General features: G+C 43.8%; 2 protein-coding genes across 2 annotated transcripts; both read left to right on the top strand.

Moving 5' to 3' along the window:
- The first annotated feature begins 3,658 nt into the window (after positions 1-3,658).
- Positions 3,659-68,761, top strand: SLC13A5 (solute carrier family 13 member 5). The gene is made up of 12 exons (XM_066599612.1): positions 3,659-4,167; positions 28,958-29,086; positions 29,666-29,802; positions 32,091-32,302; positions 49,249-49,423; positions 53,106-53,228; positions 54,328-54,543; positions 57,141-57,262; positions 59,751-59,866; positions 63,040-63,201; positions 65,975-66,112; positions 67,911-68,761. Exons 1-12 carry the CDS (start codon positions 4,066-4,068, stop codon positions 68,037-68,039), a joined length of 1,761 nt encoding a protein of 586 aa, XP_066455709.1. The 5' UTR covers positions 3,659-4,065; the 3' UTR covers positions 68,040-68,761.
- A 44,685-nt stretch (positions 68,762-113,446) lies between these two features.
- Positions 113,447-122,575, top strand: MED31 (mediator complex subunit 31). Its single transcript, XM_066599613.1, has 4 exons — positions 113,447-113,561; positions 117,936-118,010; positions 119,486-119,582; positions 121,944-122,575. Exons 1-4 carry the CDS (start codon positions 113,537-113,539, stop codon positions 122,134-122,136), a joined length of 390 nt encoding a protein of 129 aa, XP_066455710.1. The 5' UTR covers positions 113,447-113,536; the 3' UTR covers positions 122,137-122,575.
- The last annotated feature ends 4,840 nt before the right edge of the window (positions 122,576-127,415 follow it).

The raw sequence follows: 127,415 nt of genomic DNA on the forward strand, positions 1-127,415 counted from the left end.
AAATGCTCGAAAGAGGCACAAACCTTTTAAGAAGTTTGGGGCAATTCATTACAGCAAACATTTTAGCCGTATGACATATGAAACGCTAGTCTTAATAAATGTGGGCCAGTGAATGATTGTGGTTATATAAGACATGATAGAATTTCACCTCTGTTCTTTAGAGCCACAAAGCAATAAGTGTTTGGCTTAGGAAGTAATCTACCACTTATTCTAATGACGTATATGGTGTGTCAGCTATCAAGCAGCAACTGAATGTCGAAATCAGTATTTTCTTAGGAAAAGCAAATTACTGCATCGTGCCTATTTACAAGTATTATTTCCTACTATCCCTATTGGTGAGAGCTGAGGTTTTGGGTGGTGTTAGCCGTGAAACACATATTTGTGGACAAGCAGTGCTTTGTTCTTACGGGTGGTTAGATCCTTGCATTTTATTCCATTGCTGACCTGATATAACCCTATCACTTTGACCCTAAACTTTTGTTTTTGGTTTGGCATTCCCTGCTGACCTTGGCAGACCTGGGGCAGGGTCCCACTTGTTTAAATTCATATCTCGAAGAATGTAAGTTCTTCTTAGACCATCAAACCTACCCCTATCAGATAGAGGAAACTGAATAGTAGCTGACTGTGCAGTAAGCCTGGGTTAATGTGACCATATGTGAGTTGTGCCAAGAAATTCGGTTGCCACTTGAATCGGGCAACACACAGACAGCTATCCATGTGCAGTCCAACCTCCGCGGACCATGCACAATGAAAACAAGAGTAGGACATGTAGTGATTTTTTCACACGCACCATTGGTTGATGCAAAGATTGTGAATAGCCTCATAAGCTATAATAAGATCATATGCTGTCCATGGAATAAAAAATGGCCATACTCATACGCCTTTAGTAGTGTAAGTTCTGGAAACATGATAGGTGTGATTCACATGGTCTGATATAAAGGAGGTTTTAGCAACCACTCCTTCAGATTAGTTATTCCATTGTAGATTTAATATTGGGAGATGGATGTTTTTAAAGCTGGCAGCTATAGCTGAAGAACAAGTTCAGCTTTTACTTCCCGCTTATGACTAAATCCTTTGTATCATCAATATCCAAGAGTGTTTTTGTGTACTTTGTATTACACATTATTTACATTACTTAGTGCAGTGCTTTATATACAGTGTAATTAAGCATAAATAAGCACACAATCCCCATAGTAGGAGATGGTTATTGTCATACTATGTCAATGCAAGCTTATATAAATCCTACAATGTATCTATGCCAAGTATGTTTCTAGAGTAGGGGTGCACAACTTGCAGCTTGGGGGACAAGTATGGCTCTTGACTCTGTGCAACTCCCCGACATCTGGTTGCAGTCATGCTTGTCTGTTGGCTTCTCACATTTACTTCTATGTCAGGGAAGTCTGGCATTTAGGAACATGTATGTACTAATGGTGCACTGTATGGCCATATGTGAGATCCCCATATGTCAGCAGAATGGGGGTCTCCTGATTCTAGCAAGTAGTTACGTTGAGGGGGTTGCCAGACATGCATTGGTTATCTTCATTTATGGAGGTGGTGAAACTCACATAAACTACAATGGAGAGAGCATACATGTATGTCTCTTCTTCCTTATGAGGAAGAAGTTGGGGACATCTAATGTCCAAATAGGTGGGAGTCCTGGAAGTGGAACCATAACTTATCAGACATTTATAGCTTATACTAATTGTCTGAGATGGTAATACCCATTTAAGTTGTATTGTTTGTGACCCCTCAGAATTTGTTCTCCTAACTTCAAACTGCACATAAATATAATTGGTATTGCCGTGTCCATAAAAGTCTAAACTATTAAAATAGTGCGATACTTATCCCATATGAATACCGTAAAAATATACACGTTGTCCGACTTGGAAAAAACAAATTCTCAAAGAAAAAAGAATGAATTGAAGAAAGGTATAAAAAGTACGGTAATTAAATGCATCGTGTGTCCCAAAATGGTACAAATATAAACTAGAGCTTGTCCTGCAAAAAGCAAGCCTTTGCGCCAATTCAAGTAAAAGACAATATGGATCTGAGAATGGGAAAAAAAAACTATTTTTTAAAGGTTTTCTTATAATAAAAAAGTGATGAAATGCAGAGATGAAAAAAACTGTACCGTCAGCTCCAAAACTAGTGCTAACGGGTTAAAGATACATTATAATCACTCTTAAACTAATCACAGACATGAATGGTATCCTGACAGTCTTTCCAACAATAAGGTTATGCGTCACAGTCAGATTCTCACATTCAATCCATGGAAATGAGGAGACAATAGACTCTGTTGACACTTAGATTGATACAATCAGACAAGATTAAATCCTTTACTACTAGAGATGAGTTTATAATTCCAGTAAATGCGCATTAGATACAAATCTAGTTTATCAAATGAACTTACCTGGTTCAAAGTTCATTTATTTTTTAGGAGAGTGAGGGTACTTTTAGGCCTCATGCCCATGGCCGGGTCGAAGTCTCGCAGCGGAATCAGACCCGGCGGCCCCCAGAGACCCTATACTCACCTGTCCAGATCCACTGCGAGTGTCTCATCCGGCGAGCTGGCGCGCACGTGCAGTGCAGCGCATGACGCACCGGCGTTGGGCTGTGATGCAGATTCCCGTGATACTTCCGCAGTGCTCATACTGTGTAAGTATAGCGGGACGGACAGCTTCCATTGACTGCAATGGAAGCTGTCCGTGTGATTTTCCGCTCAGAATACATGCTGTGACTTTCCCCCGCGAGCGGAAAATCGCAGTTCATTTCCGCTTGTGGTCAGGGGAGAATCGTTTTACACAGCATGTCTACGGATGGACATTGCTGCGGAACTCGTGGCGGGTGTCTGACCACGAATTCCGCAATGATATTGCATCCATGTGCATTCAGCCTTACGTGGGCCGTTGGTCCCCCGAATAAGGGCGACTGTCAGCCCATGTAAAGATGGCACCTTACTGGGTACTGAGTCGCTGGTTGTTCCATTTCAGCTGACTGAAATGGAATGACTAGTCAGTGACTTCTCGCTTAGTGTTTATAGGCAGTTGTTCATCTATGAACGACCGCCTGTTTGCAGTAAATGGAGGCGATCTCCAACAACTCTATCTCCATTCGCTGAATGATTATGTGTGCAAGCATGGAAGCAATAGTCATTGGGACGACTTTCAGGTGCTTAAGCACCCAGCAGTCATCTCATCTAAAACCACCCTAAGGATACTTCTACACGTCTCGACCATTGCTCTTGTGCTTTCACGCAGGAGCGATACTTCAGTGAACGTAGGTGAAGCGCGCCAGAGAAGCATGCAGAAATTTAAGCAGATGTTGCAGAAGCAGCAACATGAAGATATAAGGCATGGATTTTCAGTTAGAGAGAGGCAACCATTCGTTAAAAGTAGTACAGGGAGACAAGCAGGTCTATAAAATATTACCAAATATTATTATATATTATTATATAATATCACAAAACTAGCAGATTTGTCTACTTCGCCCTCCTTTATCACCCTTGTTCAGTTTCAATATTGTCCAACAGATGGTGACAGAGTCCAGAGCCCATCGCTGCACTGATGCAATGATGTACTTGGAGAGCTCCCAGCATAACTTCCACCCGGAGTGAAACTTTAAAGCCACATCATTATGCAAATATTATCCGTGCGGGCTCAGGAATGTCCCAATAGTTGTCTTATGCCATTGGGCAGCATGCTGATGCAAGCACTGGGCATAGGTTCATACTTTATGCGTATCCAGCCAATGACACTCGTGAGACCTAACCATCTCATTTATCTATTGCAGTTGATACAGGCTGTTTGACAGGAAGACTTTCTCCACCCAATCGTTTTGTATAGTGAGGTTGGACTGTGACCTTGCCTTGGAAATGCAGTTTGACAGAAGATCTTTCGAAACAAACCTTGATTACCTCCCACTATCTACCTCCGCACTATATCAATGTGAGGATTCCTAGGGTGGTCACATCTTCAGAGCACTTCAAGGACACGACACCTCTGCGGAAATCCGAGAAAGTACTTGGATTCATACCTACTTTATCCGTTATATCTGCCTCTCCGTAGGATGGCACCATGTGTGAAGCATCTTCTGAGCTGCAAGCGGTTCTTTATTCTGTTTGCGACGCCTCTGTTGTTGCTACCATTACCACTTGTTATCCGTACAAAGGTGAGTAATCATTAATATGGAAAAATACCTTTATTATGCACTTATGCGTCACTGCTTCACTGCCTATGTATGACTGTATTCGTATATAAATGGAGTTTAACACAATAGGATGTTTTTGGAATGAGAAGAAACTTTTATTCTTGACCTGACAAACATTTTGATATATCGTTATGATCTAAACTCTACTTATACAACAAGTTGCTTATTCTCATGAATGCAGAATATGTACTATTGCTTGCATCAGTGGTTAAGGCTATTACTTCGGGTCCTAGACTCGAATATGACCAAGGACAACATCTGCATGGTGTTTGTATGTTCTCCCTGTATTTGTGGGTTTCCTCCAGGTACTCTGGTTTCTTCCCACACTCCAAAAATATAGGTGAATTAAAAAATTGTGAAGCCCAATGGGAACAGACCCCAAAATCACGTGATGTAAAGTGCTGTGTAATATGTATGTGCTATATGAAGAAGTGATTATTTATAAAACAAATTAGTAATGGATTAATGTTAGATTCTACATGTATAGTGATAACGGCAGGAATAATTTTAAATGTATGTCATTATTTTAATCATCACGAGTTTATTATTGTTCCAACATATTTTTTGAGATTTTATATATGCACTATATATACTCAGTATTAGTGATGAGTGAACTTTTGAAAAGTTCGTTTGGTTTGCCAAACTTTTCCAAAAAGTTTTGGTTGGTCTTGATTAGTTCGGACTGAACCAAAAGTTCACCCAAACCCCTGAAACTGGTGTATAACAGTGTCTGAGAGCCATAAAAGCAATAAATAATATCACTCTAAGAATGTTGTACAGGGTTTTAATGGCTCTTAGACAGTGTTACACACCAGTTTGCAAGACTAGTGTCCAAGGAACAAAATGAGTAGAACTGTTTTTCAGGTAGAACATTGCTAAAAGCTTAGTTTAGGTTTGAGGCAAACCAAATTCTAGCAAAGTTTGACCCGGGTTCTAGTTCGATTCACTCTGCACTACTCACTATATCACACGTTTCCATATGCAGAAAGGGAGGGGAGACTTTCTCTATGCTGTCATACCAGTTTCTAATTATCTCTACTACCCAGCACCTCTATGCATGTGTCCCTTCACAGGATATGGCTTTGAAATGCTGTTACTAATGTCCCTAATCATGGCATTACATCCCTATTAGTAAGTAATAACGTGCTGCAAGCTCAAACCCAGAGCCTGAGAGGTTTAACGGATATATGAGAAAATAAGTAATGGCTTACGTCAGAAAAACGCCTCGCATCAGCTTGAAGACGCACGCTGGCGAGCCTGATATCGCGCTCGACAGTGTGTAGGTAGCCTTAGGCTTTTCACCTGAGATTTTGTTGTGGGTCCAAATGCTAAGTTATTCCCTCCTACAAGCATCCATTGCTTCCAGAAGGAATATCTCTGACATACGGTGTCACCATAAGGTGGCATATCAATAAGAACATTGTACAGAGCTGCAGGAGATCTATCATTTGCATGAACTTTTAGCAGAAGTGAAGTCAATTAAGGATAGCTAAAACCATCATAACATCAGTAATGCAACATACTGCGTTGGGATGAAGCCAAACAGCCCGTTCCATCATTTTCAGTCCATGCCCATCCGCCACCCTCCATTACAATAATATATTCTGGGTTACTCCCTGGTAATTACAACCCTTTTTAAAATATGCACTGAATGTAGTAGATAGTAAAAGATAAGCATGCTTGTGTAATCTTTGTAGAGGAAGCCCATCAGGAAAGGGGCTTAAATATTTGCAAAGGGTATAAAAGGGTTATTCTATCCATTAACATTTATCACCTATGCACAGAATGGGTGATAAATGTTAGATCAGGGGGGATCCAACTATTTAGATCTCCACTGAACGCTAGTATATACGAATGGTGGAGAGGATGTACTGTATATGGAGCTGCAGTGGAGCATGGGTGTTCCCACAGAATACAAGTCTATGGGGCCTTTCACATGGGTGGAATGATTCCGCCAGGACGCACCGCAAGATGTGGAGCTCAGGAATTCCACACCAAAATCTACAGGTCTAACTGTAGAATTTGATGTGAAATTGCAGGCAGATTTAAAGGAACCTGTCAGCTTGATTACACTGTCTAAACTGTAGCCATCATGTAATAGAGGAGGAGGAGCTGAGCAGATTGATATATAGTTTAAAGTGGAAAGATAGAGTTTCATTGAAGGCAATGGGAGAACAGCGCGATCCTCTGCCACAGCTGTTAAAGCTGTGGCAGGGGATTCTTTACTCCCGACGGGGAGTGCTATTATCACTGAACACTCTGACAGTGCTGTCACAGTGTTCCGTGATGAGCAGATTTCCTGCTGGAGAATATTGATGTGCAGCACGAACCTATGGTGCATGTCCTATGTTTTGCAGGTACATGTGTTTGCATGCCTGTAAAACACGGACATGTGAACACACCATAGGGAACCAATGGGTTTAATAGACACATGGTTATGTGCATACGTATGTTCGTACATAAATGCGCTCGCCTGAATGAGCCCCTAGTGCCGTGATGGCGAACCTATGACACGCGTGTCAGCACTGACACGCGTAGCCATAGTCGCTGACACGCGGCCGCTCACCCCGTTAGTGAATACTGGCAGGGTCCGTGGCTCCCCTACCGGTATTCACTAACCAGCGCTACTAGATGTGATGTCAGTGTGCAGCCGGGATCCTACTCCCCCCCGTCCTCCGACGTCTCCTACCTGTTGGTTCCGCGAGAGCGTCCAGGGAAGGAGCGTCCTGCAGCACACTGATGTCACAGTATGCGCCGGAGATCATCTATGCTAGCGGCGCGCAGGGCACAGGAGGAGCGGAGCTTCCAGGAGATAAGTACGTGGGTCTCGGGGGGCACTGTCACTGCTGTGGGGCCGCTGTGGGGGTCAGTCACTGCTGGGGGCCGCTATGGGGGTCAGTCACTGCTGAGGACCTGCTGTGGTGGTGAGTCACTGCTGGGGGGGCCGCTGTGGGGGGCAGTTAATGCTGGGGGCCTCTGTGGGGGGCAGATACTGCTGGGGGGGCGCTGTGGGGGGCACTGTCGCTGCTGGGGGGCAGCTGTGGGGGGCGCTGTCGCTGCTAGGGGGCTGCTGTCGCTGCTGGGGGGAGCTGTGGGGGGGCTGTCACTGCTGGGGGGCCACTGTGGGGGTGCTGTTGCTGCTGGGGGGCCGCTGTGGGTGGTGCTGTCGCTGCAGGGGGCCGCTGTCAGGGGCAGTAAATGCTGGGGGCTGCTGTGGGGGGCAGTTACTGCTGGGAGGATGTTGTGAGGGGCGCTGTCGCTGCTGTGGGCCGCTGTGGGTGGTGTCGTCGCTGCTGGGGGCCGCTGTGGGGGGCAGTTACTACTGGGGGGCCATTGTGGGGGGGCGCTGCCGCTGCTGGGGGGCCGCTGTGGGGGGCGCTGTCGCTGCTGGGGGCCGCTGTGGGGGCACTGTCACCCCTGGGGGCTCATCATTACTGAGATAAGTGAGGGGGAGACAGCGAGATACGAGGTCCTGTGCTCTGGGTGTTTTGGATTTTTTAAATACAGTTATACATTACAATTATACATTTTTGTTATTTAAACTATAAATATCGCGAATTTATGTTTTTTTTCTTGAAGTGACACACCACCCGAGTTATGTTCGTTTTTTTGGCGAATTTTAACACACCGAGCTCAAAAGGTTGCCCATCACTGCCCCAGTGTGTAGTGGTCACACATATTTCCTCTGCCCATGTGTATAACTTTACATTTATCAGTGTTAAATCTCATTTGCTTTTTTTCTATCCAAGCCACCAACATATCCAAATCCATTTGCAATCTCTTTTTGACCTCTTTTGTGTTAATTACTTTACATAGTTTTGTATCACCTGAAAATATCGATAGTTTACTGCACAATTCTTCTACCAGGTCATTAATAAACATATTAAAAAGAATAGGGCCCAATAAGGCCTCCTGTGGTACCCCACTAGTAACGGTGACTCCCAGGACTGCGTTCTGTGGTACCCCACTAGTAACGGTGCCTCCCAGGACTGCGTTCTGTGGTACCCCACTAGTAACGGTGACTCCCAGGACTGCGTTCTGTGGTACCCCACTAGTGATGATGATCAGAGTATGTACCATATAACCACCCTCTGCTTTTTATCACTGATTCAGTTACTTACCCACTTACATGCATTCTCCTTTTATATACCAACCTTTTATGCGGCACAGTATAAAACACTTTGGAAAGGTCCAGATACACAAGATCCAATGACTCTCCATGGTCTAGTCTAGAATTTACCTCCTCTTGAAGCTGATCAGGTTGGTTTGACAGGAGTGATCTCTCATAAACCCATTCTAGTATGGAGTTATACAGCTATTTTCCTTCAGGAACTCCAGGATAGCATCTCTTAGAAACCTTTCAAATATTTTACCCAGAATGGGAGTAAGACTTACCAGCCTGTAGTTTCCGGGTTAACTTTGTGAGTCCTTTTTAAATATCACCACCACTTTGCTATGGAGGGACCTAAAGAAAAATCCGCACAGCGCTTACCTGAATCCCCGCGCTCCGGTGACTTCTTACTTACCGGCTGAAGATGGCCGCCGGGATCTTCTCCCTCGGTGGACCGCAGGGCTTCTGTGCGGTCCATTGCCGATTCCAGCCTCCTGATTGGCTGGAATCGGCACGTGACGGGGCGGAGCTACACGGAGCCGGCATCCTGCACGAGCGGCCCCATTGAGAAAAGAAGAAGACCCGGACTGCGCAAGCGCGGCTAATTTGACCATTAGACGCCGAAAATTAGGCGGGCTCCATGGAAACGAGGACGCTAGCAACGGAACAGGTAAGTGAATAACTTCTTATAACTTCTGTATGGTTCATAATTAATGCACAATGTACATTACAAAGTGCATTAATATGGCCATACAGAAGTGTATAGACCCACTTGCTGCCGCGGGACAACCCCTTTAAATATAAGGAACAAAGGTCTGTGTACTTAATTCCCTTAGATCCCAGGGGTGTATGCCATCGGGACCCGGTGATTTGTCTATGAATCTATTTAAGACTGCTCTGCACTTCTCCTGGGTTAGACTGGTGACATCTAATGCAGAGTTTACTTTATATAGTTTTACTATATTCCATTTTCTCCATAAAACTAGAATCTGCTCAGCTCCTCCTGTTCTATAACATGAGGCCTGCAGTTTGGACAGCATGTTTGACCCCACAAACTCCCTTTAAACCATTTTCAATTCCTCATCAAAATTCGCAGGTAGCCTGTGGATTTTGGTGCAGAATTTACTGTAGCTTGTTTTGCACTCTGTGAAAACAGCTGATTAAGGCTCCCTGCACACAGGCGGAAATTTTGCGGCGGGATTTCCCGCAGAATTTCCGCCCATGGAAGCTGCCATAGGATTGCATTAGAAAACGCAATCCTATGCAGACTCCAGCGATTTGTCCGCCGAAATTTCACGCAGAAAACAAAACATGGCATGCAGAGCCCCGCACAGAAATGTCACTCCCCGGCTGCTGGCTCCGCTCTGCGCACGCGCCGTCTTGTCGGCAGCCGGCACATCACAGAGATGGAGTCGCGGGAGCAGGTGAGTGCCACGCTGGTCCCTGCATGGCCTCGGGTCGGGTCCCGCTGCGAGAATTCTCACAGCGGGATCCAACCCGGCCGTCTGCAGGCGGCCTAAGAGTCATTGCCTGGGTCCCAGTGGTTGAACCTACACTAATCTGACATTTATCATTCATAGATGATAAATGGAAGAAATGTAAATGGATGAAAAAGTCCTTTTAACAGTATAAAATGGGTTGTCCCACCAAATGAAGTTATCTCCTATCTACCAGATAGGGGATAGCTTACTGATCATTGGGCATCTGACCTCTGGAACCACTACAGATCCTGAGAATGCAGGAATCAATGTAGCAGTTGTCCATTTTTAACACTACTATCCAATTTATTTCAATGGGACTGCCGGAGGTAGCCAAGTACGTGAACTGGGCTTTCTGCCTCAGTCCCATTGAAATGAACGATGAGGCAGTGCACATGCTCAACCTTTGCTCCATGTATTCAGGACCTCCATTGCCAGAATTGGTGGTCGGATCCTCGCCGATTAAATAGTTATCCCCTATCTTGTAGATAAAGGATAACTTCACTTGGTGGGACAACAACTTTAATTATAATTTATACATAAAAATGTACTTCTTTACCCAGAATCCCTTATATTTTACCATGCTGTTCACTAATAAGCCAGCATTGTTGACCTGACCTGTCACTTTAAAGGAATTGCTCAACTTTTTAAAGGAAGAACAAAATAAAAAAAGTTAGAAATTCCTTTTTCATTGTCACACAAAGATATGGATTCTTTCCTTTTAACCTTCCTAGTGCTATTCATCCCAGTTGAACTACATTGTAGAATGGCAGCTGAGTGGTTGCTTTGGGTTACACGCCATTAACTGCCCGTGATTCATTGCTAACAAGCAAGCAAACGCCATGTTGTGCAGGAATTGAAAAGTGAATGTTATGTTCTGTTCATTACTGAATAAACAGTCAGGTTTCCTTTGGCAGCTCCAGCTTACTGTGTACATAATACGGGAATAGGCTTCTCTTCAGCAAGCCTTTCAGTGAAGACGGTAGGTCATAAATTTCTTGGAAGCCATAGTTGTACAATCTTTGGCTGGGGACCGGGTATGAAGGGGGTTTTGTGGGTTTTTTTAAGCTGGAAGGCGAGAAAAAATAACGCAATCAAATAAGCAGCTGAAAAATAAGCACAAACGTATGCTACATATCAACAAATGTAACCAGGAACTAAAATTCAGTCTAAGGTCAGATTCACACAACCGTATTTACGCACGTATTTGTGCACGCAATACACAGTGAATACAACCTATTGATTGCAATGGGTTCATTCGCAAGAGCAGATTTTGCGCGCGCAATTCCGACAAGCAAAACAATATGCAGCACGTTCTATTTTTCTGCGCAGTTTTGCAGGGAAATAGAACATACAAAACTTAATAGGCTAATTAGCCACTTCAAGGTACAAAGCATAGCTGCATGTTCTTTTGTGTGAGCAAATGTGCGCAATTTGTGCACACAAAAAGTACAGTAAATCCGGCTTTACATGAGCGTATGCATATTGGTGTGAACATGAGCGCCACGTATTTACGTAACGAATAGAGATGAGCGAACGTGCTCGGCCACGCCCCTTTTTCGCCCGAATACCGCGATTTCCGAGTACTTCCGTACTCGGGCGAAAAAATTCGGGGGGCGCCGTGGCGGCACGGGGGGTAGCAGTGGGGAGTGGGGGGGAGAGGGAGAGAGAGAGGGCTCCCCCCTGTTCCCCGCTGCTACCCCCCGCACCGCCACGCCTCTCCCCGCCCCCCGGCGCCCCCCGAATCTTTTCACCCGAGTACTGAAGTACTCGAAAATGGCGGTACTCGGGTGCGTAAGTACTCGAAACGAGTACGTTCGCTCATCTCTAGTAACGAACATTGATTTTTTTTTCGTGCACATTGGTGTATATTTTGCTGTTTTTTTGCATGCACAATAAAATACGCAGCGATGTGCCAGCCATTGTGATGACTAATTAGTCTAATGAGTTCACGATGTGTTCTTTTCTTGTGCAATTATGCAGAGCATCACGCATCTCCTAACATATTTTGCACGCATTTGCACTTCCCCATTAACCTCTATGGGGACTTTTGGTGCGCACATGTGCAGGAAAATACAGCGTGTGAACAAAGCTATTGAAATCAATGGGTTCTATTCACAGCATATGGCGCACACAAATGCATATCCTTGTGTGAATCCAGCCTAAGACTAATTGCATACAGAGGCAAATACTAATCAAATTAAGATGAAATACTGATGTGTAAGGAACTGTGCGGCTATAAAGAGGGCCCTGTGTGGCCAGCAATGTTCTGGAGGCCACTGTGTGGCTGGCACTGTTATGGGGACCAATGATTGTCTGGCACTGTTATGGGGACCAATGATTGTCTGGCACTGTTATGGGGACCAATGATTGTCTGGCACTAATAGATAAGGGCACTGTGTGCTTGGATTTATTCTGATGGCACTATGTTGGTGGCACCATTGGGGTCACTGTGTAACGGACATTAATACAGACTCTGTTATGGAGGGAATTATGTGTCCAGTGTTGTTATAGAAGGGACTGCATGGCTTGCCCTATGTGGGGCATTGTCATTTGAGGCACTAAAAGGGGGAGCTGTCTGGCTGCACTGTTATGGAGGCATTGTTTAGCTGGCACTATTGTGGAAGGCACTTTGTCACTCGCACTATTTGGGGCCCTGTGTGGCTGGCACTGAGAGCTATGTGAAGAATTACAGGGAGTACTGTGTCGTTGGCATTATTATAGGGCACTGAATAGCTAGCACTAATGGGGGTGCACTGTGAGGCTGACACTGTTATGGAGGATCACTGTGTGGTTAGCACTGTTATAAAGAGTTATTCTATATCAAGTGGTCTAATGCTCCCCACCTTCATATCTCAGATTTTGTTCAAATTTTGTGTATTACACACCTGGTATTATTGTACCACTTCTGGACCGGGGCCGGCATCTGCTCCTGCAGTGTGTGGCCGGCGGCTCACAGAGTCTCTCTCGCCGAGCCTGTGGGCTCCCTGCATCGGGCTGAAAGTCACATCGCCTAGAAGACAGCGAGGGGGGCTCTTGTGGGGCAGCCGCGGCGGGGCAGGAGAAGGCGCTTCATACTCAGGGGGGCCTGCTCTATGCGCTTTTCAGCTACTTTTAGTGGCCTTCCAGGACCCCCTGTCCCCTGTCAATCTTGGCTCCTCCAGGACTTCCTGGTGGCATCAAGATACAATAATACCCACACACTCATGGTATCAAAAGAAATTTCCCAAAGTTTTCTAAAACCACTTGACATGGAATGACACAAAAGGCACTCTTGGGCCCTACATTTCATTTCATTGAATAGGACTGAGCTGAATGAACATGACATCACTGGCCTGAAAAGGCTTTTTCAAATATCTAGTCGACGGTAGTACCAGGTGGTGGACTCCAACGATCGCACATTGATAACCCCATTAAAGGGGTTTTCTGGGATTTTATTTGATAGGCCTGTTGATAGGCCATCAATATTAAATTAATGGGGTCTTGTCAATCAACTGTTTAAAAATGGCCATATACTCGGACAATTGCTGCAGCCTATTCATAGTTGACATTGCTCCGTATATCTGCATTCTGCATATTAGTAAAAGCTATGCTGGCTTTGAGGCATCACGTAGGATGACCCCGAATGCAGAGCATATGTTGAGAATCTTGGAGGGTAAGGTAGACGCTTGTTATGGCGGTACTTACCAGGCTCCCTCCCAGAGGGACACACATAGCCTCGGCCAGGGCAGTGCTGGGCCTCTACCGGACACCCCTAGGGGAGGGATGGCCAATAAACATGCAAACGGGCATTGAAGTTGTCACGCTGACGCCACTGTTCCATTACCCAGCAGAATGTCCCTTGGCGGTAAATAAATGAGCCAGAGACTTATGTAACATACTGTACCTCAGGTCCCTGGGAACGGTCAGGGCCTGGCAAAACTTTACTTGATATCAACTACAAGGCACAATTATACAAGATGGCCGTGCAGGCAAAACAGTAGACTTAATGTCCGGAAGGAAAACACAGGATGACATGGGTCCTACAGGCCAAATTATCTGACAGGCACTGCTTCTGGCCGAGAAAAATCTCCAGAGGAGGATAAGGGTAGGGACACTCCACAGACACTCTTGATTATAGTACCTCTGCACGGTGATCTCAACCATGTTTCTCTGCTCTCACGCTAACGCTCTCTCCTCCGCAGTTACTGGCATATGGATCCTCCTCTTCCATTCTTCACCACATGAGGGTTGATGGTACCCACATGTGGCTGGCACTCTTACTCAGGAACCCCAAAAAATCTCGAACTAACTGCCTACCACACCCAAAATACTCATATTTATAAGCTCACTCATATCATATGACAAGACAGAAATTGATACATGTGCAAGCATCTCCCAGTCTCATGCAAACATTTAACTCTTTATTTCCTGCAGCTGTGCAATATACATAACAAAATGACTAGACAACTTTGCATAGCCATCTATAGAAGACATGACATGTATGACATTTATGGAGGGGCCAGCAACATAGACTTCTAGCCACTACAGCTTTCTTTTTTACTGGCACGTACTTGTAATCAGGATTGCCGGGGTCCTCCACAATTACAACCAAATTGTATTAGAAGATGTCCGGACAGTAAAACCTACAAACACATTTGGCAGTCCTACGCTGCTAGTTTGGTTCCAACTTATGTTAGGTGTGACATGTCACAATATGGTCCCATTATGCTAAATAATTCAGCAAAACAGGTAGCTGTCAGTAAAGATTAGGAGTAGTAATAAAATGGTAAATGAAAGCGCTTCTAATTTAGGATTTATCTACCTGCTGACTAATATACAAGGTAGAAAATCACTCAACTGATGAAGTTACAAGAACTTTACACTAATTACATGAATGAAAAGAAATGAGTCAGATAGGAGTTCATGCACGAAGGGTTCATCTAGTTAATGGATTTAGCTTAAAGTTGCCTAGGCCATGAAATACGTGTGGCATTCCTATACTCAACATAAACCCCACCTGATCCAGTAAACTTGTTAAGGTTTACAATTAGAGATGAGCGAGTGCACTTGTCAAGGCAAACTACTCGAGCGAGTAGTGCCCTATGCGAGTATCTACCCGCTCGTCTCAAAAGATTCGGGTGCCGGCGGGGGAGAGCAGTGAGTTGCGGGAGTGAGCAGGGGGGAGCGGGGGGAGAGAGTGAGAGAGAGATCTCCCCCCCCCCCCGTTCCTCCCCGCTCTCCCCCGCCGCTCCCCGCCCCCCGCCGGCACCCGAATATTTGAGACGAGCAGGCAGGTACTAGCATAAGGCACTACTCGAGTAGTTTGCCTTAGCGAGTACGCTCGCTCATCTCTATTTACAATGCTTTTAAATATGCAACAGAAAGCATATACCTCATGCTATACTTTTGTTCTGTTATTATGGGAGTTATAAGGATTGTCTGGAACTACCGTAGAAAAAAAGTTTTTTTTCATTTAAAGAGGTTTTCCCATCATTTTTTATTGAGCCATTGTATTACAAATGTGTTACAATATGCTCATCTGAAAGTGGCCTAAGGCTGGAACCTGGATGGCACCATAAGAGTGAATATGTGAGACGGAGACCTCTTTGTTTGGCTTTGGCAAGTATTTCTATCTAATGTAACAGGATGATGGGGCCAGAAAATATGAAATGGAGACTAAACAGGTCTCTGTTTCACATATTCACCCCTACCGTGCTATCTAGGTTGCTCCCTGGCTGCCATCCACATGGAGTTTGCTACATAGAAGATGGGAACCATGACACAACCGGTGTTGGATTCACATAAACGTAATCTGAAAACTTGCCTACCATTGTTATTGTTTCTCTTAATCCTCTTTCATCTTTTTGGGATGTAGCATCTGAACGTGCCTAACAAGATGCATCAAATGTTTTCTTTGTGCCTTTTGGATATTGTTTCAAAAATGGTGCCAGAATTTGGTCCTACATCAACATCTTATACAATCTCGGAACGCGTATAGGCAAAAGAAATATTATTTGACAGATACAAATCCAGTCTGTCTGGTCATTGGTTCTCCTAATAGGAGATGTCAGGAGGCTGCCTGCCAAGCCCCATAGATATTATAGATACAAAATTAGCAGGCTGTCCCAACAATAAGCAGAAATACAGAAATCCTAATGTCATTGTGTGAAGTTGGCAGTTTTAGAATCAAGAAAATTACCAGCTAATTATATACTAAATTGTCAGGATTTTACATTTGTCATTTAATGTAATGTCATGCTTGGAGTTCGCAGAGTAAAAGTTGTGTACCCACCTGATTCTTATTGTGATTCTTGTCATCTAGAATCCTACAGTAAGAGAACCAGGCTATGTAGAATGTCCTTTCATAGTTTTTGGAAATGTTTCAAAACCCTAATAAATACGCTTTATGTATCTGCCCCATGAAAGCCCTAGAATAACCTATGCGGTTTGGGACAGAAGTACACACAGGTCTCAGTTACTTTTCTCTCAGTATGATAGGTTACGCACTGAATCGTGAAGCACCTCAGATGCACTTTTCACTTGAAGGGATCACACATGCTTTCATTTCTAGTCTTAGCGACAGTTATGTTCTGCATTGGCCAAAGAGAACATTTTTAGGCACAGTTAATCCATTTGAGCAGAGTTGTATTCCCTCATGGAGTATATGGATAAAGAAGGACTGTTCTTTCTCTATTCTACAAATAGTGTTACCTTTATTAGCCTGTCTTACTTAGAATTATTTAAATAGGTGTATATATCTATGTATATAGTACAATATCCCTTAGGGCCCTTTTTACACAAGCGTATCTTGGCCCACCGTTTTTACGGTCGTCCGATATACGCTTTGATCTGATGCATTGGATTCCAATGCATCAGATCACATGGCCGTATTCCCGCAACATAAAAGTGTCTGGCCGGGCCAATATAGTGCCAGGCGCGTTTACATCGGGCTCACAAGATAGTCCTGATACTATCTTTTGGGCTAGGATACGTCGGCCGCTGCATGGGCTTCTATGGGAGCCAATGACAGCGGCCAGAGAAGGGAGGTGGGAGGGAGTTTAGCAGTATGACTGCTAAGCTCCCTTTTTCTTCTCTCCTCCTCTCCAGGTGATTGCAATGGGAGGGGGCGGGATGGGGGCAGAGCTAAGCGCCGCCTTGTCCTGCCTCCTCCTATTGCTGGCTGCTGACAAGGGGTGGGGAGGAGGCGTGAGCTTAGCTCCACCATGCCCCACCCATTGCAAATAGCCAGAGAGGAGGTCAGCGGCGAGGGGGAGGGAATGGGGAACGGCAAGGTGGCCTTGATGTATATGCACCGAGGCCCATGCCGTCTGAATCGGCATACAAACGTTAGATTTGTGTGCCCATTCACAAGTTTTTATGTTTCAAATGGTAGCATATATCAGCCAGCCGTGAAATCGGCGGCCGATATACGTTCGTGTGAAAGAGCCCATAAGCATGTTTTGCATTGTTTTAAAAAAGCAACTCAATTTTTGTAAAGTTTCACAAGTTTTTATTTTAAATGACTAACTTTTTACTGGGCAACGAGACTCTATATAAAGCTCTGCTGCTAAGCCACTATGCAACCAAACCTCTCATATGAAAAGAAAAATGTAAGACATTAAGAAATACTGCCACAGGGCATTGACAGGGTGGAGTTCCGATTAGATAAAAACTACCCCCCTCTCTGTTGCTGGTGTCACGCAAGAGCTAGTTGGAAAAAAAAAAGACAATTTGATAATACAGAATATAATAGATTATGGATTACATTCCAAAATGTTGCACAAAAAGGATACATGTTGAATCTACATAGATAGTGCATAGAAGTGCACTGGCAGCTGTAAGTCTTGGTGTAAGTAGATAACCTACTTTAAACTGCCCCTACTGTATTAAGAGAAAATTAAAATACTGGAGAGGGACCAACAATTCATGTGTGCTGCCAGCAGGGCACTAGATTAATAGCTGGCAGAGAGAGCCTACCTTCTCTGTTCAAAGAGATGTTAAGTCACAAGGTCTTAGTACACACCACAATGGGTTCGAAGCCAGAAACTAATTCTACCGCAATCATAAAAATGTAATGCTAGAGTAAATATGATCTTAAAGCAAAATCCTTAAAGTGAATTCATAATTTTTAAAAAATGACATTATTTAAATAATGTTTTATTAAAAACATTTTTTTTTTATTTTGTAACAAACCTTACTGGCTGCTAACACAATACATTGACATTTCGTGTAGATCAGCTTTCAGCTTTTCTGTATAGACTGGGAGAAAACAAGCAGAGTCATTTTATTATCATTAGAAAGTAGAGGATCTACATACAGTTTTGTTGTACAGTTGAAGTCCTAGAAAAGGCAAGATGTCCACATGCTACATTATAAGCACAGATAAGACTCTGTATGCATATCTCCTGCCACTCCATGGGAAGGGGTTGTACTTAATCACTTAAATGAGTTGTCCAGGTAGTTTATGAAATGTCAAGTTTTTACCGATCCACTAGATGGGTGAAAACTGATAGATCAGTTGGGAATAGGCCTCTGGTCCTAGTAGCTCCATTTATCTCAATGGTGCAGACAGACATGTTGTGGCATACCAGTCACTAGAGACAAAGTCTTCAGGAAGATCAGGTTTATTCACAGCTGACTGGGAGCAATAACACCTCTAGCACAAATCAAGATAATGCTCCCAGAATGGGAGGCCACTCTGTTTATACATATACAGTCTTCATTATACCTCAACTCCTCATCCCAATTGGATGATTAACATTTGTTGATTAATGCTATTGGATACATTCATACATGCAGACGTGGTCTTTTACTTTTGACCTTTACACCATCAGCAACTGACATTCAGGATAAAACAAGTCTTGTATGGTCAGAGTTCATTTATGGCCCCTCAGTAACTGTGTGACTACCCCCCACCCTGGGAATGTGGCCGCCATGGGATGTATAAACTGAGAATGTATTAATATAGCAAAACAGGGGGCCTTTAATTATCATTTGTCTCCTTTAGATAACTGAGCATTATGCTTGGCTATTTTAGTCTGCCCCATTGAAATGAATGGAGCGGCAGGGCGCATGCATGGCAGTAGCTCCATTCAGTTCAATGGAGCAGAGAGAGATAGTTGAGGATACGACTCAGCTACTTCCTTCAGTCCTACTGAAATGAGTGGAGTGAAATCGCTCCATTTAGTTCAATGGGGCTGACGAAAATAGGAGTAAATAGCTCTTGTCTATCTGTGTGCGCTACTGAGATAAATAGAGCTGTTGCAATGCATGTGTGACCAGCGTGCCATTCGCAACTACATTAAAGAAATGGGAGAAGGCATTCTGAACTATGAAATAGGGGGGACATGCGTAACCCATTCTCGGGTTCAGTGGGGATCCCAGCAGTTGGACCCCCATGAATCGACCAGTTTTCACCCATCTAGTGGATGGGTAAAAAACCTAAAATTGAATATACTAACTGGACAGCCCCCTTTAATGGAGTGCTATTTCTCTGTCAGTTGACTCCCATTCATTTTAGTATTGAGTGTTTATAATTACAAAATTGGAAATAGCCAGTATCATAAAATAAAAAAAATTTGAATACAGGAGCTTTACAATTTTTTTTCTAATTAAGATAGATAGACAAACAGACAGAAAGACATATAACCACAGCATAATAGCGTTATGTATATTTTAAGAATCCAACTGCCAACATTTATCACTCATCAACCCACTCTACTGTTTCTACCCTTCCATAGAGTTATATGAAGAAGCAGTGCTCATACCACCACTGCATACAACTCCTAACTACCACAGCTGTCTTGGTTAAAGCAATGGTTAATTGGGGTCCACTGCACTAATCAGTTGAAATCCCAACACTCCGACCCTCCCTTAGTCTAATATTTATTACCCATGGATGATGATAAATGTGAATGGCTAACATACACCCAAAGTTTTCCTTAAGGGGGTTGTACCAAAAACGACTTTTATCACCTATCCACAGGCTAGGTGATAAAAGTTTGAGCAGTGGGCTTCTCACTGCTGATACCCTCACTGATTCCGAGAATGGGGGTCTCTTGTCCCCTTTCTACACCAGCCGCAATGAGGAGATTGAATAAAGTGGTGGTCACGCATGTGTAGTCCTGCTCCGTTCATTTTCAATGGGATCACCCCTCCATTCAATCTGTCATTACTACAGGTATAACGATCAGATGCAGGTTCAGAGCCTCTTATTGTGACCAGTGCTGGCCGGTAGCATGGTCAGGGGAAGCCAGAGGTCGGTATACAGGTAGTATCGGTTGCGGGAAAAGGAGTAGGCAGGTAGCGGAATCGGGGGAAGCCAGAGGTCAGTGCAAAGATAGTAGCAATTGTACAAGGAGAAGCAGGTAGGTAGAGAAGCTTGACTCCGGGATAGGAGCACAATAATCATGCAAGGAGGAAGGGCCAGGTTTTTATAGGAAGTCCAATTAAGGAACAGGGTGGAGCCAGTCGGGAAACAGGAGCAGAAGCAAGGGACAAGAACAAGGTTATGCAGAGAACTGTATAGCTCAACATACAGGGCCACCACCTGTAGCACAGGAGCTTCTGGGTTCAAGTCCCAACAACAGGTGAGTGCTGCAATCCTGCAATGATGAGAAGAGGGAGATTTAGAACCCCAATTCTTGGGATTGGTGGGAGTGTCAGTAGTGAGACTTCCACCAATCAAACCTTTATTACCTATCCTGTGGTTTGAAGATAAAAGTTCATAAAAGTAATCTTTGTTGCAACCCCTTAAAACCTGTTAATGGAATACATTGTTCTGCCATGCCTACTTGAGAGATTAGCTCTGATGTCCTCACCTGTGGTGATATTTGTTCAGTCAACTGATGACACAACCTCTTTCATCAGAATTATTACATTTCATTGGACTTATTTACTTAATAGATACATAAGACTATAGCAAAATATTTGCTTTAAGTTTAATCTGACTGTACCTAGCACATCTAGAGTAGAAAGATGAATGCTATGTGTTTAACACTTCATAAGCTGGTGAACATAATCAAGTATGCAGTTTCATGTTAAGGCCAAATACTGTATATTAAGGCACATCTGTAGAGTCTTCGATGATCCCCTAACTGAAGGCGAGGCTGGGGAGACTGTAAAGGGATATATAATTTGAAATTATATATGATTTTATTTACTATTTTTATGCTTTCTCACACCTAAGTGCCACTAAAAACAGTACACATGGATGTTGTCTATCCTAAGCCCTCTCAAAAAGGAGAAGGACCTTCAAAAACGTATTCTTCGATCCTCTGCAACAATAGGTCAGAGTTCAATAGCCTCCCTTCACTTAGACTTGCTCGCCTGCCTATCGCAGTATAAACCTGCCTGTATGAGGCATCCTCCCCTTGAGGAGGATGCCTGAGTATTTTGGTCTATTTGATCTGCTTAAGGTGCGCTTTCACATTTGTCCTGATTCTCCAAATTTTGACATTTGGCTTATCCTGACTCCTGTCTCCACACGTGACCTTGGTTTGTGATACTAAACACGCTTCTGTCCATTGCCTGCCCTGACCTTTTTTGCTAAACCTGTTCTCTGTGACCTACCCTCTGGCTTGTTCCTTGTACTGAAGTTTTCTGCCTGCCATAACCTGGACTGTCTGACTATGGTCCTGTTCATACCCTCAGGTACCATGCCTAAGTCTATAATAGCAACAACTGCCACAAAACTGGGACCACTTCTTGTGTATTGACCTGGGGACCCACAGTGAACCACATCCTGATGGGTGGGGTTAAAGGGTGAAGAACGAGGTTCCTCAGCTGTTGCCTCAGGATTTGTCTCAAAGCCAAAACAGTCTATCGTTCGGTGGATTCACATCCACTGTGTTTGACAAATATGTTGTCATACAGGTGACCTGAGATGTACTATAGCTCCATCAAAAACGTAGAAGTCACAGAGGCAGTGGAATACCGAGAAAGACTTTTTTGGAAATATTCACTGAATGTATTCCTGGATGGTAGACTGGAGGTGCTGCTGCTTAGCTCTCTTGCTCCTACTTTATCTTTCTTTACTGGGGATTTTGCCCTATTAGCAACAATATTGAATCTGGTTACTTTAGAATAGGCTGGTTATAAGTATCTACTTTTCGGCTTTATTGAAGGCTTGTTGGTTAACCACTATCTTTGGGTGACCGTCTGTCTGCACAGACTGTGCTTTTAGACGACTGGTCTGGGTGATATTTGTCCACCCTCCAGGAATATTAGAGAGGGGTGCACGGTCCAAGAGCCCATACAGCATTACCTTCGGGCCTCGTGGTATCGTTCCATCCGTGTTACGCCAAGTGACGGCAGCCTTGCTCTTTTACATTAGCTAGGGTTATTGCACCCATTAGTACTACTCTTCCACAACAATAGGTTCCTGATGAAGTCAGTTCTCTGACGGAAACGCGTTGAACCAAGAACCAAATACGAATTAAATCACATTCGTGAACCAAGAACTAAATGCGCACTAAATTACATTTCGTGGAACAACTTATTCAGTTCTGGCATTCATCCAGGATTCCCCTCTGAGGAAAAATTTTTCATATCTATGAGTTGCTTTACCGCGGTTCCGGTTAAACCAAGAACCAAATACGAATTAAATTATATTCGTGAAACAACTCATACACCTCTGGCATTTGTCGAGGGTTCTCTTCTGAGAGATTTGTTATACATTTATGAGTTGCTCCACTACGGTTTCGGTCATTAACCCTGTACTACTGTTGGTTGGCACCAACGTATACCAATTTCGTATATAGGTGCCTTCCTTTTGTTACATGAGCTATCCACTCATATGGGGCTTTTTTCCTAGCATCTTTTTTTACTAGCTCAATATAGAGATGCCCTTGTATGTGTATGTTTGTCTATGTTATGTCGTGTCTTTAAGGCACGCTGAGGTTTTAAAATACTATTTAATAAAAGTTACGTTTTAGGAATACATTCAGTGAATAGTACTATAGCTCCATCCTAACATACAAATGGTATATGTAAATGTTATAGCCATCGGTCCTTCTCTCACTTCCCTCAGTTGCCAATCCTTGTCATAGGCATTACTGTTCCACATCTTCTTTGCAGCAGATGCCACACCTTTTCCCTAGCTGCTGCATCTGCTTTTTTGAGGCCCAGTGCACACAACCACCTTTCAGTCTATTTCTTATCCTGGCTCTTTCCAGGAAGTTTAAGGCACCCTCATCCAATGGGAAGTGCCAGAGGAATCGGTTCCTAGCGGTTCTGTGAAGGTATATCTGTATTCTGGTTGATTCTTGGTTTTGAAACTCTACCTGATGGTTCAATTTTCTAAATCCTTCCTGTCCTGACCTCAACCTGTAATACGGACTACTTTGCCTGAATGCTGCCTGTTCTGACCTTCTTCCTGTTAATCATGTTGATTGAACTCTGCCTGTTCTGACACGTACCAAAGGCCACATCCCTCACAAGGACCCCTTAAATCAGCCATCAAGGGTAGCCCAAAGCCAAAACAGTCAGTGACACAATGAGTCCACACCCACTGCATTACAGTAAACAATGGAGCTTCTAAATGGAAAAAGACTTTGGATGTTACAGGTTGTGTTCCTTCGGCAACAGCAGCGTAAATACAAAGTGGTTTATAGTACAACCTGCTTCTACAATAACAAGTTAACTTGTTCCATTTACTTCAGGGTCAGTTTATGTGGATGACATGTGTATCATTTTTGACTTCTTTAACTGTTTCAGGACCAGCTAATTGATGTGTATATTTTGAACTTTGAACTAGATTTTATTAATTTATTTTTGAATGTTTTTTTTCTTATAAATGGCCTTTCTAGATCTTTTGGCATGACATCTCATAGATTTCCTTCAGACTTCCTTTGGCTGATAGTTCTACACAAGTTTACCTTTAAATGGCTTGATATCAATTTGATGTCACTAGGTCAGAGGTTGATGTGTATAGGACACATGGAACAAGATAAAAGAGGCAGACATTACCCACTTGGCAGTAGAGGTGTATGATGTCAATTTCACTGAATTGTGTACTTTCCTTTGATATGGTGAAATTGACAGACAGGAACCACAGTGTAACTTAGTGGTCAGAACATTACCTGCTTAGCAGAAGAGGTCTACAACGTTGATTTTGCTAAATAATTTACTTTCTTTGATATGGTGAAATGGACAGCAAGAATCGCACTATGTCATTATGTCAAAAATTTTACTTGTACATTTATTAGTCTGTTTTGGCACAATGAGAGCATATGCCTCACTTGGTAGACAAGGGAGACAGGGGACCCCCATTGTATTGACAAATGTGAGTCCTAGAAGTAGCACCCTCAAGTACTAGACATTTATGTTATACTCTTTAAGATAGGGGACAAGAGGATAAGGGAGTAATAATACCTGCCATTCTTCCTTTGCCAATGTCCCCTGGATCTGCTAGTTCACATAGCCCCTCTTGATGGCCCTGCTCCTGTTACTACCTGGTGCACACTAAACATCAGTAGTCTCAAGCACTTCACACTGCTCTTATTGGCTAGCTCTGCTCATGCAAGCAGCACGTAGTGTGAAGTGACTAGACTACTAATGCACCACCAGTGCTAAGTGTGCACTGGGTAGTCTAAAAAGTATGGAGGCCATCTTGGAAGAACAAACAGGGGCCATGAGAATCTGTGGATTCAGGAAAGAATGGCACAAAAAAGAGTGACAGGTAATATTACTCCCCCCTCCTGGTCCTGGACAAATTTTGTCCCTTGAACAGAGGGTCACTTTAAATTGCCACCTTAATGATGAAAAAAAAAAAGGGACTAAGAACAGAGACGATTATCCAAGTGTCTCCAGCCTGTAATATACTTTACGGTTCTGTTTCTTTGAATATTGGAGAACAAGAAGCCAGCATTGATGGAATGTTTAGACAGGGCAATATTCGGGAATGGGCGACGGAATTCCCTTCCCCATCACTGTCCAGTGTAATAGGGCTTTTATAGCAGAATAGTCAGTTAATTATGTTCTGTAGGTTTGAGTTCGGTCACTAGCCTGCTACTTGTACTACATATAGACCAGTTATACGGTCTCCTGAATAAATAGATGGTTCTCAGTTGAGCAGGAAGCACACTATTGAAAAGAATGGATTCCATTGATTAATGTATCTTATCTGATTTACAGTATGTATCTTGGCTACAGCGATTTCATGATCATTTATTTGCATTTTAGCTGGGATACTTGCCACCTTCAGTATATAAACATTATATGAGCCAAGATATTCCACTCATACATTCGACTATGATTTAAAGCACACAACCTTATATTAAGTTGATGTATCTGGTCTTTATTATGTTTAATGCTAAACTAATTCACAAGTCCAATGTAGGCACCATGGTTGGTCAGGAAGAAGTGCCCTACAGGAAATAACAACAGAAATGGCAAAAAGCCAGCACAGCATTCTTTACATGTCACAGATTTTCAGTAAATTATTGCCTATAGCCGTAAATTAGTTAATGATACTTTTTATGTAGTGGCAATGTATTCTGCAGCACTTTACAAATCAGATGGTTAATGTACAGACAAAATCAGAGATTGCATATAGTATTAAACTACTGGAAAAAAGAATTTAAACAATAGGAGCGAGAACCCTGCTTCCAAGAGTTTACAATCTATGAGGAAATAGGGCTGACACAAGAGATAAAAGGTGCTTGTTCTCTACAATAGTCCAGCTATGCTTTAAATAAATAGTGTAGTTCACATAAAGCTGCAAGAGCTGGTCACAAGCCAATATCTATAAATACGCAAGTAAGAAATGCATTACAGTGTAGGGGTGAGGGGATCAGGTTTGGATGGAGTGTGAAGAAACGGGCAAATAGGGACGAGTGAGACTAGGAGATATGATATATATATATCTATTAAGGATGAGCGAGTATACTCGCTAAGGCACTACTCGTTCGAGTAATGTACCTTAGACGAGTATCTCCCTGCTCGTCCTTAAAGATTCGGGGGCCGCCGCGGGGCGGGGAGCTGCGGGGGAGAGCGGGGAAGAACGGAGGGGAGATCTCTCTCTCCCGCTCGCTCTCGCCTGCTCCCTGCCGCAACTCATCTGTCAGCCGCGGCGGTCCCCGAATCTTTATGGACGAGCAGGGAGATACTCGTCTAAGGTACATTACTCGAACGAGTAGTGCCTTAGCGAGTATACTCGCTCATCCTTAATATCTATAGAGATGTGTTTTTACGGCACATTTAAAACTGTTGGTATTGGGGAGCAACTTGATTCTCTGGGGTAGCACATTCCAGACAACTGAAACAGCTTGGGAAAAGTCTTGGGGATGGAAGTGGGACGTTCAAATTATGGTGACACATAGTCTAAGGTCATTAGGAGGATAGAGAGTATGGGTAGGATAGAAGACAGAGATGAGGGAGGAGATATAGGGCGGTGCAGCACTGTGGGGAGCTTTATGGTTGAGAGTGATGAGTTTAAATTGTATTTTATAGTAGAATGGCAACTGTTAGAGTGAATGGCATAGGCTGGATGAGCCTCGCTGTTGCATTCAAGATAGATTAGAGAGAAAGACAGATCAGTAGTGAGTTACTGAGAATGGATTAGGCCAACAATACATTTTTGCTATATTTACAGTAAGAAAAGAATGGATTTTCGGAATGTTTTTGAGGTGACATGAGTTAGCAAGTAATTGAATATAGGGAGTGAAGGAATGATCAGAGTCAAATATGACCCCAAAACAGTGGGTGTGCTGCTTGGGGGTTATGGTAGTATCATACACTGAGATGGAAATATCAAGTTTAGGTTGGTTAGCAGATGGAGGAAACATAAGAAGTTCAGTTCAGTTTTTGAAAGATTCAGTTTCAGATAGAGAAAGAGCATAATAAAAGGCACAGCGGACAGAAAATCACTGGTGGTTTGCAGTTGTGACGTGTGATGTCTCAGGAAGAGGTGTGTAATTAGGTGTCATTGGCATAGAGATGTTACTGAAAGCCAAATAATGGATGGAAAAGAAAGTTGGAAAATAATAGAGGACTTAGGACTGAACCCTGAGGAACTCCAACAAGCAATGGGAAGAGGAGAAGTAGAGTCGGCAAATGATACACTGAATATGTGGTCAGGAGAGGTAGGGGGAAAATCCAGAGAGCAATGTCCTTAAGGCTTATAGAGTGGAGCATCCTGAGAAGCAGTTGATCTACAGTGTCAAATGTTGCAGAATGTGATTGTTCTCAGCAAGAGAAACGACGTAATAAATGTTGCAGAGAGATGCAGAAGAAGCAGTAGAGAGTAATTGGCGTTAGATTTTGTCATCAGGAGATCATTTGACACTTGTATAGGTGGCTTCTGTAGAATGTAGAGTACAAAAAGACCAATATCCTGTATTTGGCTTCTGAACTTTTACGAGATGCTCTCGGTGAGCTCTTATTTTTATTTCTTTACTAAAAAACACGGAGCTATAGGGCAATAGGAAGAAACAGTATTGATATTATAAAATTAAAAGGGTATTCCTATATCAGCCAAACATGACTGAGATGTGAATACCATACTAGCCTGTAAACTCTGGCCACTGTTGGCCAGAATTATGGAAACAAAGAAGAAGATACGGTAGGAGTTAAAGGGGTTGTCTCGAGGAAGCAGTGAATTATTTTTTTTGCCCAGTCCCCCTTATTAAGCATACATTACTAATCACCCATGTAAATGACTTTTATAGCCGGTTTCTACTTACAGTTCCAGCAACTTATAAAAAGTTTCCCCAAGATGGCCGCCGGCTCTTTTCCCATCGCTTGCTGTAGCCCGACATGCGCGCTCCCGAGACGCTACCAGCTGTGTCTCCCTGACAACCAGACGCCCCGCAGCCGCCGACCGGACCCACCGCGGCCGCCGACCACGGCACACGCTCTTGGGCCACAGTCACCCACCGCCAGGCAGCAGGTAACCGGCACTAGGCCCCGGCTCCCCCGCGCTAGGCCCCGGCTCCCCCGTGTTAGGCCCCGGCTCCCCCGCGCTAGGCCCCGGCTCCCCAGCGCTAGGTCCCGGGGCCCAGCGCTAGGCTCCGGGGCCCAGCGGTAGGCTCCGGGGCCACAGCGGTAGGCCCCGGGGCCCAGCGGTAGGCTCCGGGGCCACAGCGGCAGTCCGTCACTCGTCACCCCCGTCAGTCCGTCACCCATCACTTACCTGGGCGGCTGGGCGGCACGGCTGGGCTGGGCTGGGCGGCTCTGCTGGGCGGCTGGGTGGCACGGCTGGGCGGCTGAAGTTTCTGCACCTTCCTCTAAGAGAGGATGGTAGCAGAATGGCCGCTCCAGCGCGCTCCCGAGAAGCTACAGCTCGTCTGCGCATGCGCAGAAGAGCTGTAGCGGGGAGCACACTGAAGCAGCTCGTGCTCAGAGCAGAAGACCGGACTGCGCAAGCGCGTCTAAAAAAGCAAGCCGCCAGCGAAATTAGACGGAACCATGGAGACGAGCACACTAGCAACGGAGCAGGTAAGTGAATAACTTCTGTATGGCTCATAATTAATGCACAATGTACATTACAAAGTGCATTAATATGGCCATACGGAAGTGTATAACCCCACTTGATTTCGCGAGACAACCCCTTTAAGGTAACAGTGGAGCACAGTATGTAAAATTGTTTCTATAGCTTCTGAGATACAGAAACAACACAGCTGGCTATACAATGTTGTTTCCTCAACTCTCATGCACTTGTAGAAGCATTAAGGATAGAGCATAGGGCAGCCAGTTCATTTCTTTCCACAATCCACTGGTGACTGCATGACAACTTAACCAGGGCTGTACAGTCACTCCATATGGGTGAAATTTGAAGGTATGATCAACAGCATCAGCTGGAAATATTACAACATGGGTTATATTAGTAAGTTAATTGAACTATAGTAACGATAAATAACGGAAACTTTGTAACAACTGATCAGTCCCTATAATGACTGGATTCTCTTTTCATATACCTGTATTGGTTGGATTCCACAATTTCAAAAGACCATTACTGTTTCATCTTCCATGCTATAGTCCAACTATTCAAATACTTAACTTACTACCAGATATATGAGTATAAAATGGCCTTTCATATATATATGGATTTTGGTGCAGATTTTTCTGCATGGTGGATTATTCTGCTTTTTGTAGTAGAATATTCCAGTTTGTGTGACAGCATCCTCAGATTTACAGTATTTAGATGTTTCTTTAAGAGCACATATTCATTCTCTTCCAGGAAGCCAGTTGTGCCTACTCAATAATCCTCATGGCTGTATACTGGTGTACGGAGGTCATACCCCTTGCAGTCACTGCTCTGCTGCCAGTCCTCTTGTTCCCGATGTTTGGTATTCTGGAATCGAAGCAGGTAAACAGTTTACCGCCTTTCATGTCTCAAAGTAAACTTTTCCATTCCATTTGTATTGAGGTGATTCTATGAAATGTCGTCATCCTTTTGTTTTTACTAATTTCATTGTAATTTAAGCAATTGATAAAACATAAACAGAATAGTTGGCAGCCATTTTTGACGACAAATAATTTACACCAGGATCACAAATTATCTGCTATCCGGGGAATAATCTACACCGCTGAGATGCCCACAAATCCCGAGAAATGGAGTCCTGTGTCCCCCATCCTCCTCAATGCAGGATAACCGCCCTCCCCACAGTGAGGAAAAGACTGAATGGAGCACTGATGCTTCACTTACTTTCAATGAGACTGCGGGTATAGCGGAAGGGCAAGTGCTTGGGTAGTTCCGTCAGCCCCACTGAAATTCATGGAGCGCCAGCAGTGCATGATTGGCCAGCGTTTCACTCATTCTGACATCACTGTGGGGGAAAAAATGATCTCACAATTACAGGCAGAGAGGGACACAAGACCACTGTGCTCAAGATTGGGGAGTGGGGTCCATAATTTGAAGTGACAGTAACCAGTGTGATTTTCCTAGGTTTGTATGCAGTACCTGAAGGACACGAACATGTTGTTTGTTGGAGGATTAATAGTAGCAGTAGCTGTGGAGCACTGGAACCTACATAAGAGAATTGCACTGAAGGTTCTCCTCATCGTTGGCGTTAGACCTCCCTTGTAAGAGCCGTCCTTTGTTCTTTTTCTTGGAGGTCATTAATCTGTTTATGTAAAAAACAAATGGTTATTTTCATACCAGTTACATGTACTCATTTGTACTTTCTTTGTCTTGCTGTAGAAGTTCTATTCCATTCTCAAGGTCATCAGAGAGGGCAATTATTTTAAATACGTTTCACTTATAGAATTAAGTCCATATTTTGATGCTCCAGAGCGATTCATGGCTAATAAAGATGAGCGAACACCAAAATGTTCAGGTTCGCGTTATTCGAAACGAACTTCCCGCGATGTTTGGGTGTTCGTTTCGAATAACGAACCCCATTGAAGTCAATGGGCGACCGGAACATTTTTGTATTTCACCGATGCTCGCTAAGGTTTTCATGTGTGAAAATCTTGGCAATTCAAGAAAATGATGGGAACGACACAGCAAGTTCTCCTCTGCCACAGCTGTAACAGCTGTGGCAGAGAAGAACGATGTTAGCCCATTGAATTCAATGGAGCCGTCAATACAGCCGACTCCACTGAATGCAATGGGCTGCCGGCGATCGCGGGATGAATTGTCGGAAAGGGGTTCATGAATTCATGAATGGGTGTGAGTGAGGGCTGGCCTCTGATTGGTCAGGCTGTGACCATTCAGAGGCATCTTATTCAGCAGGCGGGGATTTTAAATCCCCGGCTGCTGAATACTACTCACAGCTGTTCAGAGCAGTTCAGGAGAACTGCAGCCTGCCGCGCTGAACTCTGTCTGCCGGCACCAGGTGAGTATATATATATTTTTTATTTTTACACATTTCTGGATGAATTGCAGGAAAGGGCTTATATATTTAACCCCTTTCCGACAATTCATCCCGCGATCGCCGGCAGCCCATTGCATTCAGTGGAGTCGGCTGTATTGCCGGTTCCATTGAATTCAATGGGCAAACATCGTTCTTCTCTGTCACAGCTGTTACAGCTGTGGCAGAGAAGAAGGATTTGTCTTCTATATGTTCTCAATGGGGTTGGCGCTGCTGCCGCCGGCCCCATTGAGCGCATATAGAAAAGATTTCTCAGGGAAGAAAGTTAAAGTAACCCGAACATCCGAACATCATGTGGTGTTCGTTACGAATAACGAACATCCCGAACACCCTAATATTCGCCCGAGCATCAAGCTCGGACGAGTACGTTCGCTCATCTCTAATGGCTAACATAAAATATATATCAAGTTTAAAGACTTTTGTTAACCAAGTGAATTGGACTGAACTGCAATACCAGACACAGTCATTTCGAAATGCATGGCGCTGTGCATGATAAACAATGAAGGGACATGGAGCTCGCTGGATCACTGCTGCCCTTTTAGTCAGATAATCAGCAAGTATGACAGGAGTTAGACCTTCACCAGATGGTTATTGATGACCTATCCTAAAGATAGGCCATCGATATAGGGTCATTCAAAAAGAATGCTGAAATAGTAAAGCTGATTTCTACATACAGTATATGCCTTGACATACAACAGCCAAAATAACACATGTTCGATGTGAGCGCTGTTGGTGAGGCTAGATGACCTAAAACAACACATCTCTGCTAAAGTGACAGCGGATATGTTGGGACATCTCTGGGCAGAAATGAATTACCAACTTGACATCTGCTGTGTCAGCAACAATGCCCACATCGAACATCTGTAAGGTGCAATAAAAACTTGAAGAGTTCTTCTATCTTTTCAGATTATTCTGCCTGTTGTATGTCAATTCATGCATGAGTAAATCAACTTGACTTTTGCACTATTCTTCTTGAATCACCCTGTATTAGAGTCGAAGAAAAGCCAATTAAGATGGAGAGATCTTAAGATACAAACAGGAAATCCTGATGAGGAACTCAGAAATGGGGCTGCATGTCCAAGACAAGGGTCACGCATGCGTTCTTTTGCACCAGTGCAAATGATTCTGAGCTGATTGCATTCATTTGCACCAGCTTTTTAATTCATTACCCACTGACCACAAATCAATAAATTTGATTATGACGTACCTGATAAACATTTTAGTATTAGTTTGAGCCCCATAACATTGAAATCTTTTGGCATATTTGTTATGGATTTTGAGAATGTCAACAGAATCCTGAATACAGCTTTGGATGTAACTCAGCATTACCGCATTATAACTAAAGTAATGTCAATGTTACCCAATCTTACATATAGAGTACAGTCGGATAAACTGTAAATTCATGTACTTACACCATAATTCATTTGCTCAATTAGAGCAGGCCAGTCGGAGGAGTGTTTTTCTTACTGACATTTATTTCCTCTGAATTACTCACAGATTAATGTTGGGGTTCATGGGAGTCACCGCCTTCCTGTCTATGTGGATTAGTAATACAGCAACCACAGCCATGATGGTCCCTATTGTTAAAGCGGTCTTAAGTCAGCTCAGTAGCACAAAGCAGGATACTACCATTTTGGATTCAGAAGGACAGACAAATCCAGGAATGCAACTGTATGAAAAGAATGCCATTGCCATGACTGATGTGCAAGGTGAGAACAGCAATTAGACTGCCATTTACTGCAAGAAATTAACTTAGTTGTCTAACAAGGTAATACAAGTATAATCTCCTAGCATGGCTTCTGCAGCTAATGCGCACTTTCAATACATAGATTTTAGCCTTTCTCATCCTTAACATAATCAAGTAATAATTCAATTATTAATGTGGTGATTAGTAACGAGTCATCACATTTATTCAGAGTTGTCATAAATGTTCATTGCTTTATATAGTCTCCAGCCTCTATCACAGCTCGGGAAGTGTCAGGAACAACTACACACAATGAACTGTTTTGTGATGACAGATTTCCGGTAAATTTTGTAATAAAATACTTATAAATCAACATTTAACCCTTTCAACTTCAATGACTGACCTGTTCCGACATCATGAAATTCCTCTATAGCTCCGATGTCGGAACAGGCCCGCCACTGCAGTGCAGGAGTGCATCTGCACCCGCTCGTCAGGCACATCAAGTGCAGATGCACTCCTGCACTGGTCCTCATCGAGGACCCCCAAGGAGAAGAAAGAAAGGGTTTCTAAACCTTTCTGCCTTCTCTTTTACACATTACATAGTGTTCAATTAGCGCTATGTAATGCAGAGAGAATGCGGAAGTAACACTTCCGCATTCCGCCCAGCAATCATGTGACCGCCGGGAGCCTCTTGATCTCAGCTGTCACTCACAGCCTAGGTCGGGAGTATGAAAAGAGAATGAGGAAGTGTTACTTCCACATTCTGCCCGGCGGTCATGTGACCGCCGGCACCCTCCTGATCTCGGCTATCGGTCACAGCCAAAATCAGGAGGGTGAAGAGAGAGTGCACTGCATTCCCCCGGCGATCATGCGATCATCTTTTGGAGATCAGGAGGGTGAAGGGACAATGTCATTCTCCCCAGCTCCAAATAAATTGGAGCTGGGGAGAATGGAGGAAAAAAATTGGATTGGAAAGGGTTAAGCCATAACAAATCAGATGTTTCCAACTCACAGAGCAGAAAAAAGACAGTAATAATGATATTTTACATGACATTTGGACAGGAATCACAAATGCAGTTTATGGTGAAGTTTTTAAAATAAGATGGATTCAACGTGAAGTAAATGCTTTAGTTTTTCTTATACTTTTCCTTCCTTTGGATTCACTGTTGGCTCCAGCTCCCCCAACTGCTTTTAAAACTGCATATGTGATTGCAGCCTTAGGCCTCTTTCATACAAGCATTGCGATTTTCGGTAGCTAAAGTCGCGGCTAAATCTCACATTTTTTTGCTTATTCACACTGCCGGGTGCAGCGTATATTTGTCACAGCTTGGAACTCCTTTGGCCGGCAGAAGTTCTTCAACTGGCTCAATAGAGCCAGCTAACATAGCTTAGCAGTGCTAGCTGCTGCTAAACTCCCTCCCCCTCCCTTTTCCGGCAGGTCCCATATGCTTCTATGGGAGCTGCCGGCTGATCGCGGCCAAAAGATAGGGCAAACATCGGCCAGCGTATTTGGCCACGATATCCTATCTTTGCCGGCCGCAATGTTTAGACGAAGCTGAAAATTGGACATCTGAGCGAATACATAAGGATCCAATAGTTCAGATGGTCACGATTTTCACCCGATATGTTATTGCAGCAAAATAGCCACGATAAAACGCTTGTGTGAATAAGGCTTTAGGTCTGTGAAACACACGCGTATTTGAGGAGCATTTTACACGCGCAATACACAGTAAATAGAACCCATTGATTTAAATGGGTACAATCACATAAGGGTATTTTGCGCTCACATTTCATTTGCACAAGAAATAAACAGCATGGTTTAATTTCCTGCGCATTTGCGCACAAAAATTGCAAATAATGAACTAATCGACTTAATTGCCCTTTGCAATCAATAGGAGAAAGCTTGCATGTTTTTTGGCATGCGCAAATGCACACGACTTGCACGTGTAAAAAATAAAGTAGTGCCCCCTATTGGAAGGCAGCATTCCTTCGAGCCAAAGTTAGACTCTTTATACAAGCCTTGTAACAATGACTGGAAATTAACCTTTTCCAATCCACTGTCTGACGTCTTCCAACATTCTGATTGAAGCCTGTGCAGCTCTAATGTCTGAAGACGTCCGGCAAGGTATTCTTTCTGTATATTGCCGGCCGCTCTGTTGTCGGGGGCCTTTCCGGCATGTCACATACTGCAGTACTGGCTCTAGCCAGCAGATTGTGCCATTGTAAAATGGCAGAAAGGGAAATCCCCCTAGGAAACCCTGAATCCAAAATTGGATTGCAAAGGGTTAAAAGCAAATTCAAACTCCATGCACAGACAGCTGTTTCGGGGCCGTTTGCTCTTCATCAGAGTAGCGTAGGAGTCTGGCTTTGCTAGTGAGAGGCCTGTGACAGGGGTCAAAAACGCTATATTTTCTCCTTATGGAGAGCACCTAGACGGTGAGTGAGGAGACTCAAAAGGTGGCACTCTGAAGGTATTATTCCATCTCCCTTATTTGCATATTACACAGAGGAGCATGAATGGCCTTTTGAGTCTCCACACTCACCGTATAGGTGCTCTCCATAAAAAGAAAAGGTAGCGTTTCTGACCCCCATCACAGGCCTCTCACCAGGAAGCCAGACTCCTACTGCACACTGTATTTGACCAATAGTTATCCGTGTAAAGCTACCCTTACATATAGTGATGTAAAACACTGACCATAATACAGTCGTGGGAATGGGGACTAATTCTCAATAAAATACTGTAAAAAGTCACCAATTAACTAGAACTAGAACATCTGCTGAGTGTGGAAACAAACAATATTCTATTTCCCTTACATGCAAAATACAGATATTCCCAGAATTTATAATGTTAAGAACGTGGAAATATTTTCTTTGGTTATCTATTGTTATTTTTAAGAGTTTATATTGACTTAAGAAATAAGACATTTGTATTTCAGTCATTTCTGGTATACTTAGTGTAAATTTACTTATTTAACTTCACCAATTAAACATTGACATTAAGACTCTCCTAAAAGGTAATCTGAGAGTCTTCTCACTTCTGGACTTTTGAACTTTTGAACCACTGCCGAATGCTGATTTACATGAATGATGCTCATGTGTATGGGCTGCATTTCAGAAACCAATGACTATACAAATAATGGTGCAAATGTATCAATGTTCAAAACAGGGCTGGATCAGACTATACAATTTCTTTTTTTTTTTACCCCATTATCATGATGTAGAGGTACCAAATATAGATGAGCGAGTATATTCGCTAAAGGCAATTGCTCGAGCGAGCATTGCCTTTAGCGAGTATCTCCCCCGCTCGAGACAGAAGGTTCGGGCGCCGGCAGTGGGCACGGAACTGCGGGGGAGAGCGGGGCGGAACGGAGGGGAGATCTTTCTGTCCCTCTCTCCCCCTTGCTCCCTTCTGCTGACAGCTGCTACTCACCGCTCCCCCACACCGGCACCCGAACCTTCTATCTCGAGCGGGGGAGATACTCGCTAAAGGCAAAGCTCGCTTGAGCAATTGCCTTTAGCGAGTATATTCGCTCATCTCTAGTACCAAACTATTTTTGCTCTACATATTTTTAAATTGTAATGTAGGGGTGGATCTTAAATGGGTTTTCCAGAAACAACTATTGACAACCTATCCTCAGAATAGGTTAGCAATGGTTAATCAACGGGTACCTCCTGCTTGGGATTCTCGGCAATTAGCTGATCTTTCGGCCCACTTTATGCCAGTGCAATGAGAGTGGACCCCATCATCGAAGAAGGTAGTAGAAGTGCCATAGCCAACTCTACTCCTATTAAAATCAATGGAAATTGAAGCCTCCTATTACATTCCGTATCCAACCCTAGTGTCAGAGGCAGAAGTGTAATAAGTAGAGATGAGCGAACGTACTCGGACGAAAAGATTCGGGGGGCGCCGGGGGTGAGCGGGGGGGTTGCAGAGGGGAGTGTGGGGGCGGGAGAGATAGAGAGAGCTCCCCCCTGTTCCCCACTGCTACCCCCCGCTCCACCACGCCGCCCCCTGGCGCCCCCCGAATCTTATTGTCCGAGTAGTCAGTTACTTGGAAAAAGCGGTGCTTGAGTGTAAAAACACCCGAACCGAGTACGTTCGTTCATCTCTAGTAATAACCATTGCAGCTTCCGTTGATTTCAAGAGCAATTTTTTAACTTATAGTGCTCACTAGAGATGAGCGAACACCAAAATGTTCGGGTGTTCGTTATTCGTAACGAACTTCCCGTGATGCTCGAGGGTTCGTTTCGAACAACGAACCCCATTGAAGTCAATGGGCGACCGGAACATTTTTGTATTTCGCCGATGCTCGCTAAGGTTTTCATGTGTGAAAATCTGGGCAATTCAGGAAAGTGATGGGAATGACACAGTGACGGATAGGGCAGGCGAGGGGCTACATGGTGGGCTGCATCTCAAGTTCACAGGTCCCACTATTAAGCCACAATAGCGGCAAGAGTGCCCCCCCCCCCCCCCACTGTCAGCATAAAGATCGTCCTCCTCTGGCACAGCTGTAACAGCTGTAGCAGAGAAGAACGATGTTTGCCCATTGAATTCAATGGAACCGGCAATACAGCCGACTCCACTGAATGCAATGGGCTGCCGGCGATCGCAGGATGAATGGTCGGAAAGGGGTTAAATATATAACCCCTTTCCTGCAATTCATCCAGAAATGTGTTACACTAAAAATATATACCGGCGTATAAGGCGACGGGGCGTATAAGACGACCCCCCAACTGTCACCTTATACGCCGGTAATACAGTGGAGCAAAGAATAAAAAGCATTACTTACGTTTTTAGATGATCTGCGGCGCTCCTGCAGGCTGTCACTCCCTCCTGGTCCACGGCAGACAAGCTTTCTCCACGAAAGACTTTAAATCCCTGCCTCCAGAAGCACATGTGCCTTCAGCCAATCACAGCCAATGACAATGATGTCATTGAATGGCTGTGATTGGCTGTGTTTCTGGAGGCGGGGATTTCAAGCCTTGAAATCCCCGCCTCCAGAAACACAGCCAATCACAGCCATTCAATGACATCATTGTCATTGGCTGTGATTGGCTGAAGGCACATGTGCTTCTGGAGGCAGGGATTTAAAGTCTTTCGTGGAGAAAGCTTGTCTGCCGTGGACCAGGAGGGAGTGACAGCCTGCAGGAGCGCCGCAGATCATCTAAAAACGTAAGTAATGCTTTTTATTCTTTGCTCCACTGTATTACCGGCGTATAAGGTGACAGTTGGGGGGTCGTCTTATACGCCCCGTCGCCTTATACGCCGGTATATATTTTTAGTGTAACACATTTCTGGATGAATTGCAGGAAAGGGGTTATATATTTAACCCCTTTCCGACCATTCATCCTGCGATCGCCGGCAGCCCATTGCATTCAGTGGAGTCGGCTGTATTGCCGGTTCCATTGAATTCAATGGGCAAACATCGTTCTTCTCTGCTACAGCTGTTACAGCTGTGCCAGAGAAGAAGGATTTGTCTTCTATATGTTCTCAATGGGGTCAGCGCTGCTGCCGCTGGCCCCATTGAGCGCATATAGAATGCATCCATAGCGAGCAGCGGGAGGGGCAGATTTCAATACTCGGGTGACACCTTATCTCCCCAGCCACTCACAGCAGGGGGGTGGTATAGGGCTTAAACGTTGCAGGGGGAAGTTGTAATGCCTTCCCTGTCTTTATATTGGCCAAAAAAAAGCGCTAACGTCTCAGGGAAGAAAGTTTAATTTACCAGAACACCGCATGGTGTTCGTTACGAATAACGAACATCCCGAACACCCTAATATTCGCACGAATAGCAAGCTCGGACGAACGCGTTCGCTCATCTCTAGTGCTCACCACTAAGGGCGAATTGAGGAGGGTTGAGCATAGAGAAGCACTGCACCACCATAGATAGGCTACAGTGAGCTACCAAAAAGGATCTGAGCCTGTAGGAGAGTTTGGGATGCTTTAGTGCCCTAAAGAGTGGTCCTGGAAATTGCCACTCTTAGGTATTTAAGCTATGCATAAAAAGCACCAAATAGTCAACAAATGGAGTTAATCTCATCCAATATGAAAATTCACAACCACAACAATATATTGTCAAAATGTATATGTCAGTAATTTAGAACATAACTTTTAATAAAGCCACACAAAAAAACATGGCTATATGTAAGATGTGAAGACTGGATTAGGCACATCAAGAAAAATATATGTACACGAAAATCAGAACAATCTCACCATTCCAGAAGACCAGCACATAATGTCCTCAAAATATGGCAGGCTCTGATTATTATTATTATTTATTATGATAACTATCATAGGTCTCACAAAGTTCATCCATGCAGGCATAAAAGGTCTCTTCACTGTCACTATTGCACCCTACTACAACATCTGTTAAAGCCCTAATAGCCTAAGGCCTCCTTCCCACGAACGGATTTATGCCGCGTAAATTCGCGGCAAAAATCCGCTGTGTTGCCCCCTGCTATTAGGTTCTATTGAACCTAATAGCACAATGCTCACGATGCGTAATTCCACCGCGGAATTACGCACCGTGAAATCTCCCGTCCTCACCCGCGGCATGCTCTATTTGCCGTGGGTGTACGCGCTGACGGCTTCCATTGCAGTCAATGGAAGCCGTCCGTTCACGCTATCTCTCGCTGTAACACAGCGGAAGATAGCGTGAAAAAACGCTTCCCCGCCTACCGCCGCGCGTCATATGACGCGGCCGGCGCGTCACGTGACACGGCCGGCCGCGTCATGTGACGCGGTGGGCGTGTCACATGACGCGACGGCGGTGGGCGGGGAAGCGTCTTCACGCTATCTTCCGCTGGTAAGTATGGGGTCTCTGGGGGGCGCCGTGACGGGCTTCACTGCGGAATATTCCGCAGCGGAGCCCGTCACGCTCGTGTGAAGCCGGCCTAATACAGGAACCCCACCCTGACAAGGACAACCCCCTCAAAGTAGAATGCCCTAGTAATACCCTACTATGTCCCAACACGTTTTATTCCTATCATAAGGGTCTCATCAGGGGATAGTATACAAGGAATGTAGTAGTAATAGAGAACTGTCAAGTATATACTTTACATGATTACAGCACTCATATATCCAAACAGCTATATACCCAAAGTTTCAGGTGGAGCACATTATACACATGTGCCCCGCAGTGTCGGGCATCTGTCACACATGCTAATGGCATGTGTCTTGTTGCACTCCACTGATTACAAAATATTTTATTCTGCATTAGCAGGAGTTGTTACTGTTCTGGTTGAAACTTCAACTAGGATAAATAACAATTCACTTTAGACAGGACAGTTCGCCAGCAATTTTACTAACACTTGTGGGAATATTCCATTTTAAACTATGTTACTAAAAGTTATATTTTAGTGATGGCGGAGATTAGTAATAGGACTTTCTTCTTTTGCCAAGAGCAATTTGTTAACTTATAACACTTTCCACTTAGCGCTCCAATTGGGGAGGGTTGAGCACAGAGAAGCGCTGTGTCACCGTAGATAGGCTACAGTAAGCTCCCAAAAGATCTCTGAGTCTGTAGAAGAGTTCTGCATGTTCTACTGCCTTAAAATTAATAAACTCTTTATTAATATAATTATTACAAACTCTGGGCCGTGGACTAACAAGACAAACAAACAGACCAAAAATCACAGTAATGTATCCAGGTGTGTTACACTTTGGGTTTAAGAATAGCCCTTTACAAAAACACTGAGTTTTAAGTGCTAGACTTGTGGATACTTAGACAATATGACAGTCACAGCGCTTAGAGACAACCAGGATAACTCTGGTAATCTCTACAAGGTATCCACTCATAGTTCTCCTCATCTAAATTGACCCTATAATATGGAGCGGAGTTCTCCCACCCAATTCTATACTAACTGCAGGTGGACCCTTGATTAGTGCCTGTCAGGGTTTTGCCCGCTTGATATTCTGGACCTATCTGAGTTGACCTACGTATTTCAGTTGGACCTTCAACTCATCAGAAACCAGGTGGTCATGGGAATCTAGGGGGAGCGTAATGTAGCTCTCATCCAAGCTTAATGAAACCCCAGACCTATCAGACCGTTCATGGAATGCTATCAAGTTAGTGATAGCTATCAGGATAGTAATGCTCACATCAGGAAAATGGTGCTCAAATTTTGAAAAAAATGAGTAACAACTTAGATACCCAAATGTACCAATGTATCTGATATCCAGGATCCTAATTCCTAAACCAACCAGATCTCACTGGATGCCAATTTAAAATTATAGTGAAATTGCATAGTTGTCTATAAAAATCCTAGAAACTATATTTGCAGCAATATTAAAAAAATAGATGCTATTGATCTCAGCAGTGCCACCGGGTGCCAATCTTTTGCTGCACTCTGGCTGGATGTGACTGCCATTGCTGTAGGACTCCTATTTCCTGCAATATCTAAGGCTGCTATTATGAATCTGCATTCATCCTAGATCTCTAGCTGTCCAAACCCTAGATCCAAATAATCTAAAAGAAAGACCTAAGACTGCCTATATATCAGGATAAACATCAGCGAGTATAGGGAGCGATTCCCCACTAGGCTAACTAATAGAGAGGATAGCTAAAGAAAATAGCATGGGCGCCAGCTCTGATGGTAGAGTGGCGGGCGTATGGCTTCAATCAATCCAGTCTTAATATGCCAAGTCCGGGCCCGGGGTGTGTATTCTCCACTTTGTGGTGAGGACTAATAACAGGCCCTATCATCCCTGTCCGTTCATCCCAGTTATAGTACCTATCATATCATAGTCTTTCACCACTCTATCAAAATACTGACTGTATTATATGTGTTTTACTAAATAAAACACTGTAACATAATGCATTGCCATCTCTTGATATAATTACTGGAGGAACCTGTTACAGTAATGTGATCATAGATTAACCACTAGTAAATTAATGGGTTAGGAGGGAGCACCAATTAATTAGATCTTAATTCTCCATTAGTCTGTTTATATTTGACAAAACAGGTGTAGATTTTGTAGGGACTAATATGGATGCCAAATGTAAAGGATCATAAATCCAAGCCTGGCTCTAAGAGGTAAACACTGCTTCATAAATGAGGATGAAGTGGCCAGCATGTCACATAAATGCACTGGGAAAGCCAGATAAAGGTGTACGGAACCTTCATATCCTACAGGCAGGACTAACAATCCAACCAAACACCTAAGGTTAGAAAAGACATAGGTTCCTGATCCTGGAATCAGGAATTCTATCCTTAACAAAGAGAGCATAAATCGCACTCCTATCTTGGATGAGAGGAATTGGGTGGAATAATAAGAAATAGAAGGTGGAATGATAAGTATAAATAGTTGGAGATTTAGAGTCATGTAAGGTATTAGAGGCAGAAGAATGGATGGTAGGAGTATCCAGGCTCATACAAGTATAGAAAGCGGAAAGGTAAAGTGGTAATCCAGTCCTTGATGTCCTTGTCATCCTTAAGGATGCCCGAGTATCTTTGAAGGACTTCCCTAACTCTTGTGGCATCCGTGTCATATGTGCCTATTACCCGGATAATTTCAGTTGCATCTTTTTTCTGTGGGACTAACAGCTCTGCCCTCTCTTGTTTGTCTGCGTGAAGGAAAGCCTCCTCCACAATCTCCTTGGGTAATGTCTCTGAATGAACCTATTACTCAATTCACCACCCTCCTTGATGAAATCATTTTCCATCAAACAGTTCCTCTTAATTCTGAGAAACTGTCCCCTAGGACAGTAATGACCGATCGGTTGGCCTAAAAAACCTCTATCAGGGGACCTCCTAGCTCTACCCCTGTGACGCTGTCTTCCCTGCCCTCTTCTCGTGTTAGGGACAAACCTGTCCCTCCTAATGTGTTTGGTTTCTACTTGTTCACAAGCAGATGAACTGATCTCCATGTCCAATTTATATTTTTCCTTATATGCCTTACCCTCTCTGAAATCACGGGGATCCCTGGCAAATTGGAAATGCTTCCTTTCTTTGATATAGGTCGTATAACTCTCTATATTTTGTTGGAGAGCTTTTTCCCTTTGTTGATAATCTGGATCAGTGAAGAAGGTCTTGAGGCTGAGGGCCTTAGATCTTCGGGCAAAGGACCCTTTACTGATCTGAGGCCCAGGAATATCTCCGACCCCCCCTCCTATATACTCTCTACTCATTGATGTTTTTGAAAAATTGGTCCTTGCAGAATTGGAACGAGATCCTCCACCCTCCTGTCTCCCCCAGAATTTAAGGCTTTACGTTCTCTTGAAATTGATTCCGATATTGTTATAAAGCCTTCTGATAAAGGGGGTAATATCATGATTATGAGTTACGCTGATTATGTCAAACCTTGTAAAGATCTGCTTGGAGATAAAACCACATATACCATACTGGGGTCCAATCCCATCTTGACATATCAAGGATCCTTGAAAAAGATCTTGAATGAAGGCCTCGAATTGGGAGTTATAAATAACAGTGAGTTTCACTATATGTTACCTCAGCACCCCCGGATCACCACGTTTTACGCATTGCCTAAGATCCACAAAGGCACTAATCCTCGGAAGGGCCACCCCATAGTATCGTACCTCAGAACGCTAGTGTATACCTGGAAAGAGTTTTGCACTCATTTTTGACATCCTTGCCGTTGTACGTGAGAGACACTATGGATGTCCTTAGACATCTGGAGGGCATCCAAGTGTACCCTCACATCCACCTAGCTAGCCTGGATGTAGAGACTTTATATAGCTCGATCCCACATACTGGACGCATCAGTGTTGTTCAATTCTATTTCGAACAATGGGGTGTCCAATTTGATAAACATAACAGTTTTGTGGTGAATCTGTTGAGGTTCATTCTGATATATAACTACTTCTTGTCCACTGGCCAATTCATTCCAGCTCAGGGGTACAGCAATGGGGAGCCCTTGTGCCCCCACTTATGCCAAACTTATCTGGGCTGGTGGGAGGAAAAATTGGTATTTTCGAATGCAAATATTCAGTGGACAGAGAAGGTATTGCTGTGGCTGAGATCCATCGACAATATTCTCATTCTTTTGGGCAGGGGACGACACCTCCTTTCATGAGTTTGTCAACTCCCTTTATGTTAATAATCTTGGACTAAAAGTGACATCTGAAATACAAAATGATAAAATATATATATATATATATATCAAGAAACCCCAAGATGGGACCTTGACTACTTTTCTGCATCGAAAAGAGACAACAACTAACAGCTTGCTGTCATGGGAGAGTGTCCATCCAGCACCCCTGAGACGGGGGATACCTAGGGGACAGTTCCTCAGAATTAAGAGGAACTGTTCAATGGAAAATGATTTCATCAAAGAGCGCGATGAATTGAGTAATAGGTTCATTCAGAGACATTACCCAAGGAAGATTGTGGAGGAGGCTTTCATTCACGCAGACAAACAAGAGAGGGCAAAGCTGTTAGTCCCACAGAAAAAAGATGCAGCTGAAATTATCCGGGTAATAGGCACATATGAGACGGGTGCCACAAGAGTTAGGGAAGTCCTACAAAGATTACGAGGACATCAAGGACTCAATTCCCACCACTCTATCCATTACGTTTCACCGAGGGAGGAACGTTACGGATAGTTTGGTGAAAAGTCACCTTTCCCCCCGACACTTGGATCAAATGTGGTTGGGTAGAAGCACAATTAAATGTACTTTCCCTTTTTCAGACTGCTCAGTTTGCAAATTTGTTCTAAAAAGTTTGTCCTTCAAAAGTGCAGTCACTAAGACTGTTTTTTATAACAGAGTTCATAAATTGCAAAACAGACAACGTTATTTATATGACCACATGTATCTGCCCCACGAATTATGTGGGGAAGACCGTACAGCAGATGAGGAGGTGCATACAGGCACATCTTCGGAATCTAAGAAGAATAGACTATACCCCACTGTCTAACCACATGTGGCAGGTACATGGTGGCAATTTGAAAGAACTCAAGTTTCAAGGACTCGAGCTGATTGGGACGTATGGTGGACTAGGCGACACGGACAAAAGGCTCCTACAAAAAGAATCTGAATGGATCTCTAGATTGAAGTCAATGCATCTTAAGGACCTAAACGAGATCTTATCCTTTAATAGTTTCATTGGTTAAGGTTGTAGCCTAGGTATCCTTGCTACTCATACTTACCTTTCTGCCTTCTATACTTGTATGAGCCTGGATACTCCTACCATCCATACTTACCCTTCTGCCTCTCCAACTATTTATACCTATCGTTCCGCCTTCTATTTCTTGTTATTCAACCCAATTCCTCTCATCCAAGATAGCAGTGCGATTTATGCTCTCTTTGTTAAAGAAAGAATTCCTGATTCCTGGATTCAGGAAATGATGTCTTTTCTGACCTTAACTGTTTGGTCGGATTGTTAGTTCTGCCTGTAGGATATGAAGGTTCTGTACACGTTATCTGGCTTTGCCAGTGCATTGATGTGACATGCTGGGCACCTTATGCTTTGTCTTGGTATCTATATATATATAGTCATGTTGCCTAAGGGAGTAAAGATTTTTATCCAACACTTTCTCTCCTTAATTTTCTATCCTCATTCATGAACCGGTGTTTACCTCTTAGAGCCAGGCTTGGATTTATGATCCTTTACATTTGGCATCCATATTAGTCCCTAATATAAACTAACTAATAGAGAATTGATATCTAATTAATTGGTGCTTGCTCCTAACCCATAATTTAATAGTGGTCAATCTATGATCACATTACTGTAACCAGTTCCTCCAGTAATTATATCAAGAGATGGCAATGCATTATGTTATGGTGTTTTATTTAATAAAACACATATAATACAGTCAGTATTTTAATAGAATGGTGAAAGACTATGATATGATAGGTTCTATAACTGGGATCAATGCACAGGTAGGGCCCGTTAATTGTCCTCACCACAAACAGATAGCTGTGGGTATTTACCTGAGTAATATTATGTGCATCACACATCCCGGCTCTCCAGCACCACAGAGATACAGTGGGCGTTCCGAGATCTAATGACATCAAAGAGGAGGAGCCCAAGGGAACTGTGCTCTTTGTGACATGAACATCCAGGTGCACATCCATGGGGGCGGTACCCATGCTGTAGGAGCGGCGCCCAGGAGATACTGGCATGGCATTAGTATCTATATCGCGTGGTATTAGAGTTAGAGGCTTCCAGTGAACAGTAATACTATCAGGTTAATGAGATGGGCTTGGTCTATGCAGGCCGGCATTCTGTGGAGATCATTAGTTAGGGGGCATGGGGTGTTTTACCCGGTACCGCCCCTATCACCAATTAGAGATGCCTATTGATGTAGAGGGGTGGACCTCTTGTGGGAGTAGGCTGTACCGATATTGACATGGCCAATCAATGTATGGCATACTCTGCTGTTGTCATGGTGGTTAGCTTCTCAGTCACCATGGTGACGGGTCCTGATTGACTGGTTCACCTACGGAGGGATAGCTTTACTGAAATGGAGAGTACACACCCCGAGGCTGGACTTGGCATAAGCCAGGCTATTTAAGACTGGATTGACTGAAGCCTAGTCATACAGCCACCACTCCACCATCAGGGCTGGCAGCCATGCTATTTTCTTTAGCTATCCTCTCTATTAGTTAGCCTGGTGGGGGATCGCTCCCTATACTAGCTGATGTTTAGGCAGATTTAGGCAGTCTTAGGTTTCTCTTTTAGATTATACAAATCTAGGGTTTGGACAGCTAGAGATCTAGGATGAATGCAGATTCATAACAGCAGTCTTAGATATTGCAGGAAATAGGAGTCCCAGGGCAATGGCAGTCACATCCAGCAGGAGTGCAGCAAAAGATTGGCACCCGAAGGCACTGCTGAGATAGAAAGCCTAGGATTTTGCAATAGCATCTATTTTTTTTAATATTGCTGCAAATACAGTTCCTAGGGTTTTTGTAGCCAACTATGCAATTTAACTATAATTTTAAATTGGCATCCAGTGAGATCTGGTTGGTTTAGGATCCTGGATATAGCAATATCAGATACATTGGTACATTTGGGCATGTAAGTTGCTTCGCATTTTTCTCAAAATTTGAGCACCATTGTCCTGATGTGAGCATTACTATCCTGATAGCTATCACTAACTTGATAGCATTCCCTGGACAGTCTAATAGGTCTGGCATTTCATTAAACTGGGGTAAGAGCTACATTACACTCCCCCTAGATTCACATAACCACCTGGTTCCTGATGAGTTGAAGGTCCAACTGAAATGCATTGAACCAAACCACCGTATACCTCTTTATTGAATCTGGTGGGTTACCTCTGTTGGTAGGGGAGTCCTGAAACCTCTATGTTTGTCTATCAGGCTATTATTTTTGCTCTAATGTCATCTCAAATTAGACATACGTAGGCCAACTCAGATAGGTCCAACCCATCAAGTGGGTAAAAGCCTGACAGGCACTATTCAAGGGTCCACCTGCAGTTAGTATAGAACTGGGTGGGAGAACTCTGCTCTATAGATACATTATTGTGATTTTTTTTGTCTGTTTGTTTGTCTTGTTAGTCCACTGCCCAGAGATTGTAATAATTATTTCAATAAAGAGTTTATTATTTTAGGGTACTTCTTCTGGGCTATAGATTTATTTAAGACCCCTCTGCCTCAGTGAATTCATTGTACTGCCCTAAAGAGCAGTCCTGGAAATTGCTACTCTTGAGTCTTTGAAAAAGAAATTGAGGAGATGAGTCTTGCTCAGAAGGGATCCAGTAACCACAGAGCCCTTTGGTGGTCAACAGAATACAGTCTCTAATATCTGAGCTGTGCTGACGAGCCAGTTCAAATGCTCGATTACACCTGTGGGGATGAAATGCATGGAACTAGCGTGTCTATTGCGAGTACTGAAGCTTGCTGGTGTGCACTTGGCTGCACTGAAAAGCAGAGGCAAATATGAGTCCTGATAAGTCAAGAGTCCTCAGACATTCCTTTGATAGTGAGATAAACTATGCACACAGGTAAGAGCAGGGACCTGTCTAGTAGAGACTTATTGCTATTGCTACCAGTCGCAGCAGCCGAAGGGAGTTGACTGTTAGAGACTGTGTTGCTATAAATCTCCATGTAGTGTGCCTCTGTAAGTACATGTAATCACCAAGCCATTTGCCTCTGTAAAGAATTGTAACCACCAAGCTATCTGCCTCTGTGAAGACTTGAAACCACTAAGCCTGTTGCCCTCATTGAGATACCATAACCACTAAGTTTGTTGCTTCATAGTCAGTAAACACCCATTGCGATTGGCCCCCTTTTATGCACACTAATAGGAATGTGCATAGTATGGAAATAATACATTAGAAAGACAAGTTGACTGATTTGATATCCACTGATGCAATTGACTTTCCTGCAACAGTAGAAAGGCACAGCAGGGTGTGTGACAGGGACAGGTTCCTGTAAGGAGCCGCCCTTAACAGGGCGATGACTCTGTATTCATCTGAGGTGTGAGAGAAGGGTAATTCATGATCAGATTCTATTGACTTGTAGGTGTTTTTAGGACACCCTTTTTTGAGTTATGCTCTTAATGTCGGTGAGTAATAATATTAGAGGTCTAGATATACATGAAAAAAACAACTTGGTTTTAGTATGTGGGAATATTTTAATTCTGAACTTTTAGAGAATTTGTATAATAAATGTTACATTTTAAGCATTTTCCTTTCCATTCTGGTTAACTCTGCTGTGTCCATGACATTGTCTGCGCCATCCTTGTGTGGCATCTGGGTCAGACACTCTTTTTTTAACTATGTTTTTATTGGAAATTAAATTTTACAAATAGTACAAAAAAGTAACAAAAGAATAAAACATAAGATAGTTTTACATTCAATCAATAAACGCCATATAGCATTACTATATCATAGGCACAAAAAATCAATCAAAGACTTCAAGGGATGTAAGGACAAGACGCAACAAAAAAAAGGGTAAAGTTAGTTTGCATTTATAGTTGACAAATCATTCAAAAGGTGTTCCATGGATCCCATACTCCAATAAATTGATTCACTGTGATTAAATTACTCAAGAGAACCAAATAGTAAAACATAGCTTTTAATAGTACCACTAAAATATCAAGTTGGGGAGTCCACTACCCAAACACAGACAAACAAAAATTGATCCAATACAGCTATAGAGGTACCAAAATAGGCCAATAAGTAAAGTCTAGATTAGAGATAAGCGAGCACGCTCATTTAAGGCTAATGCTCGAGCAAGAATCGGTCTTTTCGAGTGACTGATTACTCGTCTGAGCACCATGCGGGGGGGCGGCGGGGAGAGTGAGAAAGTTCTGGTAGTGATACTATTAAAAGCTATGCTTTAATATTTGGTTCTCTTGAGTTATTTAGTCTTGTTTTTTGGAGAACCAATCTGTCTCTGTGATTCAATGATTTACTTTAATTAGACCTAAGCGCAGTGTGATGCTCTAAGTTTCTAACATCCTTAAAGGGAACCTGTCATCACTTTTTACTGAGCCGCACACAACGATAGAATAGTGACATTCATCTGTTTAATAAACTGTTTGCTAATGCTTCTTATTAAAGCATACCTGAGAAGGCCGTATTTATACATTTCTTGTGTTGCATGTAAATGTTGGGGACTGGTCTAGTGGATGAGAAGGAGCATCTCCACTGGATGTAGCATTTCCCATAAACCCGCTGTGATGTGCACAGCCTACTAGATCTTATCCATGGAGCGATGCAAATCTTGTGAGTTTGTGGGGTGGCGCATGTGCAGACGGGTGTGCCGAATCTGTCAGACAGATGATCTGCGCATGCGTTGGTTCGTGAACTCATGGCGCATGTCTGAGATTTCCATCTCTCTGTAGATGTCGTCAAGTACGTCATCCACATCACAGCAGCATAGAGGGGTGGGTTAATGGGAAACGTTACCGCAGAGACAGTCCCATGGACTCAACTGGGTACTACTAGGAACTAGCAGAAAAGGACTAAAAGGGTCCTGAGCACTAATGTGGGCAATGTTATAGATTAGATTAATTCAGCTATGTGCCTTTTTTTTGCAGTTGTGGCCAATGGACATATGCAAGAAGATATTTCCGCGGAGGTTAAAGAAAAAAAGGAAATGAAGAAAATTAATAAAGGCATGATGTTGTGTGTATGCTACGCAGCCAGCATTGGCGGGACAGCAACATTAACAGGAACTGGGCCAAACCTTGTGCTCAAAGGACAGTTTAGTTCGTAAGTATTTTACGCATTAGTAAGAAAGGAAAATGAGAATTTTGAAAGAATAGTAAATCGGATACAAATATCAGGCTTTGCGAGTTAAAGGGGCTGCCCAGTTGTAAACTATTGGTGGCCTATCTGCTGAATAGGCTATCAATAGTAGATCAGCAGGAGTCCAGTGTCCAGGATCGCTGCTGGTCAGCTCTTTTCTGAGCCTAGGCACTTAAGCACCATGCTGATTTCTGCAGGATGCAGACAGCTCTGTTGCAATTGCAGTGGGCAGACTTGGTATTACAGACCATTCACTTCAATGGGAATTTTGCCTATAATACCAAGCCTGGCCACTGTATTGTGAATGGAGCTGTCCACTTCCTGCAGAAATCAGACTGGTGTACAAACATCCTGGTCTGACAAAAAACTGTCCGGCAGGGCTCTAGGCAGTGGACCATCACTCATCTTCTATTAGTAGTCTATCCTAAGGATAATCCATTATTAGTTTACAAATGGACAGCCACTTTAACCCACTTAACTTCAGTGGAGCTGAGCCGCCATTACAGATGCACCACATTTACACCAAAGGGTATATCATTTGAACGAACGAATGACGTCAGAGTTCACTCAGCCAGCCTGTTTATGCAGGCAGATACATCGTTGGCACATTAAAACAAGAAATTGTTTATTCATTCACATTCATTGTATAAGCGAATGAGAACAACTGAACAATTAGTATTTAAGCCGAACGATTAGTGAACGAGCCAATGATGATCTTTATGCCTGCATAACATGAGCGATGAACAGAAAGCGAACAATTTATCATTTGTCGGTCGCTGCGTTTACATTGGACAATTGTCATTCATTTTCGCTAGTTTGAACGATTTTTAGAAGGGCTTTAGGCTAAAAGCTGCACAAAACAATATGGGAACCACTGATTTATCATGTCCTATGCAAATGATTTCGGGACTTTTGACATTGAAATAGTTATGACTTCATATTATTGGATGAACTGTACTTCCTAAAATTGCACCTCACATCCACAAATGCTCCATCTGTAATGATTTAGAGTACACATGGCCTCTAGACAGGGCTTCTCCTATAATTGCTCAGGAACAACAGGGCAACTTTGCAATTGATCCCTATATTTATGTGAGTTCCTCTATGCTCTGCAGTAAAGCCTAAAGGAAAAGAGAGCACAAGAATGACTAAAAATGGTGACTCTTATTAAAGACACAGCTCAGATATGCTCAACAATAGAGGCTATTTACAGCAGTCGTACAGGTGTTCACTGGAAATGAGCTATTTGGTGTGACCACTAGAGATGAGCGAGTATACTCGCTAAAGGCAATTTCTCAAGCGAGCATTGCCTTTAGCGAGTATCTACCCGCTCGAGACAGAAGGTTCGGGTGCCGGCAGCGGGCAGGGAGCTGCGGGGGAGAGCGGGGCGGAACGGAGGGGAGATCTCTCTCTCCCCCCAGCTCCCTCCTGCTGACTGCCGCTGCTCACCGCTCCCCCGCGCCGGCACCCGAACCTTCCGTCTCGAGCGGGGAGATACCCGCTAAAGGCAATGCTCGCTTGAGCAATTGCCTTTACCGAGTATACTCGCTGATCTCTAGTGACCACCCTTTGCCTTCAAAACAGCATCAATTCTTCTGGGCACATTTGCACACAGTTTTTGAAGTAACTCGACAGGCAGCTTGTCTAAACATCTTGGAGAACTAATCACAGATCTTCTGTGCATATTGGCTTGCTCAAATACCTCTATCTCTTCATGTAATTCCAGACAGTCTGGCTCTGTGGGGCCAAATCATCACTTCCAGGACTCCTTGTTCCTCTTTACGCTGAAGATAGTTGTTAATGACATTAGCTGCATGTTTGAAGTCGTTGTCATGCTGCTGAATAAATTTGAATTCAAACACTAATTATTTTTTTTTAATTCTGACTTTGCAGCATATTTTCCACACTTGCCTAAAACTTTTGCAAAGTACAGGACAGTTAAATCATATAGTGCCATTTTTCCTAATAGGGTTCCCTCTGCAGTTGAAGGACTTAGTTGCTGTTCGTATACGGGGATCACAGGTTTACACATTCATCTAACTGAATTTGGGGAGTGCTGATATGGTATATATATTAAACAGCAGAAATCACTGCTTATCTTTCGTCTGTTGGAGAGCTCCTGGCGTCTCTATATCTATTTTCTGAAGGTATCTTCCAGTTTTCCAAGGAAAATGATCTCCGTGTAATTGTACTACAAGAATGTTTATTTAAACCTCGGCTGCACTTGAGTAAGCAGAAGAGATGGGGAGAGTTCTATTGTATTATCCAAAGCAAGAGAAGACTTCGCATTAGTTACTGGGAACGCTTTCTGCTAAGAAAATGTCCTGCCATTCTCATGTGAAGTTACCCCCCACCCCCATTACCCTTGACTCGTTAATATGTATTTATTGTGCATTTTTATGAACAATATTAACCCTTTCCAATCTAATTTTGGATTCAGGGTTTCCTAAAAGACTTTCCCTATTTGCTGTTATACCGCGGTGCCATCTGCTGGCTAAAGCCAGTGTGTGCGCTAGAGAGGCTCCGACAGTAGAGTGGCTGGCAATAGACAGTAAAAATACCCTGTCGGATGTCTTCTGACATTAGAGTTGTACAAGCCTCAATAAGAATGTAGGAAGACGGCAGACAGTGGATTGGAAAGGGTTAAAAGGGCATGAAAATGCAGCAAGGTTTCAAGATTGGATGAAGGATAGATACACATAATGGATTTCCACTTGGCTGCTCTAATCTTTCTTGTGTTGTAACTGGAATGACGAAAAACAATTGTAAAAATATTGTTCTCAAAGACTAGAAGATTGGGGTCGGCCCATCAGCATACCAGAGGATCCTAAAATAATGACCCCAACAGAAGACAACCCAGAGACTTCCACTGCTTCCACTCCGAGTTCTGTGCATTTGTGGCACTGACAACCTGCACCCGCTCAGCTGATCGGTCAGAGTCCCGAGCGATGGACACCAGCTGATCAACTATTGATGACTGTCCTCAATAGTATTTTTCACGAAAAACCACTTTAATATGCATTTCTGTGCAAAACTTTTAGGCAGGTGTAGAAAAAAATGCTGCAAAAAGAATGCTTTCAAAAATAGCTTATTTTTGTCATTTAACAAAATGCAAAGTGAATGAACAAAAGAGAAATCTAAATCAAATCAGAATTTGGTGTGACCACCCTTTGCCTTAAAAACAGCATCAATTCTTCTAGGTACACTTGCACACAGTTTTTGAGGGAACCTGGCAAGGAGTTTTTTTCTTGGGGAACTGTGGATACAGACTTGCTCAGATCCTTCTGTCTCTTCCCAGACTCAATGATGTTAAGATCAGGGCTCTGTGGGGCCATATCATCACTTCCAGGACTCCTTGTTCTTCTTTACTCTACTTTAATATAGTTATTAATGACATTGGCTGTATGTTTGGAGTTGTTGTTCTGCTGCAGGAAAAAATTGGAGTCAATCAGACACATGATTTTTGAAGAAAAAAAATCTTAATTTGCAGCATTTTTCCACGCCTGCTTAAAACTTTTGCACTGTACTGTATTCTTTGAATTTTGCAACACCACAGTTTAGAATGATGACACAATGGGGTCAGGTAGGACAGGCTTTGTGTCCATGACAGTTTTTCTCTAATTTTCTAAAATATTTTAATTTACAGGATTTTTCCAAACAACGGAGATATTGTGAACTTCGCTTCTTGGTTTGGTTTTGCCTTTCCCAACATGATCGTTATGCTGTGTATGGCTTGGCTCTGGCTCCAGTTCTCATTTATGGGATTGAAGTATGTCATATATGTTATAGTTACTGCATTCATATTCAGGGTGTGGAGATATTAAATATTGATTCACATGAGAGGGAAAGCAAAAAGATTCAAAAACTTGAAGGTTAAATTCTTACATACCCATAGTATTTGCTTAATTGCTAATCCTTAAATCCTACAAGTAATTTGTTTCCCCCAAACCATGGCATACATCAGGCCATCGCTCAGCCTCTTCCATCCTGGGGACTCCTTGTAGGACATGGCACAGTTTTTCCCACTCAACTCCCACAACTCTAAGTTAGACGGACTCTCCTTCAGAAGACTAGCTGACTAACTCGCAGGCTTGCATAGACTACTCGCTAACTCTGCAACTTACACGCACATATATCAAACATGATCACATGACATACAACAAGATACATTTTTCCGACATAACCCAGACGTTAACCCGTTCAGTGCTGCAGAGATGCAATACACATCAAATTCATGCACATAGAAGACACTGACAATACATAGGCACAAGACAAACACATTCATACTTATGGAGGGGCCCCGTTAACTCTGGGCCACTACACAATCATAAAATCATATATATATGTTTTTGTAAGAGTATAATTTCTATTAACTGAAGTCATATAATTCATAAATGCAAGTGTTATTTATATAACTAGACAGTCAAGTCTAGATAAACAGATATAGAGTATATGAATGTATAGACAATGTTGGATATTAACAAAAAATTTTTTATTTTTTTAAAATCCCTATATATTTTTTTAAATAAAAGTAATATTTCTAAGCCTAATTGGTTTTCTCCTACTATGATTGGTAGGACCATTAGCGATCACCTTGACTAGTCAGGTTGGAGTCTGTCTGATCTTTTACTGTGTCTTTAATATTCTTTTCTTCTTATTCTATTATGACAATTGCTGTCTACTGCTTCATTAACTACTCTCCTTTCTATTATTCAGTTTCCTTTTCTCTATCTTCTCTTTCTCTAGGGAAATATCCTGGACTAATCATAGGCCTGTGAAACTAGGAGGAGGGAGATATAGTGATCTTCCTGAAACAACTTTTATCTCTTCACTTAAGAGTAATCACCATACCTTTTCCTCATATTAAGCTTTAAGAAGACTTGGGGCTGTGGCACTGCGACTTCAGAGAAGGAACGGGCAGCTTATAACGTGATCCGGGAAGAATACCGAAAGCTGGGTCATATTTCCTTTGCAGAGTCTAATGTGCTTCTACTCTTTACTCTCCTCGTCATTCTTTGGTTCACGAGAGACCCTGGCTTTGTGAAAGGTTGGGCTACTGTGCTGTTCAATAAAGACAACATTGAGTAAGGAATTTTGGATTTCCTATAAAAAAAAATATTTTATTGTATACCTTGCTTCTACAAAATGTTTTCTTTGTCATTTATAACCTTTATGTCACCCAAGCTCATTACTTTGCGAAATCGGGAAAAATCTGGCGACAGGCACAGTTCTCCAGAAAGAAGTAGCAATAAGAGTGCCATGACATTCTTTATTATATGAACTTTAAAAACCAGCAGTACAAAGCGCGTTTCGAGGCTCGGACTCTTCTTCAGCTAAGTTGGGACACAACCAGCTATTGAGTAGATGCTTGCTTGTGTCTATTTAGCCGACTTGGTAGAACACCGCCAGAGAGAAGGAAAAAGGGCCCTGAAGTGCGGGATGTTTTTTCCTGCTCTTTTTCAAGCATTCACATTTTTAACCCTTTCCAATCCAATTTGTATTCTGGTTTTCCTAGGGGGTCTACTCTTTTTCTGCTGTTATACAACAGTGCTATATGCTGGCTAAAGCCAGTACTGCATGAGATGACACGTTGGATAGGCTCCGACAGCAGAGAGGCTGGCAATATACAGTAAGAGAACCCCGATGGACGTCTTCCAACATCGAAGCTGTACAGCCTTAAATCATAATGTCTTAAGATGTCAGACAGTGGATTGGAGAGGGTTAAAGTTCATTTCTTTGGCAGTCAATGTCTAACAGACATGAAAGAACAGTGACACGTATCATTAGTTCTTTATCCTGTAGTTAACGCCATAGCTCTATGAGATACAGAGGTAGCAGTCACACCAAGGCCTTGGAGCAAAAGGGATTTCAAGGCTGCTCTGCCATTAAGGAGACATCAGTAATATAAATGGCACATAGCAGTCATTGTGTTACAACTAGCCAATAGCCTAAAGAAGTAATATTGCAAGAGAATCCTTACCTTACAATTTGTTTCCAGTCTTTTCTCTGTCACCGGAAAAGACCACACTAAAGAGATGTGCAGCGTTGGGTTCAAATCTGACCAAGCGCATCATAGAGTTTGTATGTTCTCTCTGTGTTTCTGTGGGTTCCTCTTTGTACTCCAGCTTTCGCCCACACTCCAAAGACATACTATTAGCTTACTTTGTAATTTACTTTGTAACAGGGACTATTGTGATGGATATCAAATAAATAAATATGAGATAGATTGAGGACACATACGTGACCGCCCTTGTTTTGGCCCCAAACCAAGGAGAAATAGAAACCTGGTGTGGCAATTGGCCACAGAAGCTCAGAGAGCTAGGTTTTATTTTCATTTAAGCAATGTATATAGCATTTTTCTTACATAGCTATGTGTCTAAAAAAAATACAGATGAAACTCATATCCATCACTGCAGTTCAGCTTAGCCCAGCGCCTCATTCAGCTGCTTGATTACTATGTGAGGTGGGAATCCATATCTCCGACTCGCTGAGCTACTAAAATTGTAGACACTTGGCTACTGTCATTTGTCCATAATAAGAACTTATTGGAGACCTGGGTCAGTATAAGCTGACTATGTATGGAGTGCTGGCATCCTGCTTGGTCCGCAACTGACTGTAGAGTTTTCACCAATGGGCCTGACTAATTATATCCACCCTTGTACTTTATAGGGAGGGCGGTTTTGACTCCTTATACCTGTCCCTATTGATCTGTGGACACATGCAGGCAAATGTTTGTCGCACCCCGTCCAAGTAACATTTTGAGGTCCCACTTTAGGGTTTATTGCCTCTGGCATATGGTATACTACTTGTTAAAGTTTAACCCAAGTGGGTCTTCAGCCCACTATTTTTGAGTTGTAATCATTAGACAGACTTCTTCCACTTATGTTATGCTTTCTGTTAAAACTATCCCAAAGTGGAATTCATTATACTCAGTGCTCAGAAAACTTAAGCTGGCCATACAATGTAGATAGCTATCGGGTAAATGCTTGTTTGGCCAACATCTATTCCTCCACCCCCCCCCCCCCTATACACTTATACATTCAGCTCTGCTGAGATTACATGTGTTTAAAACAGGAGGATAAGTTGCTGCCAGACATCTCTGGCATCGGCTTCTCTCCCTTGAAAAAAAAAAAATGATTTGGTATGTTGAAATCTATCAGCCCGATCTTTTTTTCTGACATCAGGGAAAAGTCCGTACAGCTCTATATACCTGGTCATACACATTCAAATCAGCTGGTTTGTCCGAGACATTAACCAAATGTGTATGAGCAGTTTTACAGACAGCACCATCAGGCAACTTTGTGCACTGTAAATAAAATGAGATTACAAGAATGATAGCAATAGCGACATGTACCAAGGCTGATGTCTCATTACTGAATATGTAAATCTGATGTATCATTACTGAATAATTATTATAATTAAGTGTAGAACAACATTTCAATTTGTTACATATCCTTAGTTTGCAGAATTACTATGAAGTAAACAACCTTCCAGGGTGGAAGCAGAAATTGGAGCGTGTATAGACAAATGACGGGTATCATAATGGTTATTTTTGCTATGGTTGTTCTATGAGTAGTGTTTGTCTCTTGGTGGGGGAATTACTGTGTGCCCAGTCAGGCATTTATCATTATTAAAGAAAACAGTCTATAAATGTTAATTTATCTTCTCTTCTTAATTGCAGGTATGTAACAGATGCCACGGTTGCCATATTTGTAGCCGTCCTTCTTTTTATTCTACCAGCAAAAGTGCCTAGATTTTCATGTCGCAGACAAAACAGCTTTGATCTTGAAAATTCTGAAGAAGGTAAATTGCTTTTTACATACTTAGGCTTATATTTGCGATTTATAAAGTATTGTGGTACTTTACATTTTCTGAACCCTTCCGAATTTTCCATATTTCTAATTATATTTGACGTAAAACTACATCAGATTTTCACACAAGTCTTAACCCTTTGCAATCCAATTTTGGATTCAGGGTTTCCTACGGGGCTCTCTCTTTCTGCCATTTAACAATGGCGCCATCTGCTGGCTAGAGACAGTACTACAGTATGGGACATGCTGGAGAGCCACCCCCCCCCCCCCCAACAACAGAGAGGTCAGTAATAAGAATACCCTGCCGGACGTCTTCCGAGATCGGAGGTGTACAGCATTCAGTCATCAGACAGTGGATTGGAAAGGGTTAAAAGTCGATAAAGAGAACCAAATCAAACAAAGGAGTCAAAAAGATTAGACTTGGTCAGTTATTTATTGAGCAAAAGGATCCAAGATCACATGCCTGTGAGTGGAAAAGTATGTGAACCTTCAGGATTAGTAGATCATTTGAAAGTGAAATTAGAGTCAGGTGTTTCCAATCAATGGGATGACAATCAGGTGTGAGAGGGTGACTTGTATTATTTAAAGAACAGGGATCTATCAAAGTCTGATCAATCACAACACTTGTGGAAGTGTTTCATGGCATGAACAAGGGAGATTTATGGGGACCTCGGAAGAAGAGTTGTTGATACTCATCAGGATGGAAAACGTTATAAAATTATCTCTAAAGAGTTTGGACTCCAAGAATTCACAGTCAGATTGTGTACGAATGTAGGAAATTCTAGACCATTATTACCTTCCCCAGGAGTGGTCGACCAACAAAGATCACAACAAGAGCAAGGGGTATAATAGTTTACAAGATCACAAATGAACCCAAGGTAACCTCTAAGCAAGTAAAGGCCCATTTACATGCAACGATTATTGCCCAAAATTCGTTCAGACGACCACAAATATGCAATATTTGTTACATGTAAACGCTGCCATTGTGCACTTTTCGACTGAATGATGATTTTAAAGTGAACTTAAAATCCATTGTTCAGCCTCAGAGAGATAAAGTGTCGCTCAACAGACCGCATGCTGTATTCTCCACGGGAGCTGGAGATTACATTGTATTCTGCAGGCAGCCCCAAAGAGAACAATGCAGCTGTGTGCAGAGCCCAGCATGTGTTTAATCACACACTGGGCTCTGCAAACAGCTCCCGGATGCCCTTTTACATGCAAATGAAGATGATAAAGTGTTAATGGACATTAGTGTCCATTAACACTTTATGCAAAAAGATTGCTAAAACTTTCAATCTTTCAATTGTTTAATGGATTATTTTTGCATGTCAATGGACCATAAGGGCCTTTCTCACATTAGCTAATATTAAAGGAGTTTTCCAGGACATAAAAAAATTTAAAAGTGCTTAAAATGAAGAAAAATTGAATACTCACCTATCCCGACCACCTGCCACTTATTCCGTAAAAGTCTAAACTATTATACTATTGCATTAATTAATCAATATGGTGAATGCATAATATGACATGCTAAATGGAATAAAAAATACAGCTTGTCCTGAAAACAAGTCCTCACATGGCACAGTCAATGGAAAAATAAAAAAGTTATAGCTCTTGGAATGCAGGGACGGAAAAACGACACAGAAAAAAAAAAAAAGTGATCAGTCTTTAAAGGGTTAAAGGGCTTGTCTCATCATGGACATCTGTTTCCCAATAGGACATTGGTGCCAGCTGCTTCTTTACCCTACAAAATGTAGTATTCTATTGTATGTGCTCATTTAGATATTTACTTATACTCATATTTATACCCTGGATCTTATAGGGGGTCCTGAGTGGGAATCCCTATCTATGACATCCCTATGCCCCAATAGGGCATATAGACAGGGGTTGGAAAACAACTCCTAACATCATCTTATAGTTACAATTTGGTTTTGAACAACCGTGGCACTGGATTTTTCAAATGACAGGATGAATAGGATACAACATTAGGGTGCGTTCACACGAGCGTAGGCGTATTTACGTTCGCACGTGCGCAGCGTATAATCGCCGGAAAGAACGTTTTTCGGCGATCATGACCAGAGCTAGAAAGCGTATTATCGTTTGTTCCTACTTTGCAAACTATCTTTTCGGCCATCGAATATGCGTTGGCGCGTATTTTGGTCGCGTATGTTCCGTTTTTTTTCGGGTCGCCGTTTTTACGCGCCGTAAAATCGCCCGTGCGAACGAATACATTCAAAACCAACGCCTCAGATGGTCACGTATATACGATTGGGTGCAAAAACGCGCCGTTTATGCGCTCGTGTGAACGCACCCTAAGGCAATAGGAATTGCAATACATTTTTCAAAGGGAGGAGCCTGGAAGTGATGATTCCCATGTCCCACTTTGCAGAGATGGGCACACTCTATGGGAGATACAGAACTGCCAATATTGATATGCCTTAAATCTTTGTGGTGGTTAGAAATGGTATTCTTATTTTTCATAGCACATGACGAATTTATGTCTGCACCATTACTGACATGGAAAGTGGTACAAAAGAAGATGCCCTGGAGTATTGTACTTCTTCTAGGTGGGGGCTTTGCCTTAGCCAAAGGGAGTGATGTAAGTACCAATGTGCTTTTATAGTGCAACCCCTTTAACAACTCTTTCCATATACCCCAACTGAATGGAAGTGATAGCTAGAGCAGTGTACTAGCACTAGCAGCAAAGAATGATTTATAGAATGACAGGTATAATGTACCACCTCACATAAAACACAAAGGACCCTTTAAGCCTTAGTCAGACGGGCGTTTTTAGCCGCGATTTGCGCATGCGTCCGGCGATTTTTTAAAACCATTGCTTTGCAATGGTATCGGACACATGAGCGCTTTTTATGCGCTCGTCCAATAAATTATAGAACAAAAAATCGCAGATCGCACCTATCTGCAATCTGCGATTCCTGTTCTCTTCTGTATATGCGCTCAATGGGGCCGGAGGCAGCAGCGCCGACCCCATTGAGAACATATAGAAGACAAATCATTCTTCTCTGCCACAGCTGTAACAGCTGTGGCAGAGAAGAACGATGTTTTCCCATTGAATTCAATGGAGCGGCAATACAGCCGCTCCATTGAAAGCAATGGGCTGCCGGCGTGCGCAGGGTGAGTTGTCGGGAAGGGGTTAAATATATAAGCCCTTCCCTGCAATTCATCTTAAAATGTGTTAAAATAAAAAAAATTGTATACTCACCTTTCTGCTGCAGCCAGAGTCCAGCCGCGGCCGCTGTCAGTTCTCCTGAACTGCTTCTTGGCACTATTCAGCCGGCGGGGCTTTAAAATCCCCGCCTGCTGAATGATCTGCCTCTGATTGGTCACAGCCCTGACCAATCAGAGGCTGAAAACACTCACACACCCATTCATGAATTCATGAATGGGTGAGTGACTGCTGCCTCTCAGCGCTGAGCCAATCAGGGGCAGGTCTGACTCACATCCATTCATGAATTCATGAATGGGTGTGAGTGAGGCATGCCTCTAATTGGCTCAGCGCTGAGCCAATCAGGGGGCAGGTCTGACTCACACCCCCTTCACACCCACTGCAGGACGGCAGCGCGGAGCTCCGGCTGCCGGGAGAAGGTGAGTACACAATTTTTTTTTATTTTAACACATTTTAGGATGAATTGCAGGGAAGGGCTTATATATTTAAGCCCTTACCGACAATTCATCCCGGGCTCGCCCGCAGCGCATTGCTTTCAATGGAGACGGCTGTATTGCCGTCTCCATTGAATGCAATGCGCTGGACAGCTCCGGCCCGTTTCTAATGAAACGCGGCTAGGAGCAGATTTTAGGGCAATTTGCGCGAAAAAACGCCCGTCTGACTAAGGCCTTAAAATGGCACGACCTGTTGGATGCAGATGCCCGACGGGTTGTCCCAGCGATGATCATTCCTGTGCTTTTACATGGGAACAAGCATCGATCAGTGAATGGAGGTGAAGTGAGCCGAGGATCATTGTGGTCTATCTTCCTCCATTCACAATAAACAGGCAGTCGTTCATAGATGATCTGCCTGTTTACACGGGCTGATCTTTGTTCAGTTTTTAAGCATGCATAAACTGAACTATGATCAATAGACAAACGAATTATCATTCGTCATTCAGTCTGTACGCGCATCTGCACTGAACGATAATCATTCAGATACTTACTGAATCACGGGAATCCCAACAATTATCAGCTTGTGTAAAAAGCTCCAAAATGAAGAATATTGACAGATTAAGGGTCCTTTTAGAAAACCGATTATTGCTTGAATGAGCGATTGACATCAACGCTAACTCGTTCGCTCGTGCAGCCTGTTTAGACAGGTAGATACATCGTTGACTCGTTCAAACGAGAAATCGTTCAAAATCTTTTACATTCGCTGTATAAGTGAATGAGAACGAATGAGCGAACGCTTTTTAAACTGAACGAGCCAACAATGATATTTATGCCTGCATAAAATGAACGACAAATGAAAAGTGAACGATTGTCGTTCGTCATTCGGTCGTTGGCTCACGGTTAGACCAAACGATTGTCATTCACTTTTGCTCGTGTGAATGATTATTTTGAATGATAACCGTTCCATCTAAAAGCACCTTTAGAATAGCTTTTTATTATTTAAATCAATCAGTAATGTGCAAGTTCCGTAAACTCTTCATTCTTGTTGATTGGAGGGGTTCCCAGTTCATAGAGCCCATTAGTTCTATGCTTTAATAAAGTGCATATACAGTTTGGCTCCATTCACACGGGGCAGTTCAGTTGCAATAAAAATCGCACCAAAAATTGCATTGGTGAAACCGTGTGTGTTTTTACTAGGTTTGTAGTAAAATGTAGCAAAAATTGCACACAGTTTTGCAAATGCACTTTTTAGTGCGGCTCTTATTGTAACTTAACTGCCCTGTGTGAATGGAGCCTCAGGCTTTATTCACGCGAGCATATATCGGCCGCTGTTTTCATGGCTGGACGATATATGCTACCATCTGATGCATTGGATGCATCAGATCACACAGGCGTATTCCTGTTGCATAAAAGCGACCGGCCGGCCAATATAGTGCCGGCCAGGAAAGATAGTCTTAGAATTATCTTTCAGGCCGGAATACATCGGCCGCTGCCATAGACTCCTATGGGAGCCAATGACAGCTGCTGGAGAATGGAGGTGGGAGGGAGTTTAGCATTGTGACTGCTAAACTCCCTCCCCCTTCTCTCCCCCTCTCCGCCTCTTGCCGGCAGTTTGCAATGGGAGGGGGATGGATGGGGTGGAGCTAGTTGCTAAGCTCCTGCCCTGCCCCGTCTCCTCCCATTGCTGGCTGCCGACAAGGGGCAGAGAGGGGGTGGGAGCTTAGCACACTAGTTCCCACCCCATCTTGCCTCCTCCCATTGCAGAGAGCCAGCGAGGGGGAGGGAAGAGGTAGACAGCTTAGCGTATATGCACCGGACCCGTGCTGTCTATTCGGATGCACAAACGTTAGATTTATGCGCCCGTTCACGTGTTTTTACGGCGTCGGCAGGTGCACGGAAAAACGCCCACAACCGCGTGAATAAGCCCTTAAGAATACAAGTATCTGTCTAGTTATAGAAGTTTTAAGGTCTCAGCAATGACTGATAAGGGTATACGAAGTCCTGTAGTTGGGTGTTTAGAACATTTGGATCAATTAGCTGGTGCTTCATTAGAATATTGGGGAGTAGATTAAAGATGCTTCAGTGTAGAGTGAAGCTCCGCAACAAATTGTTCCTCTCTGTATTCATCTATTCATTTTCCTATCTTCACAGGCTGCTGGACTGTCATCATGGCTTGGGGAACAGATGACGTTCCTGCATAACATTCCGGCATGGGCCATTGCTATCATCTTGTCCTTGATGATTGCAGTTTTTACTGAATGTGCCAGCAACGTTGCCACGGCAACACTGTTTCTTCCGATTCTTGCATCCATGGTAGGACCATCCTTCAATTTAAAATCTGTTATCAAGTAACTCGCCAATTACTATATATATAATATAACAAGTAAATCACATGTAAGTACCAAGTATGAAGTACTTGGCCTTACTTTTAGAGGTGAGCGAGTATACTCGCTAAGGCACATTACTCGAGCGAGTAGTGCCTGAGATCTCTCTCTCCCTCTCCCCCCCCCCCCCCCCCCGCTCTCCGCCGCAACTCACCTGTCACCCGCGCTGCCCTCCGAATCTTTAGAGACGAGCGGGGAGATACTCAGCTAAGGCACTACTCGCTCGAGTAATCTGCCTTAGCGAGTATACTCGCTCCTCTCTACTTACTTTACTTTCCATTGAGGCTTTGTGAACATATATAAATAAATGCTACAGTACATACGCTCCATTGCCGATAAATCACTGGGCCGTGTGGACTGTGGATTTAATTCCCTAACAGTCACATGACAATTGGAAAAACTCTCCCAAGAATGTCCCATTTTTATTGTAAACTTTGAAGTATGTCTCATATAAATATATTTAGCACATAACTTGATGGTCTGTATGTGTAACCCCTAGGGCTCCCTTACGCGAGCGTATTTTGGCTGAGTATTACGTATTTTTTATGGGCATAATACGCAGTATGCAGCAAACACACATGTAACATGCATATTTGCTGCATATTTTTTGCCCCTATAGACTATAGTGGTGCATAGTACATGTCAAAATAGGACATGCCGCAGTTTTTTTTGTGCTCATAATCTGCACGTGTGAAAAACGCAGGTCAAATGGCATATTACACATGTAAAAAATTAGTTCGCAATACGCAGCCAAAGTACATTCATGTGAGCGAGTCCTTAATGACACTGAAGAGCCTGCAGGATAAGATAGCAGGGTCAGCGGGTGGAACGTCTATAGTGCTGGGCTGTTGCTTGAGGACAGGGGCCTACCTTGGCTGACCGGACCTTCCAAGTCCTCCTTCCGTTCCAGTATACTATGCACTGGATCACTTTATGGTAACCTGACAACCGGAAGCACCTAAGCCGTCCGGGGAACACGCCGGTTAGCCTCCCGGACACTGTTTCTGTCAACTGCAGCCTCTACAAAATAATCACTGGTCTCCAGAGGCGTAACTATAGAGGATGCAGGGGATGCGGTTGCACCCGGGCCCAGGAGCCTTAGGGGGGCCCATAAGGCCTCTCTTCTCCATATAGAGAACCCAGTACTATGAATAAAGCATTACAGTTGGGGGCCCTGTTACAAGTTTTGCATCGGGGCCCAGGAGCTTCAAGTTACACCTCTGCTGGTCTCCATTTAATTGCCAGAGAACTTTATTATCAAGCAGGGTCAGGATTTCTCGGTTTTCTCCATGCTCTGAGGGGATGGTGTCTGCTGGGCCTTATAGTTTCCCATGTCTCAGAGCTCTTAGAGGCAATTTTCCTTTGGCTTTCTCAATAGCTTTCAGGCAAAGCCTTATGCTGACACTCTACTTCTTCTTCATCAACTGCGTCACGCTCTCACAAAGTCTGCACATCTAACAAATTAATTAAATACATAGGTGCACATCAACCAGTACAAGCAGAAACACGTGGCGACTGCTCTTACACATTAACATCTGAATAAATAAAACTTTTTGTGGCGCCACATTCCAAGAACAGAGCAGCTTTATTTTTGCATCAACAGAGCTGTACTAGGGCTTGTATTTTGCAGGATAACTTGTAGTTGTTATTAGTACCATTTTGACGGATTCACAACTTTTTGATCACTTTTCATTCGTGTTTTGGGAAAGTGAGATGAACAGAAAACTTATTTTTTGGGGGTGGGTGGGGATTCTTTTATTTTATTTTTTTTTTACTTTTTTTTAATGGAATTTACCATGGTGGATAAACAATTGGGATTTTATAGTACAAGATGTTACGCCAATTCTGTGCATTTTTTTCAATATTTTTCAATATTTAAAGCATTGCGTAAGGGAAAAAAAACTTTTAATTTTTTTCTGAAGAAATATTTACATGCAACAGTCAGCAATGATTGCAGCATCTAAAGGGTAAAGCTGCATAACAAAGTGATTAGATAAGCAAATGCTCATCTGTTCACTCCTTTTTGGGGAAAAATAAGACCATCATACATGACAGAGAGAAATATGTTTTCTGATTGATAAGTAGGTGTTGATATGAATAAAAGTCATGTCACCCCACTCCTGGGGCAAAGGGACAGATCATTCTCTGCTGCCTGCTTATTGCCACTGTCGCCCCTCCTGCTCTGTACACCGACATGACAGCTGTAAATTCAGTTTTCCCAACCCCACTTCAAACGGCTGTAGCTCCAGTTCTCTCAATGCTGCAGACATGCTTTTGGTGTCATTTTAAAAGCTAAGATTCTACAATCAGAGCTAAAGCTATGTGAAGTAGATGATGCTTGGTTCATCCAAAACTGTAATACTTTATTCTTGTAGAATGAGCTCTATTCTTGGCAAACTGTAGGGGATTAAAGGGGTGTTCCCATCTACCCATCTACAGACCTCTGTATAGAGAACACACTAGTGCTTGCTGTGTGTCCCCAGCTAAAATACGGAACAAGGGGCGCAACGGCCCAAAAATGTGTCTATCGTAAGCTGGGTTTATTCTTAATAAAAACAAAGGAGTCGAACATAGAAATACAACTTGTGCCTCTTTAAGTAAAGGGATTGCGCCTACAAACATCTTTTTACTACATTCACTTTAACAAGGCATTGTCCTATAATATTGTTCTAATCACTTTTTACATTATTTTCTCCTTCTAGGCAAAATCTATCCATGTAAACCCACTGTACATTATGATTCCTTGCACTCTCAGCACTTCCTTTGCTTTCATGTTACCTGTCGCCACACCACCAAATGCCATTGTTTTCTCATATGGAAACCTTCATGTATCGGATATGGTAAGTACCATTACAGTTCTTTAGGTATAAATGACACCTCTAAGGATGATTCGGCAGGGAAGACATCTACATACAGAATGATTGGGTGGCTTGAGATCCTCTTTTTCAACTAATGAAGCATCTGCAATCAAAATTTTATACTTGGTCACAAGAGTTGAACAACCAGGATATTAAAGAAGCAGCCCCTGACCCCTCAGGTGCCCCACTAATAATGGTGACCCAGTCAGAGTATATGCCTTCAGTAACCCCTCTCAGCCTTCCATTATTGAGACAGTTACTTACCCATTTACACACATTCTCGCCCAGACCAAGCATTGCTATTTTATATACCAACCTTATATGCGGCAGAGTATCAAATGCTTTGGAAAAGTCGATACACAAAATTCAGTGACTCCTCCCAGTCCAGTCTAGAACTTACCTCCTTGTAGAAGCTGATCAGATTGGTTTGACAGGAACGATCTCTCATAAACCCATAATCCCTTTCTATGTAAAATATTCCCTTTAGTTGGATCATGTGATCTCATGGTGACCCGAGCTAATAATTTCTAGCCTTAACCTTAGAATACTACCCTGGGTGAAAATCCACCCTATCAAATTTTCAAAGCGGTGACACCAAAGTGCTATCAATCTTATTTTTTTTATAAGAACAAAACAGTATTGCGCTCTCATATGTGTGTGTGTGTGTGTGTGTGTGTGTATGTATATATATATATATATATATATATATATATATATATACGCAGAGGCCGAGTTCAGGGTCTTCAGTTGGGCAGACAGTGGGGATTACAATGGTCGTTCATGGTGGCGCTACTGTCTCCTCTTGACTCTCCAGATGTGGCCTGGCACTCACAGTAGTAAAGGTTAGCAGCCGTGTGGATGGATATCATAATTTAACTGTTCACGTGACAGCAGTGCCTATTAGAGAAATGAACCATCAGAATCAAATAAAAGAGTCGAAATCAAAGTGTAGTTTAAACTGGAGGCACACGTTTTTTAATTCCACATTTCCAACTTCGACTTTCCAAGAACAAACTACAACAGTCTTAGGTACAATACTTCTGGCACATGTTTTCCTGGTACAGTCCCTGATACACTTACATTAGATGGACACTCCTTCCACGAAACACAGTTGCCATCAGTCTCAGTTATCTGATGGGGAATTCTTGGGAGAGCATTCCTGACATGGAGAGGAAAAACATGGATGGTCTTTCATTACTTATTAAGCCCTTTCCTCACTGACCTAGCAACATATGTGGGGCAGACACTCCTTCCTGACATGTCCTCCTACTTGAAGCAGCGGAGACGGTCCTGTCCCTCAACTCTGTTGTTAAGCAGGGGAGTCTGCAACGTTCAACTCTGACTCCTTTTCCCAGTGCTGGTTCTGACTTCGGATCCCCAGAGAAGTTGCATCCCATGGCTAAATGAGAAGAGTCCGAGCTTAGCCCAGACGAAAGCATCAGAGCCACAGCTTCCTTCACACACGTCCTCCTCTGCCGACTACATCTCTTCACTCTCCCTCTCTCACCGACTGACCCCACCCCCTCACCTATAACCTGACCAATCACACTGCACAGAGCAGATTAGGGTAACTGGTACAAGAGACATCCAGGTGAGGGGTGCTGGGATGTAAAAATGTATTTTCAGGGGAGCGCTTCTTTAATGACATGGTATATCCTAGCAATATGTCATAACATTCTATTATAGGAATACCCATAAGTCATTATATAGTAAGTGCAGTATATGTGTTTCCTAACATCCACTATTCACAACGTTTCATAATGTATTTATTCTGTTTTAGGTGAAAACTGGCATTATGATGAATATTATTGGTGTCTTATGCACCACCATAGCTATCAACAGCTGGGGCCGTCCTATGTTTGATTTGGACACTTTCCCAATGTGGGCCAACACTACGGACGGAAATTGATGAAAATTCCTTTTCAATGAAGTCATAATCGATGTTGACGAGATATGGCTACAATGATCATAAATAACATTGTCATGAAATGAAATTGCCTCAGCGTGGGTAAAGAATTAGCAAGATCTAGTAATTATCTACTCCTTACAAATTCAACAGCAGAGGCAATCGATGAAAGATCAAAACTATTATGTTGATAGAGTAATTATTTAAAGGACTTTTCTAGAAAATTGCAAAAACTGACTTCAGTAAAGCCAACAAATGTCCACCTTTTGTAAATACTTATTTTGCACAAGTTTTTGTTCTTATTAATTTAGTTTTTCTTGTTTTGTGATTAGTAGTACAACTGATTAGTAAAATCATATAGACCTGTCAAGGGGTTACAGTACAGGCAACCAATCTATCAGCTCAACTAGTAGGTAATCTGTCGTTCTTCTAGGAAGGATCTGGCAGAGATCTGTCTTTTACTCTACTGGTTTCAGTTGCCTAATACATGCTGCTCATTTTGTGTGAATACCATAGGTTCTCTTTATACTGCCTACATGGTGGTAATGTCCATTCTATGAGAGTTGGAGCTGGATAATTTCGTGAAAATTAGTTCTTCTCCATCTGTTTACTGCCCAGTTTAATGGGCCTGAAGTCTCCATTTAAGTATACATGCTATGGCTGTAATTGCTTGGTAATTTACCACTCTCAGTCTATTATTTTCCATTATAACTAAAGATGAGCGAGTATACTCGCTAAGGCACATTACTCGAGCAAGTAGTGCCTTAGCCGAGTATCTCTCCGCTCATCTCTAAAGATTCGGGGGCCGGCGGGGGGCGGGGAGTGGCGGGGGAGAGCGGGGAGGAACGGAGGGGAGATCTCTCTCTCCCTCTCTCCCCGCCGCTCCACGCCACAACTCACCTGTCACCCGCTCCGGCCCCCGAATCTTTAGAGACGAGCGGAGAGATACTCGGCTAAGGCACTACTCGCTCAAGTAATGTGCCTTAGTGAGTATACTCGCTCATCTCTAATTATAACTTATAACTTCAGATGACTATTGACAATATCATGATCAATTTGTTAATGTTTTTAAAGAAAATTCAAATTTCACATTGTAAAATTGCATGAACCATTCATAAAGTGTATATAGATTAAAAGGAACCTAAAAATAAAATCTAGAAGGGGATGAAAAGCGGCAGCATTTTAGAGTAACATGTGGTTGATTGTAATGAGGGAGGGACTTGTTATTAGTATAGCACCAACTTATTCCACAGCGTTTTCAGGTTTAAGCTGGGCACTCATTTTACCAACCTCAGGAGGATGGAAGTCAGCCTTGAATTGGCTACCTGAACCAAGCGGGGATTGAACCCGCAACCTTCAGGTCATGAGCGAGAGCTTAGGACTGCTTTCTGCTGCCTTAACACTCTGCGCCATGTTTTACTGTGAAACTCTGCTGCTTTTCATCATCTTCTAGATTTTATTTTAAAGAGGTTGTCCAGTTGCTGGAGAATTTAAGTATAGCTGTTAATGTGTTAAAATAACAAAAACTGTTGTATTTACCCGTCCTCTCACTGGGATTCAATGCTGCAGCCCAGTGCTCCTCCCAGTGTTTGTTTAAGAAACCACTTGACCACTACAGCCAATCAGAGGCCGCAGTGGTCACATGTCATTATCCCGGCATCACCACTCAGAAAACCGTGATGCCAGAAGGATGGCATCTGACCATTGTAGCCTCTGATTGGTTGCAACAGTTGGGTAGTTTTTGTTCCTAAACAAACAATGGGAGGACTGCAGGACTGCAGCACTGGATTGCCGGTGGAGAGGATGGATTTGTACTTCTGCTTTTGTTATTTTATCAAATTTACAACTATACTTTAAAAAAAACTATCCAGCAACCGGACAATCCCTTTAATGTGTGATTACTTTGAACTTGCATTACTCCCAGACACAAGGAGATGCATATGCTAGTTGGTTCCCCTGGGACTTCTCCACAGCCAACTTGGCATGACTGACAGATCTCCCCTAATAGAAAAAGACAGGTCACTCAAGCCAGAGGAGAGCCAACCAGCAGACACTCCTCTCCAGTAACTATGCGGAGCATGTTCTCCTCACAGGTTCCCTTTAATGTCTATCTACATTTTTAGATGTGTCCATACTTGGCCAAAGCATTATAACTGTTCTTTACAGTGAGTGAGGCACAGTCAGAGTACCTTTCATAACGTAACAGGAAATTGATTGGGTTCATACTTACTATATAGCAAGCAATTATCTTCATTCCATATAGAGTAGTATGCTTGTACTAATTACAGATGTGGTTAGACATTGTAAATATCTATGGGAATGTCCCTAATCTTAGTCTGATTTACAGTAGATTTGAAAAAGTGTTCACAAGTTGCGATTACTTAGATGTAACCATACAGGATTGTCTATGGAGCCATTACATAGACTCTAATGCATGCAGAATGTCTATTGAATGATTGTATGGATTTTACATGTGCTCCTCAAAATTCCAGCAGAGGGACTACAATGACAAAGAGAATGCATTACAATGTTTTGTAATCTCTATGCAAAAGGGGATTAGGGAGGATTTCCCATCAAGACAACACTATCCATGTCCCCTACTAGAACATATAGACTTCATTCACAATTTTTGAATCTTCTGTATTAGCCAGAACAGAGAGGACTGCAAAGAGCTGCTTCCTGTCAGATGGACTCAGCATCACTATGTACAGTATTAGATAGTCACCCATTCAGTTGAATTAGCACTATATAACATCCCTTTAATTTGATTGGTCTACATAGATGACCATCTAAGCTCTAGTAGTTGTTCTGTATTTATGTTTGTTCTGGGTTGAAAAAAGAAATGATAGTCAACAAACCATCAAATGATCTGTGTGTAACACTGTTTCATTAAAGTGTTCCACCGGAGCTGGAGAAGCAATGATGGCCCGCTTGTCTGACTACCTGATGAACCACTTCTCTGACTACCTGATGAACACTGTGCATGAGTATACATCGATAGTCTAAGACACTACATGCTGCTCTGACTGGTTAGTACTGCTCACATGGGCAGCTCTAGTCAATCCAGGCAGGTGTAGTACCTTAGTACATTAGTACAGTGTGCATCAAAAAAGTGGTTCAGCCATCTTTGTTTTCCAGGCCTGGAGGACGATGACTAAATAGATTTTCTACGCTGACACAATTAACCAATAGGCCTTCAGCTATACAATTTACTTGAAAACCTCTTCTAAAAGTTTCCTGATTCTTGCACTTTTTGTGTAGTAATTTAAAAGCAGACTGTCACCAGAAAGCACAGCTTTAATCCAGGGCATCTACAAGATGCCATCAAAGAGTTTAGATTGTGAGAACTTTTGCATTTACTGACCGGCCCTAGAAGTCAAAAGATCAGAGAAGGCTCACATGTTCCGGGCAGACTCATTCGAAGGTCAACAGGATGGTGAAGCACCTGCACCTACTGAGGGGGGTCAATGAGCATAATTTCCATAGCATATGCTAGTGTCACCGTTCCAGCCCTCCAGTCTTTGTTGACAACTGGAATGGTGATATTCTTTATACGCAACCATGACTGTTGCTGAACTCAGTGGCCCTGAGCTGTGTACCAATGAGGTCAGAGATTGACTGCAACGGTTACATATGTATAGAGAGCATCACCGCTGCAGCCAAGTAAACAGAGACCGGTGGTGTGGACGGGAGCAGCAGCGCTAGACTGGCAGATATCAGAGGATGACTTATTTTTTTAAATTTTTTAACTATTTCCTGCCCTCTCCTTAATTTTACTAGAACGAGGAAAAACCCTTTTAAAGGTGCATCCTACTCATAGATTTCCTACTCTACCATTTTGTATAAGATTACTTCTCTGTATCAGATCTATAGTATCTCGGACCCACATCTCTGGTGACAATAAGACAACTATTGAAGTGAAAAATGATTTTAAAGCAACTTTCTGGTTTTGGGACAAAATTCTGTCCTAACACAAGATAGGGAGGGGTTATATTACCTGCAGTTCTTCTTCTCTGTTGTACCCCTGATCTGCTGTTTCCAAGTCCTGATTTCAGGCATCCAAGTTGGCCGATGCACTCCTCAGACTACTTGATCCCTACAGTGCATTGGTAGTGTTAGGACTACCAATGTACCACCCCCCCCCCCCCCCCCCCGAAGAAAATCAATACTTACTTGGCTTGCAGCATCCCAAATGTCTCCGGCGGCGCTGCGGCAAACTGTTGAGTCCTCCCCGTCTGCTATCTCAGCTACTGCTGGTGACAGAGCTTTGAATACCCCTCCTCCAGCAAAGTGAGCACTGTGATTGGCTAATCAAGTGGCAGCAACCAATCACAGACGGCGCTTGATGAGCCAATCACAGCCATTCAGTGAATGACATCACTAAATGGCTGTGAATGGCTCATCGAGCACCGGCTGTGATTGGCTGCCAGCGCTCGATTAGACAATCACAGCACTCGCTTTGCTGGAGGCGGAGTATTCAAAGCCCCGTCACCAGTAGAAGTTCAGCTTTGAGACGAGGAGGACGAAGTTTACCGCAGCGGCGCCGCCGAAGACCATTGGGAGGCATCGGGATGCCGCGGACCAGGTGAGCATAAGGCCTCCCCTCCCCCGAAAATAAGACACTGTGCCCTTTTTGGGGGCAAAAATTTATATAAAACAGTGTCTTATTTTCAGGGAAACATGGTAGATAGCTGAAAGCAGGGCCCAAAACTGGTGGATTGGAGGGGCAGTAGAAAAGAACAACTGCAGGTAATATATTCCCCTCCTGAACCGGAACAGACTTTTGTACCGAAGGGTCACTTTAACTAGACAACTAGTCTTCTGTTACGTACTGTATGATCAGCACATTCTGCACATTTTAACGCTTGTCAAATGCTTCCTTATTTCGCTGTATTTAATTAACTTATACAAAGGATGGTTGCAGGGGGTCATAGGATTTATCATGTGGTATATTTATATGTCATGCATATTGTTAATTCTTAGTTAATGTTATCAATTGGAAAATAGCAAAACAGATTTATCTCTGTTATTTTAATATATTAGAGAAGTAGTGATGGACATGGAATGTATTACAATAGCAGTTCAGCTTAGTAAATCTATAGAAATGTGAGCTTAAAGGGGTATTCCCATTTGGGACTTTTATGGCATATCCACAAGATATGCCATACAAGTCTGATAGATATAGATCCTACCTCTGAAACCATCAACTGCCTCTAGAACTGAGCCTGACCACTGCACACCAGTGGTATGTGGGAGCCGGAGGTGGTCAGCAACAATGGAAATAGGCTGCTCTACTTCTATGGGAGTTACAGAAACAGCATAGCACAGCGAGCTATGGAAACAGCATAGCTACACTGTTTCTGGGAGGTAGGGCTCTATCAGACTTTTATGGCATATCCTGCAAATACGCCATAAAAGCCCCAGATGGGATTACCCCTTTAATTTATTCAATACAGAATTGAGTTTGTACATAAATATATCACTCAATGCATAAGTTTTCCATTATTGAATCTTCGCTTATATTCCAGTTGCATCTTCAGAAATTTGTAGATCGATTGCAAGCTTAATATGACATAGAACATTATGACAGCCTTTTCTCAACTTAGACAGAATGCAGACACCCTGAATAGTCCCAGTGTTTTGTAGACCGTATTAGGAAAAGTAGATGTTAAGAGTTTGATTTTCCCGCATTTGCTTTTTATTACTAGTCAAATCGCTCCTGTGTATAATAAAAGATCTTTTCTAGCAGGAATATATTGGAAGATTGCTATCATATAAACAATATTAAGGCAAAGAAGGCCATTCTTTAATAACAAATTGGCCCCGCTATTCGTCATACCCCAACCCATCCAGGACAGGGTGACTTATTCATTCTTCATCTTCTTTCCGGGATCCTTGGGCAAATTTTTGGATAGCATTTGTAGGTCCTTTGAGGAGGGAATCCTTGCCACCCATTTAAATAAGGGCTTCAGTCAACCTGGCCTAGGCCTTCTCTCTCGTCAGGAACCCCATAGCAGCGATTAATTTGCTTCTGTGGTACATATGCCCTTGCTTGCTGCACAGTCTACAAGATAAAAGCTTACTCTATCTCGTGGCCCAAAGATGATGGTTGAAAAAGGTCATTGAGTCTTTGGATGTTGATGGAAATAAATTACCCAACATGGTACAGTGAATTATATATACCCTGTTTCCCTGAAAATAAGACATTCCCTGAAAATAAGACATAGCATGATTTTCCAGAATTTTTGAGGATGCAAAATGATTTTTCAGGCTTTTTGAGGATGCTTGAAATATAAGCCCTACTCCAAAATTAAGCCCTGCTAACATTTAATTTAAAAAGTCAATTTAAATAGTGTTCAGGCAGCTATGCATGTAAAAAAGTTAAACCTTTTTGAACAAAAATTAATATAAGACACTGTCTTATTTTCGAGGAAACCCGGTATTAGGTTAAAGGGAAAATTGTTAAACCATAAAAGAAAGAAAAGTAAATGTTTTCCTTTCATGTCAGCATGAAATAACTGTATATCTATCAACTGACTTTACTAGTGTAAGCAAGGTCACCATTAACTCATGCTATATACGATGCTTTACCATTTAAAGGGAATCTGTCAACTTGAACTTATTGTCTAAACTGCAGGCATCATGTTATAGAGCAGGAGGAGCGGAGCAGATTGATATATAGCTTTATAGGGAAAGATTATGAGCTGAAAAGTCCAATAGGCGGTTCTATCAATGATTGGCAGCCTTCCCTGTATATACAGTCCTTCACACACACCTGTCAATCACTGATAGCTCCGCCCATTGGACTGCTCAACTCAGAATGTGCAGAGGATTGAATGAATAAAATGCAAGTTATACTGAATATTTTCCCATAAGACTATATATCAATCTGCTCAGCTCCTCCTGCTCTGTAATCTATTGCTTGCAGTTAAGACAGCATGTTCAAGTTGACAGATTCCCTTTAAAGGGATGTCTGGTTATTTTTTTTAAATTTAAATATTAGATGAAGATGTGGTAAAATAACAAATTAAGCAGTACTTACTCATCCCCAGCCCCAGCAATCTAGTGTTGCAGCTCTACGATTCTCCTGGTGTCTGTTTACAGCAGAAGTCAGGTGATCACTGTCTGCCAATCAGAAGCCACTGCATTACCACCCATTCTCCTGGTATTATTGCTCATATCTTGGGTGCCATGATAACAGGCATTCTGCAGTGCTGGATCGCCTAGGATGCGTGAATACTGCTTGATTTGTTATTTTACCACATCTGTACCTGATACAGTACTTAAATTTTTAAAAAAGTAAAAACCCCTTTAATACTGGCTTTAAGTCTAATGTAAATATGCTTATTTTAACCACATTAGATATAACTCATATATCAGGATAAAATGGGAGAGATTTATCAAAACTAGTGCAATGGAAAAGTGGAGCAACAGTCCACAGCAGCCAATTAGACTCCAGCTCTCATTTTAGGCCAATTTCACATGGCCAAGAAACTCATATGAGATCCCGCGTAAATATGAACCCCAATTCTTTTGACTAGAGCCATATACAAAATTGTGGCATAGCTTTGCTTTTTGCGGTCCTTGGAACGCATCGACCATTGTTTTCAATGGGACAGTAAAATATGCTGCACGGCGTGCTATGCAGCTTCCTATTGAAAACAATGGGAAACACTTGCCACATCTCTGGCATTATCTTTGATAAATCGGCACAATTATATCTAAAAAAAAGTCAATTTTCAACCAAAATAATACTGTTGTTGTCTGTCATAAATACGATGTGAAAGGTATTGTCAATCAAATTTTTTTTTGTCCTAAGATTGGAATTTCCATTATATATAAATTATGTCATATCTCAAATTGTATCTCATACGTGTAATAGGCAGCTCCGTCTTGTGGCTCTGTATGCAACTAAACCTGAACTGGATAAAGCCATAGAGATAAATCAAGTACATGTTCTACAAAGAAGATGTGATTCATTCTACATAATCTTATAAATGAAGCATTGTAACATCACTGGAAATTGCTATAGATAATACAATGTATACATTCATCAACCTCCTTAATTTAAAATTAAAAAAATTGACTTTGAAAAGAAATAAATGTATCTGTGTTATATTTGGTATCTTTTTAAAAATATATATTTTAAAGGGATTTTCTGGGCAGAATTACTACTGATGACGTATGCTCAAGATAGGCCATCAACAGTTGATCGGCTGGGGTCCACCATGCAGGTCAATGCACGCTATTAAATAACATGTTAGTATAACACTCAAGTCCACCCATTAACTTTTGCAATCTGTAATTGTATGAACAGAAACAAGTAGTTGTTGCCATGGGAACATAAATGAAACAGGCTTTCCCGGCAGAAATACTATTGATGACCTGAGGATAGGTCGACAATATCTGATCGAATGGGCTCTGCCACTTGATACCCTAGCTGATTGGGTGCTTGCTGTCAGCGCCACTACACACAGCTGTTGGAGCAGAAGCTACTGCTCCGACCCCTGTGTAGTGGCCAATGCTTGTAATTGCAGATGCAGCTCACATTGATTTTAATAAGACTCCAGTCTACAGTTACAAGCACTGGCCATTACTCTGAGGATAGCGAAGCAGTTTCCACTCCGACTCCTGTGTATCCCAGCACTGACCGTGTGCCTGATCAGCTAATTGGCCGAGGTCCTGAGCGGCAGACCCTGGCCGATCAACTATTGATGACTTATCCAAAGGATAGGCTATCAATAGTACTTCTGCCTGGCAAGCCCGTTAATTTATACTCTTATGGCAACAAGTATTTGTTTGTGTTCATACAATTACAGATTGCAAAAGGGTGGACATAAGTGAAAATATGAAAGCAAATAATGTTATACTAGCATGGTGTGCACTGACTTGTATGGTGTTGCATGGACTGCAGTACAGGTACCCATACATGTTCGATAGCTGTCGACTGACCGTTATTCCTCTCGACTCCCCCATACACAGGAACCACAGTGACTTATCTCCAGGGAGAACAAGAGGATAGCGTGTTGAAATGCAACGTGCTTGATCCTTTTTTCAGATGACACTATCTGATAGACTCCGATATACATGTATGGAGAAACATGATGAAAATAACTAGGGCTCTGGTGCAACCTGGTAATAAGAAGTTAGGAACTTAAAAGATGGTGAAAGCTTTATTACATAGTCAGCACATAATGTATTTTGAGTCTGGTGCCTCTTTATCAGACAGCTGGATGGTGAATTCCGTTCGCTGATCAGAATATTCACAAATCCATTGGTGGCCAACAATAAAAGTCATATAAGCTGTCAACATAGTGTCATGGCACCAGTTTTCTGAGTTCATTTTTTCAAACAGTTGGCTATGCAGAAAAATAATAAAATAGCCTGTACTCACCCATCCTAGATCCCTGTACAATACCTGATAGGCACAATCGCCGTAAGGCAGGCACACTCAGCATAGAGTAGGCACAATTGCCATAGGGCAGGCGCCATCGCCGTAAATCCACATAAAATGCAGTCTGCCAGACTATGATAAGGTCTGCAGACTAACACCTATATATGGCCTTTGAAGGCCATTTTGGCTAGCATACTGTCGCTCTATGTGGAGTTTCTCCTGCCCCCATTCACCCCTAGGTGCTGTGCAGTGGGTAGCTTTCCCACTTGTAGCTCCTGCAGTAAGCTGGAAGAGCCCAATGCGGAAGTGTCCGAAGCTCCCTCATTCTCCAGAGAGCCACCAGGAGAGGAGGAAGAACAGGCCCTGGTCCCTGAGTTGTACCTGGAGACGCACATGGCAAAGAATTCTGTTAAATGCTTCAGTTGCACTTCTGAAGCTCTCCTGAGGGTCATGGTGGTGCTCACAGGTGACCTGCTCTGGTCTATCAGGGTGTGGTACCCAATGGGTTTGAGGTGTTGTTGCTTTTGAAGAACTCCTTTTCTGCATCTGTCACATCTGTGACAGGTGCAGCAGGGAATTCCTAATTCCCTACTGGAATAAAGAAAACATCTGCTGCATGTGGCAGATGTGTTCTTCATCACCATGGGGGACACGGCAGCGGCGGACAGGTAAGTATATATATATATTTTTGTTTGTTTGTTTCTTTGTTTTATTTTACACTAGTTTGGCTTGTTTTTCAGGGAAGAGTTTATATTTAAAGCTCTTTCCTGAAAAACAATTCAGGGGTGCCAGCAGACCGCGGCTCTATTGAAGGCAATGCGTGGACCTTCATACATGCATGTTTATGTGCAGAGAGGGGTGCACACATATGTATGCACCTATGTACACACAGGCACACGCTCGTGTAAAGCCACCCTAAAGGGGTATCCCCAGAATCACAATAATGTTTTGATCTGTGAGGATCTGACCGCTGGGATTCCCACTACTCTCGAGAACAACATCTGGAACGTTTAGTAATGAATGCAGTTATCACTTATGAGTGCTGCCACTGCATACATTTAACTGTGAGAGCCGAAGATAGCTGAATATGAGCGTTTTGCTCGCTGGCTACAAATGTGCTCTATAGAAAGTCTATGGGACCTTCTTCCACTAGTGAGCAGAGACGGTGTTGGGACGAGTGCTTCTGCTGTTTTGTTTTAACAATCGTGGGGAACTTAGCACCCGGACCTCCACTATTCAAAAGTTTTGACATGTCCTTGTGATGTGTCAACATTTTTTGGAAAGTATAGTTACACTTTTAGGCGTTAAATTCCTGTCCCATACTGATCTGTAGAAATTATAGGATTGGTGTGCTCAAAACTATGATTTTTTATGACTTGAAATTGTTGAACATATGAAATTACGCAGAGGATGGCTGAGCAATATGCACCAAATTACTGATGTTTATTCAAATGGGAGCGGGACGGGGTTTGCACCGCTTTCTATATTTCCATCACTTTAGATAAACAGAAGCTAGAAATTCACCATGTTGGGTGTTTGATAATAAGCATGTCTGAGCTAAAAAAGAGGAAAATTACTACACGATTGTGGACAAACACATATTTACCTCTCACAGCTAGCTTAGAGCATAAAGTGTAATGTGTACCTAGATAAAACTCCATTTCTTTATGGTTTCTAAGTGTTACATAGACAAAATGACTGTAATTCTAGCCGGCTAGAAAACATGAAACTGGTGCAGACAAATGCCTAACATGTAGATCCACCTTCCCTCAATTCCTAATTCCTACACTGAGATAATGATGCTCACACGGCAGATCCAAATGTACGGCAGAAACTAGTGTGGTGTCAAGTTAGAGAACTTTTATGTGGGACGATTGCTGGCACTAAAGCGCCCAACAGCCGTCCCAACAACTGTGCTTTCACATAAGGGCAATAATCACCCACTGAACGGAGATGGAGCGCACCAGAGGTCTCTTCCAGCCCCCCCCTTATTCAGAGTAAACAGGCTAGGTGAGCTAAAAAGCAAGCGACTCCAACTCCCCTGCCCTGTCCGGTCCGATATTTAAGCAGGATTACAATTGCCGTAGTTGCTTTTTTAAGCCGTTACTCAGGCGACTCTTGGCCCGTGTAAAAGTATCTGTAGTTAGAAAAATCTATGTGCATTAAAATCTTTGGGTAGCATTTATGTCATCGCGGTCTTTTTCAAAGTAACATTTTTTTTTTTCAGTTTTCACTAGAGATGAGCGAGCGTACTCGGATAAGCACTACTCGCTCGAGTAATTTGCTTTATCCGAGTATCGCTGTGCTCGTCCCTGAAGATTCGGGTGCCGCTGCGGCTGACAGGTGAGTCGCAGCGGGGAGCAGGGGAGAGCGGGCGGGAGAGAGGGAGAGAAAGATCTCCCCTCCGTTCCTCCCCGCTCTCCCCTGCAGCTCCCCGCTCCGTGCCGGCACCCGAATCTTCAGGGACGAGCACAGCGATACTCGGATAAAGCAAATTACTCGAGCGAGTAGTGCTTTTCCGAGTACGCTCGCTCATCTCTAGTTTTCACCCATCTACACCGTGCTAAACACTGTAAAATGCCTCCATTGATTTTGATAGGGCTTCTCAGACTAGCGTTTGAACGCGGCATTTCTAATGCCACTTTTTTCTAGCCCTTTCTGTTCTATTTTCAGTCATTTAAGCCTTTTTAAATGCGATGCGTCGCTCATTGAAATCAATGGGGAGCATTTTCAACGCTGTCAAAATCACGGTAGAATGCTGTGTACAGTGTTTTACTGTGTTTTTGAATGAAGCGTTCTATGTCATGGGAAAATGAAAGTGGTGATGTCATCGGCTTGCTTTACCTGCATTGTTACTGCGCTTTCAGCCCAGTAACAAAGTAGGCAAACACACACTGAACGCTAACAAACGCAGCATTTTTACTATCGCTTGTTCGAGAGTGGGCTTACATTCGGCAAACTAGTGGCTAAGCATATAACTTCTTCATCTGGCCTTTTGCTTGAGGATATAGAGTTGTTTTCGAATCATATTTGTGGCTATATTAGAAAGTCCAAAACTGACCAATTGGGATCCTTGTTAAAGATTAATCAGCCTGTTGGTTCCAAGTTGTGTCTGGTTAAAGCTTTAAATGATTATCTTTCAGTTAGCCTAAGGTTAATGGCGTTCTGTTGATTCACAAGGATGTCTTTTTTGACTACATTTTGGTTTTGCTTGTCGGTGTTGGTTTGGACACGTTTAAGCCTTCACCTCGTGGACCCAGGCCTTACAAAATATAGTCCATTCAATATAACAACACAATTACTAAATTTCAAATTCTGAAGATACATTTCACTATAATCATAACTAGAGATGAGCGAGCGTACTCGGAAAAGCACTACTCGCTCGAGTAATTTGCTTTATCCGAGTATCGCTGTGCTCATCCCTGAAGATTCGGGTGCCGGCACGGAGCGGGGAGCTGCAGGGGAGAGCGGGGAGGAACGGAGGGGAGATCTTTCTCTCCCTCTCTCCCGCCCGCTCTCCCCTGCTCCCCGCTGCGACTCACCTGTCAGCCGCAGCGGCACCCGAATCTTCAGGGACGAGCATAGCGATACTCGGATAAAGCAAATTACTCGAGCGAGTAGTGCTTATCCGAGTACGCTCGCTCATCTCTAATCATAACACATTTGACTTATAACACTCAGTATGTATCTAGATTATGAATAGAGATGAGCGAACGCGTTCGTCCGAGCTTGATATTCGTGCGAACATTAGGGTGTTCGGGATGTTCGTTATTCGTAACGAACACCATGCGGTGTTCTGGTTAATTTAACTTTCTTCCCTGAGACGTTAGCGCTTTTTTTTGGCCAATATAAAGACAGGGAAGGCATTACAACTTCCCCCTGCAACGTTTAAGCCCTATACCACCCGCCTGCTGTGAGTGGCTGGGGAGATAAGGTGTCCGCCTGATATAAAAGTCTGCCCCTCCCGCGGTTCGCTATGGATGCATTCTATATGCGCTCAATGGGGCCAGCGGCAGCAGCGCTGACCCCATTGAGAACATATAGAAGACAAATCCTTCTTCTCTGGCACAGCTGTAACAGCTGTAGCAGAGAAGAACGATGTTTGCCCATTGAATTCAATGGAGCGGCAATACAGCATGTTCCACTGAATGCAATGGGCTGCCGGCGATCGCAGGATGAATGGTCGGAAAGGGGTTAAATATATAACCCCTTTCCTGCAATTCATCCAGAAATGTGTTACACTAAAAATATATACCGGCGTATAAGGCGACGGGGCGTATAAGACGACCCCCCAACTGTCACCTTATACGCCGGTAATACAGTGGAGCAAAGAATAAAAAGCATTACTTACGTTTTTAGATGATCTGCGGCGCTCCTGCAGGCTGTCACTCCCTCCTAATCCACGGCAGAGTATTGCTTTCTGGAGGCAGGGCTTGAAATCCCTGCCTCCAGAAAGACACGTGCCTTCAGCCAATCACAGCCAATGACAATGATGTCATTGAATGGCTGTGATTGGCTGTGTTTCTGGAGGCGGGGATTTCAAGGCTTGAAATCCCCGCCTCCAGAAACACAGCCAATCACAGCCATTCAATGACATCATTGTCATTGGCTGTGATTGGCTGAAGGCACGTGTCTTTCTGGAGGCAGGGATTTCAAGCCCTGCCTCCAGAAAGCAATACTCTGCCGTGGATTAGGAGGGAGTGACAGCCTGCAGGAGCGCCGCAGATCATCTAAAAACGTAAGTAATGCTTTTTATTCTTTGCTCCACTGTATTACCGGCGTATAAGGTGACAGTTGGGGGTCGTCTTATACGCCCCGTCGCCTTATACGCCGGTATATATTTTTAGTGTAACACATTTCTGGATGAATTGCAGGAAAGGGGTTATATATTTAACCCCTTTCCGACCATTCATCCTGCGATCGCGGGCAGCCCATTGCATTCAGTGGAACCTGCTGTATTGCCGCTCCATTGAATTCAATGGGCAAACATCGTTCTTCTCTGCTACAGCTGTTACAGCTGTGGCAGAGGAGAACGATCTTTATGCTGACAGTGGGGGGCACTCTTGCCGCTATTGTGGCTTAATAGTGGGACCTGTGAACTTGAGATGCAGCCCACCATGTAGCCCCTCGCCTGCCCTATCCGTCACTGTGTCATTCCCATCACTTTCCTGAATTGCCCAGATTTTCACACATGAAAACCTTAGCGAGCATCGGCGAAATACAAAAATGTTCTGGTCGCCCATTGACTTCAATGGGGTTCGTTGTTCGAAACGAACCCTCGAGCATCACGGGAAGTTCGTTCCGAATAACGAACACCCGAACATTTTGGTGTTCGCTCATCTCTAATTATGAAAGCAATATCTGCTATCTTTGAATGTCATAGAACTGAGATCCATTCCAGACGACAATGCTGGCCCTCAAAGATCAAGCCAAAAGCGATAAAAAGTATGATATAGAATTGAAGAACTTCCCAGATAGAAAGGCAATTTATGGAAGCAAATATGTATGATCATTGTGCAATAGCAAGGGAGCTGCAACAAAAGAGATAAGGTATACAGTGGTGCTTAAACATCTCTGAACCCTTCAGCATGTCTATAATTCTGCTTACATTTGACCTAAAGCTACAACACATTTTCGCAGTTCTAAAAAGTAGATAAAAAGAATCAAATATACAAATGAGGCGAAAATATCAGACTTGGTCACTTATTTATTGAGGAAAATGATGCAATATCACATGTCTATGAGTAACAAAAGTATGTGAACCTTTGCGTATAGTATCTGGTGTGTCCCCCTTGTGCAGCAATACCTGCGTCTAAACTTTTGCGGTAATTGTTGATTAGTTCTGCATATCGGATTAGAGGAATTTTAGTCCAATCCTCTATACAAAACAACTTCAACTCTGTTATGTTGGTGGGTTTCCTCCTATGAACTGTTGGCACAGGGTCATTCCAGAACATTTCTATAGAATTAAGGTGAGGACTTTGACTAGGTCATTCCAAAACGTTAACTTCATTCTTCTTTAACCATTCTATTATAGAAGAACTTGTGTGCTTTGGGTTGTTGTCCTGCTGTATGACCCACAGATGTCCTAACTTTTTCCTCTAGACTTTACTGGATGATTCAAAATTCATGGTTCCAACAATGATACTATGCCTTCCTGTCCCAGATGCAGCAAAACCATGGTACGATCACCACTGTGTTTCACAGATGGCGTGAGGTTTTTATGCTCTATTGTGGCGTTTTTCTTTCTCCAAACATAATGCTTCTCATTTCAGCCAAGATGCTCTATTTTGGTCTCATCTGTCCATAAAACATTGCTCCAATAACCTTCTGGCTTGTTCGGGTGATCTTTAGCAAACTGCAGATGGTCAGCAATGTTCTTTTTGGAGAACAGCGGCTTACGCCTCACAATCCTGCCATGCACACCATTGTTCAGTGTCCTCCTGAGGTTGGACTTATGAGTGTTAACATTAGCTAATGTAAGAAAGACCCCTAAAGGGTTCGTTTGTGACCTCATGGACTAATATACGCCTTACTCTTGGTGCGATCTTTGCTGACTGACCACTCCTGGGGAGGGTAATAAATTTGTCTGACTGCGGATTAATCAGACTTCTCCAGAGCAGCACCAGTCCTCTGGAATGCACTACCCAAAACTATCCGGGCAATCACTGACACACAGCCATTCAGCGATGTCATTCACTGAGTGGCTGTGATTGGCTGCTGGCGCTCGATTAGCCAATCACAGTGATCACTTTGCTGGAGGCGTGGTATTAAAAGCCCCGTCACCAGAAAGAAGCTGAGATGGCAGACGGGGAGGACACTGCAGTTTGCCGCAGCGCCACCAGAGAGCATCGGGACGCCGCGGACCAGGTGCGTATTGATTTTTTTTAATGCAGTTTAGCTAGGTCTTATTTTCGGGGAAGGCTTGAAATATAAGGCTTCCACAGAAAATAAGGGTAGGTCTTATTATTGGGGTAGGACCTATTTTGGGGGAAGTGCGGTATCACTATCAGGGTAAGGTCAGAGGAGTATTTGCGATGCACACTACACATTAGAAATCCGCCGTAAATTACAATACACATGTAATTACAACACCATCTGTGAGGAACTAAATCTATTTGGATAGCAGGATGTTGACCTTGCCAAAATGACAAAATAATATACCTTTAATTAATAGAAAAATTACTCACTTTACACAAATCAATGAATCGAATAATGAATCAAAGGCGATTAAAAAATAAATCAAAGCCATTGAGGTGAAAGCTATCTGACCGGACTCATTACTTGAAGAAACACTATCAGGTGTTGTATACCTTTTCCTGCCCATTTGTGAACATCTATAACATATTGGCCAATGTTGCTGATACACCTAATTGTGCTTATTGTTAAACTAGGATGAAATCCTTTATTTTGAATCTAAAAACGAAAACATCCTAAATGAGCAACTCCCCAGCCAGAAGTCGTTAGAGGCGAGAGATGGTTATTACGGAGGATTAATGTGGTCTCTTCTGTACAACTCAACTGCAATAATGTTCTGTGTAAACATGGGATAGCATGGATATACATTCTATTCAATAGGTGATTGTGTCATGGTTTGTTTTCCGGGACTGTCTGGGACACATATTTTGATCCTCTGCCACAGACAGCTGATTACATGTACTTAAACAGCTTATTCCCCACCACCATCTACAGTTCATAGGAGGACTGGCAAGATGAAAATGGATTGTCCTGCCTGAAACTATACACTGGGCAAGAATTTTTTTTTTAATTTCATAAACAAAAGTAATTGACATGTTTCTGTAGCATTAAAACCTGCTGATTACACTGGTAAGACTGAATAATAGTGGCACTCATTTTCAGATTATTTAACCCCCTAGTGACCACGCTTTTTTTCGTTTTAAAAAGTCGTAACTAGGGATGAGCAAGTATACTTGGCTAAGGCACGACTCGTCCGAGTAATGTGCCTTAGCCGAGTATCTCCCGGCTCATCCCTAAAGATTCGGGGGCTGGCGCGGGGCGGGGAGCTGCGGGGGAGAGCGGGCAGGAACGGAGGGGAGATCTCTCTCTCCCTCTCTCCCGCCTGCTCTCCCCTGCTCCCTGCCGCAACTCACCTGTCAGCTGCGCCGGCCCCCGAATCTTTATGGACGAGCAGGGAGATACTCGTCTAAGGCACATTACTCGAGCGAGTAGTGCCTTAGCGAGTATACTCGCTCATCCCTAGTCGTAACCTCTTTTTTTATCTATCAACGTAGCTCTAAGAGGGCTTGTTTTTTGTAGAATGAGTTGTATTTTTCAATGGTGCTATTTAATGTTCCATATAATGTACTGGAAAACTTTTAAAAAGCTCTAAGTGGAGTAAAATGAAAAAAACCACAACATTCCACCATCTTTTGGTGCGTTTTGTTTCTACAACCCACAAACCGCAACCAAGAGGACATAATAACTTTATTCTATGGGTCAGTACGATTACTACGATACCAAATTTATATTGTTTTTTTTTTTTGCTGTACTACTATTATTTTTTTACAAAAACATTTTATTTTATTTGTAATTATTTTCTGCCGCCATCTTCTGCGCGCAATAACTTTTTTATTTTTCCATCAACATAGTTATGCGAAGGCTCATGTCTTGCAAGACGTTCTGTAGTTTGCGTTAGTACTATTTTGGAATACATACAACTTTTTGATCGGTTTTTATTACTTCTTTTCTCGGAGACAGAATGACCAAAAAAGCGCATTTCTGTCGTTCCTAATTTTTTTTCGGATGGGTAAAAGATGTGTTACTTTGATAGATCTGACTTTTATGGATGCATTAATACTAAACATGTATTTTTGTTTTATGATTTTGATTCTTTTATTTAGTCTAACCAATGACCTGTAAAAACACAATTCATTACTTACAACCTACTGGTGGATGATCCGCAGTGTTTACGCCACGTGAAAACATACCCTACATGTTACATAAATCCACTCTTATAGCATTCAGTTGCACAATCACTTTTGTTGTTCTTGTTATTAAGCAAGGTTAACGGCGAGCCGACTGGATTAATTGTATAGGCATATTTACAAAAAATACAATACAACGGCAATTGGATTACATTATTCCCCATAATTGGAAAACCTTACGTGGCAGAAAAAAACGGATATCATATTTGAATTCAGCAAGAGAAACCACGTAATCTTGTAGATATGATACCTTTTAATGGCTAATCACATTTTGCTCTACTGGCTAACACGGTACCAAACCTTTGTTTTCATTATATTTGAATTCAGCGCACTAAAGTTACTATAAGCCGCCTATCTGCTTATCAGTTACAAAAATTGTGTTGCACAGTGTTATGCTCGTGGCAACTTCTTTTCTGCTAAGACCTTTATTGTTTTAATCGTCAGAGTCAGCAATAAGGTCCATAGTGTATCGGTCATTGATAGGGTGTTCCTCAGTTTAGTATCTTTGGCATTTGACCTGGCTTGTTTTCTGACCATGTCTACCTTTCTGCTTGAAATCTGCAAGTTGCAACCTTAGTCTGTCTACCATTGTGACTTCACTCCCCAAACCCTGACCTCTACTCATCTGACTACATCTTCTACCTGTTGTCTTGTACCAAGAATCAGTGTCTCTTGTCCATCCAATCCACCCATTAGCTAACAAAGACTATTATGAGGGTTGTGATATGGGGACTTCCTGTGAGGAAGTCTATACTCCTCTCAGTGGTTATGGGGTTAAGAACTCACAATCCTTTAGAGTTTGCTCCTTAGTTCATACTAACATTGAATCTGTAGCAACCCAGTGGGTCCACACGTCCTCTAGTAAGATGCATCAATCTAAGTAAATCCCTCTCTCTATGCACATTGCCATATTCCTTCTTCTTATCTGCCTTCCATCCCCTAGTTCATGCGCACTTCCTCCTAACTTAACGCTGGACAGTGTGTCATCTTCCATAACTAATTCTGGCTTCATGGGTGTAGTACCTCTCCCCCGCCCTCTTCCAGGCCACTCTTATTGTCTGGGCCCATAACAGTTACTGTCTTTATGCAGACTAGGTTACTGAAACAGGAAGTGAGGCAATTTGACAAAGGCAGAAAAAAGGAACATAAAGGAAAGACTGCAATCATGTTATATGCATATGCTGTCATGTAAAATGATGTTTGGGTAGTGACTACATTGCACCATAGTCAACTGTATTAATAACCTGTACATAATACTACACATCTTCACTGACTATTATTAGTAATAGCATTACTAGTAATATTTGGGCACCCCATTTAATATGTAGAAACTATACAACTGATGCATAAAAATTACTTATTGCCCATGTTTTCCTAATTTAGGACACTCTTTTCCTCTCTACTGTGTCAGGCTAGGTGGCTTCAGGTTTTATATGCAGTATATTTGATATCTGTATGCACTAAATGTCTTCTTGTATACTTTGTATACTTGTATACTCCACTCCTTATGTTTCCAGGCACTGCATGTGATAACCTAGACATTTAACCCATTCACAGAAATTGCCATATATGTACTTCAAGGTGATTACACTAGCACATAGCATATGCAGTAAAGATGGCTGTTAGGGTATACTTCAGGTATGCCATAACATAGGCCTGTGCAATTAATGCACACAGATAATAATGCACTGTAATGTAGATATGTAAAAGTTCCATATTGGGAAAACAATTAAAATAATTAAGATTTACATTACATATAAATAGTGCTACAAAACAAAAAAATAGCTTTTTAATGCATAATCACCTCCTATGAAAATAAAGAATTTGGTATGTTTAATTCTAATATGCCTGATCCTCACTTTCTGCAACATATGCCACTATGAGCTCCCATACGCATTACATGGCTGGAGATTTATCACAAAGTCAGGGAATCCAGTAAAATGTATATAATGTGTATGGGACTGTTCCTCAGTCAAGGTTCATATGAGAGGACTAAAAGAAAGCCTATGCCAATACTAATATTTAATGAACATTCATCTGAGATAGTATCTATATGTTGTGACTTCATTAGTATGTTGTTCTAACACACTTGAGGAAAGGCAATTCTTCAGCTCTATCCTAGGCTATGTTTGCTTATGCGGGAGTGACAATGTTCAATAACATTCAAAAATCTTCTACAAGAATTCCGATTCAGCTAAAATGTTTGTTTTATCACTTGGCTTCAAAGGCTATAATTGAGATTGAAATGACCTAATAATTACACTCCATTAGGCAGTGAGGTAGTTAACAATAGCATAAGGTATTATTAGTAAACCTTGTGGTAGAAGTCTGGAAAATACTTTTACAATTAAGCATATTTTACTTCTGTAGTTATTATAACTGTTTATCCGTTAAATAAAAACATACAGAACATATGCATTACAACCTTAGGAAACAACAAGATCTAGGTTAACAAGTCCTTACGACCCATAAGAAACAATGAAGATACAGAGGCAGACAAAATTTTCACATCCATCCAACTAAAAGGCTGTTATGTGATGTTTTAATATCTTTATGATTTACTGTTGCACTAAACAGTAATCGGTACCATATATATAGAATGAGATGAAACTAGCAAACCTACAAAAGAAAAAGAAAGAAAATCTTTGAGTTTGTAGGGAAACAGAGATCAAAGACCAGAGTAGGAACGTTAGGGGGAAAAGTATGAAAAGGGGAAAAAATTACAAATATAATAAGGGGAAGACGGAAAAAGGAAAGAAGGGTGGGGGAGATTTCATGGCTACCAAATGCTCCATAAAAGTACAAAACATAACATTAGCCTTGTTTCGCTAACCACCCGGGAAGGCCATCACCATCCTTAAATTCCCTCCAGTGGAACCAAGTGTTCTCAGATTTATCAAGGTGCCTGTTGTCATCAGCTGCCATGCTCTCCATTCGCATTAAATTGTTGACTTCAACTACGTATTCCCAAAGAGAATGTATAGTTGATATTTTTCCAGTGTCTGGAAATAACCGTTCTAGCAGCCAATAAGAACTGCCGATATAGTCCTCTTTTTGGTTTTGGCCACTGACGCAAGAATGATGGACAAAAAGGCAACGGAGGGTACCATGGGATAAACACACCCAATGAGATCATTATGTAAGTAAAGGATCTTGGCCCAAAATTGGTGTATGGATAGACATTCCTGACATATTTATGCTGCATTGTCCAGGGGCACCCGTGCACCTTTTCCTGCGCAAAGCAGACTATAAACATCTTGTGAGTAAGCAGAAAGGCTTTCCACAAGTGTTCATCGGAGTTAAATTTGGTCTCCCGAAACTTAGCAAAGGTCAGCTGTGAAAGAGGAGTTTCACAAGAGGATAGTCAAAGAAGACAATAGAAAATAGGTGGTTGTTAACAGTAAAAGGCTCTCGAAAGGTGTTCTGTCCTGGAGGATGGTGGCCCAGGTCCGGAAAGAAGAAACATTACATCAGAATTGTGAATAAGAGAACCAAGAAACATTCCTTAATGGGCAAGAGCTTTTAAGTGATGCCAAAGAAGGAATATCTCCCCACGCCTGACAAAGTCAGACCCAAATGTACCTCACTTTGTTTGTCCCAGGTCGGAAAATAAGTGACTACAACAGCTAGAAGAAAATCAGGTTGTCAAAGAGTGGCATGAATGGACCATCAATACTAGTTAATGTGCATTTAATATGCATGGCATTCCTGATATTTAAGAAACTGTTGTGTAATAAAAGGCAAGCCCCAAGGTGTGCCTATTGAATTTCTGCACTCAAGGCAAAGACTTTAGTGATAAAGGAGACAACTAGAGATGAGCGAACGTACTCGTCCGAGCTTGATATTCGTGCGAATATTAGGGTGTTCGGGATGCTCGTTACTCGTAACGAGTACCACGCGGTGTTCCGGTTACTTTCAGTTTCCTCTCTGAGACGTTAGCGCGCTTTTCTGGCCAATTGAAAGACAGGGAAGGCATTACAACTTCCCCCTGTGATGTTCAAGCCCTATACCACCCCCCTGCTGTGAGTGGCTGGGGAGATCTGATGTCACCCGAGTATAAAAATCGGTCCCTCCCGCGGCTCGCCACACATGCCTTGTGACTTAGCTGAGGGACAGTGGTATCGTGCTGGAGCTGCTGTAGGGAGAGCGTTAGGAGTTAGTGTAGGCTTCAAGAACCCCAACGGTCCTTCTCAGGGCCACATCTAATAGTGTGCAGTACTGTGTTAGCACTGTATTTTTTTTTTTTTTTCAAAATTGGATCTGCAGAGCATTGCACCCTGCAATAGGGACAGAAGTGGTGGTTAGGCAGGGAGAGTGTTAGCAGTGAGTGTAGGCTTCAAGAACCCCAACGGTCCTTTCTAGGGCCACATCTATCCGTGTGCAGTACTGTCCAGGCTGCTGTTAGCAGTGTTGAATATTTTTTTTTTTTCTCAAAACCGGCTGTGCAGACCATTGCACCCGGCATTAATACTACAGGGATAGAATTGTGTAGGCAGGGCCAGAAGACATACATTATTCATTGAATAGACGCAGTGTGGCTTGTCCTTTGAAAAACAAGGGAAAAAATTCTATTTCGCCTGCCTCTGACAGTCCTCAGGGCTCTGGGTACGTGTGTGCTGCGTGCAGAACGTTAAAAAAAATCAGACGCAGCCAGCTACGTTTTACTGCAGGCTTGCGCCAATTTTTTTCCTGCATGGGAAATCCCTGATCTGCTGGAGTGAATAACTTTGCATCACTGCAGTTCTCTAACACATTTGCAGGGCCACAACACAGTTATTAAACTTAGTAGTATTCATTGAATACACGCAGTGTGGCTTGTCCTTTGAAAAACAAGGGAAAAAATTCTATTTTGGCTGCAGGCTTGCGCCAATTTCTTTCCTGCATGGGAAATCCCTGATCTGCTGGAGCGAATAACTTTGCATCACTGCAGTTCTCTGACACATTTGCAGGGCCACAACACAGTTATTAAACTTAGTAGTATTCATTGAATACACGCAGTGTGGCTTGTCCTTTGAAAAACAAGGGAAAAAATTCTATTTTGGCTGCAGGCTTGCGCCAATTTCTTTCCTGGCTTGGAAATCACTGGTGATACAGCATGCTGAGGGGTAGGGGTAGGCCTAGAGGACGTGGACGCGGCCGAGGACGCGTAGGCCCAAGTGAGGGTGTGGGCACAGGCCGAGCTCCTGATCCAGGTGTGTCGCAGCCGACTGCTGCGCGATTAGGAGAGAGGCACGTTTCTGGCGTCCCGACATTCATCGCCCAATTAATGGGTCCACGCGGGAGACCTTTATTAGAAAATGAGCAGTGTGAGCAGGTCCTGTCGTGGATGACAGAAAGTGCTTCGAGCAAGCTATCATCCACCCACAGTTCTGCGCCGTCCAGTGCTGCAAATCCGAATCCTCTGTCTGCTGCTCCTCCTTCCTCCCAGCCTCCTCACTCCACTACAATGACACATGCTCTGGAGCGGGAAGACTCCCAGGAACTGTTCTCGGGCCCCTGCTCAGATTGGGCAGCAGTGGTTCCTCTCCCACCAGAGGAGTTTATCGTCACTGATGCACAACCATTGGAAAGTTCCCGGGGTCCGGGGGATTAGGCTGGGGACTTCCGGCAACTGTCTCAAGACCTTTCAGTGGGTGAGGAGGACGATGACAATGAGACACAGTTGTCTTGCAGTGAGGTAGTAGTAAGGGCAGTAAGTCCGAGGGAGGAGCGCACAGAGGATTCGGAGGAAGAGCAGCAGGACGATGAGGTGACTGACCCCACCTGGTGTGCAACGCCTACTCAGGAGAGGTCTTCAGAGGGGCAGGCAAGGGCAGCAGCAGGGCAGGTTGCAAGAGGCAGTGCGGTGGCCAGGGGTGGAGGCAGGGCCAGACCGAATAATCCACCAACTGTTTCCCAAAGCGCACCCTCGCGCCATGCCACCCTGCAGAGGCCGAGGTGCTCTAAGGTCTGGCAGTTTTTCACCGAGACGCCTGACGACCGACGAACAGTGGTGTGCAACCTTTGTCGCGCCAAGATCAGCCGGGGAGCCACCACCAACAGCCTCACCACCACCAGCATGCGCAGACATATGATGGCCAAGCACCCCACAAGGTGGGACGAAGGCCGTTCACCGCCTCCGGTTTGCACCGCTGCCTCTCCCCCTGTGCCCCAACCTGCCACTGAGATCCAACCCCCCTCTCAGGACACAGGCACTACCGTCTCCTGGCCTGCACCCACACCCTCATCTCCGCTGTCCTCGGCCCCATCCACCAATGTCTCGCACCGCACAGTCCAGCCGTCGCTAGCGCAAGTGTTGGAGCGCAAGCGCAAGTACGCCGCCACGCACCCGCACGCTCAATCGTTAACCATCCACATAGCCAAATTTATCAGCCTTGAGATGCTGCCGTATAGGGTTGTGGAAACGGAGGCTTTCAAAGCTATGATGGCAGCGGCGGCCCCGCGCTACTCAGTTCCCAGTCGCCACTACTTTTCCCGATGTGCCGTTCGCAGCCCTGCACGACCACGTCTCCCGCAACATTGTACGCGCCCTCACCAATGCAGTTAGTGGCAAGGTCCACTTAACTACGGACACGTGGACAAGCACAGGCGGGCAGGGCCACTACATCTCCCTGACGGCACATTGGGTGAATTTAGTGGAGGCTGGGACAGAGTCAAAGCCTGGGACCGCTCACGTCCTACCCACCCCCAGAATTGCGGGCCCCAGCTCGGTGGTGGTATGTTCGGCGGTGTATGCTTCCTCCACTAAAGCACCCTCCTCCTCCTCCTCCTCAACCTCTGTCTCGCAATCTAGATGTGTCAGCAGCAGCAGGACGTCGCCAGCAGTCGGTGTCGCGCGGCGTGGCAGCACAGCGGTGGGCAAGCGTCAGCAGGCCGTGCTGAAACTACTCAGCTTAGGAGATAGGAGGCACACGGCCCACGAACTGCTGCAGGGTCTGACAGAGCAGACCGACCGTTGGCTTGCGCCGCTGAGCCTCCAACCGGGCATGGTCGTGTGTGACAACGGCCGTAACCTGGTGGCGGCTCTGCAGCTCGGCAGCCTCACGCACGTGCCATGCCTGGCCCACGTCTTTAATTTGGTGGTTCAGCGCTTTCTGAAAAGCTACCCACGCTTGTCAGACCTGCTCGTAAAGGTGCGCCGGCTCTGCGCACATTTCCGCAAGTCCTACACGGACGCTGCCACCCTGCGCACCCTGCAACATCGGTTTAATCTGCCAGTGCACCGACTGCTGTGCGACGTGCCCACACGATGGAACTCTACGCTCCACATGTTGGCTAGGCTCTATGAGCAGCGTAGAGCTATAGTGGAATACCAACTCCAACATGGGCGGCGCAGTGGGAGTCAGCCTCCTCAATTCTTTTCAGAAGAGTGGGCCTGGTTGGCAGACATCTGCCAGGTCCTTCGAAACTTTGAGCAGTCTACCCAGGTGGTGAGCGGCGATGCTGCAATCATTAGCGTCACCATTCCTCTGCTATGCATCTTGAGAAGTTCCCTGCAAACCATAAAGGCAGCCGCTTTGCGCTCGGAAACAGAGCCGGGGGAAGACAGTATGTCGCTGGATAGTCAGAGCACCCTCCTGTCTATATCTCAGCGCGTTCAGGAGGAGGAGGAGGAGCATGAGGAGGATGAGGAGGAGGGGGAAGAGACAGCTTGGCCCACTGCTGACGGTACCCATGCTGCTTGCCTGTCATCATTTCAGCGTGTATGGCCTGAGGAGGAGGAGGAGGATCCTGAAAGTGATCTTCCTAGTGCGGACAGCCATGTGTTGCGTACAGGTACCCTGGCACACATGGCTGACTTCATGTTAGGATGCCTTTCTCGTGACCCTCGCGTTACACGCATTCTGGCCACTACGGATTACTGGGTGTACACACTGTTCGACCCACGCTATAAGGAAAACCTTCCCACTCTCATTCCCGAAGAGGAAAGGGGTTCGAGAGGCTTGCTATACCACAGGACCCTGGCGGACAAGCTGATGGTAAAATTCCCATCCGACAGCGCTAGTGGCAGAAGGCGCAGTTCCGAGGGCCAGGTAGCAGGGGAGGTGCGGAGATCGAGCAGCATGTACAGCCCAGGCAGTGCAACAGTCTTTAAGGGCCTGGACAGCTTTATGGCTCCCCAGCAAGACTGTGTCACCGCTCCCCAGTCAAGGCTGAGTCGGCGGGAGCACTGTAAAAGGATGGTGAGGGAGTACGTAGCCGATCGCACGACCGTCCTCCGTGACGCCTCTGCCACCTACAACTACTGGGTGTCGAAGCTGGACACGTGGCCTGAACTAGCGCTGTATGCCCTGGAGGTGCTTGCTTGTCCTGCGGCTAGCGTCTTGTTGGAGAGGGTGTTTAGTGCGGCTGGGGGAATCATCACAGATAAGCGTACCCGCCTGTCAACCGACAGTGCCGACAGGCTAACACTCATCAAGATGAACAAAGCCTGGATTTCCCCAGACTTCTCTTCTCCACCAGTGGACAGCAGCGATACCTAAGCAATACGTAGGCTGCACCCGCGGATGGAAGCATAGTTCTCTCTCACCATCCAAAACGGGGACATTTCTGCTTCATCAATCTGTGTATAATATTCCTCCTCCTCCTCCTGCTCCTCCTCCTGAAACCTCACGTAATCACGCTGAACGGGCAATTTTTCTTAGGGCCACAAGACTCACTCATATAATTTTTCTAAAAATTTTTTATACGTTTCAATGCTCTTAAAAGCGTTGGAACTTTAATTTGAACCAATTTTTCGTTCAACTGGGCTGCCTCCAGGCCTAGTTACCACTTAAGCCACATTAACCAAAGCGATTAATGGGTTTCACCTGCCATCTTGGTTGGGCATGGCCAATTTTTACTGAGGTACATTAGTACTGTTGGTGCACCAATTTTTTTGGGCCCTCACCTACAGTGTAATCATAGCAATTTGTATGTTCTTCGCCTGCACTCATGGTACAGAAGTGTGTGTGGGGTTGGCCTACACTTTAGCTACATAAATGTAACTTGGGCCTTGGCTATACTGCAGCTGTTGAAATGGAACTAAGACTGCGCTCCCACTATACTGCTGCTTCGGAATTGTTCCTGGGGCCTGTGTAGGCTGCTACTATTACTTAAATGGAACTTAGACTATGCTCCTCCTATACTGCTGCTTCGGAATTGTTACTGGGGCCTGTCTTGAGTGCTACTATTACTGAAATGGAACGAAGACTGCGCTCCCACTATACTGCTGCTTCGGAATTGTTACTGGGGCCTGTCTTGAGTGCTACTATTACTGAAATGGAACTAATACTGTGCTCCCCCTATAATGCTGCTAGTGATATGTTAGTGGGGCCTGTCCTAATGCTACGGCTGAAATGTTACGAATTCTGGGCTCTGCCTATAGCGCTGCTAATGGTATGTCTCTGGGGTGTGGAAACAGAGGCTTCCCAAAGACATGATGGCGGCGAGGCCATTTCCCACCAACGCGGTTACTGTTAAGGTGCTTATAACCACGGACACGTGGAGAGGACACGTAGTGCCTCAAAAACATCCCCCTCCTCCTCCAACAATGAAAACATTCTTGGCAAATGCCTTTGCATTGGTTCGTCTGGTGGCAGTCCAAGAATTTCACCTTTACCGACACAACAAGAGAGCCCCCCCACCATCCCCCCGCCACGGCCCACTTAATCCTGGCCACATTCCGAAAACCAACAAAATACAACCGTGCTACTAGGTCCGCAGTCACCACCACATTACCACCAACGCGGTTACTGTTAAGGTACATATTACCAGTCTGACTGGGGCATACAGACACCTTGACAGAATGAATAGTGTGTGGCACATAGGTTCCCCATTGCTATGCCCACGTGTGCAGCTCCTGATGGAGGTGGCACAGGGTTGGATTTCTCATTGCTTCTGTACAGCATTGTGGGCTATCGCCCCACCACTTTTAAAGAGGGTCGCTGCCTAGCCGTGCCAACCCTCTGCAGTGTGTGCCTGCAGTTCCTCCTCATGGCAGACGCACTTATAAATAGACATGAGGGCGGTGTGGCATGAGGGCAGCTGAAGGCTGCGCAGGGACAGTTTGGTGTGCGCTGTGGACACTGTGTCGTGCAGGGGGGAGGGGGGTTGGGCAGCATGTAACCCAGGAGAAGTGGCAGCGGAGCGTCATGCAGGCAGTGATTGTGCTTTGTTGTAGCTAGTGTGGTGCTTAGCTAAGGTATGCCATGCTAATGAGGGCTTTTCAGAAGTAAAAGTTGTTGGGAGGGGGGGGGCCCACTCTTGCCTGTATTGTGGCTTAATAGTGGGACCTGTGAACTTGAGATGCAGCCCAACATGTAGCCCCTCGCCTGCCCTATCCGTTTCTGTGTCGTTCCCATCACTTTCTTGAATTGCCTAGATTTTCACACATGAAAACCTTAGCGAGCATCGGCGAAATACAAAAATGCTCTGGTCGCCCATTGACTTCAATGGGGTTCGTTACTCGAAACGAACCCTCGAGCATCGCGAAAAGTTCGTCCCGAGTAACGAGCACCCGAGCATTTTGGTGCTCGCTCATCTCTAGAGACAACACACTCTCCAGCTGTACTCGCTGCTTGATAGTAGAGGATTTGAATCAGCCTACAACCCGCATTAGAATTGCCACCCAATGGTAAAGTTTAAAGTCGGGTAATCCTGTTCCACCCTCTTTTTTTCGGGGGAGAAAGAGTTGACCAGTTAACACAAGATCTACTATTACCCCAGATAAACTTGAATATTTCTTTAGATAGTTTCTGGAAAAAAGATGGTGGCATCGATATGGGGAGAGTCTGGTGAGCATTCAAAAACCTAGGCAGTATGTTCTTGTTCCTTTTAATATGACTAATCCTACCAAACCATGATGATTATCCTTAGTGTTGTAATCTGCTAAATTCTTCAATGTGCGGTGTAGAATCGGAGCATAATTCAACCTATGGAGATTGGATAACTCGGTGGAAATATTGATGGCCAAATATTTAATTGAAGAGGGTTGCCATTTAAATGGGAAGGTTCAAGCAAGATGACCCACCATTCAATGGTCTAATGAATATTAAGAGCCCAGCAAATGAAGAACAGGTGATATTAAATGAGGATGTAGTGAAAAGGCCCAAAGGGAGTGCTGCAAAGTGGTACAACAATAACAAGCCTGCGATCCCGTTATTCAGCATACAACATAATATAATATAGGCAGGTGTAGTATCTGGTGTTGGAATGGATGACCGCATGAATAAGGTATCTCCTGTTTTATTAGGACATCCAACTGAGGTTTAAGAGCCCTCTGCTTGTCTAATGACATTTTAGATAAATCAGACAACATTTGAAATGGTATATCGCCTTGTTTCCTAGCTTTACATAAAATAGTCTCTTTGACTGTGAAATAATGTAGGGAACATAACACGTTGCGCAGTCAGTCTTTCTGGAACCAGGTTGTAAGGGCCTAGCGTTGTATGTGCTGGATATATCTCTAGATCAGTATAAGTAGCAACCCCCAGGTTTGAATTGAAAAAACGATGCAATATGGGCATTAATTGCACCAACGGTACTGACTCAAGGATCACCCTCATATGAATGTTGTTGCCACAGGGGATGAAGTTTATCTTACTGGACTCTTCTGAGACATAGACTGCAAGTAGGCTGCTTCCAAGACTGGTGCTGAAGGCAGTGAATTGTCCCACCTGTCCTGCCACAGGCACAGGGGGTACTGAGTGGTTTGGTCTGCACCATGTGCTCCTGCCAGCACAATGTTAGTGACTGCCCCGGACTCTGCATCCACCAAGACTTTATGCATGCTGCCAGATAGGAACACCTACTGCAGCTTGGAAGGGGTCCCGTCTATTTTTCTGTGATTTTTGACCATCAGGAAGAACTCCGTGTCTGAATGAACTCTAATAGCTGCGCTGACTTGGAGGTAACAGGAGAGCCCTCAGATTGCACGTCCGCTCAGCACCATGTCCAGGCCACGCCTCCTGTAATTATTATAAAAGTTCACTATTTTTTTACAATTACAGTACAGTAGTATATTACATGTCTCTCTCCTGCTCTATTATTTACAAAGCTGCTTCCTATGGCCTTTTTGTCATAAGGAAGCGCAAGAGAACCAAAGCTAAAGCTGTTGTGAAAGTCAGACCAGCTGCTGATGGTATGGATCTCTGCCTGCACAAGTACTAGAGACAAATGGGCAATTTTTCTCTGAAGCCTACCATGAGATTCTATTTCACTATATGGAGCTGCTTTCTGTAAAGGACCCAACAGTCAGCAAGTTAAAGGCTTTCTTTTCTTTTTATCAATGTATTTTTGGAAATGAATACTTTTTAAAATTGGTTTTCATGAAAAATTTCTGATTCTTTTAGTTCAATACTTGAATTGTTTTCTAAGGCACTGTAGACTGACAGTTCCTCCCCTAGCGTGCTGTCCTGTTGTGAAGTTGTATTCACTGCCTTTCCATTGAGCTATTACAGAGGGCTGAATGACAGTGCTGGGGGATGGTAGAAATCAGAAGGACAGAAAGCAGAGAAAGCTACTATTACAGAGGGCTGTAATTCACTGTGGATGACTTTTCTACTTCTATCAGCAGTGAGGGGGAATGGATCAGCTGTGTAGTATGAAGTGGGCGTGGTTATGCTATATAGCGTCTGAAAAACGAATGCGGAGGGGAGCTGAGCTTGTGTGCATTCATGAGAGAGACCAGCTGATCAGAGCTGGGAATACCCCCCACCAGAAAATTAGGAGAATTAGGAGAACCTGCAAACCAAGCTGAGGTTATCTAAATGCATGAGAAGGAAAACTCAATGCAAAAAAAACAGATAAGTGCATAATTTTCTGCAGGGATTTAATAAGATATGTATGTTTTGATTTTCCATGGGCAAAGGTTTTCTTAGCCAGCTCAAGGTCTGCGGGTGTCTGAGATTTCCTCCCTCTCCCTGTGTTAAATAACAGGTAATTTGGTAGCTATTATGATAACCACACCATAGGTGAGTCAAAGCACAGTTTACTCTTACCTCCCACTCTAACAGCCCTGCATACACTCACTGGGTCCTCTCCAAAATCTGTGTCTAAAGGTATTCCCTGATTAATCTATTACTCTGACAATAAAGCACACCTTCCCAACTTCAAAAGATAGGATACAGGAACTGGCTAGAGACTGCTTCATTTCTACTACAATGCACTGGAATGCTGTTTGCTGTTTCTCTAAACTAGTAGATGGATCAACTGTTCTCAAGGGCATTTGCTCCAATGGCCTACTCAAATTTCAAGTGCTCTGATCACAAGTTTTCCTCTATCTGACCAGATGGACTTTATAGCAAAGGACAGCTCATCGACAAACTTCAGGCCAACATACTGATAGGACTACCTCTTCTCCCTGTAATTTTCTTGTACTTTCCAAATAGGTTCTCTGGAACATATTACCTGTGCATTGGCCTATTCAAGTTTTATCCTATGTCGGTGTACTTTTTCCCAGATCATCCACCACAATATTCCATTGCCCCCCCCCCCCATCCTTTAGGGATGGAGGATTTTCTCTCCTGTGTTTAAAGCACCTGCTCTTTAATCCCTGAAAAGGGTTGTACTAAAATTGACTTTTATCGACTATCCATAGGATAAGTGATAAAAGTCTTATCAGTGTGGGTGTCACTACTGAGACCCCCATCGATCCCAAGAACAGGGCTTCCATGTTCCCACTCCTCTCTGCACCCCTTCCCCCTGTAGTAAGTACAAGGAGGACATTGAATGGAGCAGTTGATGGAAATAGCCGAACACTTGTACCTGGCTATTTCTATCAGCCCTGCTGAAATGAATGGAGCAGTGATGCATGTGCGAGTGTCGCTCCATTCACTCTCATATAATTGTGAGGTGAGCCCACAGTGTCCAAAGAGTGAAAGAAGGGACCTCCATTCTCGGGATTGGTGGGTGTCTCAGTGGTAAGAATGCCACTAATCAGACATTTATCACCTATCTTACACCTATTTTGGGATAGCCCTTTTCATTTTGTATGCAAAATCCAGTATGCAAGTTTAGTGCGTTCTTTTGCAATATAACAACTCAAAAAGTATTTCATTGGGACCCTTTGGCTTGTGAAGGTAATATTTTTTGTCATTTCTTCTTACATCAATATTTTTGTTTCTAGATTCATATGGTTTCAAACAAATTGAAACAAATATACTTTTTTTGGTGAGAACTTTGTGGTGCTGCATTATCATAGAGTAGAAGTTAATTAAAACCTAAAAGAGCTTTAAGTAGATGGCAGTCAACAAGAGGTTAAGCATTACAATAGCTTCTCATAGTATATATAGATCAAAGATAAAAAGAAAATGATGTTGTTAATCATGACCCTCCAGTATGGCAAATTATGGGTCATATTCTTATAACCCATAATTTGCATTCTTTTTTTTCAGGACTGATATAACTGTTCTTTATAAGTCTTCACAGCCAGCTTTTGTTCAGTTGCCAGAGGCTTAACTGAAATGAAAAAAGGGTCATTGAAAATTGACCATATTTTCAGACTAAAATGCGCTAGCAAACCGGAAAAAAAAATATTTCAGAAGTTCGGATTTTTCTGGTGGTTGAAGGTAATCCCAACTTTTCTGGTGGTTTAAAGCAGTGATGAGGTAAATGCTAGCTTTTTTTTTGTAGTTTACGCACTTCAAGGGCTAATGCCAATTTACCTGGTGGTCTAGGGTAGTGTTACAGTACTAGTAGTGTGCACAGGTACGCATGGCGCAGGACTCCCTGACCCTCACCCACGCCAATGTCCCTTCCTGGAGGTAGCCCCAAAGGTGGACAGGTCCAGGCCGCCAACACTGACCCTACGCTGCCTAGTGGCAGGACAGGAAGGAACCGCCGTACCTATGCCGCCGTACCTATGCAGATGACAACTTACTAGTACCGACAGGCTAGGCCGAAAGGATAAATCAACAAAGCTGATTGGCTGACAGACATGACAATCCCCAACCACACCTCTCAGACACTAGCAGGATAATTAACCTAGAGTAGGAAGCACAGGAGCTGTTAACCCTGGCAAGTCTGGGTAGAACCTACAGAAGCTAGGTGTGCTGGCAACTATTTAATCATGTGCTGACAGAGACGTGACAGGTAGTTGTGGAGAGGTAACACTAGCTTTCCTGATGGTCTGGTGTAGTAGAGTCTACTTCCCTGATGGTATAGGGTAGTGGTTGGATAATGTCATCTGCTTTCCTGATGGTCTAAAGTAGTGGGGGAATTGATTCCCACTTTCTTCTCACAACGCGGTGCCAGATTTATCGCATAACGGACCCTAATGGCATCTGATGGACCCAACTGACTTATAGCTCCATATCAAACATTAACCCTTTCCAATCTAATTTGTATCCTGGTTTTCCTAGGGGGCTTACTCTTTTTCTGACATTAGACAATGACGCTATATGTTGGCTAAAGCCAGTACTGCATGAATTAACACATTGGATAGGCTCTAACCGCAGAGAGGCTGGCAATATACAGTAAGAGAACCCCAACGGACGTCTTCCAACATCGGAGCTGTGCAGCCTAAAATCATAATGTCTTAAGATGTCAGACAGTGGATTGGAAAGGGCTAAGTTCCATCTTAATGTTTGATGGAGCCTCCAACAAAAGGCATAGTTTCAAAATCTGAAAAAATGTTGAGGGTTAATAACTTACCGAATACTTTACTTGTGACTTTGTGGTGGGACAAATACTATAGAGTGATTTATCGTTAGGAAAAAAGCAGATTATTCAGAGTTAGTAAAGTTCAGCCATAGCTTTATATCCTTAAGACATGAGCTCATAATTTATGCTAATGCAATAGGAATGATGAAGTACGATTTGCGGAAAATGCTAAGCACGATTGTGTGGGTTGGGGTGGTGGGGAGGAGTGGTGAGGGTGTGAGCAGCGCCTTTAGATCCTTCTTTTTGCATTACAGACATTTGTGTCGCAATATTATCATATTTGTAATATGCAATAAGGTGCAGTTCTATTTCTCCCTTGGAATGTGTAATTTGTACGTGGAGGCTGTGATTTCATGTTCTCTGGCCTTTCAGAGGTTAGACCAAAAATAATACATCGTATGATAAATGTGGTGCTGTCCGTAACCTCTGCTATGTATTTAGTTGGAACACTCTTTCATTTGCTAGATAGTAATGGTTATAGTCCCATAACCACACACATTTTACTAGAAAAGGGATTAAATGTGTCAAAACTAAGTTACAGAAGAAAAAAAATCATTATATGTTCAAAGATGCAAATTATTTGTGTCTTTTATGTGAGTTTGTATATTTAGCTGTAGATTATACAGTATAAAGGTAAGGCAAAAAGGCAGAGGACTGTATTAAAACTCATCCAAGTTGCGTCTGCGAAAAAAAAAAAGATGATTTTTGTCATCCAAGTGCAGTACTGTATGCCATCTGTGTGTCCCTCTTTGATTGCAATATGTCATCAGTTTTTCACAGCCACAAAAAAAACCTGAAAAATCTCCAATTCAGTTTTTCTTCATTTTTAGCAGCGTATTTATGAAATACAGACAGTCCACGGGTGGTAATTGAGAGTTGTTGTCTATTTTCACATCCCATTGACTTGAATAGGCGAGTCTCACCTACAAAATGGATCGGAATAGGGCACGTTGCTTTTCTTCATGTGTCGGAAGTGTGAATGGGTTGACTACTATGAGTTTGTGTGCTGTCTAGAGATGAGCGAGCATACTCGCTAAGGATAACTACTCTAGCGAGTAGTGCCTTAGTCGAGTATCTGCCCGCTTGTCTCTAAAGATTCGGCTGCCAGTGTGGGTGACAGGTGAGTTGCGGGAGTGAGCAGTGGGGAGCGGCGGGGGGGAGAGAGGGATCTCCCCTCCGTTCCTCCCCGCTTTCCCCCGCCGCCGGCAGCTGAATCTTTAGAGACGAGCGGGGAGATACTCGACTAAGGCACTACTCGCTCAAGCAGTTAGCCTTAGCGAGTATGCTCGCTCATCTCTAATGCTGTCCAAGTCTAGTGAAGGTAATGATCTCACCTATGTAGCAGGTTATGTCAGCTCCCGTCTTATATTTCTTGCTGTGTCCTCTTTTCAGCATGAAGAAAGCAGTCTCTCATCCATACCGCTCGACCCTAGGCGGTTTCTTGACACATGTGCATTTAAATGATAGGAGCTTGGATGCATAGAGATAAAAGCTTTCTTCTATTTATTCAGTATGTGCCCATAATGACAAGAAAAATACTCAGGACGGTTGTATTTTTCTTGTCATTATGGGCACATACTGAATAAATAGAAGAAAGCTTTTATCTCTATGCATCCAAGTTCCTATCATTTAAATGCACATGTGCCAAGTCTAGTGAGTTGTAGATCTGGACAGCACATAGAGAATATGCTAATATGTCTTTGGCCTAAAGCTAGGGCTAAATGGTGACTTTGGACTTGAGACAGGTCGTGTGGCCAAAGGTCGCAGTAATATTGCAACATAATACAAGCCAAAAACACTGGATTTCTTGTGATCACAGCAACCTGTGAACCAAAGCACGACCACATTGAATTCTACTATGGAACATTGCAGGGCTACACCCAGATCTTTAGCCGTGTAGTAGTCCTAACCTAATCCTTCTGATTCAGTGTTCAGTATCTGGCAACAATGGAAACACAGCATCTATGTCTCTGGGGATTAACTACAGACATTATCAATCAAAGTATTGCATACTGAAAAATATTTGTAGACTATGTGAAGAACATAAGATTGATTTTTAAGAAATATGTTATGTTGAGCAACAGTAAGCCTGTTCTTTGCAATGAAGGCCTTCCATGCGACCACCGAAATATATGAAAAAAACTAAAAGAAACTATGTTTTTGATGCATTCTAGATACCCAACTATTACCAAAGGCATGTTACATGTAAGGTTATTTAAATAGGTTGGACAAAGATAGGCTTTATCACCTACTGTTAGGTTGTGCTGCTGGAGTTTGTTGTTCTACAATGTTCCAGGAGCACACCTGCACAGGTGAGGGTTAATTGAGCTGGCTGGGTGTGGTTGTTTAGGTCAGCCAATCCCCTGGGTCTGGGTATAGATAACTACCCCAGCACCTCTGCAATGAGGAAGCTGTATTTCGTCAGTCTTGTCTGCTGTGTGAGTAGTGTCTGGTCAGCTTGCAGCTTGCTGTGTGTGCAGTGTCAGGTCAGCTTGCAGCTTTCTGGGGGTTTGGTGCCCTGTGCTGCCTGTTTAGTGGCTTGCTAGAGTAGAGACTGCAAGACACAAGGAGCCTTGTCGGGGCCTTGCAGCTAAAGTTAGTTGGCCAATGTACAAACTAATCCCTCTCTTTCATATTCAGCTTTACCATCTGCTTTAGTGTGCGAAGTTGTGTGGTAAGTGAGTTTGTGCATTTAATGTGTCAGTTCCGCCTGATTGTGAGTATCACCCTTTCAGGGAGAGCAGAGCCGAGGTTCAAGCGTAGGGCCACCTTTATTGAGGCGATCGCTCTGCTTGTTAGATAGGGCCAAGTCATCTTCCCTGCAGCACAGGGTCAGTTTACCCTAAGCCATGTTTTCGGGTCATGTTCGTGTGGGCCCGGTGCTTGTTTGCCCACACGAACATAACACCTACCTGTAAGATAGGTGAAAAAAGTCTGATTGGTGACAGTCTCACAGCTGAGACCACAATCCCAACAACTGATGTTCTATTCTCCTCACTGCTGCTTCACTGCATTCCTCACAGTAAAAAGGAGACTTGAATGTAACTATGGACACTCCTATGCCGTGCGGCTCCATTCATTTCAATAGGACTGATGGAAATATCATAGTAGAAGGTTTTATACTCAGCTTTTTCTGTCAGCCCAATTGAAATTAATGAAGCAGTGACCACACACGCGTGGCCAGCACTGCATTCAATCTGACGTCACTGTGGGTGGCAGAAACTGTCTTAGGATCGGTGGGGGTCTCAGTGGTGATATCTGATATACCTATGGATAGCTGATAAAAGTCTATCTTGGTACGACCCCTTTAGGCCGCATCCACAAGGGCAATTCGATATTGACGTGAGAAAATCACAGTGATATCGCATCTGTGGTCCGTGTGATATTGCTGCGTTTTCTCGCAGTGATAGCCTGATTTTGTAGCGCTTCAGAGACGCAAGTTATGCTACAAAGTAGTGCAACTTTTGGGGAGGGTTTGAAAATATAAGGCCTACCCCAAAAATAAGCCCTATGTGCGTCCAATAAAACAAAACAAAAAAATAATTCACCACCTCTTTGACAGGCTTCGGCGCGTGTCTTCTCTTCAGCCCCAGTCTTCTGTCAGCCCTTCCTGGATTGGAGGTTGAAATCCCCGCCTTCAGAAAAGGCTGGCTGTGATTGGTTCAGGAGCGCTAGCTCAGCCAATCAGAGCTGGCGCTCGAGAAACCAATCACAGCGATTCAATGATTCAATGAATGGCTGTGATTGGTTCTTCTAGCGCCGGCTCTGATTGGCTGAGCCACAGTGCTCATGAACCAATCACAGCCAACGCTTCCTGGAGGCCGGGATTTCAACCTCCAATCCAGGAAGGGCTGGCAGAAGACTGAAGACTGGGGCTGAAGAGGAGCCACAGCTGAAGAGAAGACGCATGCCAGATCCTGTCAGCGCCGGAGAGGTGATGAATTTTTTTTTTTGTAGGATTTATTACTGTCAAAGTTGCATTGCACAGCATGAAAATCACGTTATCGTGGGATGCAACAGAGAGGAGGGCTCCATAAGGAAATATGGGCTACAAAACTTTGCAAGTCACGTGCATATTGTGAAACCCATGAGGTTTTTTTTTCACATGAATTTTATTAAATTTTTATATAGAATAATGTTACATACAAAAATGATTAAACATAGCAGTCAATAATAGGAGAGCCGTTGGTCTGACACATATCAAGGAAGATACTGACCCTAAGAGAATGTCATGCATACCCAGTGAGGGGGTTAGAGACAAAATACTTCCTTATACTATTATGGAAATCATATATCTAGGAATAATTTTCTAAGGTCGTCACTGCAGTAATAAAAAAAAACAGGGTACACTGGGGTCAAAACACAAAAGGAAAACGGGGAAGGTGGTGAGTAGGCGTTGGGTGACTTCCTGAAACGTATAATTCTTCCAGCCTCATGGTTTCACATGGCCTACTACCCCTGAAATTGGGGGAGTAGAAGAGACACTAACAGACCGACTGAGATTTCTGGGGAGGGTTTGGTTTAAGGCCCTGGGGTTCCAGATCCGCATAGTTAGGGAGTATTCATACCAGGGAGCCCAGGTAAGTTCAAAAAGTTCCTCTCGGTTCGTTAGAAGGGAGGCCAATTTCTCGTTAATCATTATCTACGACAGTTTAACCCAATGAGGTTTTTGACTCACAATGTAGAATGCTACAAAGCATCGCAAATGTGAAGGAACCTATAGGAAAGCATGGGCTTCACATACATGCTATTTGTAGATTTGTCACCCGTGTGAAGGAGGCCTTAGGGTGAATGTCTCTGAAATCCAGAGCTGGTAGATTTGAGGAGATCTGCGCAATGTAAGGAGCTATCTGCTTCCTGCTTTGTACTGGGTAACAGGGGCCCAGTGACTGGGAGTGAAATCCAGGGCTGCAGACCCCACACAATCAGCTATTGATGACCTATCCTGTGGAAAGGTCATCCATTTTTATGACTGGAAAACCACAGAAATGATGGTGATTTTTGTCCTAAAGACCAGAATGTTCCGCAGCCCAAATCTGTGTTACAAATCCGCAGCGGATCTGATTTTCCCCGTGGACATGAGGCCTTACTGACCCTGTTAACCTGTCAGAGACACAGACTGCCTAGTTTGGTACTTAGGCCTCATGTCCACGGGGAAAATCAGATCCGCTGCGGATTTGTAACGCGGATTTGGGCTGTGGATGCACTGTAATTGTCTTATTTTTCATGCGGGAGATCAATTGAGCTATGTGCTGTATGAGCTCCTGCACGCGTGATCCGCACTAAAATGGAGCATGTCCATTTTTTTTTCATGCTCCAGAAATTTTTTAATTCACTTTTAAATACCATCCGCTGCGGATTTTAATTCTTAAAGGGGTGGTCTCGCGAAACAAAGTGGGGTTATACACTTCCGTATGGCCATATTAATGCACTTTGTAATATACATCGTGCATTAAATATGAGCCATACAGAAGTTATTTACTTACCTGCTCCGTTGCTAGCGTCCTCGTCTCCATGGTTCCGTCTAAATTCGCTGGCAGCTTGCTTTTTTAGACGCGCTTGCGCAGTCCGGTCTTCTCCATTCAGCACGAGCCGCTTCAGTGTGCTCCCCGCTACAGCTCTTCTGCGCATGCGCAGACGAGCTGTCACTGCTCGGGAGCGCGCTGGAGCGGCCATTCTGTACCTTCCTCTGTTAGAGGAAGGTGCAGAGCTGCCGAGCTGTCCGGAGAAGCCGCCCAGCTGTCCCGCCGTCCAGCTGTCCTGGTAAGTGATGGGTCGGGGGGGCTGCCGCTGCGCCGGGGGGGGGGGGCTGTCGCTGCGCCGGGGGAACTAGCGCTGGGCCGGGGGGGGGCTGTCGCTAGGCCGGGGGGGGCTGGCGCTGCGCCGGGGGAACTAGCGCTGGGCCGGGGGGGGGGCTGTCGCTAGGCCGGGGGGGGGGCTGCGCCGGTTACCTGCTGCCTGGCGGTGGGTGACAGGTCGGCCATGTTCATTCCTGGGGTCCGGTCGGCGGCTGCGGGGCATCTGGTTGCCATGGAGACACAGCTGGTAGCGTCTCGGGAGCGCGCACGTCGGGCTACAGCAAGCGATGCGAAAAGAGCTGGCGGCCATCTTGGGAAAAAGTTTTATAAGTTGCTGAAACGCTGGAACGGTAAGTAGAAACCAGCTAGGAAAGTAATTTACAGGGGTAATTAGTAATGTATGTTTAATTAGGGGGACTGGGCAAAAAAAAAATTCACTGCTTCCTCGAGACATCTCCTTTAATTTCCCCGTGGACATGAGGCTTTAAGAGTTCTGGTTTGGTGGTGGAGCAGAAAACTGCTGCATATCGCACTTTATCATCAAAAATACTAGAAAAGCTGACAGAAACCCTGAAGGTGTGAACGCTGTGGAAAACTTTTATTTTTTTAAATTTGATTTTAGGACCAAAGAAAGTATTAACAGAAGTCATTGGATCAACTAGGGGATGAAAAAACACCTCTGTCTTTTATGTCACTGGTATCCATAATACAATGAATTGTGTTCCCTTATGATAATGGAAATTAAGCACTTCCAAAAAAAAGGGAAAAAACAAAAGCAGAGCGGATACTGTACCCGCCACTACTAGGTTAACGAGCTATTCATACTATTCAGCATGTGCAGCCGTGCAGAGGAGACGAGGCTTACTCTCCAACTTCCATGTCTGCAAATAACCTTGTTGGCATAGTCTCGCTGGAGACAGGGCCCCACAGATCTATCGTTAACGCAGTACAAGCCCTTGTGAGTGCACTGGAAATGTATGTGTGCATGTGTGTGTATGTATGTATATATATATATATATATATATATATATATATATATATATATATATATATATATATATATATATATATATATATATGTGTGTGTGTGTGTGTGTGTGTGTGTGTGTGTGTGTGTGTTACAGTCTTTATTGTAGAAGAGGCCATTATTTCAGTTACTAAAGTGTGATGAATGAATGCGATGTGGGTCAGGAACGCTATCTTTTCTCCTCAGGGAGAGCACCTGTCAGGTGAGTGAGGAGACTTATAAGGCCACCCATGCTCCTCTGGGTAATATGCAAATAAGGAAGATGGAACAATACCTCTGCAGCGTCACCTATTGGAAGGCAGCATTCCTGCAAGTCAATGTTAGGCTCTTTATACAAGCCTTGTAACAATGACTGGGAATTGAGAATCCATACACAGATAGCTGTTTCGGGGTGTTTGCACCTCATTAGTGTGTAGTCAGTTTCTGGCTTGGCTAGTGAGAGTCAGGAACACTTTCTTTTTTCCTTAGGGAGAGCACCTAGAAGGTGAGTGAGGAGACTTGTAAGGTGATGTATTAATTTTACAAATTCAAGGATATGAAATGGTAAGAGCTCCCTAACTCCTTAAAAAAAATTTCTTATTGTCACATGTTGAAAGCAAAAATTTATTTTTGGGGGGCCGTACGAGAGCTATTTTTTTGCGTCGTGAGTTGTAGTTCAATACCACCATTTTGGGTACATATGACCTATCGACTAACTTTTAGTAAAGTAGTTGTCTGGGATTTATTATTCATGGCCTATCTTCAGGGCAGAACATCAACAGTTGATTGGCAGAGGTTAACTGCTCGAGATCATAGCCAATCTAAACAACCCAGGAAGCAATGAACATTGCAGACAGGTCATGGATTCCGCATAAGCCTAGCAACGACGTGGGAAAAGGAAACATTTGAAAAGAAAATCTGTCCTACGCATGTCTGACGGCGGGTCGTGCGGACCACTCGCAGTATGATGAAGATACAGAAAGGCAGGTACGTGCAGACGCTGCTGCCGCCAGGGCCGGTTTCCTCTGTGGGATTCCGCATGCGTGTGATGAATTGTGTTTTGTAGGGCAAGCTGTAGTTTTTATTGGTACCATTCTAGGGTACATATGGCTTTTTAATCACTTTTTATTCCGTTTGAGCGGCGGTACGAACAAAAGATCAAACAATTCTGGCGTCGTTCGGTTTTTTTCCTTAGTATGTTTATCTTTGTTACAAATGGCATGCTACGGCATGTTCATTTTATGCTGTCGATAGATGCAAATGCTGAAATACCACATTTATATATTTTTTTAATGTTTTACTACCTGCGCAATTTACAGAAGTCCCATTTTCTTCATTCAGGGCTTAGACATATGGGCGTGTTTTAGTCCCGTTATGCGGCTAAAGGCCGCATATTGGGATGAAGCCAAACCACCAGTCGCTTCTTTTTCACTATCGGGATTCTCGCAAAATATAGGACTTAGATAATACTACATGCAAGAAAGATAGAGCAGGACTCATCTTCCCGCCATTTTTTTTTTCAAACTCACTGCACACAATAGGGGGAACGTGGAATTGTTCTTTTTTTTTTTTAAGAGTGTCCACTGTGCGAACTAACAATATTGTTTTATATCTCTATTATAGGCGCGGTGATGCCAATTCTTCACAGGTTTTCTTTGTCTTTTTTGTTCTTCCCATAATTGGTGATTCCAATGCATCAGATCACATGGCTGTAATCCCGTGGCATAAAAGTGCCCAGGCGGCCAATATAGCGCCGGGCGGGAAAGATAGTCCTGGAACTATCTTTCCGACCAGAATACGTCGTCCGCTGCACGGGCTCTTATGGGAGCCAATGACAGCGGCCGGAGAAGGGAGGGAGTTTATCAGCGTGACTGCTACAGTCCCTCCCCCTTCTCTCCTCCCCTCCGGCTGTTTGCAATGGGAGTGTGCGGGGCCAGAGATAAGCTCTGCCCCATCCCATTGCTGTCTGTGGACAAGGGGCGTGAGCTTAGCTCCGCCCACTCCCATTGCAAATAGCCGGTGGGAAGGAGGAGGTGAGCCAGCAAGGGGGAGACAGCTAAGCTGTCTTCTTACGCCCAACAGCATTGCGGCCTCGGCATATATGCGCTAGGGCTGTGCTGTCTGAACGGGCGCACAAATGTTGGATTTGTGCGCCCGTTCTCAAGTTTTTATGGCGCCGGTGGGCACACGTAAAAGCGCCTACAGCTGTGTGAAAGAGCCCTAAGGGTTCATTTACATGGGCAAGTTTCATGCGAGTACGATAAAGGGCAGGAAAACTCAGGCCAATATTGTACTTGCACATTTGTGATTTAATGCGAGTGCAATGAGTTTTGCGAGAAAAAAACGCATCGCAGCACAAAACGTGTGAAAATTGCTTATTATTCCCTATGGGAGCAAAAAAAATTGCATTTGCGTGTGCATGCAAACATGATGCAATTTTTTTTTTACTCTAATGGGAAAGAATGGGCGATATTGCCCAAAAATAGGAAATGCTGCAATTTTTCTCTCGCAGGTGAATGCCTCTATTAAAACAGTGGAATATTTTCTTGTGCGTTTTCCATGCATCTCGCAACACCCAGAGGTTGTCTGTGGAACTGCACCCCAGCACAGTGGGAGCTCTAGGGACGGTGTTGTCCAGTAACTCGCCACAGTTGGCTTTCTACATGGAAGAAGCCTAAAGCAACTTTTTGGCTCCGCAGCAAACGGATGGCGAACACTGTGGTAATTATTCCTTTGCCGTACCGTTCGCTAAAAAGTAGCTGAATGTTTAGACTGCTATTTAGCTATTAAAAACCTGCAGCGATGGCATTACCAACCCGCTACGCATCCTCTGCCACCTCGCTTCTTGCGTACGGGAAAAAAATGTTGCAAAAAGCACCACGAAAAACGAGTCTTTTTTTAAAAATCCAAAGCCACTACAATGAAACCCCGTGAGCGATCGTCATGAAGGGGTATTCTGGATGGGTGAAAACTGATGGATCGGTGAGGTCAGACCGCCAGGATCACCATCGTACAGGAGAACGTAGGTGGGAATGGCGACGCTGGTCGTATATGTCCGTTCCACACAATGGCGCAGCGCTCCACTATTTCTGTCTGCCCCATAGAAATGAATGGAGCGGCGCAAGAGTAGCATGAGATAAATGAGCGCTAGGCTCGGCTATGTGTCTGCGCCATTGTGCGGAATGGATCTGCTGCTGCGCACGTACAACCAACGTCGCCATTCCCAACTACACTACAGAACTAGGGGCCGGCATCATCATTCTCAGGACTGTGGGGGTCCCAGCGCTCGGGTCCCCACCGACCTCATCAGTTTTTACTCCCCATTGACTTCTATAGGGACCTTCACCTGAAGTGATGCGAGGCGGTTTTGACATCGCACTCGCCCGTGTGAAGTTAGCGTAACTAAGGATGCACGGCCTTTAAAATCACGGCCCAGGTGTGTCCTGCGCAGATGCGAGCAGTCCGTGGCAACGCCAAAAGGCTACCCTCATGCATACGCTTTTTACGGCGATTACCTTCAATGGGGCCTCGCAGACATGCGCTCAAATGGGTCGCTGTCTGCTCTACTTTGCCACGTTAAGCGCACCTCATCACCCATCACAATGACGGGGCGCGCTAAAATCCACTGTCAGGCGCCGAAAACAAAAGTAAAATTGCAGCAAACTAACCGCAATCGAAATCGCGGTGTTTTGCCGACCACATGTGTAAGAGTGGCTCTAAGGCCGCTATTTTCGAGCACTGTCTGATCTATTTTTCTAAGTTTTCGCATTTTTTAACGCACCCCACTACTGCCGTTTTCAGACGTAGTTTACTGCCCCCTACAGTAAGTTTTAGCGCGCCCTACCATCGTAATGAGGTGCGCTAAATAGAGCAGACGGCAGTCGAAAATCGCTGCGCGTTCGAGTGTATGTCTACAAGGCCCCGCTGAAATCAATGGGAGCGTTAGGCCGCTCACACAGGGGCTTTTTACTGCGCTTAGCGCGGCTTTTTTGAAGGTCACGTTTTTCCGCTCCCATTGAAATCAATGGGCTCTCGCAGACATGCGCTCGGTTGCAGTGCTGGCCGGTGCTTTCCAGCGCCGCGATTTTTGAGCGGAGTCAGTTCTATACTTGTCCATTTAGCGCACACCACCCAGCGCGGTGATGGCGTGCAATAAAAGGCGCTGTCCGCTGTGACGTGTTCACAAACGCCTCACGAGATCGCGTATCTGAACGTGTGTGTGACTGAGAGGAAACCACAACTGGGCTGTATGTATAGAAGCTCGCAGACTGCGGGGGACGCATATTTTTATATACCACACCACCTTTGCTTGAGCCAACCCAAACAACCAATCACCATGAATCAGCCAACCCAAATAACCAATCACTCTTAACCAGCCAACCAGAACAACCAATCACTGTGAATCAGTTAACCCAAACAACCAATTAGGTTGCGAATGGAGTAGTGGTGGTGTGGAGTTTAGTTATACGCCTGCGGGGCCGCTGTAGATATCACTCCTCTCACAGACAGCACGCGGGACCGCATATATCTATATTCCACAACGCTTCTGCTCGATTCCCTTGGGGACACGAGCGCCTTCCGCGCGCCCTTTAGCAAGCGTCGTACTGCGCATGCGCGAGATCCTTCCGCCCTCAGGACGGGAACTTTTTTCACACCTGTGACTACTTCCGGTGTTGCTTTTACGACAGTAGAAGCGCCGTACGAGGTTCGTTGTCATGGCGGCCGGATCGATGGAGACAGGTATAGTACGAGTGTTACTTGTAAGGAACGGTATAGGGAGCCTGTACGAGGCCTGGTAATATTACTGTTATAGCAGGGGCCGGTATGGCCAGCATTCCTGCGCTGTGCTGGACGTAATGTGAGTGGTAAATGTGTCTTTCCTGCCTCAGTAGTCGGTCATGTGGGCCACATATGTTACAAGAGGGGAACATCCGCAGCAAAAAGTGACAATATGGGTATAAGGCCGGCTCATGTGAACGGGGCGGATACCACTTGTGTATATCCACTGCGGAAGACCTGCGCGAGAGCGCGAAGCTGAATGGCGAAGGGTTGCGGTTTTATGCGTGTTGTCCGCATGAATGAGAGGGACTGAACGAGCGCCGTTTGAATGGAACGATTACCGTTCGTCATTGGCTCACGTTCAGACTGGGTCATCTTTCACTTTTGCGCGCGCAAACATTTTTTTTTCCCGATAATTGCTCGGTCTTGCGGCGCCGTGCGCACTCATGTGATGTGAACTTTGTTCTTTCGAATGGATTTGTAAACCTGGGCAGTTTTCCCGCACAGCGAGGATAAAATTCGCGGCGCGTCCTATTTTTTTTCTGCATCTCACGGAACGCATCGCGAATTGTTTTCAATGGGACAGACCAATGCCCTGCCTGCCTGCGCCCCCTGGGGCGCCGGGGTTATTGGCTGACGTACGGTCTACTTCCGTGCCCTGTGATGTTTCGCATTGATTTCACTGGGAAACGCTTGACGGTCCTCTGACGCACGAGGAACAAGCGCAATTTGACAGAAGCAATGTGGGGCATTAAGAAAAGGCCTCAAACCCGCAGGTAAAATGCCCGTTGGCACACGTGGGCGGTATTGGGCGATAAAATCTCTCGCTGCGAGCGTGAGTAAAAACGCAGAATTATAAAACCCAGGCTTTTCAATGGTGTCCTTTACATTTGTGACGTTTTCACTGATGTGATGTTGCGCGAGAAAAAATTGCGGCGCGTCCTATCTTTCTGCGATTGGCTTTTTGTTTATTTATTTAAATATCCCATGTTTCCCTATGGAGTCTTTGTTTTTTTTTTTTTTTCTCTCTCTTTTTATCACATCGCGATGCGTTTTTAACATCCTATTGACTCCCGCAATAAAAAAATATTGCAGGCGGCGATGGGAGATTATTTAAAAAAAAAAAAAATTGATCGCAGGAACAAAGACATGATTTTCTTGCGGCAAAATCGCGATCGCCCGTGTGAAATTGACCTAAATCTGATGCGTATTGTGTGTGTTTATTGCACACGTTTCAGAATCACAGTGAAATCGCATGTAAAACAGTCGGGGAGACTTATAAAGCTGTCTGTTGCCCATAGCAACCAATCACAGAGTGTCTTTTAAAGGCAAAATATGAAATGAAAGCTGCGACGTGATTGGCTGATATGGACAGTTTTCTGAATCTCCCCCTCAGTTTTTCACCGGCCTACATGGCAGTGATCTGTGTGAATACGGCCTCAAGACAAAAAAACTGTACTGCGCATGACCGGCTGTGAGCCTCCGCAGTACAGTTATAGGAGGTAGCAGGGTGACGGCCAGGCGGAGGCCTCATGCCCGCAGACTGAGTGCGACACGCCCATGGATTTCCGCCACAGGAATATTGCGTTTAAAAACGCGAGTGCCCGCCAGCAATTGCGCAACTCCGCGGCGGAAATCCCGAGGTCTCCATTAGTACTATATAAATGGAGACCTCCTGCGGCGGAAAAACACAGTGAATTGTAACATGCCGCGATTTTTTATTTTTATTTTTTCCGCGGAAATCCGCGGCAGAATCGCGCATGTGAGTACTGAGCTTATTAGGTGCAATAGAACGCGGCAGAATCTGTCCGTGGGCATCAGCCCTTACAGCCAGAATCGGCTGCGTGCCTCCTGCATGCAGAATCAGACGCGCTCGTGTTAGACCGGGTTCACACAGGCGCGTGTGTTTTTGTGCCCACATTGGTGTTTTTGTGCCCACAAGGCTTGTTCAGTTGAAGACACATCAATTGAAACGACTGATTAGTTCTAGATGGGTTTTTTTTCTGCACAATTACACGGTGTTTCTTGCATTTCCTCTTGTTCTGCATTCGCTTCTCCACATCTCCATTGATTTCTATGGCAACCTCTGCGGAAATACTCAGAAAAATAGAACACGTTCTATTTTTTATTGCACGGTCGGAATGCGTGCGCAAAATACAGAAATGTGAACGAACCCATTTAAATCAATGGATTCTATTCTCTGCATATCGCGCCTGTTTGAAGCTGGCCTTAGGATGGTTTCACACGGCCGAAAAAATCGTGCGAGATTTGTGAAATACGAGACGCACAAATATGAAAGTAAGAGGAGAACTCAATGATCCTTTGCCGCGGCTGTGACAGCCGTGCCGGAGGGTCCTGCATCCCCCATGTAATGCTAGGCTGTTTTCACAATGCCTGGCGTCCACGGGGCTTTCAAATAGTGGAAAGTGTAAAATCGGGCTGTGATTTCGCCCTCACCTGTGTGAAACAAGCCTTGGGCCTCCTGCACACTGGCGAATCACAGCCCAATATTGCTCTCACAGTCCATGGGAAACCCTGGGATGCAAGGCGTTTTCATGTGAAAACAGCCTTGCATCCCTGCGGGGATTCTCTTCATCCCAGCATTGCCGCCCGCTTGAAAGCAATGGGAGAAGATCACGCTCATCTGCCACTGCTGTGGCAGGGAATTCCCTCATCCCTGAACACTGTGACATATGCACAGTGCTGTCACAGTGTTCAGAAAAGTGCAATCTTCTCCTTATGTTTGCACTGGGGTAGACGCTGCTGCCGCCAGCCCAATTGACAGCATCCAGGGCTTTCACATCCAAGGAATTCCCTGCTGCAGCTGTCACAGCCGCAGCAGACAATAGCGATCCTCTCCCATTGCTTTCCATGGGGCTGGCGCTGCAGTCGCTGGCCCCATTGAAAGCAAAGGGCGATATCGCACAAACAATGGACATGCTGCAATTTTTTTTTTTCACGCAGCATCGCTGGAGCGAATACATCGCAAATGAGAATTAAACCATTGAATTCATGGGTTTCGTAATCTTACATGCTCTCTCTCATCGCACGAAAAACGTGCGGTTTCCCTGCCAGTGGAAAGGGGCCCCTAGGCTGCTTTTACACAGGATGGACGGGTCCTCTCAGCAATGATCACTTCTGTGCTTTTACACGGAAACCATCATCGCTACTGAATGGAGGCGGAGCGGGCTGGAGATCGTTCTGGCCCCCCACCTCCATTCTCAGTAAACAGGCAGTCATCCATAGATGAATGACTGCCTGTTGAATCGGACTGATCTTTCATTCAGTATTTATGTATGCAGAAACTGAACACGTAAATTTATCGTTTGCCGTTCATTTCGAATGAAGGATAATTGTTCAGATTCTCGCTGCTCCAGGGATCTGAATGATTTCCTGCCCCGTGTAGAAGGGCCCTTAGACAAAGATTTTAAAGTGAATATCTTCCATCGAAGAGGTAAAATTCACGGCATAAACTGACATGCGTCACAATTAAAATCCGGACAGGTTTGTTGCAGAGGGTTCCGCAGCCGTCTCATTGATCTGAGTGAATCTTGAAGGAAGTGAAACGCAAGCTGTACGGATTTTTCATTCATAGAGACTTGTCCAATAAAATCTGCCTCATGGGCATGATCCGCAGTTCAATAGGCCCATAGACATTAATTGGGCATCCACAGGTAATTAAATACCTGCGGATGTCATTTTATCCCGGTGTGCGGATTATACCCACGGGATAAAAATCGCAGCATGCTCCATTTTCAGCGGTTTCCCGCACGGACTGCTTCCATTGAAGTCAATGGAAGCCGTCTGATCCACGGCACAGCGCATGCGCATGGCACGCCGCCGGCGTGCCTGGTTGCATCCGCCGTGCGGAAGAAAGAAGCTCCAGCCGTGATGGAAGAGACCTGCACCGTGTCCGGACAGGTGAGAAAATGTCATTTTTGGTCTAATGGCTGTGGGCCCGTCTGCAAACCACTGCAGTATTTTGCACTGGGAATCCATGTGTGCCTGTGGACAAGAGGCCTTAGGCCCCCTGTCCATGGGCGTGATTTCGCCAGCGGTAAATCGCGCCGTCTGAAGCTTTCCATAGCTTTGCTGCGAATTGGCACAATTCTCTGCGGTGAGCCTAGCTGTCAGGCTGACAGCGGAGATCCGTCTGACGGCTCCTGCTCCTGGGCGGCGGAGATCGGCCGCGGGATACCGCAGCGCCTGTGGACAGGGGGCCTTAAAGTTCTATTTTGTTTAAAAAACAAAAATGGGTAAAAAGTAAATCCCAAAGTTCTACTTGCAGGTAATGTGGTGACTGCTGTGCTAACATGGATTTTGTTCTTCTTGCAGATGAGCAAGCAAGAATTCGATTCCAGTTGGAGTTGGAATTTGTTCAGTGTCTGGCAAATCCTAATTACCTTAATTGTAAGTGTCTACGAGGGTCCTCAATAATGATTTACAAATGGCCTGTCACGTCCTCATGCCAGTGGCCTCATGCACATGTTTTCCTTTTGATCATACTTTCCTCCATTCCGACTCTTAGATTCAGCTCCTAGCACTGTGAATGAGTCAAGTGGGTTGTCTCCACTGCTGAATAAGAATGAAGTCTGACGCCATCCGTTGACAGTAAGCTGTGGGGGACCGCCCACCTGACACATTCACCAAATCTAAGAGCAGGAATGGGGGTGAGTATAATAGAAAGGAAGACATTTGTCTCCACAGCTGCAGTCCCCGCAACTAGTACTAGTGGACCAGAGAATGGGTTAAACATGTCATGCAGTCTTGAATACTTTTCTCTTTCTTGCCCTGTGAAAAGCTGGATATATTATCTCTATCTTTACAGTGGAAGTCAGTGGCATCAGATTGTAACTGTCTTTATTTTTTGTGTGGACCACATCATTTTGCACTGCCTTTACTTTTATTAATGCTCCAGATTTCAGTCTACAAACTTGTTTAAAAGGGTCTTCCAGGCAAAAACTATTGACATCCTAATCACAGGATAGGTAATCAATAGTTGATTGGCTGGGGTCCATCGCTCGGGATCCCGAACGGTCAGCTGAGTGAGAGCAAGCTGTCAGTGCTGCAATAACACAGAGATCGGAGCGGAAGTCTCTGCGCCGCCCTCTGTTTAGTGGCCGGCACTTGTAACTGCAGGCACGGCTCTCATTGAAAAGTGCCGTCCAATTCATTGGTGGTCTATGCGGAGACTTCCACTTCAAATACACAGAGGTCCGAGCGGAAGCCTCCGCACAGTTCTCCATATAGTGGCCAGCACTTGTAACTGCAGGCACAGCTCTCGTTGATTTCAATAAGAGCTGTGCCCGCAGTTTCAAGCGCCAGCCACTACACAGAGGTTGGAGTGGAGGCTTCCACTCCGACCTCTGTGTATTTGCAGCGCTGACAGCATGCACCCGCTCAGCTGATCAGTTGGGGTCCCGAGCAATAGACCCTAGCCGATCAATTGTTGATGACCTATCCTTATGATGGGTCATCAATAGTATTCCCCTGGAAAACCCCATTATTTGCTGGTAAGCCGCCACTCAGGATCCCCAGCGATGCACTGATCTCCATGCCCACTGACTGACTTCACTCCTATTGAAATCAGTGGGAGCTGAAGTTGCTAATGCAGAAGGAGGCAGAAGTGCAATGGTTGCTTCAGCTCCCATTGATTTTAATGGGAAAGAAGACACAGCCCCTACCCCCATCCCCTGCACCTACAGCAGGATGGGCGCATGGCCAGGGATCTGGAGTGGTCTGTCACTAACATTTAACTATTGATGACCTATATACTTTTGCCTGGAAAAGATGTTTAGTGTGTAGTATTTCTGCAATGACTTTTAATGTAGCCAATATATTGAGCGCCCTCTAGTGTTGATTTTAATTTTTTTTTTTATTCCCAGTCCTGGCACAAAGAGGATATTTCAAGGAGAAACCATTTGTGAATTACCTGAAATATTTACTCTATTGGAAGGATCCAGAATATGCAAAATATTTAAAGTAAGTCTGCGATTTGTGCCTGAATTTACTGTGGTCTCTCAAAAGGTCTAATAATCCAATGGTGAGAAGCGCAGTAGTTGTGAGGCTACGTTCACACAGTCATCTGTTGGATTTCTTAGGTGCTGATTTCAAATGTGTATTAGTAGCAGAAGTCTTCACATTACAACTAAAGAAATAATATTGCCACAGATCACAGACATATACAATCTGTATTTTAACTTCTATATGGGCTCCTTTTTTCTGCTCCATTATGGGAGAGGTTAAATGGAATCCATTGGCCAACTGAACCCATCTTATGACAGAACAGAAGTCGCCCCATTGACCAGTAATGGGGTCCTCTGTTTCTCTCCGGCTCTTCGTCGGTCTCCAGAAATAAATGTTTCTTGCGGGACAGGAAGAGTCAGCCTGTTATTAGGGGTTAGTGGTGAATTTAATTCAGGCAACAGCAAACCATGATTTAATAATAAAACATCCTCCTGGTTTATTCACTACATGTGAACACGCAACGTTTTGGCTCCAACTTGGCCTTTTTACTAGGCTTATCAGAAAAAAAAAGCTACATTTTGACCCCAAATGTTGCATGTTTATTACTAGATTGATGCCATGTCCGCTACGTGGACATAAAATGGGTTCATCCACATTTGTGTTTTTTTTTCTTTTTCCCTGCATGGCACTGCGTTACGATGCTATGCAGGAGAAAAAAAACGCATGTCCTTTTTACGATATCGCCTATTGTTTTCAATGGGGACGGTGGCAGCAGTGCCGGGGGGTTCCTTCAGCCCCGCAGTGATACAAGGCTGTTTCCATGTGAAAACGCCCTGCATCCAGGGGTTTCCACATGGATTGCGAGGGCGAAATCGGGCCGTGATAACGTCCTTGCCAGTGTGAAGGAGCCCTGACTCTCCCTAACGGCGCTATTGGCTGAAGCACAACAGCGTCGTTGGACTTAACATAGGAACTTTGACCTGGCCTGACAGATCACTCAACGTATTGAGCTCAAATGTTATGATTTTACGGCGGTGGTGAAGATGTAATAAATCTAATGACACCAAAATCATCCACCAAAGGTCACGCAAAGGGGTCAAAGTGTGGGGCAAGAAAAAGCTGGTAGGCTTTTTGGTATTGGATTCGATGCTGTTTTGCACTGTAATTAAACAAGGTTTATTAAAATCCCATTCTCTTACATTGTACTGTACACCTTCATGCTAAATTTTGGGAACCGGCCTAAACAGTAACATTGAATTAACATTGTATGATTGATTCCTCCATGTATTATTGTTTGTGTTTGTCTGTTTTCCTCCTGAATAAATTGACAACTGGGTGTTGTATTCCCTTTCACAATAGCTACACATGTTGTACACAACCTGAGCGTTTCATTAGTCACTGATTGGCCTGTGTTAGTAGATCTCCCATTGACGAGCAGCATGGTAACACCTAGTTGTCAATTTATTCCTACTTTTTCAGTAGAATGTGGAGCTCTAAGAAAAGATACTCCAGCATTATTTCGTGGGCAATTCAAGTATTTACGAAATAAGATATGTTGGGAGATTTATATGCTGTAGCAGCATAAGCTTAGCCCCCTGTCCACGGGCGTTGCAAAGTCCTACGGCGAATCTCCGCCGTGGGAGCCGGCAGATGAATCTCTGCCAGTCAGCCTATCTGACAGATAGGCTGACTGCTGCGAATTGCCGTCCACGAGCAGAGAATCGCAATGATTCTCAACTCATGGACACGGGGCTGGCGCTTTCCATAGCAAATCGCGTCCGTGGACAGGGGGCCTAAATGTTCCTTTTGAGACCTGTTTTTGGTAAAGTGGAAACAATGGCGGTATGTAATTGTAGCATAGTGGCAGCTCTCTGGGGTTCAGTTTCTTAGGCCAGGCTCACACTAGCGTGCTTTCATTGCGTATTATGCGGTAAATGGTCTCAATGAAAGCACATTGATTTTGATTCTGCCACTCACACTTGCATATATTTATTACGTATGTTACATGCATTGAAAAAAGAATGCAGTGTGTTTTATTTTAGTGCATATTACACGCCCTATTACTCGGGTACATTCGAAATGCAGTGCATATGCAATTACATTGTGTATGTACTGTGTGGGTTTTTTTTTAAGACATGTTGCTAGGCGACATGAAAAGGAAATAAATGCAAACAGGAAGCCAGTGCAGGACATGTGCGTGAAATATTATGTATACGCACAGGTATACACGAGAAAAAACGCAACAATACACAAGGATACACAATTCCATATGCCGGTAAGACGCAGTGATTTTTACGCAGCGTATTACCATGCGGTCATGGGAGCCGGGCCTTATTCTATCACTAACGGCTGTGCTTTCATTGTCGCCCCCCCCAGGTACCCACAGTGCTTACACATGCTGGAGTTACTGCAGTACGAACACTTCCGTAAAGAGCTGGTGAACGCTCAGTGCGCCAAGTTTATCGATGAGCAGCAAATCTTACATTGGCAGCACTACTCCCGCAAGAGGGTGAGACTGCAGCAAGCCCTGGCAGAGCAGCAGCCACAGAACAACACCATTGGGAAATGAAAGGCATCCCCGGCTGCTGCACCTAGATTGTGACTGCTGCGCAGTAACCTTAAACTATTACATATATTGTATAGCGCTGATGAGCTACCATCCGATATGGGGTAAAGACTGCGCACAGGTGCTGGTTGCAGAGATGGCGCCATATTGTATCTGGATCGCTCATGCTTCACTCTGATGGCAAAAATTAAAGATATTTTGGGCAGAGGAATAGTAGAGCCCGCTAGGGTGGATTATCGTCAACAGATATTAAAAGATGATTATTGACCATCCTGAGGTTCTCCCTGTTTATCTCAAAAACTGAAATAAAGAAATCTAACTAGTACATAACTGTCCCGAGAGGCTCCGGCTGTGACCGTGCGGCCGGGAATAGAAGAATAGTTTTGCATTTTGTTTCTGTAGTGGAATTAATGTGTTATAAAGTGTTGGTATGTATCTAGAATATGGCATCACTTTATTATTGGGCAGGGGTCAACTTCCATGAATCCTGAGAATGAAGGGACTAAGACGGATGTAACGCTGCTTTGCCCCAAATCTGCATCTCCTAAGTGCCAAATTGCTTGCAATATCAGTCTGCGCTGTTTTTTTTTTTTAGGTGGAGTCTTTCTTCATGTGGGGGAAAAAAACCCAAAACACTCTACTTTTTTATGTAGAATGCTTGTCAGGAAATTCACCCGTGGATTCGCCCATTGGATGTGCGTGCGGAACTGCAGTTATACTAGTGTATATCCATGGCAGAAATCTGCTTTATGAGGCTGAGTCTGCTCGTGTGAACATACCCTAAAAGCCAGTAACAGACTCGGGGCTAGGATGGCACATAAGGTACTAGAAGTCTGAAGCTGACTGTGGGCACTTTTGGTAGATTGTAAGCCCTTGCGGGCAGGGTCATCTCTCCTTCTGTATGGGTGAGTTGTCACACAGCAGAAATTTGGCTACAGCAGGCACACCAACATAATGCTAAATTGTATAGTACAATGTAAAGGCCTATTTAAACGCAACAATTATCGCTCATTGTTCAAATGAGCGATATTTGTTGCATGTAAACGCTATTGTCGTGTACTTTTGGTTGAATGATGATTTTAAGGTCAACTTAAAATCCATTGTTCAGCCGGAGACCGCACACTGTGTTCTCAGTGGGAGATTACATTGTGTTCTGCCAGCAGCCCTGAGACTAACAATGCAACTGTGTGCAGAACCCAGCTCACATGCTGGGCTCTGCAAACAGCTCCCGGGGGCCCTTTTACACGCAAATGAAGATGATAAAGTGTTAATGGACATTAGTGTCCTATACACTTTATGCAAAATGATCACAAACTTTCAATCGTTTGGAAGATTATCTTTGCGTGTAAATGGGCCTTAAGTGGTGTTTTAATGAATTCCATTCACTCAGAGATGAAATCTGCAGCGTAAACTAGAGCTTCTGCCTAATTTTAAATCCGCAGCATGATTTGTCATGCAAAAGCAACAGATTTTCACCATGGGTTTCCTTCCTTCCTTGCAATGCAATAAGTGAAATTAGTGTTAAAAATCCGCACCACGATGCAGATTATGGTGCAGTTTTAGGGCTTATTCAGACTACCATATATTGGCCGGGTTTTCACGTCCGGCCAATATATGGTGCCCTCTGCAGTGGGAGGAGGCTGGAAGAGTCAGGAGCAGAGCACTGAGCTCCCGCCCCCTCTACGCTCGTCATTTCCCATATGTACGTTACTTAAACCCGTTGTGTGTGTATATATGTACAGTGTCCGGGAATTACTGTGCTTTAAAATGAAGTTATGGTGCTTTTGGGGGGACAGGGAGTTGGTTGATGCAATTAAAAAAAAAAATGTTTATACGAAGCGCTGTCCCGCTCTGAATACTTAATTAGAACCGTTCTTATGGATTTGCTTGAAGTGGCCGATGGGTATATTTTTAACCTTGGAAAGTAATGAGAGCCCCAATCATTGAAATAGTTGTCAAGCATTCTGAAATAATGCTTGTTAGGGTTACCATCAAGGGTGGGAGAGAGGTCTAGAAGGTCAGTCAGACTTCAGGAAAACTGGGAAGTGAACTAGAAACCAAACTCTTCGTTTAGCAAATTGCTGAATAAACTTTACTTTCATCACCCTTCCAAAGGAGAGAAAAGAAAACGTATAGGCGATCGAAGACTGGTATAGCGATCGGCGCACAGCGGCACCGACATCGCCTGTTTGCGGAATTTTGAAATATAAAAAAGTTGTTGAATTAAATATAAAGCTGGCTGCAAGGAAGAGTATTTCCCATATGCTTCACTTTATTTCAGATGTGTTGGAACATTAACCCCTTAGTGACCACACATTTTTACTGTTTTCCATTTTCGTGTCCCCCCCCCCCCCCCTTTAAAAAAATCGTAGCTCCTTTATTTATCCATCGACGTCACTGTATGAGGGCTTGTTCCTTTTTTGCAAGATGAGTTGTATTTTTTAATGTACCATATAATGTACTGAAAGACTTTTAAAAAATTGTAAGTGGAGAAAAATGGGAAAAAAACGACATTCCGACATCTTTCAGTGCGTTTTGTTTCTACAGCTCACAAATTGCAACAAAAATGACATAACTGTATTCCAGGGGCCAGTATGATTACTACGATACCAAACTTGTATAGTGTGTTTTTTTTTTTTGCTGTACTACTTTTTCTTAAATATATTTTTTAGGCCTCATGTCCACGGGGAAATTCAGCCCCGCACGGATCTTTCATGCAGAATACCGCAACGGCTCCCGCCTTTTCTGCAGACATGAAGCCTGAATATAACATTTTACTTACCTGTGTGGTCGCTGCAGATCTGCCCTCCGCCGCGGACGGATTTTCTTTCTTTGGTCCGGCGGATGTGCTAGGCCCGCCAGAAGCGTGCCACGCACATGCGCCATGTACTCTTTTTTTAAAACTCCTGCTCTTCCATGGCAGATCAGAAATTCAGCTCTTCGTGTGCTGCGGACCTGGACAGCTTCCATAGGCTTCAATAGAAGCCCGCGGGAGACCAGCACTAAAATGGAGCATGCTGCGGGTGTTTTCCCGCACACGCAATCCGCGCCTCAAGGGAAAATGACATCTGCAGGTATTTAATTACCTATGGGTGTCCAATGCATCCATATGGGCGCGGAACCCGTGTGCGGATCATCCGCTGCGGACATGAGGCCTTAAAGAGATTTAATTTTTTAAAACTTGTTTTGTCTCCATCTTCTGCACACCATAAGTTTTATTTTTCCGTCGTCATAGTTATGTGACGGCTCATTTTGTGCGATACATCCTGTAGTTTCCCGCAGTAGCATTCTAGAATACACTTTTTGACAATAGGGTGACCAAAAAAGCGCATTTCTGGCAGTTTTTTTTTTTTCCCCCCCCAGATGTTCACTCGGTGTGGTAAATAATGTGTTACATTGATAGAATGGACTTTTACGGATGCAGCAATACCAAATATGTATTTGTTTTATTTTGATTTTTTTTTTTTTTTTTTTAAATATGGCAAAACTTTTTTTTTTAACTTTTATAACTGTTTTTTTTTTTTACATAATAAAAGTTTGTTGCTTTTACTTTTTCTTTTAGTCCTGCTGGGGGACAACAACTAGCGATGCTTAGATCACTTATGCAGTATGATGTAATGCCATAGCATTCTTCCATGACAGCCCTGGGGCTTTTCAGAAGGCTCCCAGCTGCCATGACACCTGCACGGCTCCACCGATCTCACCGCAGTGGGGCCGTACAGGACCCCCGAACATTGTTCGGGGAATATAAATGCCGCTGTCAGATTTGACAGCGGCAATTAAAGGGTTAACAGTCCCGATCGGCCGCACGGCCAAACGGCGCTGTTGCCCGCAGGCGTCAGCTGTAATAAACTGCTGACACCTGCGATATATGGAGGGAGATAGCAACGCTATCTCCCTCTATACAGGTCCTGCAATGGGAGGACGTAAAAAAACACAATAGGGTGGTTACTAAGAGGTTAAAAAAAAGAAAAGTTTTAAAGATAGATGTAACCTGTATCATCATTAGGGCTCCTACCCACTTGGGTTTTTTTTTTTTACACCACTGTCAATGGAACTTTCTAATGGAGCCCCAGGCACTAGCCATTTACAGTGCTTGGTTCTTGTCCGATTCAACAACAACAAAAAAAAAAAGTAATTTTTCATAGCATTTACATTTCACCAATACGGCTAAGATTTCCAAAAAATGAGCAGTCAGGTACTCAACAGCTCGTAGGCTGCAGAGAAAAAAAGTGTGGAAATTGAGGAGTGTAAGATTTCAACCTTTCTATTGGACAACTTGAACATATCCTTTGGAACTATACACCTCTTCTGCCTGGTCTGTACCCCTGAAACCAAGAGATAACTCACTGCTTTTACCACTAAAGCTGCTAGAACACTAGCTACAATTTGTAAGGGCACACTGGGGTAGAAGACTATGGCTGAAACTTACTCAGTTTGCACCTATGGGAACTCTTTAGTTGGTGCAACAGTTGGCAGTGACTGCAGCAGCACTCACACCGGCTGTGAAAAACCTGCCATGGCCTACATCCTCTACTGACAGAGACCTCTTCCACATCAGTGAATCAGCTCTGACACCCAAGTTAGGTGCCCACCGCACATCATGCCAGCCTGGTCTTCAGAGTGTCTGCAAATACCAGGAAGTAAACTGCCCCCTTGCCAAGAAAAGGACCACATCTCTTGTATTTTTTTTTTTTAATTACATACCCCCTCCCTGTGGGTGTGAGGTCTACCCGGGGTAGAGAACTCCTCCTATAGGAGCAGCTGATTCACTGTGTGGAAAAGGGCTGGACCAATCCCATCCCAAGGTACCAAACACATCTGGAATAGTTCCATCATTGATTGCCAATAACATGTCAAAATAACAAGAAGCAGCATCCCAGACCATGAAAGTAGTAAGCTCCCTTCTGTTCACAGCACTGCTGTATGGAGTCTGTCCAAACCTCCCAAAAGTCTGCAGGACGCCCAAAGATCCGGGTGCATATTGCCCTCACAATGAGTGACAGTGCTTTGGAAACTCCACACAGGTGAGAGCGGTATCAGTCTGAGAAATCTGGATTGATATCGTGCTTGTAAACTCGTGATTCTGGATAGGAGCACAATGCGGTTTTGCTTAACCCCTTAATTTTGTTCTGTCATCAGAAGGAAAAAAAAAATATATATATATATTATATGTATACCTTCTCCGTCCAGGTTGTCTTCTTACCGCATCTTCTCCTGGCTCCTCTATTCTCCCAGGTCACATCACCTCTAGCCAACCGGATCTTCTTCTTCCTGCAATG

Source organism: Eleutherodactylus coqui, chromosome 4 (genome assembly GCF_035609145.1).
Source record: "Eleutherodactylus coqui strain aEleCoq1 chromosome 4, aEleCoq1.hap1, whole genome shotgun sequence".
In the NCBI taxonomy this organism is placed as follows: Eukaryota; Metazoa; Chordata; class Amphibia; order Anura; family Eleutherodactylidae; genus Eleutherodactylus; species Eleutherodactylus coqui.

Coding starts and splice junctions, on each gene's coding strand:
- SLC13A5 (XM_066599612.1), top strand. CDS start 4,066: ATGGCACCATGTGTGAAGCATCTTCTGAGCTGCAAGCGGTTCTTTATT. Junction 29,803..32,090: donor GTTGGCGTTAGACCTCCCTT/GTAAGAGCCGTC, acceptor AATTACTCACAG/ATTAATGTTGGGGTTCATGG. Junction 66,113..67,910: donor ACCTTCATGTATCGGATATG/GTAAGTACCATT, acceptor ATTCTGTTTTAG/GTGAAAACTGGCATTATGAT.
- MED31 (XM_066599613.1), top strand. CDS start 113,537: ATGGCGGCCGGATCGATGGAGACAG. Junction 113,562..117,935: donor GGCCGGATCGATGGAGACAG/GTATAGTACGAG, acceptor TTCTTCTTGCAG/ATGAGCAAGCAAGAATTCGA. Junction 118,011..119,485: donor AAATCCTAATTACCTTAATT/GTAAGTGTCTAC, acceptor TTTTATTCCCAG/TCCTGGCACAAAGAGGATAT.